Source organism: Neovison vison, chromosome 5 (assembly GCF_020171115.1).
Source record: "Neovison vison isolate M4711 chromosome 5, ASM_NN_V1, whole genome shotgun sequence".
In the NCBI taxonomy this organism is placed as follows: domain Eukaryota; kingdom Metazoa; phylum Chordata; class Mammalia; order Carnivora; family Mustelidae; genus Neogale; species Neogale vison.
Window position 1 is genome coordinate 68,813,068 of NC_058095.1, and position 142,889 is coordinate 68,955,956.

The following is a 142,889-nucleotide window of genomic DNA, read 5'->3' on the forward strand; positions in this document are numbered from 1 at the left end:
ACCATGAGAGACTGTTGACTCCGAGAAACAAACAGAGGGTTAGGGCTTTTTGGGGGGTAGGGGTGGGATGAGCCTGGCGGTGGGTATTGTGGAGGGCATGTATTGCATAGAGCACTGAGTGTGGTGTATAAGCAATGAATTTTAGAACGCTGAAAAATAAAAATAATTTTTAAATAAGCCACTGAGTGAGGGAGGCTTGTCTTTTCATTCACACAAAGTTGTTTCTCACAACTTTGGACACTGGTTAAAGTATTATCCATCATTCCTCTGCTTTGCCAATTCTGTCCCCAGCAGCAGAGGTGGCCATTTCAATGAGAGGCTGCCACTCTTTCTTAGTGACATAACTTTCTTATTGTTTAGTTTTTAATCTATGTTATTATGGACTGATCACTCCCACCCCCAAATTCATAGGTGAGGTCTAAACCTACTGTAACTGTATTCTGAGATAAGGACTTCAGAAGGTAATGAGGTTTGAATGAGGTCATAAGGGTCAGCTCAAAACCAACAGAACTGGTGCCCTTATAAGAAGAGGGAGAGACATCAGAGAACAGCACTCTCTCATCAAGCACAGAAAAAAGGTCATAGGAAGACACAGAAGAAGGCAGTTTTCTGAAAATCAGTAAGACACCTCATCTATAACCAAACCTGTTAGATCCCTTGGTTTTGAACTTCTAATTTCTAGAAGTATGAAAAAGTATGTTCCTGCTATATAAGCCATGCAGCCTGTGGTATTTTGTTATGGCAGCCAGAGCACAACAATACATAAATACATAAGTATATATCCACTTTTTTTTAACTTTTGATACTTTTAAATTATTTTTTTTATTTTTCTCTTTATGCTATCCTATCTCAAAAGTGCTGCTTTTTGCTGCCTGGTAGCATCTTTAACATTACCTCCCATGGAGATATAATATCCAAACTAATAAAATTAGATATGACTCTAAATACTAAGAACTGTATTTGAGTAAGAACAGAATAAATATCCATCAAAATAGTAGACTTATGTGTTCTCTATGAAAATCCCAATGCATTTTTTACAGAAATAAAAACATCTATCATAAAATTCATATGGAATCTCAAGAGAACAAGGATAGCCAAGACAATGTTGAACAAGAATGAACTTCGAGTTCTGACATTTCCTGATTTTGAAACTTATCATAAAACAACAGTACTAAAAATAAGGTAGTGCTGAAATACAGACAGACCTATACGTCAATGGAAAAACAGAGACTCCAGTAATAAGCTCTAATCTAAATGGTCAAATGATACTTGGCAAAGGTGCCAAGATCATTCAATGGGGAAAGGAGAGTCTTTTTAACAAATGGTATTAGGGAAATTGCAACTTCATGAGCAACACAGTGAAGTGCACACTTACTTTACACCATCTACAAAACTTCACTCAAAATGGGTCAAAAACTTAAATGAAGGAGGTACAACTATGTAACTTTTAGAAGAAAACAGGGGAAAGTCCTCATGATATAGGATGAGGAAATGAATTCTTTGATATGACAGGAAAAGCACAGGCAGCAAAAATTAACACAGAAAAAGTGAGTACATCAAAATTGAAAACTTTTGTGCATAAAGGACATAATAGAGTGAAAGGCAGCCTACAGAAGGATAGAAAATATTTGCATATCATATATTTGATAAAGGTTTAATATCCAGACTACACAAAAAAACTCTTTCAAGTCAACAACAAAACAGTCCAATTTTAAAATGGTCATGGATACCTGGGTTATTCAGTGGGTTAAGTGTCTGCCTTCAGCTCAGTTCCTGATCCCAGAGTCTTGGGATAAAGTCCTTCATCAGGCTCCTTGCTCAGCAGGGAGACTGCTTCTCCTTTTGACTGTTGCTCCTCCTGCTTCTGCTCATTTTTTCTCTTTCTGACAAATAAATAAAATCTTTGAAGAATAAATAAGTAAAATAAAAACCAAAAATGGACAAAGGACCTGAATAGACATTTTTTTCAATAAGATACAGAAATAGCCTATAAGTTCATGAAAAGATGTTCAGCATTAGGAAAATGCAAGTCAAACCACAATGAGATAGCACCTCACACCCACTATGATGGCTACTATCAAAAAAAGAATTAACAATTTTTGTGAAGGATGTGGAGAAAAGAATCCTTATGCACTATGTTAGATACATAACAAAAAGGTGTAGTTACTATGAAAAACTTTATGGACTTTCCTCAAAAAATAAAAACAAAATTTCAATATGATTTAAGAATTTCGCTTTTGGTTTTATCCCTATTACTAACAGAATTATGTCCCTCCAAATTCCTAGCTCCTAGTAACTCAGAAAGTGATTGTATCTGGATACAGTCTTTAAAGAGGGAATTAAATTTAAATGAGTTTGGCCGTAACTTAATATGACTGGTGTTTTTTATAAGAAAAGAAAGTTAGGATACATATTTACCTAGAAGACAGACAATACAGGGAGAAAATGACCATTTACAGGATAAGAAGAAGAGACTGAGGAGAAATCAAATGTATGGTCTAAAATTAATATGATCTCCCAATATTTAAATGTTAGAATTTTAATGCCCAATATGGTGGTGTTAGGAGGTGAGGCCTTTGGCAGGTAAACAGGTTAAGGTATAATATTCATGAATAGGATTAGTGCTTTTATAAGATCCAACAGAGCTCCCCAGCCCCTTCTACCATGGAAGGAAACAATGAGAAGTCTGCATCTTGTAAGAGAGCCCTTATCCAACCATGCCTCTGAAACTGTGAGAAATGCATTTCTGCTGTTTATAGGCTATCCAGTCAGTGGATTTTTGTTACTGTAACTCGAACGGACCAAGACACCAAATCTGAAACATTATTTATAATAACCAAAAAAGGTAAAGCAATCCAAATATCTATTTACAGGTGAATAGAGAACTAAAAGTAGAATACTATTCAGCCTTTAAAAAGGTAGAAAATTCTGACACCTGCTACATGCATAAACCCTAATGATACTATGCTTAGTGAAATAAGACAGTTACTAGAAAACAAAAACAAAAACAAAAAGCCCAATACTTCATGATTCTACTTATAAGAGGTACCTAGAGTAGTTAAATTCAAAAACACAGAAAGTAGAATGCTGATTGATGGGCTGCAGTGAGGGGGAAATGACAGGTTTTTCAATGGGTATAGAACTTCTGTTTTGCAAGATGGAAAGAACTCTGGAGATTGGTGGCACAATGCGAATGCACTTAACACTATTGAACTGCATACCTAAAAATGGCTAAGACAGTAAACTTTATGTTATATGGGTTCTATTGCAACATAAAAAAAGGCTAATGCAATGTGATGACCCTATGTAACTGTTAGCAATTGTTGTTGTCTTGAACATCAATATGAACACTGATTTGGTAGTTGCCAGAGAAAGTACATGTTATCTATTTAAATTTAAATTCAGATAAAAATGGATAATTGTTAGTATACATGAATTCCAAGAATTGCATGGCACACACATGCTTATACTACAAATATTTGTCCTTTATCTGAGAAGTATATATAACTATGTACTCTGTGTTTTTATTTGCTATATATGGAGATTCTAATACAAATGCACATGTTCACGATGCCTTGCCATAAAGAGTGCATGCGATTCTATGAGTATTTAAAATTGTAAAGGAAGGGTACATCTGAGATGTCCAGTGACATTCTGAGTACCCTAGGTGGCCCTGATAAATAATAGATAATTTATTATTCATTATATTCCTATAAATAATAATTCTAACCTTTATTCTTTACTCTAGTTTCCCAGTCACTCTCCTATGGCATGTGAAATATTTCTACATTTAAACCAATTTCCCTCATTTAGAAATATGATTTTTTTAGTAGAGGTAATAACTTTAAAGTATGTCCTGAGATAAAAAGTATTTCCTGAGATGTAAAGTAATTGCTTTACACACGTACATAAACACACACATACACAGATGCATTTCTGTGACCAAATAAATCTATTAAATGGTGAGTCAAATCACTTAAACTTTGTACCTTAAAGAACTGGAGAATCAACCACAAATTAAGCCAACCCCACGCACAAGATGGGAAATAATCAAGATTAGAGCAGAGATCAATGAGATAGAAACTAGAGATAGAGTAGAACGCATCAACAAAACTAGAAGCTGGTTTTTTGAAAGAATCAATAAGATCGATAAACCTTTGGCAAAACTAATCCAAAAGAAAAGAGAGAAGACCAAAATTCATAAAATTATAAATGAAAAGGGAGAGATCATGACTAACACCAAGGAAATAGAAACAATCATCAGAAATTATCAATAGTTAGAGGGGGAGGAGTCAAGATGGCGGAGAAGTAGCAGGCTGAGACTACCTCAGCTAGCAGGAGATCAGCTAGAGAGCTTATCTAAAGATTGCAAACACCTGCAAATCCATCGGCAGATCGAAGAGAAGAAGAACAGCAATTCTAGAAACAGAAAAACAACCACTTTCTGAAAGGTAGGACTGGCAGAGAAGTGAATCCAAAGCGACGGGAAGATAGACCCCGAGGGGAGGGGCCGGCTCCCGGCAAGCGGCGGAGCAACGAAACACAAAATCAGGACTTTTAAAAGTCTGTTCCGCTGAGGGACATCGCTCCGGAGGCTAAACCGGGGCGAAGCCCACACGGGGTCGGCGTGACCTCAGGTCCCGCGGGATCACAGAAGGATCGGGGGTGTCTGAGTGTCGCAGAGCTTGCGGATATTGGAATGGGAAAGCCGGCTGCAGAGACAGAGCCGACAGTAAGCTCGCAGCTCGGAGTTTCCTTGAACCGGTCGCAAGCTCGGTGAGCTCGGAGTGCGGCCGGAGGTTAGGCAGACGAGAGTTACTGGGAGCTGTTCGCTGAGGGCGCACAGGGGAGCGGGGCCCCGGGCTCTCGGCTCCTCCGGGCCGGAGACCAGGAGGCAGCCATTTGTATCCCCGTCCTCCGGAACTCTACGGAAAGCGCTCAGGGAACAAAAGCTCCTGAAAGCAAAGCCGAGCAGATCACTCAGCCCGGCCCCTGGTAAGGGCAGTGTAATTCCGCCTGGGGCAAAGACACTTGAGAATCACTACACCAGGCGCCTCCCCCAGAAGATCAACAAGAAATCCAGGCAAGACCAAGTGCACCTACCAAGGAGTGCAGTTTCAATACCAAGGAGAGAGCAGCAGAATTCCAGAGGAGGAGAAAACAAACCACGGAACTCATGGCTTTCTGCCTGTGATTTTTTAGTCTTGCAGTTAATTTAATATTTTTCTTTTTCATTTTTTTTCTCTTCTTCTGCTAAAATTTTTTATAACCTTTACCCTTTTCTTTTTTAATGTTTTTTAACTAGATTATCTAATATATATATTTTTTCTTTTTTATACTTTTCTTTATTCATTTTCTTTTTTTTAATCTTTTTTTCTTTTTTTCTTTCTTTATTTTTGAACCTCTTTTTATCCCCAAATCAGAAGAGCTCTTAATCTCTTCAATCTTTTTTTTTCTTAATTCTTTTTTAAATTCTTGATTGAATTTTTAATTCAATCTCTTTTTTTTAATTCTTTTTTTCTTTTTTTTCTTTCTTTCTTTTTGAACCTCTTTTTATCCCCAAATCAGAAGAGATCCCAATCAGAAGAGATTGGGAGATCCCAATCAAAGGAGATCCCAATCAGAGGAGATCCCTCACTCAATCGTGAGAGGGGAGAAATCCCCCCTAATGATTTGGATCTCTTCTGATTTGGTTAAAGCATATTTTCCTGGGATTGTTGCCACCCTTTTAGTATTTTACTTGCTCCTTCATATACTCTTAGCTGGACAAAATGACAAGGCGGAAAAATTCACAACAAAAAAAAGAACAAGAGGCAGTACCAAAGGCTAGGGACCTAATCAATACAGACATTGGTAATATGTCAGATCTAGAGTTCAAAATGACAATTCTCAAGGTTCTAGCCGGGCTTGAAAAAGGCATGGAAGATAATAGAGAAACCCTCTCCAGAGATATAAAAGCCCTTTCTGGATAAATAAAAGAACTAAAATCTAACCAAATTGAAATAAAAAAAGCTATTAATGAAGTTCAATCAAAAATGGAGGCTCTCACTGCTAGGATAAATGAGGCAGAAGAAAGAATTAGTGATATAGAAGACCAAATGACAGAGAATAAAGAAGCTGAGCAAAAGAGGGACAAACAGCTACTGGACCATGAGGGGAGAATTCAAGAGATAAGTGACACCATAAGATGAAACAACATTAGAATAATTGGGATTCTAGAAGAAGAAGAAAGAGAGAGGGGGGCAGAAGGTATACTGGAGAGAATTATTGGGGAGAATTTCCCCAATATGGCAAAGGGAACGAGCATCAAAATTCAGGAGGTTCAGAGAACGCCCCTCAAAATCAATAAGAATAGGCCCACACCCCGTCACCCAATAGTAAAATTTACAAGCCTTAGTGACAAAGAGAAAATCCTGAAAGCAGCCCGGGAAAAGAAGTCTGTAACATACAATGGTAAAAGTATTAGATTGGCAGCTGACTTATCCACAGAGACCTGGCAGGCCAGAAAGAGCTGGCATGATATTTTCAGAGCACTAAACGAGAAAAACATGCAGCCAAGAATACTATATCCAGCTAGGCTATCATTGAAAATAGAAGGAGAGATTAAAAGCTTCCAGGACAAACAAAAACTGAAAGAATTTGCAAACACCAAACCAGCTCTACAGGAAATACTGAAAGGGGTCCTCGAAGCAAAGAGAGAGCCTACAAGTGGTAGATCAGAAAGGAACAGAGACAATATACAGTAACAGTCACCTTACAGGCAATACAATGGCACTAAATTCATATCTCTCAATAGTTACCCTGAATGTTAATGGGCTAAATGCCCCAATCAAAAGACACAGGGTATCAGAATGGATAAAAAAACAAAACCCATCTATATGTTGCCTCCAAGAAACTCATTTTAAACCCGAAGACACCTCCAGACTTAAAGTGAGGGGGTGGAAAAGAATGTACCATGCTAATGGACATCAGAAAAAAGCAGGAGTGGCAATCCTTATATCAGATCAATTAGATTTTAAGCCAAAGACTATAATAAGAGATGAGGAAGGACACTATATCATACTCAAAGGGTCTGTCCAACAAGAAGATCTAACAATTTTAAATATCTATGCCCCCAACGTGGGCGCAGCCAACTATATAAACCAATTAATAACAAAATCAAAGAAACACATCAACAATAATACAATAATAGTAGGGGACTTTAACACTCCCCTCACTGAAATGGACAGATCATCCAAGCAAAAGATCAACAGGGAAATAAAGGCCTTAAATGATACACTGGATGAGATGGACATCACAGACATATTCAGAACATTTCATCCCAAAGCAACAGAATACACATTCTTCTCTAGTGCACATGGAACATTCTCCAGAATAGATCACATCCTCGGTCCTAAATCAGGACTCAACCGGTATCAAAAGATTGGGATCATTCCCTGCATATTTTCAGACCACAATGCTCTGAAGCTAGAACTCAACCACAAGAGGAAGTATGGAAAGAACACAAATACATGGAGACTAAACAGCATGCTTCTAAAGAATGAATGGGTCAACCGGGAAATTAAAGAAGAATTGAAAAAAATCATGGAAACAAATGATAATGAAAATACAACGGTTCAAAATCTGTGGGACACAACAAAGGCAGTCCTGAGAGGAAAATATATAGCGGTACAAGCTTTTCTCAAGAAACAAGAAAGGTCTCAGGTACACAACCTAACCCTACACCTAAAGGAGCTGGAGAAAGAACAAGAAAGAAACCCTAAGCCCAGCAGGAGAAGAGAAATCATAAAGATCAGAGCAGAAATCAATGAAATAGAAACCAAAAAAACAATAGAACAAATCAATGAAATTAGGAGCTGGTTCTTTGAAAGAATTAATAAAATTGATAAACCCTTGGCCAGACGTATCAAAAAGAAAAGAGAAAGGACACAAATAAATAAAATCATGAATGAAAGAGGAGAGATCACAACTAACACCAAAGAAATACAAACTATTATAAGAACATACTATGAGCAACTCTACGCCAACAAATTTGACAATCTGGAAGAAATGGATGCATTCCTAGAAACTTATAAACTACCAAAATTGAACCAGGAAGAAATAGAAAGCCTGAACAGAGCCATAACCAGTAAGGAGATTGAAACACTCATTAAAAATCTCCAAACAAACAAAAGCCCAGGGCCAGATGGCTTCCCGGGGGAATTCTACCAAACATTTAAAGAAGAACTAATTCCCATTCTCCTGAAACTGTTCCAAAAAATAGAAATGGAAGGAAAACTCCCAAACTCATTTTATGAGGCCAACATCACCTTGATCCCAAAACCAGACAAGGATCCCATCAAAAAAGAGAGCTATAGACCAATATCCTTGATGAACACAGATGCAAAAATTCTCACCAAAATACTAGCCAATAGGATTCAACAGTACATTAAAAGGATTATTCACCACGACCAAGTGGGATTTATCCCAGGGCTGCAAGGCTGGTTCAACATCTGCAAATCAGTCAATGTGATACAACACATTAATAAAAGAAAGAACAAGAACCATTTGATACTCTCAATAGATGCTGAAAAAGCATTTGACAAAGTACAGCATCCCTTCCTGATCAAAACTCTTCAAAGTGTAGGGATAGAGGGCACATACCTCAATATCCTCAAAGCCATCTATGAAAAACCAACTGCAAATATCATTCTCAATGGAGAAAAACTGAAAGCTTTTCCACTAAGGTCAGGAACACGGCAGAGATGTCCATTATCACCACTGCTATTCAACATAGTACTAGAAGTCCTAGCCTCAGCAATCAGACAACAAAAGGAAATTAAAGGCATCCAAATCGGCAAAGAAGAAGTCAAATTATCACTCTTCACAGATGATATGATACTCTATGTGGAAAACCCAAAAGACTCCACTCCAAAACTGCTAGAACTTATACAGGAATTCAGTAAATTGTCAGGATATAAGATCAATGCACAGAAATCAGTTGCATTTCTCTACACCAACAACAAGACAGAAGAAAGAGAAATTAAGGAGTCAATCCCATTTACAATTGCACCCCAAACCATAAGATACCTAGGAATAAACCTAACCAAAGAGGCTAAGAATCTATACTCAGAAAACTATAAAGTACTCATGAAAGAAATTGAGGAAGACACAAAGAAATGGAAAAATGTTCCATGCTCCTGGATTGGAAGAATACATATTGTGAAAATGTCTATGCTACCTAAAGCAATCTACACATTTAATGCAATTCCTATCAAAGTACCATCCATCTTTTTCAAAGAAATGGAACAAATAATTTTAAAATTTATATGGAACCAGAAAAGACCTCGAATAGCCAAAGGGATATTGAAAAAGAAAGCCAAAGTTGGTGGCATCACAATTCCGGACTTCACGCTCTATTACAAAGCTGTCATCATCAAGACAGCATGGTACTGGCACAAAAACAGACACATAGACCAATGGAACAGAATAGAGAGCCCAGAAATAGACCCTCAACTCTATGGTCAACTAATCTTCAACAAAGCAGGAAAGAATGTCCAATGGAAAAAAGACAGCCTCTTCAATAAATGGTGTTGGGAAAACTGGACAGCCACGTGCAGAAAAATGAAATTGGACCATTTCCTTACACCACACATAAAAATAGATTCAAAATGGATTAAGGACCTCAATGTGAGAAAGGAATCCATCAAAATCCTTGAGGAGAACACAGGCAGCAACCTCTTCGACCTCAGCCGCAGCAACATCTTCCTAGGAACATCGCCAAAGGCAAGGGAAGCAAGGGCAAAAATGAACTTTTGGGATTTCATCAAAATCAAAAGCTTTTGCACAGCAAAGGAAACCGTTAACAAAACCAAAAGACAACTGACAGAATGGGAGAAGATATTTGCAAACGACATATCAGATAAAGGACTAGTGTCCAAAATCTATAAAGAACTTAACAAACTCAACACCCAAAGAACAAATAATCCAATCAAGAAATGGGCAGAGAACATGAACAGACGTTTCTGCAAAGAAGACATCCAGATGGCCAACAGACACATGAAAAAGTGCTCAATATCACTCGGCATCAGGGAAATACAAATCAAAACCACAATGAGATATCACCTCACACCAGTCAGAATGGCTAAAATCAACAAGTCAGGAAATGACAGATGCTGGCGAGGATGAGGAGAAAGGGGAACCCTCCTACACTGTTGGTGGGAATGCAAGCTGGTGCAACCACTCTGGAAAACAGCATGGAGGTTCCTCAAAATGTTGAAAATAGAACTGCCCTATGACCCAGCAATTGCACTACTGGGAATTTACCCTAAAGATACAAACGTAGTGATCCAAAGGGGCACGTGCACCCGAATGTTTATAGCAGCAATGTCCACAATAGCCAAACTATGGAAAGAACCTAGATGTCCATCAACAGATGAATGGATCAAGAAGATGTGGTATATATACACAATGGAATACTATGCAGCCATCAAAAGAAATGAAATCTTGCCATTTGCGACAACATGGATGGAACTAGAGCGTATCATGCTTAGCGAAATAAGTCAAGCGGAGAAAGACAACTATCATATGATCTCCCTGATATGAGGGAGTGGTGATGCAACATGGGGGCTTAAGTGGGTAGGAGAAGAATCCATGAAACAAGATGGGATAGGGAGGGAGACAAACCATAAGTGACTCTTAATCTCACGAAACAAACTGTGGGTTGCTGGGTGGAGGGGGGTTGGGAGAAGGGGGGTAGGGTTATGGACATTGGGGAGGGTATGTGCTTTTGGGTAAATTGGAAGGGGAGATGAACCATGAGAGACTATGGACTCTGAAAAACAATCTGAGGGGTTTGAAGTGGCGAGGGGGTGGGAGGTTGGGGTACCAGGTGGTGGGTATTATAGAGGGCACAGCTTGCATGGAGCACTGGGTGTGGTGAAAAAAATAATGAATACTGTTTTTTTGAAAATAAATAAATTGGAAAAAAAATAATCTACACTTCTTGAAAAAGCCACTTTCCTGTCTATACTTTTGTGTAATTGTCATCATAACCCTGTGAAGTTGGCATTAATTTCCATTTTGCCCACGAGAAACCTGAGGCCCAGAGGTGCAAACTCACACAGCTTTAGTGGCAAAGATGATTGGAAGCTTGGCTCTACCAGGCTTTGATGATGGTGGTGACATCAGTGGTAACAACAACTGATATTTATCAAATACTTATTATGTATAAGCTCTGTTCTATGATATACTGTATAATTTAGTCCTCATAAAAGTCCAGTTAAGAGGACTAAATTATACAGTATATCGTTAAGGGGGGCGCCCTGAGGCTCAGTGGGTTGGGCCGCTGCCTTCGGCTCGCGTAATGATCTCAGGGTCCTGGGATCGAGTCCCACATCGGGCACTCTGCTCAGCAGGGGGCCTGCTTCCCTTCCTCTCTATCTGCCTGCTTCTCTGCCTACTTGTGATCTCTGTCAAATAAACAAATAAAATCTTTTTAAAAAAAAGTCCAGTTAAGGAGTTACTAAGACTAATTCTATCTCACCTAGATGCATCCAACTCTTCAACCCAGAAAATGTTTATCCTTCAAAAAGTGAAAAGGTTTACATTTCTAAAAACCTTGCATTCTGAGATAGGCCATGGATATAGAAGATTCCAGAAAGCCTTGAAGTACAAATACCCATAGCTTGTCATCTTTAGACAAACCATGTCTTATTTTTTATTAATAAAAGACGGGAATTTCCACTTTTTTGTGAACAAAAATACATTATCCAATCAGGACTGACAATTTGGATATAATAACCTTTACTATTAGCACTATTTTTTTTCATCTGCTAGCCATTTGTTCTGAAAGCTAGACTCCTTTGAATGTTTTACAAGAAAAGAAAAAACTTTTATTCAGTCCTCAATACTAAGCTGTGAGACTCTTCAGTATCTTCTTCACCATTATCATATTACAGAAACTGGGACACAGAGGTCCCTGGGTGGCTCAGTGGGTTGAGCCTCTGCCTTTGGCTCAGGTCATGATCTCAGTGTCCTGGGATCAAGCCCTGCATCAGGGCTCTCTGCTCGGTGGGGAGCCTGCTTCCTCCTGTCTCTCTCTGCCTACTTGTGATCTCTGTCTCTCAAATAAATAAATAAGTTTTAAAAATTAAAAAAAAAAAGAAACTGGAACACAGAAACATTTGGTAACTTGCCCATGGTTAGAACCCGACAATCTGGTCCCTAAGCCCGCTTTGACTCTCCCTGCCACATTCTGGCCATCCCTTGACTCCTAAGTCCCAGCTTTGCTGAAAAAGTTGTTGGGGTTCTCATGGTTTACTACCCCTACTTTTTTTCTACCTCTGCCCTAGCCACTGGGTATACAGAGGGTGAAAAACACAGTCACTGGCTCATGTGAGTTTAACATTTTAAATGGGGGCATCAGACAGTTGAACAATGATTATAGAGCTTGGTGTGGGGGGGTACCCAGAGGTCTGCGGGGCTCCAGGGGACGGGCACTTCACTCAGACTTAGAGGTCAGAGAACACTTCCCAGAGGGGGAATACTGGAGCCAAGTGTTGAAGAACAAGAAGGGTTATTCAGATGGGAATAGAGAGGGAGGGAAGGAGTGTTCCATTAAAAATGCTCCAGTTATCTATTGCTATATAACAAATCACTTCAAAACTTTGTGGTTTAAAACAACAAGAATCATTCCATTCTCTAATGGTTATGGGAGTTGATTGGTATTGTTCTGTGTCAGGATCTCAGATAATTGCAGGGAGATGGCTGGCGCTAGGATCATCTCAAGGGCTTCCTCAATGAAAGGCCTAACAGTTGACACTGATTATTGGCTAGAGCTTCGGTTGTGGCTGTCGAAACCCTCTAAGTTGCCTTCATATGGCCTGGGCTTCCTCAGGAGGATTCCAAGAGCTTGCATCGCAAAATAGCCAGAAGGAACTGATTTCACCTTGACTTGGAAAGGGCATGGGCTCATTTCTCCATGGTTATAAACCCTCCCAGATTCAAGGAGACAGGTTTCACTTCTCCAAAGGAGGATCATCAAAGTCACCTCTCTTCCCACCACACAGATGAAATTCAAACGCAAACAACCCTAGACCATAAAAGGGTACAGTGCAGCTCAGTCAACTACAGACTTTCCCATAATAACTCCTTCCATGCAATTTGGAATTTTTTTGGAGGGTTCTGTTTTAACTGTTTTGCTGGTGCTCTATGTTTTGTTTGTGCTCAAACTATGTGTTAGGTGCTCCATACTGGGGGAAGGGTGTTTCAGGCAGAAGGAGCAGCTTATGAAAAGAGAAGAAGTGAAAATGCATGGTTAAGTATATCTGAGTGAGTAGATACTGGAAAGTGAATGGGGAAACATCCACTGGAAGGTTGATAGGGGACAAAGGATGAATGGCTTTGAGCACAAAGGAACAATAGCATGCATTCTTTCCTTCTTAGTATTCTAGGCACTTTTCATGTATTAACTCATTTAATTATTCAACAATCCTGTGAAGTAGGTAATATAACTACTTCACTTTACAAATGAGGAAAACTGGCTACACACTTTCTTCAGGGTCATGTGGCTAGTGGGAGACGGTGATATGATGTAAGGCCCAGAAAGTCTGGGCCCCAGAACCTATTCCTTTAACCACAATTATTATGTCATTAATCAAAGGAGTTTTCAGTTCAGTCAAAAGATGATAGGGAGTGATTTATTAGAAAATGAAATTTGGGGAGGGGAAAAAAGAAAATGAAATTTGTTTAAAATGAAAGTAGAGAATTCCTGTTAAAACCTTCTGAGCTCATTTTGGATCCTATGGGAATACTGACGCAAGAATGAAGTGGTATATCTGTCAAGAAGAAAACCATCGACCCCAAATGGCCTTGCTGAGGTTAAAGACCCAAGTCAGTAAACCAAGACTTAATACCTAACCCAAACGCAGTTGCAATCCCCCAGGAGTGTAACCTTTAACCACTCAACATTGGAGTTTCCTGGTCAGCACTAGAAAGTTTGCTGATACACCCCTTCCATTCCCTTCAGGAGGGTGGACTTGCCTAAAACAATGAATTCTCTGCTCATGATTTCCTGTTTTCTGTTCCTTCTTGACCTATAAAAACCCTTTCTACTCTGTAGTCCTTTGGTGTTTCCCTCTACTTGCTAGGTGGGATGGTGCCTGAGTCATGAATCAATAATAAAGCCAATTAGATCTCTTAAGTTTACTCAGTTGAGGGGCACCTGGGTGGCTCAATCATTAAGTGGCCGTCTTTGGTTCAGGTGATGATCCCAGGATCCTGGGATCAAGCCTTGCATCAGACTCCCTGCTCAGTGAAAAGCCTGCTTCTCCTTCTCCCACTCGCCCTGCTTGTGTTTCTTCTCTCTCGCTATCATTCTCTCTGTTAAATAAATAAATAAAAATCTTTTTTAAAAAGTTTTTACTCAGTTGAATTTTTGTTATTTAGGATATCCTTTACTTTTTTGTGGTGGAATATACACACAGTTGTTATATAGATAATAAAACGCACTGATCTTGAGTGTACAACCTGGAGGATTTTTACGTATGTAGACACCTATAGAATTATTCCCAGATCAGCATGTAGACTAATTCCTGTACCACAAGGCTTTCTTATCCCTTTTTCCCCATCACAGTCCCCAGCACCAGGAAGTCACTCTTTTGGCCTCTGCCACCGCCATCCCCTGTTCCTAGACTTCATGAAATGGTACTCAACTTTGTATCTTTCCGAAAGATCATCAATCACAATGTCTGTGATATTCATCTGTATTGCCCCTAGCGCAGTTAATTCTTTCCCATTGATTTGTTACAATACATTGTATGATTACATCACAATTTGTGTGTTGAACGTTTGGGGTCATTTCTGCATTTTGGTGATTATAAATAAAGCAGCTGTGTACATTCTGGTACATTCCTCTTGGCAATACACCTACCAGGGAATCACTGGGTGACAGAATGGGCTACCCCTTCACTTGCTCAATTCGGCTTCCTTTCCCGTAGGCCACCCCGGACCCAACACCCCCACACACTGGGTTACTTTCTGAACGCGAGGACCCCTCAGCATTAACTCCTTGGAAAGCAGCGAGGAGGACACAGCGCTCAGCGCCCCCCTCCTAGGACGCTGGGGACTGGTGGACTCTCGGTTACTGACATCTCATTGGCTCTCTAGTCTGCAATGCATGCTGGGAAATGTAGTCTTTTGTTGAAGACAGAGGGACAGGCTAAAAATCTGGGGACTTTCATGCCAATATCCATCAAGAGGATCGATATTTATTCCTGTTACAATGACAAAAAGGGATTTTATAGGGAAAGAGCAGGGATTCAGGGAACAGAAATTAACAGGCAGCTTCACAGGACAGGGTACCCGGAAGTATCAGCCAATCTCTGCCCACCCTTATTTTTTTTTTTTACTTTTCAGACTTGAAGTCACTTCTCAGTGAAGCCCTAGAGACAGAGCCTGATTGGTCCAGACGTAACTCAAGCCCAATCCTAGCTGAAAGTCCTACCAATCCCTAGATTGATGGACAACTCACAGATAGATGGGTGGACTAACGCATACATGAGCCCACGATCAGAAATGGGAAGGAGACAGCAATTCCTTGCAAGTGGATCCAGGAGGAAAACTCTACCCAAATTAAAGACTCCCTAAATCAAAACCACCCCTTTATCTCCTGCAATGTGCTTCCTAAAGCTCCCGGAGGCAATTTTAGCATCACTGATAACTCAACCAGCTCCAAAGGGGGCTGGTAGGAGGAGCTGCCTTCCATGATGGGGTCAGAATTTGCATCTCTCCTCTTTTAATTTAAGGTGAAAAGGAGAAAAGCAAGTATCTTGTTAAATTCAAAATGTGAAATGTGATTCCCCAACAATTACCATGAGGATGGTACCCATTTCACACAGAACCAGAAACTTAGAGAAGAGAAAGAATTTAAATGAATTCCAGCAAGGATTTTCTTATCCCTCAGTTAAGAGGCTTGTTACCATCTATCTATCTGTCCGTGTTCAGTAATACACTAGGTGACATTTGGACCCCATAGCACTTTACAACCTCAAAATAACTAAGTATTATTCACATTCACTTTATAGATAAGTACCCCTATGACTTCAAACATCAGTACCTAAATTACAAGGGGGGGATTAAGTATCATAAGCACAAATTAAAGTAAGATGCTTTATACTTTCTTAAATTTAAATTCAATTAAAGATAAGATGCTTTAAAGTCTCATATCTTAAACTTCCCTCAACAAAAGATTGATAGGGGTGGCCAAAGAAGGGATAAATAAGCAGAACACAGAGAATTTTTAGGATAATGAAAGTACTTTGTATGATATTATAATGGTAGGTACATGTCATTAGGGTTTTGTCCAAACCCAGAGAATATACAACACCAAGAGTGAACCTTATTGTAAAATGTGGACTTGGGTGGTTATTTTGTGTTGATAGAGATTCATTCTTGGTTAAAAAAAAAAAAAGTATTGTGCCCGTGACTCATATTGATAATAGGAGAGCATGTGTATGTGTGGGGACAGGTGGTGTGTGGTAAATCTTTGTACCTTCCTCTCAATGTTTTTATAAACCTAAACTGATCTTTGAAAAGTGGTCTTTTAAGAAGGTTATTAATGCTTAATATATACCAAAAAGGGTGAGATAGAAAAATACAATTCCTTTCTTTGAGAATCTATCGGTGGAGGTGGAGGGAAGACAAAGGGTAGTTTGGATAATTAATGCAACTATATGGGGAATTTGTTCCCCAAGCCTCCATGTGAATGGAGCTATGAGAATATCAAAAGGTTTTGTGAATGGGAAAAAATTTTCAACCTGGGGAAGGAGGCAGAGTTGGGGGAGGCCTCCTGGGGGTAGTGGCAAATAAGAAAATATCATGACATCGTCAACATTTATATAACGCATTCATTCAACGTCTGAGAAGAACATGGTTATGTGGAAAGAAAGAAGATACAGATCTTGCCCTCTGGGAATTCACAACCAAGGTCTATGGCACAATGTAGTTTTTTTTTTTTTTTCTGAGTTACTTACATTTTATTCACACGGTTCAGAAATGTGACCTTAATACACAAATAGGGCTCAACAAATAGAATGTATAAAAAGTCATTCATCATGGTTCTGCCTGCCCCAGTGTCTGTGTTCCCATCCTTGGATTCCCTCGGAGCTTGTATGCGTGTGCATCTGTGCTTTGATTGGGCTTTTGCTCAGTTAATAGTCACTCTTCTTACCTCCCTCCACTGCGGTAGAACTTACTTCCCTCTTGCTGCCGTGGGACTTGACATTCCTCTAGTTAACAGAAGGGGGGCAGAAGTAAAAGTGCACCATTCCCAAGCTGAGGCTTTAGGAGATGTGGCAAGTTAAGTCCAGAACTCTTGCATTCCCGCCATCTGCCAGGACAAGAGCTTGCATGTTCAGACTGGGCCCTGGAGTGAGAGACATGTGCAGTACACCTGAATCTGCCTGGCAGCCCATAGCAGTCAGACCCCCAGATCCGTGGCACAAAAATGTAGCTGTTGTAAACCAGTTAGAGTTTGGGAGGTAGGGGACATACTTATTAGATTGTATTATTGCAGGAAAATCTAGTTTCATTTTGCCTTTTTAGCTTTATATATAAGTCACTAAGATATATATAGTGACTTCCCCTACTGGAACATAGATTTTCTTCTTTGAGTTTCATGATATTCCAGTGGAGAATGTTTAAATATGTTTAACCAACTTTCACTTATGAGTGCTTGGCTTGGTCCACCTGAGATAGGGAAACTTAAAGCACTTTGTTTCAGAAAGGCTCTCCTTGTGTCTGAATAAACGGAGGAAGCTATGTTCCCACTCTAAGGGGGGAATCAAGAAACTTAACCATTCTCTGAGTTTCATCCTCAACCCCCATACACCCAGTGACATCTAAGAAAAACCAGATTCCAAAAATGTTCCAGTACAAACCCTTAGCGCTGAACAAACCCTGGCCAATACTGGCATCAATACCCCAGCCTTCAGTGATTTCTGAACTAACTCCTTTATTCACCTGTCACTCACCTGTGATTGGACCCTACCCAGGAATCCTGAAGGAACCCGTACCTTGGACCCCTTTCTCATATAAACCCCTAACTCCGAGCAATGATGAGACTCGCTTTCCTTTATTTCCAAGTCTCCTAGACACTCAGTCTGCTATAATCTAATACTTAATGCTATTCAGTGAACTCTGCTTTCACTTCCTCCTGGCTTGTTATCCTGGGCAAAGCCAAGGACCCTCCTGGCTGGTCCTGTGTGGCCCCCTCTGGGTCCTCAGACCCAGTAAGCTTACATTGCAACCTTTTGTTATCACAAATAAAGATGCACTGAATAGTCTTGTGCATACATCATTTTACACACGTGCAACAGTGTCTTTAGAATCTTGGAATTTCTTGGACACCTGGGTGGTTCAGTAGTTTGGCTCAGGTCATAATCACAGGACCCTGGGATTGAGCCCCGCATCGGGCTCCTTGCTCAGCAGGGAGTCTGCTTCTCCCTTTGCCTGATGCTTCCCCTGCTTGTGCGTGCTCGAGTCTCTCTCTCTGACAAACAAATAAAAATCTTAAAAAGAAAAGAAAAAACACAGGTTCATTTTTAAAAGATGTGGAAAATATGCAGCACCTGGAGCCACACCTCGAGGTCGAAGCAGGGTGGCCTGGGGAGGGTAGGGACAGAAGGGCAAGCATGGGCCATGAGTTCTACTCTTTGGGGGGGGGGGTCAAGGGGTGGGGGCCTAGGGTTTCACAGGCTCACTCGTTATTGGTGAGTTGAAAACACAAGAAGGGGAATTTAAAGTGCAGGGAAGAGAAAAGGGCAAGTGGCTCAAATAGTTACTGAAATCAGCCAAGATTTCTAAATCAAAGGATCCCAAATGGGAAGGAGGTAGCCAGGCTCTGTGTGTAGTCTGTGACTGGCAGTACGTTTCTTCAACTTTGAGGTGGATATCTTGCTGATCAAAACTTAAGTCAGGCATTTGTATTGAGAGAGAGAGAGAGAGAGAGAGAGAGAGAGAGAGACCAGCCATTGTCAAGGCTTATACTCCACAATCTAAGGTCCCACCTCTCATTTTGTTCATTCCAGGACCCAGACTATCGGAGAAGCCTCTGTACGGGACATTGCTGATCTTAAGGCAGAAACAGGCATGATAAACTGCACACTGATTTCTACAGTTTTTGCTCAGAATTGACACATGTCACTGCCGCCCACATTTCACTGGTTATGGAAATCTAATGGCTGTGCCGGAGTTCTACGGAACAGAAATGTTTAATCCTTCTGCAGGAGTGAGCGATAATTCAATCTACCTCAGCCCTATTCTCTTTTAACCTCACAGTGTGGGCCTGCGGCTCAAGCCCTTTCCCTTTTCCTAAGGGGATCCCCTGGACTCCCATGGTCTCGGCTCTGTCTCCAGGCCCGACAAACTGACAAGCCCAATGCTTGCTGGGCTGCTCTGGAGGGCTCCCTTGCCATAACCTCAACCCCAACACACCTGAAGTTGAGCTCATTTCATCCCCCACCCCCAGCCAAACCTGTTTCTTCTCTTATACCTACATCACCCCAGATCCTGCTTGAGTTATGTTTGCCTCTCCTGCTCCCTCCACATCCATCCAGTGCATTGCCAAGTCACACTGAATCTACACTTGCCTCGTCTCTGGATTCTAGCGTTTTTCCACTGCATTTCTGGCCTCAGGACCCTAGTTTTGAAATCCGTTCCCTTCATTATTCCTAAAGCATCTGGCTCATGGTAGGTATGCAAGAAATATTTATTAAATGATGAATTAACTTTCCAAATTCCTTAATGTGTTTTCTGTGAACTTGCATTAAGTTATGTGCTTACCTGGGAACAGCGTTACTCCTGTTTCCTAACTGGGCTATTTGCCTCAACTCTCAACCCTCTTCTGTCATTTTTCAGAGAGAAGCTGTGGGGATCTTCCTGGTGAAGTATACAAAACGGCTCCCCACTCCCAGCAGAACACAGGCCAGTCTGACCCTGTCTGCTGTCCAAAATCCCTTCACCTGTCCTGCACAGTAGCCAGATCAAACAGCTAACCATCCTCTGTGACCTTGCTAATGTCACTAAGGGTTAAATGGATATCTCCAGATTCTCTGTATCCTGCAAAGACCACACAAACATCTGCTCTTCCAGCAAGCCCTCCCGGATGCCCATCCCTACTCATCTTCTTCTAAATTTCCACAGCAGTGTAACTGTAACTCTCTACTCCATGCCATTTTCTCTTGTTACAGCTAAGTGTGTTCATGTATTCTCTCTCGGTCAGATGGTGAATTTCTTGGGGGCTAGAGCTGTGTCTCCTTGTACCCAACAGTACCCTACATGTAGTAAGCACCATATAAGGGCTTGTTGAACACATAGGAAATAGGAAGTAAGAAAATGAAGTGTGTTTCTCCACAAAAGATACCTTCATCCAGGAGGATGCCCTGTCGGTCCTTTTCTGAGCACTTATAGTATACTAAGCCCAGGCGTGAAGTCCTGGGCTCCAGTAGCCGAACCCACAGACTCGGAGGCTCTCATTGCATGATTTTTCCACCTGCCTCTGGGTAGGCCATGGCAGGAGCTCTCACTTCCCATTTCACCTTCCAGATCAGACGGTTTAAGCTAACCCAGAAATGTCAAAGACCGCGTGTCGCCATGGCTGATGGGGTTGCATGTGGGAAGTAAGATACAAATAGCGTCTCATAGGTCCTCAGACAGAATTTTTGATGATCACATGTGCTTTTTTTAAAAAAAAACAAAAATACCTTCACGATGGCAGAAAGTCTGAAAGTTGCTAAATGGCAGGTGCCGCAGCTTTGAGTCCCAAGGATTCAGTCCCTTCCTGGGAGAAACCTGGAGATCAAAGCTTCCTTGTCTGCCTCAAAGAGGGATGTGACCACCTCAAACGTACAGACACGCTCAGAAATCCATGGCCTCTGTTTCGGCTAAATCCCAGTGCTAGAGGAATAGAAGAATATCGAACCTGGCAGCTAAGCTACCTCGTTCTTCGCTCCCGTGCATGTCCCTGGTGAACGGTGAAGGTCCTTAAGGGGAAAGAAGAAATGGAAGATACCCCCTCCCTACACCAGAGTCATTTATCTACAAAGAGGAGCTCAAAAGGTAGGAGAGCTAGCAAGAAGGCAAGCAAGGCACATACAAGTCACTCCTGTCGAGATTATCCACCCAGACGCCTCCTGGAAAGGGGAGAAAATGGAAGCTGGAAGAGCAGCCCTCGCGAGATGGCTTCTCGGGCGCCCTCGCGCCGGTCGCGGGCGCCACCTGCTGGAAGAGCTCGGAACACACCCTTCCGCGAGCACGACTTTCCCCGCCCCCACGTGCGAGCCTGGGAACCCGTGGGCTGCGGACCCGCCAGGCAGTTGTCCCCGGCTTTGCAGTCATCCAGGTCCTCGGTTTTAGACTTCTGACTTTATTGTCCTGTGAGGCCGCGGAGTCACGCAGAGACGCTGACGGGAGAGAGAAAAATGTCGCTCGTCACACGATCTACACTCTTGTCCCCGCCCCACCCCTGAGCCAGCTGTCTGCAGATCTCCCCGGGAATTCTGGAATTGTAAACACAAATACATCACACTTTGTTTGCGTGTTGAAATCATTGATTTGTGAGATGGGAACCTCAGAGGTATTCCATTAAGTGTTGTCATCGCATTTGGGGATCGTGTGTGTGTGTGTGTGTGTGTGTGTGTGTTAAACACACCAGGAGACCTTAGACGGTGGGAGCCCTGGATTTGAATATAGAAGAGAAAAGCAAGTAAGACGGACCAACCATTAAATTGACATGTTTTGATTCAAACCAAACCCCAAGCGTTCCGGGTGTGTGTGTGTGTGTGTGTGTGTGCGCGCGCGCTTGTGTGTGCACGCGTGTGTGGCAGGGTGGGATGGGGGCAGAGTCTAGAGAACTTTCTCCCTGGACTACAAAAGAAGACATCCACAATCAGCTGTCCAGCTGTGGTCTCTCCCGGGAAAAACTGGGCTGTTTAGCTATGTCCAGGGGTGTGCTCTGGAGTCAGACTCCTCAGGTTCAAATCCCAGTGTCTGCAGGTTAGTTTTTTTCCATTTGACATTAGCGCAATGTTCGACAGGCAGATGTCTTTGACAGGAGTAGAAGAATCTAGTAGGAACAACGGTGCAGAAGGAATGTTTTTCAAAGTTAATGTACCTTTGCTGTGATTCCTCTAGAGCTGTTCCATAGAACTTTCTGAGATGGCAGAAATGTTTTCTATCCGTTAATGAACACTTGCAATAGAGCTGGTGTGACTGAAGAACTGAATGTTTTATTTTATTTTAATTAATTCACATTGAAATAGCCACGTTGGCTAGTGGTCACTGTATTGAATAGCATAATTTTAGCCCCGAATGTCACCAGCTTCCTGTGGAAAAATCAATTTTGTGAAAATGTCTTTTCCCTCTGACACTCCTAGCCTTTTATCGGTGTTCCTCTTGAATATTATGTCTGATTAAAACTATGAAGAAATACAGTGTACACATTATTAGTTGGATTAGGCAACAGGATCCTATAGGACATTTTTACTTAAAAATTTTTAGAATTCTGGGTGCCTGGGTGGCTCAGTGGGTTAAAGCCTCTGCCTTCGGCTCAGGTCATGATCCCAGGGTCGTGGGATTGAGCCCCGCATCGGGCTCTCTGCTCGGAGGGGAGCCTGCTTCCTCCTCTCTCTGCCTGCCTCTCTGCCTACTTGTGGTCTCTGTCAGATAAATAAAATCTTTTAAAAATTAATAATTTTAAAAATCAAAAATTTAAAAAACGTTTTTAGAAATCTTTGTTCTCAGGGAAGAATACAGTCTACCTGAAAGAGACAGTCTCTGTGCAGCAGTCACCAGCATTTGCTTTTCTCACAAGTTTCAGTGAATAGCCATAAAACTCCCCTTCCCGCCAGGAAGCTGAACATTTCCCAGGAATCACAAATAATAGAACATGTGAGACACACAAAGTGGTGTGTGTCAGCTTTGTGCTTTAAAAAAAAAATGGTTTAGGGGTACCTGGGTGGCTCAGTGGGTTAAGCCGCTGCCTTCGGCTCAGGTCATGATCTCAGGGTCCTGGGATCGAGTCCCGCATCGGGCTCTTTGCTCAGCAGGGATCCTGCTTCCCTCTACCTCTCTCTCTGCCTGCCTCTCTGTCTACTTGTGATCTCTCTCTGTCAAATAAATAAATAAATAATCTTTTAAAAATGTTTTTAAAAATGGTTTATTTTTAAGTAATCTCTACACACCTACCCCCACTGTGGGGCTCAAACTCATAACCCTGAGATCAAGAGTCACAAGCTCCACCAACTGGGCCAGCCAGGCGTCCCTCAGCTTTGCGCTTTCTGCTCTCAGATGGGCAATGTTCTAAAAATTGCATTGCCTTTCTTCTGCTATCACTTCCCAGGTGTCCTTCTGACCATCTACTATCTTTGGCATAACCTTTATACTCGCAAATACATCCCTGAGATGAAGAGGCGATAATGACAAGTGCCAAGACAAGTACTACAAACTACTGATGCAATTCCAAGGGCTTCGGGAAGGTGGTCGTCTTTCCTGGTAGCTCAGTGTGGTGGAGGAGGCAAGGAGGGGTCCTCTGAATCATCACACAGCCTCCAAGTAGCATCATATGAAGCACATGTCAAAGGGAAACCGATTTTATTAAAAAGATCCATGGGGTGGGAGGATGGGGTCATGTTAGAGTTCGTTTGCTGAGAGAAAATTTTTCCTTAGAACTCTACAAAATCTGGGGCGCCTGGGTGGCTCAGTGGGTTAAAGCCTCTGCTTTTGGCTCAGGTCATGATCTCAGGGTCCTGGGATCGAGCCCCACATCGGGAGCCTACTTCCCCCTCTCTCTCTGCCTCCCTCTCTGCCTACTTGTGATCTCTGTCAAATAAATAAATAAAATCTTTAAAAAAAAACTCTACAAAATCTGTGTTGTTACCAATGAAACATTTTTTTCATTTTTCTGCTCTCATCGGAGGCAACTATGGTTATGGATCCTTGTCTTCTTGTGAAAATGATTCCACCACCACCAGCAATCAGAACGACAGCTACGATTTATTGAGCACTGACTTATGTGGCCCTTTACAGGTGTTACTGCCTTTGGTCTCACACTTTATTATCTTCATTTTAAGAATGAGAAGGCTGGGGCACCTGGTGGCTCAGTAGGTTGACCCTCTGCCTTCGGCTTGGGTCATGATCTCAGGGTCCTGGGATCGAGCCTCGCATTGGGCTCTCTGCTCAGCAGGGAGCCTGCTTCCCCCTCTCTCTCTGCCTGCCTCTCTGCCTACTTGTGATCTCTCTCTCTGTCAAATAAATAAATAAAACCTTTAAAAAAAAAAAAAAGAATGAGAAGGCTGATGTGTTAAGAAATTCAACCCTTGCTGTGTGTGTGTTTTTAATTTTAAACTTTATTTTGAATGAATTATAGATTCACAGGAAGTTGCAAAGGGAGTACAGAGCATGACTGTAGTTCAGCATCAAAGCCAGGGATCTGACAATGTATGTGTGTTTGTGTGCGAGTGTGAAATTCCATGTCGTATGTGTAGATCTGTGTAACTACCAGTACACTCAAGACACAGAATTCCTCTATCGCCACAAAGATGTTCCTCCTACTAACCACTTTATAGTCAAAATCATTCCCCTTTCTCCCATGGCAACCCATGGCAACCCCTAATCTGTCATTTTAAGAATCTTACATAAATGGAATCCTAAGTAGATAACCTTTTGAGGTTGGCTTTTTTCACTCAGGATAATGCTCCTAAGATTCATTCAAATTATTGCAAGAATCAAGTCATTCCTTTTCCTTGTTCAGTAGTAACCTGTGGTATGGTTGTGCCATGATTTGTTTAACCATGAGAGATATTTTGGTCGGTTCCTGTTTTGTCCACCACAAGTAAAGTGTCTATGAACAACTGTGTTTGGGTTTTCTTCTTTTTGTAAGTTTCTGTTTCTTTGGGATAAATGCAATTACTAGGTTTTATGTTTAGTTTTATGTTTTGTTTTGAGAAACTCTCACACTGTTTTCAGGAGTGGCTGTACCGTTTTACATTCCCACCAGTACGTATGAGAAATCCACTTGAATTTATTATTTTCCAATCTGTATGCCCTTTATTTCCTTGCCTTGCTTTTTGCACTGGCTAGAACTTTTAGTACTAGGTTGAATAGCATCAGTGAAAGTGAATACCCTTGCCTTGTCCAGTTTTAGAGGGAAAGTGTTTGGTCTTTCACTATTAGCTATACCGACAGCTGTGGGTTTTTCATAGTTGCTGTTTTTCAGGTTGAGAAAGTTCCTTTTTATTCCTAGTCTGTTGAATGTTTTTTTTTTTCATTAATGGGTGTTTGATTTTGTCAAAAGCTTTTTCTGTACTGAGTGATATGATCATATGTTTTATTTTCTTCATTAATCTCTTAATATCATGGATTGCTTTGATTGATTTTTCAAATACTGAAACAGCCTTGCACTCCTGGAAAAAACTTCACTTTGTTATGGTGCATAATTCTTTTCACATACTGCTTAGTTCTGATTGCTAGTATTTTACCAAGAAGTTTGCCTCTATATTAATGAGGAATGCTGATCTATAGGAGTCTTTGTTTCTTTCCTCTCTTTCTTTTTTCTTTTGGTATTGGCTCTGTCTGGTTTTGGTATCAGGGTAATACAGATTGACCTCATAGAACGAGTTAGGAAGTGTTCCCTCCTCTTCTAATTTCTGGAAGAGATTTGTAGAACTGATAGTACTTCTTCTTTAAATGTTTGGTATGATTCTCCAACTATCGGGGCCTGGATATTTCATCTTTGGCAGGCTTTTGATGATTTCTTTAATAGTTCAAATTCTATTGTACTTTTCCCTTTCCTACAGGCAAGTTGTGATAGTTTGTACTTTTAAGGGAATTGTCCCATTTTATCTAAGTTGTCAAATTTATGTGTTTAAGTTGTTTTAGTACTCCCTTATTACCTTTCTGATGTCTGTGGGTCTGTAGTGATAACACCCTTTCATTACTCATATTAGTCATTTGTGTCTTCCCTCTTTTTTGTCAGTCTTCCTAGAGGTTTATCAATTTTATCTTTTGAAAGACCCAGCTTTTTGTTTCATTAATTTTGTTTTATTCCATTGATTTCTGCTGCCCTTATTATTTTCTTCTGTTTGTTTTGGTCTTTTTTCCCTAATTTATTTTTAGCTTGTTTGAGACTGTTCTCTTTTCTCTGTAACCAAATTTCCCTCTCAGAACCACCTTAGCTGTGTCCCGCAGGTTTTGATATATTGTATTCTCATTTTCATTTGGTTAAACGTATTTTTTTTTCAAAGATTTTATTTATTTGTCAGAGAGAAAGAGGGAGAGCGTACAAGCAGGGCGAGCAGCAGGCAGAACAGGCAGAGGGAGAAGCAGGCTCCCTGCTAAGTAAGGAGCCCCATGATGAACTTGATCCCAGGACCTCAGGATCATGACCTGAGCTGAAGGCAGACACTTAACTGAGTCACCCAGGCGTCCCAGGTTCAATGTATTTTTAAAAAATTTCTCGAGGGGCCCCTGAGTGGCTCAGCGGGTTGGGCCTCTGCTTTTGGCTCCGGTCGTGATGCCGGGGTCCTGGGATCAAGCCCTACATTGGGCTCTCTACTCAGCGGGGAGCCTGCTTCCATCTCTCTCTGCCTGCCTCTCTCTGCCTACTTGTGATCTCTTTCTGTCAAATGGGTAAATAAAATCTTTAAAAATAAAAATAAAAAATTCCTCGAGATTACCTTTTTGACCTATGGTTTATTTAAAAGTGTTTAGCTTCCAAGTTTTGGGAGGTTTTCCTGTCATTATTCTCTTGATATTTAGCTTCATCCCATTGTAATTGGTACACACTCTATACAAATTCCACTTCTTTTAAACTCGTTGAGGTTAGTTCTTTATGGCCCAGAATATGGTCTATTTTGATATGTGTTCTGTGAGTGCTTAAAAATAATGTGTTTTCTGTTGTTGCTGGGGGTGTCCCACAAATGTTAATTTCTGTTGGTTGATGGAATTGTTGAGCTACTCTATGAATGTAGGGTGGAAGGTGGCCCTGTTGCTGCTGAGTGGTGGTAAAGGTCCTGACTCTTCATTTAGTTCCTCTAACACCACCTTTTTACCATTAAGTATGGGTGGAAATCCAGGTTTCCCACACAGTTTCCACTAACACCATATTGGGTGAGAGCCTTCTGTCCAATGGGAATGAAAGTCCATGCTCTCTACTTGGCCTTCTCTGACATGACATTATATCAGGAGAGGGAAGAAGAGGGTAGCTGGGTCCCTCTATAGCTTGGCTTGAGGGGAAGTCTAAGCTTTCTGCTTAGCTTTTGCTGGCGGGGGCTGGGGGGTACAGGGCTAGAGTATGTTTTGGGAGTTTTGGCTGGAGTAAAGCCATTGTTTAAGTTTTCTGTCTTCCAAGTCTACCCTTTTCCTTGTCTGTATAGTTAGAGAGAGCAGCCAGCTTTTGGGGGGAGTTTTGTGCATGTGGGCATTTCTAGTTTGCCTGCCCCTCTAGTATCCAGTTTGGAATAATGAGGCAAAGAACCAAAACCAAAACCAAAACCACCACCATGTTGTTCCTTCAGTTCCAAGGTCCCTAGCCAGTGTGCCCTCCCTCTACCTTTCAGATACTTCTTATGCTTTTTAAATATATATTGTCCAGGATTTTTAGTTGTATTTAGCAAGAGGAATAGCATGTCTATTTTTTTAAGATTTTATCTATTTATTTGACAGAGAAAGAGATCACAAGTAAGCAGAGAAAGAGGGGGAAGTAGGCTCCCTGGGAACTCTCCCAGGGAACCTACTTCCCCCTCTTTCTCTGCTTGATCCCAGAACCCTGGGATCAGGACCTGAGTCCAAGGCAGAGGCTTAACCCACTGAGCCACCCAGGTGCCCCTATTCTGTCTTCTTAGCAATTCCCTTGTCACTTTTTCATTGAAAGTCATGGTGTCTATTTGTATAATATCTTGGCTGGGAAGTTAGAGTTCTTGTACTTGCATTTGACAGAAGATCCAATTCAAATTGGTTATAAAAACATTGGAATTTATTCTTGCTTACAGAATGACTCCAAGTAGGACTGAAGCTTATGTTGGCTAAAGTGATGATAGGCTTAGAAAATTAACCCTAGGGAACTGGCTCAGTCTTGCAGCAAGGACTCAGGATCATATTGGGTTTGTTAGTGGGATAGTTCCGCTTTGGGAACTAGCAAGCAGGAGTCTAGAGTTTCAGGATGCCTGGGTGGCTCAGTTGGTTACATGTCTGTCTTCAGCTTGGGTCATGATGTCAGGGTCCTGGGATTGAGCCCTGCAACAGGCTTCTGGCTCAGTGGGGAGTCACCTTGTCCCGTTCTCTCTGCCTCGCTGCTGCTCTCTCTCTCTCAAAATATATGAAATCTTAAAAAAAAAAAAAAAAAAGTCTGTAGTTTCCAGAACAGTGGAGGGTATACAAACTCCTGTGAAAATGTCTAAGGAAAACATGTTAAACATATTATTTGAAAAGATAACTAACATTTAGTTAGAAATACAATTTCCTGTTTCTAGATTTTGTGAGTACTTGTGAGGATTTCCATGAACTATTAAATGACTAAAGTGAATAAAAGCTACGTACAGAGCAGTTTTACAGTTTCCTGTTGGTAAAACAAGGGACAATGGGGAGAATGCTGAATGTACACAGAATTGCTGGATTATGCATAAGATGGCTCTGGAAAGACAAGCATAGCTAATAGCATTGTTATCTACTGGGAAGAGAACTGGGTACCTGGAGAACAGAAAGGGAGATTTTTCAACTTACTCCCTTTTGGCATCTCTTGAATTTTGAACTATGAGAATTCTCCTCAGTTACTCTTTCAATATCTTCTTCCCGTGGTTCCCCTTCAACCACTTCAGATCTTTTTTTAAAATTTACTTGCAAGAGATCTTATATATCCTGATATGTATTGCATATATCTATTCGGTTCTATTCCTTGCATGGTACTCTCTTCTCTCTTTCCATGTCTTAAATTTAAGGACGCCCAATTTATCAACATTTGTCTTTAGGGCTGCTACTTTCCGTGTCCTGGTAAAAAGTATTTCCTTAACCCGTGGTCACAATACTGTGGTGTTATTTTCTACAGCTGTACGTTTCACATTTAGCTCTACTTTTGAATTGATTTTTTTGTGTGAGGTAGGAGTCGAGGCTCATTACCCACCCCCACCCCATATCGGCATTCAATTGATTTAGCTCTGTTTACTGAAAATAACTTTCCTACTGCTTTATGGTGGCTCCTTTGTGGGGAAAAACATGACTACATGCCTGTGAGTTGTTTCTAGCCTCTTCTTTTCCACTGATCTTATATATTGCTGTTTTAATGATGTCTTTATGATTTATAGTAAGTCCTAACATTCTCCAGTGTACCGACCACTCCCCCTCACCCCAACAAGCCACCGAGAGAGTGCACGAAACCCAAACGGGCCTCCTTCTGAATTTTCCTCCGAAAGATGGAAGAAAGGCACTTAGGTAGGAGTTCGCATTTCAGACCTCGGGGTGCAGCGCCTCCTTCCGGCACCTCGAGGAATGCACGCCCGACACGCACGCGCAGCCTAAAGGCCGGGATTGGACGGAGCCTCGCGGGCGGGGCGAACGAAGTCTCGCGTCACTTCCGAGGCGGGAGGATGAAGTTGATTGACCATGGTCACGGAGGCCGCCAGGTAGGGGTTGGGGAGGAAGCGACCTCGGTGGCGAGGGGCGGAGGGACCGTCCCGGAACTGAGGCGGGCGGGTGTATCCCGACTCGAGTGCATTCCCGGCCCCGGCAAAGGGAGGCAAGAGGGTGTCGAGGCCGAGCAGAGGCCGCGGACCCCGAGCTGGCCTCTGCCCACCGCCGCTCCCCGCAGCTCTGAGAAAAGACTCCACTCTCGCGCTTACACTCGAGGCTCGCCTCTGGCGCTTTCTCTTGGGGCGGCCGACGCCTTCGCTGAGGTCCCGGTGATGGTGTGTGCGGCTGGGAGGGCCTGAAATGAGACGGCGGACCCGCACAGGCTAGGGCCTGTCCCTTTCCCCGATTCCGCACCCATCGACATGAAGCCCCCGGTGGCGGGCGTCACCCACGCTCGAGCGCTAGAGGCTGGTGGCGCTGGAGCCTGGCATTAGAGACCTAGGATTAGTAAGAGATCCCGTTTGTCACACGGCAGCGGAGAGGGTTGTCTGTGGAGCCCCCGCGGGAAGGGCTTGTTTCAGATCTCTTACTCCCCTAGTCCTTGCTCCGCCGCTTTCTGCCTGTGCGGCTTTGGCCAAATGTCTTAAATTCTTGGCGCCTGGGTACTCGGCAGTAATTTGGGGAATAAGGCGGCCATATTCGTGAGGTGGTTGTGAAACGTCAATGAGATTGCCAGTAGAATGCACCCCGCCTAGTGTTTTGCCACACAGTAGTTAGTTAATAAGTGGTACCCATAGAACTCTCTTTTAATTTCCCTTGGTATAGTGATCTGCGAGTTAGGAAGTTACTTCTGGGCGCCATAGACACCTATGTTTAGTGAGCTAATACTTGATTCTTGTAGTGGAATTGCCAGGAAGTGCTTTTCGCGTCTTCCAACCGGTATGGAGGTGGGGCTTTCTAAGGGAGTGGCAGGTGGAACAAGGGCTCCTTAGCCTGGTGATCCAGATACAAGTAGTAAAAATGATCTAATTCTTCAGAAGGGTAGGGAGGGGAACTAACTTATGACTCTTGTCTCTTGTAGATACTTTTCTTACTCTTCACCACAAAAGAGTAAAGTGAGTGGTATTATATACTTTCAGCGGAGTTACAAAAGCTGAGATTACACACAAAAAATAATGTGGGGGAGGCAGGCTTTTAGAACATACAGAAGTCTCTCAACTTTTTCCTAAGGTAATGATGCTTTTTATTTCTCCTGAGGCTTAGGATGGGAAGGAGCCGAGATGGGAGGAAGAAGTAGGGTCATGACTGGGCCTTGGTCAGGAGTGACCAGTAAGGCTGAGTGCTTCTTCTCACTGGGATTTTCTGGGCTGACCTTCTGTTATCCCCAAAGACAGTGTGGTGAAGATTCCAGATTAACAGCTGATGGTAGTTTATGTAGTCCCAATAGGGCTCGCCTTAAAAGGAGGCATTATAAAGATGTGTATGCATAAATTATGTTTTGCTGAATTGATCTTTTTCAGGAGACAGAGAAGACCACCTAATTTGTTCTATTATTTTTCTTTACAACATTTGAAGCTTCTTTAGGATCATTCCCTTTATCCCTGTATGGAGGGTTTCTTTTATTGTAGAAAACACAGACTTTGGAGAAGACAAAACAAAACAAAAATTTGTATCATTGGAAAGGATCTTTGTTGTAAATTTTTTCCTGGATTGTAGATTGATTAGGGATCTGGTACAAACACTAAAACAGTAGTTACCATGTTTTAATTTTATGGCATATACTGAGCCATTTGCCCAAGACGGAAGTACTATCTTATCCTAATTATTTTTTAAGGACTTATTTATTTGTTTCAGACACCCCTGGGGAGGGGTGGAACAGAGGGAAAGTGAGAAGGAGAATATTCAGCAGACTCCTTCCTGAGTGTGACACAGGGCTCTCTATTCCTCAACCCTGAGATCATGATCTGAGCCAAAATCAAGAGTCAGATGCTTAACTGACTGAGCCACCCATGTGCCAGGAGAAGTACTATTTTAGTTCTATTTTTTACAGATGAAGAAATTGAGGCTCAGAGAGGTTGAATGATGTGTCTAAATTTGGAGAATCTAAGAGAGAACAGAAACAATTTTAAAGGGGATTATCTTGGGGAATGTAGAATATACCAGAAGGGAGAGAAAGGTTACCCTTAGATGCTGGAGAACTCTGGAATGAAGGGACATTTTCTCATTAAGTCTTGGAGTCTCCTGCTGGGAGGGAAGGGCACTTAAAGGCAAAAGCCTGTTGTTTTATCTGCATATCCTGGGCCAAGGTCAGCACAGCTGGACTGAGGTTCTCTAGGTTTTGAAGTGCAGGTTTGGAACCCTGCTGCCCTGCTCTAATGGGTTGATGATGTACTTTGCTTTTTAAGAACCCGACACTGTATACAAGAGTGTGCAAGCCACATAAATGCATGATCAGTTCACATCCAGAAAGAGTCTTGGCTTTATAAACATCTTTTTGAAGGTTCTTTTAATTTTTATTTAAATTTTTTTTTATTTTTTAATATTTTAATTCCAGTGTAGTTAATACAGTGTTATATTAGCTTCATGTGTACAATATAGTGATTTAGAAATTCTGTATATTACTCAGTGCTCATCAAGATTAAGTGTTCTTGGGGTACCTGGGTGGCTCAGTGGGTTAAAGCCTCTGCCTTAGCTCAAGTCATGATCCCAGGGTCCTGGGATTGATCCCGGAATCGGGCTCTCTGCTTAGCAGGGAGCCTGCTTCCCTTCCTCTCGCAACCTGCCTCTCTGCCTACTTGTGATCTCTGTCTGTCAAATAAATAAATAAAATCTTTAAAATCAAAAAAAGATTAAGTGTTCTCTTCCTAGATGTCCATCAACAGATGAGTGGATAAAGAAGATGTGGTATGTATGTAGATATATATATCTCACACAATGGAATACTATGGAATACCATATATATTTAGTATTATATATATACATATATGTATTTATATATATGTATAAGCACAATGGAATACTATGCAGCCATCAAAAGAAATGAAATCTTGCCATTTGCAATGATGTGGATGGAACTAGAGGGTATTATGCTGAGTGAAGTAAGTCAATCAGAGAAGGACAATTATCATATGATCTCCTTGATATGAGGAATTTGAGAGGCAAAGTCGGGGGTTTGGGAGTAGGGAAGGGAAAAAATGAAACAAGATGGCATCGGGAGGGAGACAAACTATAAAAGACTCTTAATCTCACAAAACAAACAGGGTTGCCAGGGGGAGTGGGGTAGGGAGAGGGTGGTTGGGTTATGGACATTGGGGAGGGCATGTGCTATGGTGAGTACTGGGAAGTGTGTAAGCCTGATGATTCACAGACCCCTGGGGCTAATAATACATTATATGTTAATTTAAAAAAAAAGATTAAGTGTTTTCTTAATCCCCTTCACCTATTTCACCCATCCCCCCACCCACCTCCCTCTGGTAACCATCAGTTTGTTCTCTATAGTTACGACTCTGTTTTTTGGTTTGTCTTTTTTTTTTTCCTTTGTTCATTTGTTTTGTTTCTTAAATTAGGCATGAGTGAAAACATAGTATTTGTCTTTCTCTGACTTAATTTGTTTGGCATTATATTCTTTAGCTCCATCCATGTTGTTGCAAATGGCAAGATTTCATTCTTATTTATGGCTGAATTACAAGTATGTATGTACATAGATGTATATATACACACATATATACAATATATATAATAAGAATACTATACAATATACATACATTTACTTATCATACAATATATGTATGCATTATACACATATTATACAATATACATGTACCTTGTATATATATACACAGGGAATATATCATATGTGTAGGTATATACACACACACAGTGCATTGTATATATATACCACATCTTTATCCATTCATCTTTTGATGGACACTTTGGGCTGCTTCCATAATTTGGCTATTGTAAATAATGCTGCAGTAAACATTGGGGTACATATATCCTTTTGAATTAATGTTTTCTCTCTTTTTTTAAGATTTTATTTATTTATTTGATATAGGAGAGTGAGAGAGAGAGAACACACAAGCATGGGGAGTAGCAGGCAGAGGGAGAGGCAGACTCCCTGCCCATCAGGGAGCCCCATATGGGACTCCATCCCAGATCTCCAGGATCATGACCTGAGCCTAAGGCAGATGCTTAACTGACTGAGCCACTCAGGCACCCCTCAAATTAATATTTTCATATTCTTTGGGTAAATACCCAGTATTGTGATTCCTGGGTCATAGGGTAGTTCTGTTTTTAATATTTGAGGAAACTCCATACTGTTTTCCACAGTGACTACACCAGTTTCATTTCCACCAAGAGTGCAAGAGGGTTCCTTGCTCTTCACATCCTCGCCAACAGTTGTTTCTTGTGTTTTTGGTTTTAGCTATTATGAAAGTTGTGAGGTGATTAGCTCATTGAAGTTTTGATATGCATTTCCCTGATGATGAGTGATGTTGAGCATCTTTTCATGTGTCTGTTGGCCATCTGGATGTCTTTGGAAAATGTCTGTTCATGTCTTCTGCCCATTTTTTAATTGGGTTATTTTGGGGGGGGTGAGTTTTATAAGTTCTTCATATATTTTGGATACTAGCCTTTTATTGGCTATGTCATTTGCAAATATCTTCTCCCATTCAGTAGGTTGTCTTTTTAGGTTTTTTTAAATATTTTATTTATTTATTTGACACCGAGAGATCACAAGTAGGCAGAAAGGCAGGCAGAGAGAGAGAGAGAGAGGAGGAAGCAGGCTCCCTGCCAAGCAGAGAGCCCGATGCAGGACTCGATCTCAGAACCCTGAGATCATGACCTGAGCCAAAGGCTGAGCTTTAACCCACTGAGCCACCCAGGCACCCAGTTTTGATTGTTTCCTTCACTCTGCGGAAGCTTTTCATTTTGATGTAGTCCCAATAGTTTATTTTTGCTTTTGTTTCCCTTGCTTTAGGACACGTATCTTTTTTTTCTTTTTAAGATTTTATTTATTTGCGAGAGAGAAAGAGAGCATGAACAGGAGTGAGGGATAGAGGAAGAGGGAGAAGCAGGTTCCCTGCTCATCAGGGAGCCTGATGCGTGGGACTCAGTCCCAGAACCCTCGGATCATGATCTGAGTCAAAGGCAAATGCTTAACTGACTGAGCCACCCAGGTGCCCCATAGCACACATATCTTGAAAGAGTGGTGTAATAGCTGATGTGAAAAATTACTGCTTGTGACCTCTTCTTCAGGGTTCAAAATTTTAGATAATACATTCCTATGGTGTACTTAAAATATTTTATTCAGATTTGCAACTGTAGTTTGTATAAAGGGAGCCATGTTTGTGTTCTAGTCAAGAGCATGGAATGTGTCTTCCCTAACATACTTTCCTCTTTTTCTCCATAATTATAACAGTGAACATTCATTGAATGTTGTGTGCCCAACTTTATGCTAAATATTTTAGTGGATTATTCAATTCTCACAATAACTCTGTAAAGTAGGAATAGTTATTTTTAGAGGAAGAAATGGGCTCAGAGATGGGAAGAAATTTATCCAAAGGCAAAGAGCTAGTAAGGGCAGAACCAGTTCTACATACTCCAAAAGCTGGTGCTTATCTGTGTACTTCAGTCATTCCTTCATTTAGCAGAACACACCTACTCTCTACCAGCAATATGCTAGGTGTCGGGGATACAGTGATGGCCAAAACAGACAAAATCACTGTTGTCAGGTTGCTTCTAAGTCTAACAATGGTGATAGGCAGGTAAAGAATTACAAACTAATTATTAATTATGGTTGTGGTGCATGCTATGGAGGACGGTAGAGGGCGCTATGAGAATGTATAATGCAGCCATTTGGCCCCAGGAGGGAGTGAGGAGAGACAGGGAGGCTCTGTTGAGGAAATATTTAGCTGAGACTTTTAAGTATTGAGTTGGAGTTAAATTGGGCAAAGAGAAGGGTGAACCAGGGGGAGGGAAGGGCACGTGTGAAGCCTTGAGAATAGGAGGAGCTTGTCTTAGTTACTGTGTGGCAAATGTTGCCCAAGTCTAACACAAAATGTAGGTGGGGGTCAGTATCACTCCCCAGTATCACTCTTGGTTTGTTTGCTTCTCAGAATTTATAATGAATTCCACAAACCATATCTATTTTCCAGCTCTGATTGGGAGTCCAGCCTCCTTCTTCAAATATGTGATTAGACCTCTGGTTGCCCACAGAATGGGGTTTGGGGATGAGAGGAGGGATAAATACCTAAATGGGAGACTTAATTGGCATTGGTAATTTCTACTACAAAGCTAAATAGACACTGAGTGTCAATATTTTGTTTCATCATATTGTCTCTCTTTTGCTAAATGATTTAACAAATGTTTTATAGCTGCACTGTGGTCCACACCCTATGTTAGCCACCTAGGATACAAACTTATAAGGACATTCTTTTTCTTTGCCATGCATAATTTAATGTTTTCTTTGCCTTCCATTTAAGATGCTGCAGGTTTTTAAAGAAAGATTTTATTTATTTGAGAGAGAGAGAACGAGAGCAGGGGGAGGAGCAGAGAGAGAGACAAGCAGCCTCTCTGCTGAACGTGAAGCCCAACATGGGGTTAGATCCCATGACCCTGAGACCGCGACCTGAGCCAGAATCAAGAGTCGGACGCCCAACTGACAGTGCCACCCCGGTGCCCCTAAGGTGCTACAGTTTTATCAGCATTATTCTTCAACAATTATTTATTTAGTGTTTGTTATGTGCTAGGCACCGGGCTAGGGATACAGCATGAGAAATAGTCGTGGTCTCAGTCCTCATGGAGCCTAAGCTCCCATCTGGGGCTGGAAGGCAGAGAGGGAGGGAGAGAGTCAGGGAGATGAGGTTGAAGAGATAGGCTGGGGTCAGACCACACAGGCCTCATAGGTCGTGCCAAGGATTTAAGGCTTATCCTAAGAATGGTGGGAAGCTGTTGAAGAATTTCAGTCACGAGAGTATCATCAGCGGACTGTGTTAGTAAAAGGTCACTTTGGCTCCTCAGAGGAGGCAAAAGCCAATGGATTTGAGGACTGGCTAGGAGGTAGGATCAATAGGGCTTGTTCATATTTTCACTCTGGGATGAGAAGGGAAGGGGGGGTGTCAGAGCCGATTCTTCATTTTCCAGCTTGTGCTTCTGTGATAGGAACCCCTGGAGGAAGAACGTGAGTTCAGTTTTGAAAAAGATGTCTTTGAAATAATCCAAGTGGAGATGTCACAAAGGCAATGGTATGGGAGGATCTGGCTCTCAGATGACAGTAATGGGCTAGTCCCTAGGAAAAAAAAACTCTTGTTGGGTTTTTTGGTTTTTTTTTTCCTTGTATTGAGAGAGCCATCAGAGTTGGGAAAGCAGGGAATAAAATTTCTCCACGTTTATGTTGGGGAAAAGTTAAGATCTGCCCACCTAAGAAATGGTCTCCACAAATGTGGAATGAAAGAAGCTAGTTCTGTTATTGAATAAGCATTAACCGGGACTGGGGTACATCGCAAGTACTCTGCTAATGAGATTACAAAAACAAAAAAGAAACTCTACCATTTATAATTCATTACAAACACAGTCTCAAGATTAATGGTAATCTTGTAAGAAGACTTGACAGCACCATTTGATATATATGCTTTCGTAGTTCCTCCTAAATTCACCTGGTAATTGGGGTGGCCATCTGTACCAATTAATTGCCTTTATCTAAAGGAAAAGTAAAACCTCTTTAATCTCCGTGTGCAGGGAATAGAGATGTGTATGCTAAACTCCCACGGTGACTGAGAGAGGGGGCGCTTTCTTCCTGGGTATTAACATTTAAAAGAGATGGCTTTTAGGACCTTCGGAAAAACATTCCTGAGTTCTGCAGCTAGCTTATTTAACCTTTAAAAAGATTTGCATACATATCAAAGGACAGAGGAAAGTTTTATATAAATACTAGGTTATTGAAAGAAATGCTCTAAGAAAAAGGAGGGAGGAAAAAAGATCTCTTTCCCTTTGGAAACAGAGAAAGTCAATTTTAAAAATTTACTTAAACTTACAGTGCAATAAGATGTTGGACTAGAGCACACACAGAATGGGGATTATTCCGAAGAGGACTTTTAAGTGAGTTCCATGTAGTTTTGCACAGTTAGGATACCCTCAAATGGTCAAATGTAGCCCATAATTTCTTGTACCTTGATTCAAAGAAAAATGTATATTGGTCCTCCTGGTAGTTTCCAGCCAAAACTCTTGTCTCCCGTAGTTAACTCTTCCAGGGCTTGTCTAGTCCTCCTTAATGTCAATAATGTCATTTCTTAGTTTGACCCAGTGTTAAAAAACAAAATTCAAATAAGTGAAATTCAAATATTGTATTAGCTTTATTCAGTGATTCATGAATCAGGCAGCATCCCATCTAGCAGACAGAAAGGCGCTCCAAGGAGCTATACAAAATGAAGGACTTTTATAAGCAAAAGAGAGTGGGAACAAGGAAGCCATACTAGCAAAATGTGGATTGGTTTTGGCAACGTCACTTTCCTTTAGGAGATGGTGGGGGTCTATCAGACAGATTACCTCACTAATGCTGACCAGGTGATTCCTGATTGGCTGGTTTAAGATTCCACTTCTGGAAGAGTCTGAGACTGTAACTAAGTTAAGACTTGGTTTGGTGATGTGGGGCTTACCAAACATGACTGTTTTGGGTCTTTTGTCTTGTTTCTAACCCCATTTATAGACATATGAGACCTTTCTTTGGTAGGTAAAGTTAAGGTTTTAAAGCAGAAATGAACTCTCCATTAATCTGTTCTGGAAAGCTATAAACCAGACGCTGGAAATTGAGGTTGAATGGCAAATAAATTTAGCTTGGAAGCTACTTGCCACCCACTAAGGTAGGAAATTGAATAAATGCTTTTGGATTCTGCCTGGGCTCTCCCTCCCATGCCCTTACGGTAACCTGACACTTGTCTACTCATCTACTTTGTGGAGGGAGTGGTCTGCTGATAGCTGCTGATTTAATGGAATGTTGCTTACCAGTAGTTTGAACTTGTTTGCTGTAGCTAGAGCTTTCTTTTATCACGTAAAGTCATGTTTGCACTAGGAGCACTATGTTTTGAAGGGAGATGTAAGATTTTCTAGGTTTATATGAGTAGTACCTAGCAGTTTTAAATTGGAAAGTATATTAGGAAACTACTGTTACTTCAAAATTCTCTGTGAGTATGTATGGTATTACAGTCCAGATTGGCTTAAAACATTAGCTAAACTGGGGGCACCTGGGTGGCCCAGTGGGTTAAAGCCTCTGCCTTTGGCTCATGTCATGATCCTGGGGTCCTGGAATTGAGCCCCGCATTGGGCTCTCAGCTCAGCGAGGAACCTGCTTCCCTTCCTCTCTCTCTGCCTGCCTCTCTGCCTACTTATGATCTCTGTCTGTTAAATAAAGAAATAAAATCTTTAAAAAAAAAAAAACAGCTACACTGAATCAAGGAAATTGTACTGAGTTTCTGTTAAGCAATTAGCTTGTTTATATTCAATTCTTGCATAAAAGCCTTTGTATTTTGTTTGGGTGATTGCAGCTGAATATGGGGATCTGTTCATCTAGACAGTATTAAAATTCTTCCTTTTTAAGGCTCCAACTAAAGGATTACTAATATTATTATTATTTACCCCCTATTTATTGCACTTAATGTGGACTTTAGAGTCTGAAAACCTGGTTCAGATCTCTATTCTGCCACTTGCTAGCTATGTGACTTCAGTCACATAGCTTTTCTCATTTAGCAGATGGAAATCACTATCATACCTACCTCATAGGATTGCTATGAGGAGGAAATGAGATCACGGGTATGGAATATGTAGCCCAGTAAGTTGCAAACGCTAAAAAAAGTAATTGTTATTGGTATTTGTCTTTACACAGTAGCCATATATGGTAACAGGCTAAAAGTTACTCTTTTAAAGTACAGTTTGGACTTTTGTTTACTGTTATTGTTTCACTCCATTAAAGTCCTCCTGTGTGTTAAAAAACTATCACAGAATAGGTAAAAGATGAATTATATTAGAAATAGAAATGCACTTCTGGTTTCAGGAGTTGGGATATCTAGTAATTTCTGCTACATTTTCAAGAGATTGAAGGATTGTGACATTATATCTTGTAGGATTCTGTAATTTATAAAAAGCATCTGAAAGCATCATTGTCCTTCTTTTCCTATCAGTTGACAGGTCTTTACAAAGGGCAAGCTTTTTTCTCTCTTCTTAACCTGGAGATTTACAAATTGTGACAAATGGTGGTTCTTACATACTGTGCATGCACCTCCCAAGGGTCCAATCCAGTAGGTTGTACAAAAGTGTAGGAGCTTTTGCTCTCCACTCTTTGGGATAGCTATTGGGGCCTGAAGTTCCAGCTCCTGAAAACTAGGAGATAGGAGTACCTCGAGGGAGCCCAAGGCGCTACAGTGTTCAGTTTGCTCATTTCACATATGCTGCCCATTTGTTTGTCATTGATTCAACAATATTTGTTGAACATACACTTTGTGTCTGGCACAGGAAACAGAATAGGGGCTTAAACCTCCAGAGAGAGTCCACATGCGGACAGATCAAGTACAGCCAGGTGTTCCAGGAGCTCTGGCATTGAGGCATCAAACAGTCTGGGCTTTCTTCTTGATCTGATTTTCAGGTTGAGAAACACTCACATGAGACATAGCAAGGAAGATAAATTTATCCATTTTCTTTGTTCCTTTTTTTTAAAGATTTTATTTATTTATTTGTCAGAGAAAAAGAGGGCATAAGCAGGGGGAATGTCAGGCAGAGGGAGAAGCAGGCTCCCCACTGAGCAAGGAGCCTGATGTGGGACTAAATCCCAGGACCCCGGGATCATGACCTAAGCAGACGCTTAACTGAGCCACCAAGGCATCCCTTCTTTGTTCTTTCTTTTCACCCTTTCTGATATTACCTACCGAATTTCTAAGTAGATAACCCAGTAATCGTAGAGATAATTGGTATAATTTTAATCCTTCCTGCAACTATGTGAGGCAGGTATTAGACATATTTTGCAGATAAGGAAACTGGCTGAAATATTAAGTAGCTTGTCTAGAGATACTTACCTGGTTAGTCCGATTATTGGTATTTGAACCTAGGTCTGGCTGGATCCAAAGACAGTTTGCTGTATCATATCAGTAATTTGAAATGATGATACCTGTCACTTAAATCTCAATAGAAAAATGGTAGCTGGAAAGTTGATCTTAGGTAAAGATCAAGAGAAATTTAAAAAGAAATTATTTATTGGGAAAAAAACTACTGAATTGTAAGAAACAAAGTTTGGTTCTGCATTTTATCAGAAGAAAGGTATGATTAGACACCTGTAGCAACTGACACCAGGCCAGGGATACTGGATAAAGTGAGAAAGTGTAAATTCTTACAACAAGAAGCAAATTTCACAGCGATCTAGTATCTTGGTTTTTTTTTGTTTGTTTGTTTGTTTGTTTGTTTTTTGTTTTTGCTTCTCATAAACTTGAAAATAAAATTAACTGCTTCCCCCACCCCCAACATTTTAAAATTTAACTCGACCACACATCATATCTGAGAAGCCATCTCTTTTGAAAGTTTCTAGTTGACATGCAGTATTTGATTATGAAGACATTCAGATTGGATGAATTGAGAGACAGAATTTCCATTTGATTAGGTTTGCGTTATGATCATCAGTTTCATTTCTAGTAGTAGGAAAAAGTCCATTAAGTCCTTGGGATGAGGTGAGAAGACTTCTGGTATGATAAAGAGGTTGCAAATTTCCCCCCAAAACCAACTATAAAACAGGACATATGTCAGAAACAACCATTTCAGAGGTCCAGAAATCAACCAAAGACACAACAAATTTGAGAAGCATTTCTTCATGAAAACGCATCAAACACTAGGTGAGACCAGTGGGAATCTGTGGTGTTCCTGCCAGAGCTCCTCCCATCCCATCCCATCCCCCCAGCTCAGTTAGTGTAGTAGTTCAACCAGATGAATAGCTATTTCACTGTTGGGGCTACCTATTTAGAACAGAGAGAAAACAAAAAACCATGCCCAGAAGCTTTCTTATTCTTATGTTGTGGCCCTGGTTGGGCAAGCAGTGAATCAGTAGACGAGCTGGAAATTTGACAGGACCACGTACTCTGGATGACTGGAAAGCTACATGTATGAGCATAGTTTGCTAAAAAGGCCCCAGGCTATCCACACATCCCTGGATAGTGTGCAACTACAGAAGAGTTAGTCATGAGAAAACCTGATGAAAAGTAAAAGCTGTTGAAGACTTGAAAATTGCTTGAATTTTGAAATTACTTCCCATACCACACATAGATCCATCTGCAAAGGTTAGAAGCTATACTTGTCCAAGGTGTTTGGCATAGATACTGACATACAGTGGTTGACCATTAAGATATTCAGATAACCACCAGTAGGAATCCAAGCATAAAAATAAAAATAAGAAGAAAAGAAAAACTGAGCAGAGACATCACTGGCCACATACTGTGGGTGAAACAAAATCCTTAAGTTTAGTACAGTCAAGTTATTAAACAAATTTTAAAAGTCAGCTACTCTGTAGTCTCCAGAGGACAAAATGAGAATCTGAAGTTGCTATAAGGTAATATCTAAAATAACCAGTTTTCAACAAAAAATTTTATAAGACATGTTGAAAAAACAGGAAACTGTGACTCATACCTAGGGGAAAATAGCAAAAAGAACAAAGGTTGAAGACAGAGCTTCAGATATCCTTGGTACAATATGAAGTATACTATCATTTGGGAGTTCTAGAAGAAGAGAGTATGGGGCAGAAAAGTATTTAAAGAAGTAATGTCCCAGGGCACCTGGATGGCTCAGTTGTTAAGTGACTGCCTTTGGCTTAGGTCATGATCCTAGGGTCCTGGAATGGAGCCCTGCATTGGGCTCTCTGCTCAACAGGGAACCTGCTTCTTCCTTTCCCTTTGCCTCTCCACTCCCTACTCCCCCCAACCTCTGCTCATGCCCTTTCTCTCTCTCTCTGAAATGAATAAATAAATAACAAAAAAATGTCCCCAAATTTGGTGAAGAACATTGTATTTATTTCCTATTGTTGCTATAATAAGTTACCACAGATGTAATAGCTTAAAACTCCATAAATTTATTACCTTGTAGTTCTTGAGGTCAGAAGTTCTATAATCAAGGTGTCAGCAAGGTTGTGTTCCTGCTGGAGGCTCTAGAGGGAATCTATTTACTTGCCTTTTCCAGCTTCTGTAGGCCATCAGCATTTATTAGCTCAGGGCCCCTTCCTTATATTACTCTAATTTCTACTCCTGTTGTCACACCTACTCTGTGATTCATCCCTCTTGCCTCCCTCTTATGAGGACTCTTATGATTGTATTGGGCCTGCCCAGATAATGCAGGATAATCTCCCCATCTTGAAGTCCTTAATTAATCATATCTGTAAAGTTACTTTAACCATATAAATAAAGTAATATACTCTTACGTTCCAGGGAATAGGATGTGAACATCTTTGGGGATTTTATTCAGGCTACTGTAAACATCGGTATATATATCCAGGAAACTCAGTGAACCCCAGGTTGGGTAAACCCAAAGATTCTCACCTAGATACATCATAGTAAAACTGTTGAAAGCCAATGATCAAAGTTAAAAGCAATAAGTGAAAAATTACTCCTCATATACAGGGAACAACCATATATGATTAATGGCTTAACTTCTCGTCTTAAAGAATGGTGTTGGACCTTCTGGTTTCTTATTCAACATGTAAGGTGCTTAGAAGTTGCCCTTCCACCCTAACAAGTAAAAAGCAAAACAAGTGGAAAAATCAGCCAACTCTTAGATCCATGAGAGTTGTGAGATTACAAAGCAAACTGCTGCCACCAAAATTGGCAAGACGGGTGGATACAGACAATCATACTTATTCGTGCAGTACTGCTGTAGGAAAACTTGAACTGTAATTGAAAATTGCTGGAGGCTTAATGTGGAAAAGTCTGAGAGTTAAAAACTCTGGAACTCTGGAGGGACCCAGTCTAAAGGGGGCCTCATAGTTTTGTGAGTTTTGACTGCAGGACTTCCACCAGGCCCTCACAGTGAATATTGGGAGAAAATTCCCTTGTGCTTCTGTTACGGGGAGGGAAAGTAACTGTTTTGAAATATGGCAGAGTGTTTTGTTCTTAACAAAACCTGCCCTCAGGAGAAACTCTTTTATTTAGGGAACTTACTTAGGGAAAGGGAAAATAAGTTTATTTAGAGAACTTAGTTAGGGAAATACTCAATTCCAGGTCGGTCTGGTCATTCTGTCCTATCTAAGGAGGGGGATAAAACCCCAAGAACCACTGATAAAGTTCTCAGTTCAGAGGAAAGGCTCACCACAAGACTAGATCTAATCATTGAACCATAGCATGCTTCCACTGCCTCTACATTTCTCAAGGCATATTACTACAGTTCCTTTAAACCAGCACATCATTTCTGCCTTTATTTTATTTTTTTAGTTTTATTTATTTATTTATTTGTCAAAGAGAGAGAACACAAGCAGGGGGAGCAGGAGGCAGAGGGAGAAGTAGGCTCCCCACTGAGCAAGGAGCTGATATGGAACTTGATCCCAGTACCCTGGGGTCATGGCCTGAGATGAAAGCAAATGCTTAACCAACTGAGCCTTCTGATTTCTGCCTTTTAAGAAAACAGTACCAGGCATACTGAAAGATGAAAAACACAGTTTGGAGAGACTGAACAGCATTAGAACCAGAGTCAGATATAGCAAGAAAGTTGGAGTTTCAGACTGATAATTTGAAAACTATGATTAATATGCTAAGGAGTTTAAAAGGAAAAAAAAGACAACATGAAAGAACAGATGGATAATATAAGCAGAGAGATAGAAAATCTAGGAAAGAATAAAAAAAGAAATGCTAGAGTTAGAAAACACCAGGAGAAATGAAGAATGTCTCTGATGGGCATGACTGAGGAAAGAATCCCTGAGCTTGAGCATATGACAATAGGAACTTTCTCTTCTATTCCTTTCTGTTCCTTGCTATTCCTTTCTGGTCCTCTCTTCCCAAAACTGAAAAGCAAAAAGACAGATACATATAAGAACTGTGAAACAACTACAAAAGATGTAATATATGCATAATGGGAATATCAGAAGGAAAAGAAAAAGAATCAAACAATATTTGAAGCAATAATGATAGAGAATGTTCCCAAATTAATTGGAGACACCAAACCACAGATCCAGGAAGCTCAGGGAATACCAAGCAAGATAATTTCAAGAAAATCTCAGAACAACTAGGCATACTATTGTTAAACTTCAGAAAATCAAAGATTAAAAAAAAACATGAAAGAAATAAAAACTACACCCCCTACAAAACAAACAAACAAACAAACAGAAACCTTACCCATAGTGGAACAAAGATAAATACATCTGATTTCTCCTCAGAAACCATAAGCAAAAACAGAATGGCATGAAATTTCCAAAATGTTAAGAGAAAAAAAGCCTAGAAATTGTAAACAAAATTTCTAAATATTTATGTTTTAGGTAATGTCTACAGCCAACATAGGTCTCAGACTCACAACCTGGAGATCAAGAGTTACTTGCTCCACTGACTGAGCCAGCTAGGTGCCCCAAAAGCCTAGAATTCTATACCCTGGAAAGTTAATCTTTCAAAAGTGAAGGAGAAATAGTCTTCTCAGACAAACAAAAATTGAGGGAGTTTTAACTTGACTTGCAATAACTGTTAAAAGAAGTTCTTCAGAGAAGGAAAATGGTATAGATCAGAAAGTCAGATATATGTCCGAGAAGAAAGAACATTGGTAAAATAAAAACTTTAATTTTAGTCTTTTTTTTCCAATTTATTTATTTTCAGAAAAACAGTATTCATTATTTTTTCACCACACCCAGTGCTCCATGCAAGCTGTGCCCTCTATAATACCCACCACCTGGTACCCCAACCTCCCACCCCCCCACCACTTCAAACACCTCAGATTGTTTTTCAGAGTCCATAATCTCTCATGGTTCATCTCCCCTTCCAATTAATTTTAGTCTTCTTGATTGGCCTAACAGTTTGTTTAGAATAATAATAGGAAAAATGTATCAGTTTGTATATGCTTATATATAAGTGAAATGAATGACAGCACTGATTTAAGAGTTGGAAGAAAGGAATTAGTGTTTTGTCACTTGCATTATCTGTGAAGTGGTATAGTGTTAATTAAAAGTGGGCTTGGGTTAGTTATAAATATATGCTGCATTCTGTAAGGCAAACACTGAAAAAAGTTCAAAAGATGTCTAACTGATATTCTAAAAAAGAGAAAATGGAATCATATAAATGCTACCAAAAAGTAGAAAAAGTGTGGAAGACAAAAATAGGAGCAGAGAATGATGACAACAAAGAGCAAACAGTAACAACTATGGTACATATTAATCTAACTATATAAATAGTCACTCTAAAGTTCAGTGGTCTATATATACCAATCAAAAGAAAGAAATTTTGAGAGTGGATCAAAAAGAAGACCTAAAAATATGTTGTCTACAAGAAACCTGTTTTAAGTATTAAAGACATAGAGATTAAAGTATAGGGATGGAGAAATATTATGCTAAAACTAATGAAAAGAAAGCAGGACTAGCTATATTAATTTTAGAGCAGACTTCAGGGTAAGGAAAGTGATCTGGAATAAAGAGGGGCATTACATAATGATAAAGGGAGTAAAAAATACTCCCAAAAGACATAACATTCCTTAACTATGTATGCACCCAACTATAGTGTGTCAAGGTACGTGTGGTTAAAAACTGATAGAATTACAAAGACAGATAGACAAATCCACTATTGTAATTGGAGACTTAATACCTGTCTATAAGAAATGAACATAATTCACCAGACAGAAAATCAGTAAGAACATATTTAGAGTTAACAGCACCATCAGTCAACTGGATAATGAACATCTATAGAATATTTCATCCAACAACAACAGATTACAAATTATTCTCAAGTTCACATGGAAAATTTGCCAAGATAGATCACATTCTGGGCCATAAAACACAACAAATTTTAAAGAATAGAAATCATATATTGTCTGCTTTCGGGTCACATTGGAATTAAAGTAGAAGTCAATAACAGAAAAGTAGATGGAAAATGCCCCAAAGTATGTGGAAAACTGTACAACACACTTCTAAATAACATGTGGGTCAAAGAAGGAATCTGAAATTTTAAAATATTTTGAACTAAATGGAAATGAAACTCCAATTTATCAAAATTATGGAATGTAGTGGAAACTATGCTTAGGAATTTATAGCATTGAATGCATATATTAGAAAAAAAAGAAAAATCCAAAATTAGTAGTTAATCTTCTACCTTAGGAAAAAGAACAAATTAAATCTAAAGTAAGCAGAATAATAATGATAATGGGAGTAGAAATCAGTGAAATTGAAAAATAGGAAATCGGTAAAGAAAATCAAAACCGAAAGCTGATTTTTAAAAAAGATTTTATTTATCTTTTATTTATCTTTTATTATCTCTGTCAAAACAGACAGAGATCACAAGTAGGCAGAGAGACAGGCAGAGAGGGGGGGGGAAGCAGGCTCCCCGCTGAGCAGAGAGCCCAACGCCGGGGCTTGATGTCAGGACCCTGGGATCATGACCCTGGGATCATGACCTGAGCCAAAGGCAGAGGCTTTAACCCACTGAACCACCCAGGCACCCCAACTGAAAGCCGATTTTTTGAAGAGACCAGTAAAACTGATAAGCCTCTAGCCAGGCTGATAAGGAAGGCGGAGGGAACATTGCTAATATCAGAAGAGAAAGAGGAAACATCACTACAGATCCCATGGACATGATACTAAGGGAATATGAACAAATCTGTGCCCACAAATTTGATAACTGAGATGAAATTGACCAATTCTTTGGAAGACAATGTGTGACACTCATGCAAGAGGAAATAGACAATCTGAATAGGCCTATATCTGTGAAAGAAATGGGATTAATAATTAATATTCCAAAGTAGAAAGCCAGCACCAGACCTGAATGAGTTCACTGGTGAATTCTCCTAAACGTTTAAGTAAGAAATTATGCCAATTCTCTACAGTCTCTTCCAGAAGACAGAAGTAGAGGGAATACTTCCTAACTCTGTGAGGCCATTATTACCCTGATACCAAAACTGGACAAAGAGATTACAAGAAAATAAAAGTACAGACCAATATCTCTTACAAACATAGTGGCAAAAATCCTCAACAAAATATTACCAAATCGAATCAAGCATTGTATAAAAGGAATTATACGCCATGACTAAGTGGAATGCATCTCAGCATGTAAGACTGGTTGAACATTCAGAAATCAATTAATATAACCCATCACATTAACATACTGAAGAAGAAAAATTATTTTACATATCAATGGATGCTGAAAAGGCATTTGACAAAATCCAATACCCATTCATGATTTAAAAAAAAAAAAATACGTCTCAACTGTCAGCAAACTGGTAATAGAAGAGAACTTCCTCAAATGGCAAAGAACACTTACAGCCAACATCAACCTACTTAATAGTGAGAGGCTCAAAGCTTCCCTACTGGGATTAGGAACGAGACCATGCTCTTCACAGCACTGCTTTTCAGCATAGTACTGGAAGTCCTAATGCAATAAGATGAGGAAGGGAAGTAAAAAGTATACTGTTTGGGAAGGAAGATAAAACGGTTTGTTTGTTTGTTTGTTTGTTTTGCAGATGACATGATTGTCTCTATAGAAAACCCAAAGAATCAGTAAAAACAAAACAACAACAACAACAACAAAAACAACTCCTGGAATTAATAAGCAATTATAGCTAGAGTATAGGATACAAAGTTAATCTATAAAAGTCGATCACTTTCCTATATGCCAGCAATGAACAAATGGAATTTGAAGTTAAAGATAATAACATTTCTGTTAGCTTCCCCCCTCCACAAAAATGAGGTACTTATGTCTAACAAAATATGTGCAAGATGTGTGAGGAAAGCTTCAAAACTCTGATATATGAAATAAAAGATCTAAATAGTGAGATTTTCCATGTTCACAGGTAGAATGACCCCATATTGTCCAGATGTCATTTCTCAGCTTGTCTATGATTTCAGCATAATCTCAATAAAAATCCCAGCAAGTTATTTTGTGGATATTGACAAACTGATTCCAAAATCTATATGGAGAGGCAAAAGACCCAGAATGGCTGACTTGGAAGTTGGAGGATGACACCATGCAACTTCAAGACTGCAAAGCTATACTAATCAAAACAGTACGGAATTGTTGAAAGAACAAACAGATCGGGACGCCTGGGTGGCTCAGTGGGTTGAGCCGCTGCCTTCGGCTCAGGTCATGATCTCAGGGTCCTGGGATCGAGTCCCACATCGAGCTCTCTGCTTGGCAGGGAGCCTGCTTCCCTCTCTCTCTCTCTCTCTGCCTGCCTGTCTACTTGTGATCTCTCTCTGTCAAATAAATAAATAAAATATTTTAAAAAAAAAGAACAAACAGATCAATGGAACCGAACAGAGAGCCCAGAAATAGACCCGCAAAGCTATACTCAGTGGAGCATTGACAAAGGAGTGAAGGTAATACAATGGAGCAAAGAGAGTTTTTTCAACAATGATGCTGGAACAACTGCGTACCTACCCCCACAAAAATGAAGCTAGACACAGATCTTCTACCCTTTACAGAAATTAACTCAGACTGGATCACAGACCTAAATGTAAAACACAACGCTATAAAACTAGAATATAATGTAGGAGAAAACCTTGATAATCTGGGGTATACTGATGCCTTTTTAGATGTAACACCAAAGACATGAGCCATGAAAGAAATACTTGATAACCTAAACTTCATTAGAATTAAAAACTTCTGCTCTGGAAAAAATAGTGTCAAGAAAATGAGAAGACAAGCCAGATTGGGAGAAAATATTTGTAAAAGACCTATCTGATCAAGCACTGCTATCTAAAGTATACAAAGAACTCTTAAGACTCAATAGGGCACCTGGGTGGCTCACTGGGTTACAGCCTCTGCCTTCCACTCAGGTCATGATCCCAGCATAACCCCATATTGGGCTCTCTGCTCGGTGGGGAGCCTGCTTCTCCCTCTCTCTCTGCCTACTTGTGATTTCTGTCAAATAAATTTAAAAAAATTTTTTAACTCAATAGTAAGAAAATGAAGAGCTGAAAATTGGAGCAAAAGACTGACAGACGCCTTAGCAAAGAAGATATGCAGATGGCAAGTAAACATGAAAAAGATGTGCAAATTGTATGTCGCTGGAGAATTGCAAATTAAAACAGCAGTGAGATATCAATACACACGTATTAGAATGGCCAACATCCAAAACACTGACACCACCAAATGCTGGCAAGGATGTGTAGCAACAGGAACTCTCATTTATTGCTGGTAGGAATGCAAAATGTCACAGCCACTTTGGAAGACAGTTAGGCAGTTTCTCACAGAATTAAACATACTCTTACCGTATGACCCAGGACTTATACTTCTTGTATTTACCCAAATAAATTGAAAACTTACATCTACACAAAAACCTGCAAACAGATGTTTTTAGCATATTTATTCATAATTACCGCAACCTGCAAGCAACCAAGATGCCCTTCAGTAGCGGGATAAACTGGTACATCCAGAAATATTACATGTATTTTTTGTGATACAAGAAAATGTTAGTGTGAAAAGGAAATGAGCTATCAAACCATGAGGAGACATGGAGGAACCTTAAATGCATACTACTAAGTGAAAGAAGCCACTCTGAAAAGGTTGCATACTGTATGATTCCAATTATCTAACATTCTGGAAAAGGCAAAACTATGGAGACAGTAGAAATATCTGTGATTGCCAGGAGTTAGGGTGCGGGAAGAAGGGATGAATCAGTGGGCACAGAGAATATTTAAGGCAGAGATACTATTCTATATAATACTACAGTGGTGGGCACATGTCATTATACAGTTTTCAAAACCCATAGAATGTGCACCAACTGTAAACCTAATATAAACTATGGACTTTGGTTGGTAATGATGTGTCACTGTGGGTTCATTAGTTGTAACATTTACCATCGCGATGGGGGATGGTGGTAGTGTGGGAGGTTGTGTACCAGTGAGAAGAAGGGGTATAAGGGAACTGTACTTGATGCTCAATTTTGCTGTGAACCTAAAGTAGCTCTAAAAAAATAAAGTGTAGCAATAATTGGAAAAAGAATGCTTGTCACACAACAGTGGAGTTCCAGCATTCAACAAAAAAACTGTCAACACCAAATCCTATATTAAATTTTGTATCTAAAACTATCCTTCAAAAGTGAAAGTAAAATATAGTCTCCTGTGAACAAAGATGAGGTAATCTATTGATTACAGACTTATCTTTCAAGAAATACTGAGGGATCCTCTAGGCCAAAAGGAAATGACTCCAGACTGTAAGTTGTTTCTGCAGGTAGAAGTAAAGAGCCCTGGAAATGATTAACTTGTGGGTAGCTATAATAGACTGTAAATATGTTTTCTCTTAATTTTTGTAAAAGTTGTAAGATCGTATTAAAGCAGTAATCATTATTAACACTGTTGGGTCGATAAGATGTTTAGATGTAATCTGTGTGATAATAAATTCAGGAAGGCAATAGCCAGAATGGGGTGTAGGATGTGAAGATTGTATAGGGAGGCTGTTTGACTATGGGAGTGGCTGAAGTAGTGTGGAGGAGTGGTCACAGAACTAAGGCACAGGAAGGGGTACCCATTTGTAGGTAAAATCTCCAAGAATTCTGGTGACAGGAAATGTGCTGGAGAGAGTTAACAGTGAGTAGCTAAAAATCTTTTGTAAGTAATGCAGGGGTGTGGGGGATGGTGGTGGCCAAGAGGAAGGCAGGTGATTATAAGGAGGGGCAGTGTCTGACATAGTCTGACAAGGAAGAGGCACAGTTTCAGGAGAAAGGGAGTTGTAGGGAGAAAGTTTAGGGCAGTTTTAGGGAGAAAGGGAGGAATAGTGAGGAGCAAAGATGGCCCCACCGTACCTTCGAGCGAGTTTGTGAGGGGTATGAGGGAGAAGACAGCCACCACTGCAGAGGTCTGCAGGGGAGTCTGTCCTCAGGGGGAGCCAGACATTGTTAGAACAGGAAGGTGAAGGGGCTGTTCAGAGTAGAAGATGTGAGTTAAGATGCAAGTGATTTCAATGATGACTGACTAAGAGAACCATGGGTTAATATGGGGAAGGGTGGGAGGTGGGGTCAGAAAAGGGAGTGCACAGAAGGGTTTGGAAGCCTGGGGATGTCTCGAGAGACCTGGACTTCCTCTGCTGACTGATGTAAACATCTATAAAAATTATGATGAGATTGGTCCCAGTGGTTCCAGGCATATGGGGGTGGCAGGGTTGGTTATTGCGGTGGGGGTGGAGGGCCTTGCTGGAAGCCTCTTCTGGGCTTCTGTTGATGGAATCTAGAAAAAAGGCAGTTACCCCACCCTGTGAATGGAGGTTGGCAGATAGCCCTTGTTACCCTCAGAGTGGCACATCTCTCTGGTGGTGGACAATTAAGGAGATCTTCAGGGGCTTCTAACGTTAATATCTATTAAAATCATCGGAGGAGGGCATCAAGAGTCCAGATTCCCACCCAAGTCCACCTTTTCTGGTATTACTGATGTCAAAGGTCTTTAATGGGTAGGGCCCTGGAGCTGGATTTCAACAGGTGCTTCTAATGTAGATAGGGATTAGGAGAAGATGAGTAATGTAGCTTGGAGCAAGCTACTTTGGAAAATACAGCAGGAGGGGGAAGCCTGGAAAAGTCTGGTGATTTACTCTGTAGTCACCTGGTCTCCAGTCCCAGGAAAGGTCCAAATCAAGACCCCACCTGCCATGCTGCCCCAGATAGATGGCACTGTAACTTAACATTGGTTAGTTTATCCCCTACGGTGTTCTACTTAGGGTATTTCTTAGCTAATTTTATTTTGCAAAGTTGGTACTTCCAGTGTAGCTAATTGTTCACTTTAGCAAAGTTGAGAGTGAAGTAGAAGTTATGGAAATGCTCAAAGATACACAAAACTAGAAGAATACAGTGAACTCCCATATACCCTGTACCCAACCTCAACAACCATCAACATTTTGCCATGGAAGGAAAAAGACAATTATTTCATTTCTTGGCTCCTAAAATTGGCTTTAAAATTTATTTGCTTTTACTTCATTCTTTGGCTAAGCTTGTTAAGCTTGTTGAAAAAAAAAGAAAGCTTCATTATTTAACTGTATATTTTAATGCAGTTTAAAAGGTAGCCCTTATACTGTTACACGCTCAGAGCAAATACAGTGAATGTAGAAAAGATGTTTTCAATTGCAGGTGTTTTTCTTTTAATATATATTATGGAATTTGCCAAATATATATATTTAAAGCCTGAAGAGGCTCAGAGAGAAGAGGAAAAATGTGTGTGGGGAAGAGTGGGAAATCCAGGAGTGGTTGAAATAAAGTTTATTGACTCCCTACCATGGGCCTGCCCTGAGGAGACATAGCTATGTCTCAGGGAGCAGTTTGCTAGGATGCTGAAAATAAAGGGATCAGGCACTCACTAGGCTATTTTTAAATGAAAGCTTAGAAGTTGGCTATGGAAAACCCCTCTCAGGTTATTATGCTTTTTTTCTCCTTTTGCCCTTTTAGTTTGTGAAATTCCTTCCTTTATGTTTTCTAGCATAAAAGTCAGTGCACTACAAGTTTTAAGTAGAAGCATTGTAAAAACTGCTTCAGAGTAAAGGTCATTTCCTAGTCAAATTTCACAATAATGTTTTTCAGTTCTAAAAATAACTTGGAATTCAGGATGAAGCATCATCCTAAATGAATTACAGTAAGGGAGATTGTCTAAGATAGAAGTGGACAGGGACAGATGATTTATCTAAATCCATGAGGAAACTAAGACATTTCTTAGAATTAAAGATAATCTGATTTCAACCACGAGCCTACTTGAAATTGGGCAGCATTTAGTGTTTAATCCTTTGTGGATGACATACTTATTTTTTTCTTTTTTATTGTGATACAATACAATAAAGTTTACCATCTTTATTTAAAGATTTTATTTATTTATTTATTTATTTTTGAGATTTTATTTTTTTATCTGACAGAGTGCGAAAGAGAGGGAACACAAACTGGGGGAGTGAGAGAGGGAGAAGCAGGCTTCCCGTGGAGCAGGGAGCCCAATGCGGGGCTTGATCCTAGGAACCCAGGATCCTGATCTGAGCTGAAGGCAGATGCTTAACGACTGAGCCACCCAGGCGCCCCAATTACTGTAGCTTTTTAGTAAGTTTCCCAAAATCGGGAAATAGGACTCTTCCAATTTTGTTCTTTTCAAGATTGTTTTGACTCTTTGGAGACATTTGACATTCTATATGAATTTTAGGATGAGTTTTTCTGTTTTACAGAATGTCTCTGGGATTTTGATAGGGATTGCATTCCTCTGTAGAGCACTTTGGGTATTATTGACATTTTGTAATATTTAGTGTTCCACTCCATGAATGTGGGATGTGTTTCCATTTACTTATATCTTATTTAATTTCCTTCAGGACTTTTTCATAGTTGTCACTTTACAAGTCTTCACCTCCTTGATTAAGTTAATAAGTATTTAATTTTTTCAGCTATATTGTAAGGGGAGTTGTTTTTGTAATTTCCTTCTCAGATTAGTCATTGTACATAGAAATACCAACTGATTTTGTATGTGAACTTTGTATTTTGCTACTTTGCTGTATTTATTTATTCTCACACCTTTTTGTATAATCTTTAGGGTTTCCTATGTATAAGATCATATCATCTACAAATGGAGATAAGTTTACTTCCTCCTTTCCAATTTAGATGCCTTTTATTTCTTGCCTCATTCCAGTACTTTGTGGTGAAGTGGGTATCCATGCTTTGTTCTTGATCCTAGAGGAAAAGCTTTCATAGTCTTTTACCATTGAATATGATGTTCACTGTGGGGTTTTCATATATAGTGTTTATTAATATGAGGTAGTTTTCTTCTGTTCCTGTTTTGTTGAGTGTATTTATCATGAAAGGGTGTTAGATTTTGTCAGGTGCTTTTTGTTGCGTCAGTTGAGATGGTCATGTGGTTGTATTCCTCTAGTTGGTGTGGCGTATTACATTGATCAATTCTCATATGTTGAATCATTCTTACATTTCAGGGATATATCCCATTTGATCATGATGTATAAATTTTTTTAATATGCTGCTGAGTTCGGTTTGTTAATATTTTGTTGAGGATTTTTGCATCAGTTTTCAAAGGGGATGCTGGGCTGTAGTTTTCTTTTTTTCTTTGTAGTGTTTTTTTCTAGGTATCAGGGTAGTATTGATCTCATTGAATGAGTTAGGAAGTATTCTCTTTAATTTTTTAGGAAAGTTTAAGAAGGAGTGATATTAGTTCTCCTTTAAATGTTTGGTTGGATTCACCAGTAAAGCCATTGGATCTGAGACTTTTTTCTTTTTCTTTTTCTTTTCTTGGAGAGAGAGGGCATATGCAAGCAGCAGGGAAGAGTGAAGGGAGAGAGAGAGAATCTTGAGCAGGCCCCACACTGAACGTGGAACCTGACATGGGGCTCGATTTCATGACCCTGAGATCATGAGCCAAAATCAAAAGTTAGATGCTTAACTGACTGAGCCACCCAAGCGCCCCCAGGATTTTTCTTTGTTGACTTTTTTTTTTTATTATAGATTCAGTCTCTTTAATAGTTATTGGCCTATTCAGATGTTCTGTTTCTTAGTGATTAAGTTTTGGTAGGTTTTGGATTTTAAGAATGTGTCCATGTCATCTAGGTTATCTAGTTTGTTGGTGTATAATGTTCATAAGTACTCTCGTAGTTCTTTTTATTTCTGTAAAATCAGTAGTAATGTCCTCACTCTCTTTTCTGATCTTAGTAATTTGAGTCTTTTCTTTTTCTTTCTTTTTTAGTCCATTTAGCTAAAGGTTTATCAATTTTGTTGACCTTTTGAAAGCATAACTTTTGGTTTCACTGATTTCTATTTTCTATTCTGTTTTATTTATCTCTGCTCTAATCCTTTATTTTTATTTATTTTTTTTATTTATTTGACAGGCAGAGATCACAAGTAGGCAGAGAGCCAGGCAGAGAGAGGGGAGGAAGCAGGATCCCTGCTGAGCAGAGAGCCCGATGCAGGGCTCAATCCCAGGACCCTGGGATCATGACCTGAGCTGAAGGCAGAGGCTTTAACCCACTGAGCCACCTAGGTACCCCATATATTTTATTTATTTGCCAGAAAGAGAGAGAGAGACCAAGCATGCACAAGTGGAGGGAGCAGCAGGTAGAGGGAGAAGCAGGCTCCCTGTCAATCAAGGAGCCTGATGTGGGACTTGATCCCAGTACCCTGGGATCATGATCTGAGCTAACCATCTGAGCCACCCAGACATCCTTATGTTCTAATCTTTGTTATTTCCTTTCTTCTACTAGCTTTGTCTTTAGTTCTTTTCCTAGTTTTGTTTTGTTTTGTTTTAAATTGTGGAGTTAGGTCATTGAGATCTTTCTTGTTTTATAATGTACATATTTATAGCTATGAATTTCCTCCTTAGCACTCTTTTTGTTGTATACCATAAGTTTGGTATATTTTTGTTTTTGTTTATCTCTTAAGTATTTTCTGTTATCTCTTGTTACTGATTTTCAGCTTTACCCTGTTGTGGTCACAGAAGATACTTTAGGGGCGCCTGTGTGGCTCAGTGGGTTAGGCCTCTGTCTTCAGCTCAGGTCATGATCTCAGGGTCCTGGGATCGAGCCTGGCATCAGGCTCTTTGCTCAGCAGGGAGCCTGCTTCCTCCAGTCCCTCTGTCTGCTTCTCCTCCTATTTATGGTCTCTCTCTGTCAAATAAATAAAATCTTTTTTTTAAAGATATCATAAAAAGTATCTTTTTAAAAAAATATTTTATTTATTTATTTGCTAGAGAGAGAGAGAGAGAGAGAGATATTTCACAAGTGGGGCAGTGGGAGAGGGAGAAGCAGCGATGCTGGACTGGATCCCAGGACACTGGGATAATGACCTGAGCTGAAGGCAGACGCTTAATTGACTAAGCCATCCAGGTGCCCTGATATCTGTCTTTTAAATATTGAGACTAATTTGAGAATCTGTGGCCTAACATATGTATGTCCTGGAAATTGTCCCATGTGTACTTGAGAACAATGTATATGCTGTAATTGTTGGATAGTGTTTTATATGCCTGTTAGACCTAGTTGGTTTATTGTGTTAAGGGCTTTATTTCCTTATTTTGATTGTTCTTTCCATCATTATGAGAGGGATATTGAAGTCCCCAACTACTCTTTTATTTATTTTTTAGATTTTATTTATTTATTTGACACAGAGAGAGAACACAAGCAGGCAGAGTGGCAGACAGAGGGAGAGGGAGGAGGGCCTCGATCCCAGGACCCCTGGATCATGACCTGAGCTGAAGGCAAATGCTCAACCTACTGAGCCACCCAGGAGCCCTCCAAGTACTCTTATAGGACTGTTTTACCTTCATATACCTTCAAAGGTTTTACTTCATATATTTAAAGTCCATTTTTATATGACACTAGTGTAGCTACCCCTACTCTCTTAATGTTTGCATGGAGTATCTTTTTCTATCCTTTCACTTTCAACCTCTTTGTGTCTTTAGATCTCAAGTTAGTCTCTTGTAGGTAGCATATAGTTGAATCATGTGATTTTATCTGTTCTGCCAAATTTGTCCTTTGCAGAGTTTAATCCATCTACATGTAAAGTAATTACAGGTAAGGAAGGACTTACTTCTACAGTTGCACTGTTTGTTCTCTGCTTTTCCTCCCTCGTTTCCTTTATTATTGTCTTTTTTTATATTTAGTGGATTTTTTTTTGCAGTGAAATGTTTTGATTCTTTTTTCATCTCATTTTGCGTTTGTTCTATAGTTATTTTCTTTGTGGCTGCCATCAGGATTATGTGTAACATCCTAATGTTGTAACATTGGAATTTGACTTTATACCAGCTTAACTTCAATAACAAACAGAAATTCTCCTTTTACAGCTCTCTCTCCATCCCTTTTGTTGTTGATGTCACAAAATTATATCTTTATACATTGTGTGCCCCAAAGACTAAAGTAGTAATAATTTTAAATGCATTAGCCTCCTAAATTATGTAGGAAATGGGGCGCCTGGGTGGCTTAGTTGGTTAAGCATCTGCCTCCAGATCAGATTGAGCCCCATGTTGGACTCCCTGCTCAGTAGGGAGCCTGCTTCTCCCCCTGCCCCTCCCACCTCACTTGTGTGCTCATGTCTCAAATAAATAAATAAAATTTTAAAAATTTTTGTTGGAAACAAGATTTGGAGTTACAGACCAAAGTTTTAATAATATTAGCTTTTAAACTAAAAATTGTTTTTAAAAAATGTATTAGTTGGGGCACCTGGGTGGCTCAGTGGGTTGGGCCTCTGCCTTTGGCTTGGGTCATGATCTCAGGGTCCTGGGATTGAGTCCCATGTTGGGTTCTGTGCTCAGCAGAGAGCCTGCTCCCCCCTGCCTCTCTGCCTGCTTGTGATCTCTCTCTCTGTGTCAATAAATAAATAAATAAAATAGAATAAAATAAATAAATAATGTATTACTCTTTTAAATCATGTCGAAAACAGAAAGTGGAGTTATGAACTATCATAATTATTCTAATATTTATATTTTTGCATGTATTTACCTTTACTGAAATCTTTATTTCTCCACATGGTTTTGAAGTGCTGTCTAGTGTCTTTTCATTTCATCTTGTAGGACTCCTGTGACAATTCTTGTAGAGCAGACGTAGTGATAAACTATCTCATTTTTTGTTTATCTGGGAATGGCTTAATTTTTCCCTCACTTTTGAAGGACAACTTTGCCAGATGCAGGATTTTTGGTTGACAGTTTTTTCTTTTAGCACTTTGAATACATTGCCCACTGCCTTCTGTGTGATGAGAAATGTGTTGATCATCTTATTGAGGATCTCTTGTTTGTGACAAATTACTGTTCTAGCTTTCAAGGTTCTCTGTCTTTGCCTTTAGAAAGTTTGATTATAATATGTCTTGGTATGGATCTTTTTGAGTTCATGTTACCTGGAGTTCTTTGAGTTTTTGGGGTGTTTATAGTCATGTCTTTCAGCAAAGGTGGGAAGAGTTCAGCCACTAATTCTTCAATATTCTCTCTGCCCCTCTCTCTCCTGTTTTTGAAGCTTCTACAATATATATGCTGGTCAGCTTGATGTGTCTTGTGGGTCCCTTAATATTCTGCTCACTTTCATACAGTCTTTCCCCCTCATTTCTTAGATTTAATACTTTCCATTGCCCTGTCTTCAAGTTTGCTGATTCTATCAGCTTTGTACTCACATCTGCCTTTGAACTGCCCTAATGAATTTGTTATTTCTGTAATTCTTTTCAAGTCCAGTGTTTTCTTTTGCTCTCTTTTTAGGTTTTCTGCCTCATTATTGATATTTCCATTCTTTTTACACGTTATTTGCTTGATTTTCTCTAGGTCTTTCTTTAGTTCTTTGAGCAGCTTGAGATAGTTTTAATATCTTCACCAGGTTAATCTATAGTCTTTCACTGGGACAGTTTCTTTGAATGGGCCATAGTTCCCTATTTCTTTGTATGCCTTTTGAATTTTTTGTTGAAAACTGGACATTTTAATCTAATAATTTGGTAACTCTGGACTCAGATTTTCTCCAGTCCCTAGTGTTTGCTTTTTTTTTATAATTAACTAATTGGCACATTTATTTTTGTGGGCTGTCTTTGTGCCTAGGATCAGTCTAATCTATGAACCTAAGGTCTTCCAGGTCTTTTCGGTGGCTTTTCCTGGACATTCATGGTCACTTTCTAATTTTCCCCATGTATTCAATTGCTTTTGTATGTCCTGCTCTTCAATTACTGACTCCTAAAAAGAGGAAAGGAGGAAAATGAAGGGAGGATAGATTGCTGCTGGCCCTGTAAATTCCCTGGCAGCCCCCTCATCCGGAGGTGGAGAGGCTTGTTACTATGGAGGGAGGTGCAGCCACACTGGCTGTCCACCTCTGTCTGCATCTCTCTGATTGGAAGCAGCAACCCACATTCAGGCACAAATCCCTGATATTTAGAGGACAGGGTCTTTTTTGCCCATCCTCATTCAAGGTGCTCCAGAACCTGGTGCACAGCTGCCAGCCCTGCTCCTGGGGTGGAGGTTGTGTAGCTGCTACTGTGTTTGCAGCTGAAATTGATTGAAATTAACCACAGCTTGCCAGTTAGGCCTTAGCAGGGAACTTGCAAGCCTTCAGTAGACTGGAGTTCTAAAATACATGGTTCCACTTGACAGATTCTGCTGGTGCAGTCATTGAATAGGTGGGGAGATTGATTCCTAGTGCTTCCCATTCCACTATTGTCTTAGAATCCTTTCAGTGTACACTTTAATTGCCTATGTTTTTATTGTTTGTCTTTGCCATTGATATGTCCTCTCCAAGAGGATAACAATTTACTTTCCGTTTGCTCATTGTACCACAGAGCCTGGAAAAATGGACATACAGTAGGTGCTCAGTAAATGTTTGTGGAATGAATTTATACTATAGCAGATATAGTGATAATTGTGCCCAAGTTTTAGTACAGTATTGTTGACTGTGTTTTCTTCTTCTTTCTGAAGCTGATACCCATGCACAGTTCCTAGTAGATACTCAGGCGTTGGCCCTACCAGGTTCTTTTAAACACACTGGATTCTTGGAGTACGTGGGTGGTGCAGTTGGTTAAGTGTCTGACTCTTGGTATCAACTTGGATTGTGATCTCAGGGTGGTGAGATCGAGCCCCACTTTAGGCTCTGTGCTCAGTGTGGAGTCTGCTTGGGATTCTCTCCCTCTTTCTCTGTCCCTCCTGCTCGTGCTTTCTCTCTCTATATATATATAGAATAAATAAATCTTAAAAAAATTATAAACACACCAGATTCCTGACTTTATATTTACATGGGCACCTTGTCTGTCATAGTCATTATTATTTGTAATTTCGTAAGGTGATAATCTAAAACTCGGGAGTCAGAAACAAGCAGCTGCTCTGCGCCAGGTTGTGTGTTGTGTGGCCAGCATAGTGGTTTGAATTGTTTTGACTTTGAATTAAAGCTTCAGGAGAGGCTTGTCCTTTAGACAGGCCACCACTATGTGGTTTTACAGTGATTGTTTCTTTTATTATCACAACTCTAATAATTTAATTTTTGTGTTTCTTTGTTTATTGTCAGTCTTCTCATCTAGGCTATGAAGTCCATGAGGTCAGAAACCATGTCTACTTCATTCATCGCCCTACATCCCAGTCTTAGCTGAATCTGGTACTAGATGGTACTTGCTATATGAGGTTTGGGTATAAAGTCATACATTTGCTCTTTTTACCAAATGTACTTAAACATGACTACCCTTAATGCCACCTGCCTGGCTGCCATGTTGAGTTCCTGCCCCAGCTCCTCTGTGGGGACTGCCTTTCCTCCATGAGTTTAGGAGGCAGGAGCATGTTTGTGTAGGACGTTAACATGTACAAGGTGTTTCCTATGTGTCTTCTTATTGGAATAATCATCCGCATTTTGAAATTAGGATACATACTTACAGATGACGAATACGTTTGTCCATGTTATACAGCAAGTACATGACGTGGTGGACTTGAATCCAGCCCCCCGAGTGCCACCTTGGTGTTTTTCTGTCTGACTCCCACAGTGGGTGTACTGTCTGTTTTCTGTTAGGGCCTCTTGTGTGTTTTCTAGGAAGGAGGGTGAGATCACCCCTGCATCCTCCAGTGATACTTAATTCATTTTATAAAGCACGTTAGACACCAAAATTGGTTTTCTGTGGCAGGGTGCTAGGTAGACATCGTGAGCACTGTCGTTAGAAGCAGATATAAGGCTCTGGCTGTGGGGTCCCACTCCTGTGTAGGGAGCCTGCACGGCAGGGCCTGGAGCTGTGCTGGCACCTCTCTTCGCGCCCTCCCTGGCTGGCTCTGGCAGTGTGTGCTCAGCGTCTCACCGGAGAGCGGGGTTTGCTTCCGCGTGGTTCCTTTTCCCAGTAATGGACACTCAGGAGCCGGGTCTGAAATCGTCTCAGGCCTTCCTTTTGGTGTAGCTTTACTGCTGCCAGCCTGCATTCCTTTAAACTGGGGGCCCTGAGATTGGCATCCCAAAATACACCCTCCAGGCTACTCGTTGCTGGCTTGTTCCGGCGCTCCAGGGAGGGCTTGCTGACCCGAAGGTGTCTTCTGGTCTCTAGTCTTAGGCACACTGCCCCAGGTCAAGGGACCAGAGAAGACGCTGGCACTGGGACCCGCCACTGGCAAAGTAGCTTGCATCTGAGGTAGGACATTGTTCTTTCTTTCCAGTCAGAGACGGCCTTAGCTGCTGCTTCTCCTAAGCTTGAGACCAAAGAAGAGCAGCTTCATTCTGCTTTTACTTTCTGAAAATAGATGAGTATTTTCAGATATGGGTCATAGCATGACCCATAGCTTATGTCACCTTTAACAGACTAGCTGTTTAATGCTGGTCGTCAGTTAGGAAATACAAGAGTGGTGTAGGTTTGTGAGAATGGAATCCTGACTGCTTTGGGTGATACTAAGCCACTCTGTGCTGCATGATTTCAGTGACCTGCCTCCCAGTTGGAACTCCTCTCTGCCCTTTAGCCTGATTTTCTTGTGCATAACATGACAGATTATTTCATGACTCATCCTTCTTTCGGACCTGAAATCATTTTTTATTCTTTAAATGTGGAGGGCTTTCAGATACCCTCTGTTGATTTTTGGGTGTGGCTGTTAATAGTTTAATTTCTGTGTGTGGTTCTGAGTAGCTTCCCAATAACCTGTTTTTTTTTTTCTTTTTAAAGTTTTATTTATCTGACAGAGAGAGCTCACAAGTAGGCAGAGAGGCAGGCAGAGACAGGAAGGGAAGCAGGCTCCCTGCTGAGCAGAGCCAAGTTCGGGACTCGATCCCAGGACTCTGGGATCATGACCTGAGCTGAAGGCAGAGGCTTTAACCCACTGAGCCACCAAGGCGCCCCCCAACAACCTGTTTTTATGGATGGTTCCGTTTACTTTATTTTTTATAACTGGTTGAGAGAAGAAAGGAATCTTAGGAACAGATTCCATCTGTGAAATGCAGTGTAAAATTTTGGCTAAAGGATGAGGAATGAAATAACATTAAAGTGACATTTCTGCTCAGAGTTGAGTTCTTGGAGAGAGTCTTGTTTCCAGTTTGAGGTTCCAGAAGCCCCTTTGAAGAGCTTCTCAGCGGAATAAGGGAACAGCTGAATTTCAAAGTCACAGTGACAACCGTGAACTTTCTAGCTGCCCAGGCCCAAGTAACACTCACCCATGAAAGGACTTTTCTACCATTTACTGTCTTTTAACTTAGGTCTAGAGCTCTGTAGTCTGTGGGATATGAAAATACAAGCAGATGAGCTTAGTGTGTGAACGCCCGAACTGTGTAACTTCTTCCCGCCAGCTGATGTGCCTTATTAGCGTAAGGTCTGCTTCAGGTCACTTCCCTGTCAATTAAGAGAGTAGACAGGATTGTGAGCGCCTCCTTTTCTGTTAGGCCATGCACTCGCACTTCTGGACCTCGTGTGATCTGTGGTTTCTGTTTGAGGGGGGCTATCTCACCTTCTTCCTTTTCTGACCTCCCTCTCTCTCTGAGACTTGTCCTACTTTCTGCTGTAGCTCACAGTGATGCTGGGCTGTCCCTTTTATGTATGAGCTGATCTCCAAGAGCTGGAAATCGTGGGATAGATTCTTTTTCCCACTCCCTTTTAATACCATCAGTCTTGCCTTCCCAGTTCTATCTGAAACTAGCAGTTAAGCATTTTGGTATAAAATGCAAAATTTGTAAACATATTAAAGTTCTTCTATGCCAGCTTCAAAGAAAACTGACCCCCTCTAACCTTGTTTTACATAGGAGTTGTATTTCCTACTCTGGAAATGGGGCCAGTCAGGACACAGTTCCTTCCTTCCACTTAGAAGCTGTGCCTCTGCTTGGAGAATGCCCCCGGACACCACAGCAAGGCAGGAGGGCCGAGTTACCTCCATGTCTTGCTCTCTTGGCCATCCTCACTGCCGATGGTGAAAAACGGAGGAGCTGGCCCAGCCAGCATTCAGAGACCAGAGAGTCCTGGCGGTCCAGGGGCCTGGCAGTATGGCCCTGTGCACTGCAGAGTGGAGTGAGGGGGAAGGTCTTTAAGAATTTTGAGAAACTCCCAGAAAGTTGGGATTTGTCTGTATGACCAGCTTCACCTGGTCAGGAAAGTGACCTGAATACCTACCTACCCTGATACTGAGTGTAATGCTCTCAAATAAATGGCTTGCTCTGGAATGTCTTTTCCCACCATCATCCTCCTGAGTTAGCTGGGCACAATTGGTGCTGATTTCTAATTTACTTTGCATTCTGATTCTGTTAAATGACTTGTCAGACTGAATGCAGATGTGCACTCTCCCCACAGAAGCCGGCCCGTGGGCCGAGGATGGATCCCATTAACCTGTTGCCATATTTGCCTCAGGCAAAGTGGTCCCCAGGGCCAGGAGACCAAGGCTGGCATGCGATGTTGTGTCAGGTGCTCAAGGAATCCCAGAAGTGTACAAGACGGTGTGTAGTTCTCTCTCTTTTCTTCGTGTCCTGGATTGCTGGCTTGGGTTGTAAAAAGGTGCATGGAAATGCAGCTTGTTGGCAGCTATTGTTGTCTTCACAGGGTGGGGGCAACCTCCGGTTTGTTTTCATCCTGCTTCTCCCTGGGTGTGAAAAAAGGGGAGCAAGGGACACTTGGGCACTTGTCTGCTCTCACTTGGCTGTACTGGCCTCAGTGCCTGTTAGGGTGGCCACATTTTTGATATGCACCTCGGCATATGGGATCTTGACTTCTTCTGATAAAGTCGGGGTTTCTTTTTTCTTATACGTTAATGTCACTAAACCAAAGGGTTTATGAAGGTATAAAATTTAAACTCCAGCAAGCTCTATGTTTAATGACTTTCCTTCATTTTGAAGAAACCAGTTTTCATAAACTGGGGACTCTTCCAGACAGCCTTGGAAATCTGACTGCCATGAAACTAATTCCTGGCCTAGGAGCTTTCAGTTAGTTCTGGGTCATGATGATGCCAATGGCAACTGCATTTACTGAGCACTTAACACTTTTCTAGGGACTTGCACACATTTCCATGTATTAATTCAGCTAACCACATAACAGACCTGTGAGGTGGACACTCAGATACCCTCATTTTACAGATGGGGAGATTGAGGCCTGGAGTGGGGAGGTCCTTTACCCAGGCTGGTAAGTAAGTGGCTGAGCCAGGATGTGAATCCAGCCAGGCTGGCTCGAGGGGTCATCCTTGTAACCCCTGCACTGCTGTCACTTTGCTGCAATTAGTGTTTTCCACATGGCCTCTGCAACCTCTGAATTTTGAGGAGCAACAGGCTGCATATTGGTACATGACACCCCTGTAGCCTTCGGCTGGAGTTCTTCGGTGGAGACCTTCCAGACTGAAGGTCTGAACCAGGCAGGCTCCACAAGGCTCTGGTCTCCAGGAGCCTATGGAGGAATGTGCAGAGCTATTTCCACCCAGCTGACTTAATGGAGCTCCGCGCCTCCACCAAGGGGCTGAGGCCTGTTGTCTCTTCATGAGTCCCTTCTTCAACTCCCTGGTCACTTTGGGCACTGGCCAGGCCCCATGTAATTCTGGGTGAAGCAGGGTGGTCCGCCTTGGGACCTGACTGGTAAGGATCTGGGATGGTGGTGGGATAGAGCTCTTCCTAGACAGCCATCCTGCTGGGTCGAAAGCTCCCTACCCCCAAGTTCCTTACATGAAAGTTCTGAGCTATGATTACCTTGGAGCCTACCTGTGTTTTCTGTCAATTGCTGTAATTTTCCGGTAAAGCTGCACTAACAAACTGGTAATCATTCCTGCCCCCCAGAATTCACCCCTCCCCCCCGGGAAGTACTCCTGCACCCTCTGGTCTTCAGGGGCTGCCCTGTGAAGGCCCCCAGGCGGTACCTGCAGACCCACAGAACTTGCAGAGGTGCCAGTCGCTGTTCTACACCGTTCTCAGTCCCTCCAGGTGCCAGACAAAGGGTCCCTGGGCTCCAGCATTTCCCCTGGGACTTGGCCTCAGCTTCCTGCTGTGGGCAGGGGGTGGTGCCAGTGGTACCCAGTAAAGAGCTTGGCACTTGATAGACCACTTTAATTGCTGGTTCATCCGATGGAGGCTTGGCACAATGGAGGGTGAGAAGGAAATGTAACCACTTAGCAGATAGTCGCTGGGGACTTTTCAGAAGTGGATTAAGTGGAGCTTGATGGGAAGCAGTCATTTTTACAGATGTTTGTGTAAGAACGTTAATTATTTATGGTGATCAAGAAATTGGATATATTTAGAAAGGCAGATGAAAAACCAAACTGAGGGGGCGCCTGGGTGGCTCAGTGGGTTAAGCCGCTGCCTTCGGCTCAGGTCATGATCTCGGGGTCCTGGGATCGAGTCCCGCATCAGGCTCTCTGCTCAGCAGGGAGCCTGCTTCCCTCTCTCTCTCTCTGCCTGCCTCTCTGTCTACTTGTGATTTCTCTCTGTCAAATAAATAAAATAAAATAAAAAAAAACCAAACTGAATACTGAACTTGTTGAGTTGGCAGTTCAAATGCGAGCAGAACCCTTTTGCAGTCAAGCAGTTTAAACTAGATCAGGACAGCTCACCCGATGCTGAGGTTCATGATCAAAGCAGCTCAGCATGTAAACGGATCTGTGTTGGGCTTCAGTGGGTTCCTGGCTCCGTGGCGCCCACAGAGTTGATGTTGTCTTGGTAATGGAAGCAGAAAATTTTTTTTAAATATATGGAGTTGAGGACATGGGACATTCAGCAGGCTACTGAGGGTTTTACTTAGTTACTCCCAATTTGATGAGGAATTGAAAACTTTAGGCTGGTTTGCAGCTCTACCCTTGGTTTCCAGCCTCTTCCTGAACAGGATTACTGTGCTTATAATATCCTAGTCCTGGAGGAGGACTGTGGGTGGTGGGCCTTTTGTGTAATAGACTCAGCCCACTTGTCAAATAGCCTTACAGGGCATTTCTTCCAAAGTGGCAGACATGGTGTTGTTCATCACTGGCTCATCCTTGACCTTCCTTTCATCCTGGGTCTCCCTCCTCTCCTAGCTTGCTTCGGGCATGGGGGCATGGGTGAGTGACAAGGAATCAGGGAAGCTTGGAGGAATCAGGAGATTTGGGCAGCCGTGGAAGGGACGGATCCTAGGAATTGACTGCCGCTGTTGCACAGATGTTCCTGTGCCCTGACTTCACCTGGCTGACTGTGGCTCCCCAGGGAATGCTAAGTGAGAACACGCCACAGCGCATGGCAGGGGACCCCACCTCCCAGCCTGAATCTGGGGCAGAGGGCAGCTCCCCGCTGCACAGAATTCCCTCTGGGTGTCTGTGAGGCCTGTGGCCAGGAGGACATTTATGGGCCATCGTGGACATAGTCCAGGGCACACCCCACCCAGAAACATCCATCTGCTTAGGGAGGAGTAGAAGGATTGGTATGGTGTTCTTTTTCCTTTTTTAAAAAAATGTTTTTTAAATCCACATATATGGGTTGAAAAGATAATGGGCATACTTCAGTCCCCCTCAGTAGGTTCCTGAAGGAGAATCAGGAGAGTGTGGATATGCCAGAGCCTCCTGTCACACTCATGGGTAACTGGGTCCTGCGCTGAATGACTCTTTCAGCTTGTTCTGGGGTCACTGTGTGCCTCTGAGCGGCTTCACGAGGTCAGTGGCTTTGCTGTCTGCTCATGTCAGTCAGAGGGAGAGAATGCATATTCCACCAAGCCGAGGGCCTCAGCAAGATAGTTGCTGGGCTCAGGGCTAAAGTCCCCATGAGAGAGATCTGGGCTCTTTATCAGTCTAGCAGGGCAGGAGCTGGCAAGTCCCTTGAGTTTACTTGTTGTGTCCCAAATGCATTTGGTTTGGGTTCCTTTAGGAAGAGTCTGCTCAAGGTGAAGATCATGGACTTCATTACGTCTATGGCCATCCTGCCCCTGCTGTTTGGCTGTGTGGGAGTCTTCGGCCTCTTCAAGCTGCTGCAGCGGGTGCGCATGAAGGCCTACCTCCGGAACGCTGTGGTGGTCATTACCGGCGCTACCTCGGGCCTGGGGCGAGGTGGGTCCTGGGGGCAGTGCTGTCGGGGGGACGGGGGTGGGGGAAGGCAGGGAACTTGATGCATACAAGAGGAGCAGCTCCTCCACTGCACGCATGCAAATAAAGGAAGTGGGCTAGGTGACTTGGGAACAAGAGCATGTCACCGTCCCTGGTCCGCTTGGAAAAGGCGAGAGCCTAATTGTGATGAGAAATGGCCCCTGGCTTTCATCCACATCGGTGTTGGGAGGCGAAAGCCACAAGGAAGACTGGCAAACTGGAGACATCGTTTCTCCTCCAAGGGGGCCCCCTCACTTCACTCCAGCTAGTTGTGGAAATTGGGGGTTTTATGTGAAGACGCCCAATTGTCAAATACAGCAACTAACTTAGAAAACATTTTTACCTCTGTGAGAGCCAAACAAAGCATGCGGTTTCCTGGATTCAGCAAGCATCCCCAATTCATGGCCTTGGTGTCCCCTTCCCCTCACCTTCTTCTCCCTGGGGCTGTGCCTACAGCTGCACCTTGAGTGTGGCCTTGGTGGGGTTGGGAACAGAATAAGTGATACTTCAGATACTCGGTTTTTCATGTGAGTTCCATCTGATTTGGTGAACACATTGAGGCTCTGGGTTCCAGGGGTTTTATGCTGGGACACAGGCCCAGAGTCACTCACCACCCGTGGCCTCATACAGATGAGTCTGTAGAGCTGCCGTCATTTCCCTTCCAAACACGTGCACTGCCTCTGGCCGAGTGCAAGCAGCAAATGCAGGCATGTCGTGTGTTGCTTCCTCCTCCTCAGCATCTGCACACATACCACCCACACCAGCACATCGTCCACGCCAGCGCTCAGTGCCCGGGAGAAGGCTGTGAGGCACCCGGAACTGTGGCAAACCTATCCCTGCTGCATCCTTTGGTTGGGGTCAGCACAACACAGATCGAGCATCTCCCAATTGGGAGGCTTGGACAAGGTGCTGGGACAAACCAAGGAAAGACAGGGTCCCTTTCCTCAGGGAGTTCACAGTCTGGTGGAGAGTGGCCAGGGCTTACCTCAGGGCATTGACATTTCAGTAATGGGTGTTCCCACCCAGGCCCAGTAGGTGGATTAGAGGGATGTGCCGGCTTGCACTTTAGCTCATCAAATGCTCACAGAAGATGCAGAGACTTGCCCTAGGAATTCTAGATTCAAACCCCAGTCTGATGTCAGGACTCAGTCTTATCTCTCCTGCAGGGGAGATGGCCAGGGAAAGGAAAGCATGGGCTAGCAAGGAGGGCATTGCGCACAAGCCCAGGGCAGGGAGCAGCATGGTCATGCCGGGCTGGGAAGCACTTGGGTGTTGCAGAAACATAATGGAGCAGACGGGGCCTTGTCTGCAGAGGAAGTGGCTAGCGGTCACAGGGGAGCCTGGGAAAGCATGGATTCATTTGTACACCACTCTGATGTTTTTGGTGAGGTCTCTGCGGGTGAACCCTGGGCCTGTCATTAGATACCCAGACCCGCATAGGGACAGCTGCCTCCAGGCCTTTTGCCACGGTCAGTCCTCTGACCTTACTCAGCTACTATATATAGGGTAGTCAGCAGCCACTTCTCTTGATCTCAGAGAAGCTTTTTTTTTTTAAGTCCTTGAAGAGTATTTGAGAGCTGGCTGGGATGGTGACTTACAGGTGCTCCTGTATGTGAATGCTGAAGAAAGACAGTGTCCTCTTGGTCATTCCACACTTCTTCTTCTGGAAACCAAGACTGAAAGGAATAGACAATATAATTGAAAGAAAAACAAAACCTGTGTGTGTGTGTGTGTGTGTGTGTGTGTATTTCTATCATATATTAGGTCAGCCATTTCCCAGATTCCAAATCAGTCTGTTTATATGCTGCCCCATTTCACATCTGAAGGACAAGAGCCCATGGACCGCTTTCCCCTCTGGCCAGATAAAATAGGAACAGATTCCTCACCAGCCGTGTCAAGGACAGATGCCGCTGTGGGAGACCACCAAGGAGGCGCTACTGCACCTCAGCTTTCGGAGGAGGAAGACAGAGTTGCCCTCAGTGGCTCGGCTCTGCCTGCCCTGTCAGCCGCTCTGAAAGCCTGGATTCTCTGATAAGTCTTCAGACAGCTTTCTGTGTTTCTCCTGTTTTGTCTTCTATTTTGTATATTTAAGCTACATGAGCTTATTCTTATAAAACAGTAAGACCATTGACTAGAGGAACAGAATGTTCTGGATACCCACTGTAGCCAGCTTAAGCCCTGAGGTCGTGAATAACTCTCTTGATTGAACAGGCCAGGAGTGCTGGCTGCGCTGGATAACCCTCTGGCAGCCCTCGCTAGATAAATGGTACTTTGGGACTGTTTTCCTTTTTCCCTTGACCCTCCTGCCTCCCTGTGTCAGCTTTTTCAAGAAAGGAAAATGGAATCCCTGCAATCTGTTGTTTTCATTTCTGTCACTCCCTACATGGACTTTAATTTCCTCCGTGTTTGGCTGTGCTAGGAAACAGAGCTTAAGTAGCATGTACGTGACCGTTTTCCAGAAGCCATTTAGATGTGAGAGTGCCTCCCCCCACCTTTGGTTGTGCGTGTCTGCACTCTGGTGACACCTCACAAAACATCCGTTGTGTCAGCCACGTCAGGATGAAAGGGGGTGAGGAAGCCAACCATGCCTGAGATTCCTCCTCTTTGGGAATGATTTAGTAAACCCCATGAGCAGCTCTGGCCTCAGGAATGCTGGTGTCTGGCTTTGAGCGTAGCCACTGCCCCCATCCCTGCGAGGGATGCCCTGCTGAGGAAGCACAGCCAGGCGGGCTGCGCAGAGGCTGAGACCCCAACCGGACCATCCAGGGACAGGTTGAGTGGGGGCTGCGGCTCTGTCTGGGTTTGTGCCCTTTGTCAGGATGAGCTGGAGAACAAATCAGCCACATCTTCAAGGAAGGTGATTCACCACACTTGAAAAGGTCTTGATTTAGTCTGCTTAGCACTTCCTTCCAGAAAACTCCATCTAGAGACACACCCGGAAGTGCTGGTCTGGGGATGGTACGTGAAAGCTATAAGAGGAGCTAAAGGAGGAGCCATAGAGTGAAGAGAGAGGGCTTTGCACCATGAGACAATCCAGACACCAGAGAACTTTCTCTCTGTTTTCCTGAAGGATGCTGGAGTTTGCTCTCCCCTACTGTTTTGAACCCTTCAAGCTTTTGGCTCTTTTGTGGGGAAAGGGCTGTCAGAGCAGTACACCCTGCCTGGATCGTACAACAAGGTCCTCTGCTCCTAGCCAGGAGGTGACAGGCTTGATCCCTCAACCGCTTGCCACACAGCTCCCAGAGCAGGCCTGTCTTTTCTCTGAGTCGGGGTACCAGACACCAAGACTGCCTGAGCCTCTCAGATTCGACCCAGGACATGGTGGTGGTGCACTGGCTCCTTGGTCAGCTGCCTGGGAAGGGTCCGAGCAGACCTGTCCATGGGTGTTTGAGAGAGACCAGCCCGCAGGCATGGACAGGCAGTGCTTCTTTAAACCCTTGGGTTTCAGTTTTCACCGATAGTCAGTTTTTAGAATGTTTTAAAAAGGCAGCTTAGAAATGTGAAAACAATGAACACTTCTGTGCTGCTTTTTTCTATAGTGCTTTTCTCTATAGAGAAAAATATGTATGTCCACTTTTTCTCATGCAGTCCCAGTGCTGTTTTTACCTGTACTGTGTAGAAGAGGAAAGTTAGAAACATAGAGGTTATAACTTACCAAGATCACAGAACCAAGAAGTGACCAAGATCGGCGTTGGACATGGGCAGTTGAGGTCCAGTCCAGTCCCTTGACCATTGGGCTGCACTGCTTTTCACAAGCTGTATGTTTTCAGGGCCCCAAACATTCAGTCAGGCCGTGTCTGGGCTCAGAGCAAGCAAGAAGCAAGAGGCCTTCACCCTCCCTCTCCCCTACAGGTTAACCCAGATTCTGGAGGTTTCCTCTTCCTGCCCTTCCCCCTGGGCCTCAGGGGATTTGCCTGTGAGCCTTGCTGGCCTTGTCCTCGAGATGCTGCCCCACACTTCGTGGGATTTCAGCAGCAGAGCTTGCCTAAGTCAGAGACCCCTGTGCTGTCTGGCGGGGGTGCTGTGTTGGTGTGACTCAGAGTGGCCTGCAGCCCCGTTCTCATCTTGGAGGGAAGCCAGGCCAGGGAGGCAAAGTGGAGAAAAGGCCCTGCCAGCACTGAGAGAGTGTGGTTCCTGCCACCAGTGGCCCTGGGTGGCCGCTACTGCTGTCCCTCCCAAGCCTTGGCCACTCAGCTCTTTTCTCTTAATTCTGGAGCTATCCCAGCATCCTCCTAATCAATCTCTTTTTGCTTTGCTCCGGTGGGATTTGGGTCTCGTCTCTTGCCACCAAGAGAACACTGGCTAATAGAGGTACCCTGTTCTCAGCTGATGTCACCTGGAATGTTGCAGTGGGTTCAGCAGAGCCTGATCTCCACCAGTCCTCTCTCCCGGTGGGAGGGAGACTTTCAAACTGCAGCCTCCCTTACTGGGCCTTTGCTGTTGTAGGCGCTCCATGTGCTGCAGTTGTTCACCTTTGTCATTTCCCAGCCTGGCAAGACTGTCAGATGCTCCACTTTCTGTCCCAGTTGTATCTGCGTGTGGCCCCTTGGGTGCTTTGCAAACGCTTCTTCTTTAGCCTTGAGCACTTTCCAGAGAAACAGCCCCTCACACGCCCCATCCCTTCGCAACAGAGTCCCGTGCCCCTGTGCTTGTACAAACCACGGAAGCACGCTCCGTAGATCTGTACCTGGTGCACTGAAGTGACTTGGGAAACAGCCTAGGTTGTGCCAGAACGCAGGCCTCGGCACACCACGGCCTCACAATGGCTGGCATTGCCTGATCACTGAGCACATTGCATGACCTGAGCGTCCTCAGTTGTGAGAAAGGGGGTAATGCCCGCAGGGTTGTTCGGAGCTAAAGATCATTGTGGAAAGTTCTGAGCATGGTACCTAACAGATCTGTCCACCAGTTCCGGCCTTCCTCCTGCCTTGGTGTCTGCCATATGCCTGATGTGAGCTCTCCTAGGGCAGCAGCGGGCCTCATTTGTCACTGGGGTCTTAACTCCCAACTCTACGCTTGGTCCACAGCAGGGGCCAATAAACGTGTGTAGTGCGTGAAGAAACAAATTCATACTTTGAGACTTGGAGTGAGTTTGGATTGACCTGCACTGGGGAAGAAAGGCATTGAATTTCCTCAGCTGTCAAGGTTCTTTCTCCTTTCCTTAGAATGTGCCAGAGTCTTCTATGCTGCGGGTGCTAAGCTGGTGCTCTGCGGCCGAAACCAGGAGGCCCTCGAGGAGCTCACCAAAGAACTTTCTGCTTCTCTGGCCACCCAGGTGAGTCCAAGGGTGTGTTTTCCGTGGGCCAGGGGTGCGGTGCATCGTCTGCAGGTGTCTAAGGAGATGGCGGCCATTCCTGGGCTGCCGCACATTCCATGTGCTTGCTCTGGACCAGCGAAGGCAGCAGGTCTCCATTGCTGGAGGAGGCAGGACTGTTGCAGGCTTTAGATCCCAACTCTGCCGCTTACTGGCACTGATTTAGGCAGTTCTCTCCATGAATGCTTCTGCTCCCCCTTTTCCTGGCTAATATCTAGTCATCTCTCTATGGTGGGGAAGTGGGGGGGGGGAGGTTGGCCATGACTTCTAAAATTTTAATTGTGAAAAAATATATGTGACATAGTACTTACATACATATAAGGATACACATACAAATAAAATGTACATGACAAAGTGCTAATCATTTTAACCATTTATAGGTATACAACTCCATGGCATTAAACACATTCAGAGTGTGTATAACTCTCACCACTTTCTGTGTTTATCATCCCCAACAAAAATTCTATACCTGTTAACAATAACTCAGTCTTTCTCCTGTCTCTCTAGTGCTTAGAAACCTCTGTTCTACTTTCTTTCTATGTATTTGCCTATTCTAGATTCCTTGTATAAGTGGAAAATACAATATTTGTCCTATGTCTGGCTATTTCACTGAACGTTGTGTCTTCAGGTTCATCCGTATTGTAGCATGAATCAAACTTTCATGCCATTTGATGGCGAAGTATTATTCCAGTGTACGTATATACCATATTTTGTTTATCCGTGACTTTGTTGATGTACACTGGAGTTTTCACCTTTTGGCTATCGTGAATAATGCTGCAGTGAACATAGTTGTACCTATTATGTTTGAGTCCCCGGTTTCGGTTTCTGTGAACATACACCTAGAACTGGAATGGGTGGGTCATAGGGTAGTTTTATGTTTAACCTGTTGAAGAACTGTCATCTGTTTTCCACAGCAGCTATACCGTTTTACATTCCCACTAGCTATGCACAAGGGTCTTGCTTTCTCCACATTCTTGCCAATGCTTGGTTCTTTTCTGTGTGTTTTTTAATTGTACCCATCCTAGGAGATATGAAATGGTTTTGAGTTTCCCTAGTTACAGATGAGGTTGAGCATCTCTTCCTGTGCTCACTGACCATTTATATGTCTTCTTGGGAGAAATGTCGTTTCAAGTCCTTCTCCTATCTTATGTTTGTTTTTGTTGTTGAGTTTAGTTCTCTATATATTCTGGATAGTAATCCCTTATCAGATCTGTGAATTGCAAATATTTTTTCTCATTCAGCAGATTTTTTTTCACTTCCTTGACAGTGAATCTGTATCCTTTGATGCAGAGAAGTTTTATTTTTTTTAAAGATTTTATTTGAGAGACACAGAGAGCATGCACACACGAGCGGGTGGAGTGGCAGAGGGAGAGGGAGAGAAAGAATCTCTAGCAGACTCGGTGCTGAGTGCAGAGCCTGATGCGGGGACTCAACCTCACAACGCAGAGATCATGACTTGAGCCAAAATCAAGAGTCAGTTGCTCAACCAGCTGAGCCACCAAAAAGTTTTTAATTTTGATGAATCCCAGTTTATTTTTTCTTTTGTTGACTGTACTTGTGGTGCCACATCCTTGAGGTCATTGCCACACCTAACATTATGAAGATTTTCCCCCGTGTTGGTTTTTTTTTTTAAAGATTTTATTAATTTATTTGACAGAGAGAGATCACAAGTAGGCAGAGAGGCAGGCAGAGGGAGGCGGGGAAGCAGGCTCCGGGCCAAGCAGGGCTCAATCTCAGGACCCTGAGATCATGACCTGAGCCGAAGGCAGAGGCTTAACTCACCGAGCCACCCAGGCGCCCCTTCCCCCATGTTTTATTCTGTAATTTTAACTCCCAACATTTAGGTCTCTGATCCACTTGATTTAATTTTTGTATACGGTGTTAGGTGAGGTTTCACTTGCATGCTTTTGCATGTATATATCCAGGTTTCCTAGTCCCAGTTGTTGAAAAGATTGTTCTTTCCTCCTTGAATGGTCTTGGCACCCCTGTCACAGTCATTTGGCCACATACGTGAGGGTTTATTTCGGAGCTGCCCTTACTGTTTCATTTGTCTGTGTCTGTATTTATGCCAGTCCCGCACTGTTTGCTGTAGCTTTGCAGTAAGATTAAATCAGAAAGTGTGGCTCTTCCAGCTGTGTTCCTTTTTTTTTCAATGTTGTTTTGGTTGTGCACAGACCTTTGAGATTCCATGTGGATTTTAGGATTTTTTCTTTCCTATTTCCTCCAAAACATGCACGTATTTTGATAGGGATAGCATTGACTCTTGGATCACTTTGGGTAGTATTGACTACTTAACAGTGTCAAGTTTTCCAGTCCATGAACATGAGACGTCTTCCCATGTATTTAGGTTTTCTTTCACTTGTATCAGCAGTGTTTTGTAGTGTTTAGCATATAAATCGCTGACCTCTTCAGTTTGATTTATTCCTATATATTTAATTCTTTTAGTTGCTATTATAAATGGATTGCTTTCATAATTTCCTTTTCAGATTACTCATTGCTGGTATATGGACATCGAGCTGGTGTGTGTATGTTGATCTGGTACCTTGCAACTCTGCTGAGCTTACGTTAGCTCTAATAGCATTCTCTGGATTCTTCGGGACCTCCTATGTATGGAATTGTGTCATCTGTGAGCAGTTGTACCTTTTCCTGTCCAATGTGGGTGCCTTTTATTTCTTGTTCTTGTATAAGTGCTCTGCTTAGAACCTAGTACTGTGTTGAATAGCTACAGTGAGAGCAGGCATCCTTGTCTGGTTCTTGGTCATAGGGGAACACTTCCTGTCCTATACCATTGAACATACATTAGGTGTAGGTTTTTCATAAATGTCCTTTACAATGTTGAGGACTTTCCCCTCCATTCCTGGTTTGCTGGGGTTTTATCATTAAAGGGTGTTGGAATTTCTCAAATCTATTTTTTGCGTCAGTTGAGATGACAATGATGTAGTTTTTTCCTTTGTTCTGTCAACGTGATATATTGGTTGATTTTGTTATATTGGACGAGCTGGCATTCCTAGGATAAATCTCACTTGTTCATGGTAAGCATCTTCCAGTACACTGTTGGATTTGAGTTGCTGGTATTGGGTGGAGGATTTTAGCATCTGTATTCATGAAGGATACTGGTCTGTAATTTTCTTGTGCTTTCTTTATCTGGACTTGGTATCAGAGTAATGCTAGCCTTACAGAATGAATTAAGAAGTGTTCTGTCATTCTTCAGTTTTTTGGAAGAGGATGACAAGTGTTGATGTTAATTCCTTTTCAAAGTTTGGTGAAATTCACCAGTGAAGCCATCTGGTTCCTGACATTTCTCTGTCGAGAGGTTTTAGGATATCGCTTCAGTCTTTCTACCTCCTCTGTGTCTGCTGAGATTTTTCAATTTCTTCTTGAGTCAGGGAATTTGTGTATTTCGAGGAATCTGTTCAGTTCTTCTAGGTTATGTCATTTATGGGCATACAGTTGTCAATTGTATTATAACCTTTTTAAACTATTTTTTAAATATTTTATTTTTATTTTTATTTTATTATTTTTTTTTGACCGAGAGAGACACAGCAAGAGAGGGAACACAAGCAGGGGGAGTGGGAGAGAGAGAAGCAGGCTTTCCGCTGAGCAGGATGCCCAATGCGATGGGGGCGTGGTGGGGTGGTGGTGATCCCAGGCGCCTGAGATCATGACCTGAGCCTATGGCAGATCCTTAATTACTGAGCCACCCAGGTGCCCCTATAACCTTTTACCTAGGTAGGGACCTACTCCATCCTTTCTTTCTTTGTCTAGCTCATGGTTTCTCAATTTTGTTGAACTTTTCAATGAACCAACTTTTGATTTCATGATTTTCTTTATTTCTACTCTCTATTTTATCTCCTCTCTAACCTTTATTTCCTTTCTCTGCTAGCTTTTGGGTTAGTTTACTCTGTTCTAGTTCCCTAAGGTGTAAAGTTGTATTATTGATTTGAGAACTTTTTTTTTTTTTTAATATAGGCACTTATAGGTACAAATTTCCCTCTTACCACTGCTTTCACTGCATCCCATAAGTTTGGGTGTTTTATGTATTCATTTTCATTTGTGTCTAAATAGTTTCTAATTTCTCTTGTTATTTCTTTTATGAGTCAGTGCTTCTTTAAGAGTGTGTTGTTTAATTTCCACTGGTTTTTCAGTTTACCTTCTGTTACTGATTTCTAGCTTTATCACACTGTGGTTGAAGAAGACAGTTTAAATGTTATCTTTTTCAATTTGTTAACATTTGTTTTGTGGCCTAACATGTGGTCCGTCCTGGAGAATGTTCCGTATGTGGTTGAGAAGAATGGGCGTGGTGCTGTTGTTGGGTGGGATGTTCTATATATCTGTTCAGTTCTATTGGTTTATAGTATTCGGGTCATCTATTTTATAATTGATCTTCTGATTGCTTGTTCTCTTTCTTTAAAATGGAGTATTGAAATACCACATTATTATAGAACTGTTTGTTTCTCCCTTCAGTTCTGTTGATTTTTGCTTCATATTTGAAGGTCTATTATTAGGTAATAAATATTTATAACTATTACCTTTTTTTCTCTCTAATGAATGCCTTTCTATTTTCACGGGCTTACCTTATTTTATTGTGCTTCCCTTTATTGTGCTTTGCCGATGGGGTGTATTTTACATATTGAAGGTTTTGTGACAAGCGTGTATTGATCTAGTCTATCAGTGCCATTTTTCTAACAGCATTTGCCCACTTCACATCTCTATGTCCTGTCTCTGTGTCACATTTTGGTAATTCTCACAATATTTCAAACTTTACCATTATCAACTTGTTATGGTAATCTGTGATCAGTGACTACAACTCACTGAAAGTTCAGAGGATGGTTCACACTTTTTTAGCAATATTTTTATTTTTATTTTTTTAATATTTTTAAATTAAGATATGTATGTTGTTTTGTTAGCCATAATGCTGTTACATGCTAATAGACTACAATGTAGTATAAACAGAACTTCTTTATCTACTGGGAAACCAAAAATTAGTTTGGCTGGCTTAAATGAGATATTTGCTATACTGTGGTGTTGTGAAACCAAACCTGCAGTGTCTCTGAGGTATGCCTGCATGTAATGTCCTTTTTTGTCTCTTATAACCTTTTCTGATTTAAAGCCTACTTTGTATGATACTAATACAGCCACTCCAGCTCTCTTTTGGTTATTATTTACATGGAATAACCTTTTGTCATCCTTTCACTTTCAACCCAATTGTATCTTTGGATCTAAAGTGAGTCTCTTAAAGACAGCATATAGTTGGATTTTTTTAAAAATAATTCTAGCTATCGGGGTGCCTGGGTGGCTCAGTGGGTTAAAGCCTCTGCCTTTGGCTCAGGTCATGATCCCGGGGTCCTGGGATCGAGCCTCGCATGGGGCTCTCTGCTCAGCGGGGAGCCTGCTTCCTCCTCTCTCTCTGTCTGCCTCTCTGCCTACTTGTGTTCTCTCTCTGTCAAATAAATAAATAAAATCTTTAAAAAAAATTCTAGCTATCAAGTGGTGTTCTGATGAGAAAGTTTAAATTGTTTATATTTAAAATAATTACTAGTAAGGAGGAACTTCTTCCATTTTGCTATTTGTTTTCTGTATGCTTTATAGCTTTTTTGGGATCCTCAATTCCTGCATTACTGTCTTGTGTGCTTAATTGATTTTTTTTTAAATGATTTTATTTATTTATTTGACAGAGATCACAAGTAGGCAGAGAGAGAGGAAGGGAAGCAGGCTCCTGCTGAGCAGAGAGCCCGGTGGGAGGCTCGATCCCAGGACCCCGGGATCATGACCTGAGCCAAAGGCAGAGGCTTTAACCCACTGAGCCACCCAGGCGGCCCACTGTGTTAGAGTAGATCTCTCTTGATGTTTTCAGGATTCTCTCTCTCTCTCTTATCTTTTGAGAGTTTTATTACAACATGTCTTCATGTGGGCATCTGAATTTATCCAACTTGGTGTTAAGCTTCTTAGATGTGTAGATTCATGTATTTCATAAAGTTGAGACGTTTTCAGCAATTATTTCTTCAGATATTCTTTCCACCCATCTCTCTTTCTCTTCTCCTTCTCAGATTCCCACAGTGTGTTTATTGATCCGCTCGATGGGGGCGGTCCCCACAGGTCCCGTAGGCTCTGTTTGCTTTTCCTCATTCTTTTTTCTTGTTCTCAGACTCAGTAACTTCAGGCATCCACTCTTCTGTTCCACTGATTTGCTCTTCTGCTTGCTCAAATGTGGTTTGGGGAACCAAATGCTTGGGGCTGAGGCGGGATCCACGGTGGGCTGAGTTGAGGACGGGCATCAGTCGGCACTTTGGACTCCAGAAAAAAACAAAATACAAAGAGGTTTAAAAGATAGTGGATGGTCAGAAAGGTGAACACTTCTAAGAAGTAAAGGTAAATGAAGAATGAGAACTTTGCTGGGCGCAGAGCAGCATTTTCCATTTCAGAAGTTGTACTTTGAGCTCCAGAATTTTTTTTTAAGATTTTATTTATTTATGTATTTGACAGAGAAGGAGAGGGAGAGAAAGAGATCATAAGTAGGCAGAGAGGCAGGCAGACAGAGAGGGAGAAACAGGCTCCCTGCTGAGCAGAGAGCCCGATGTGGGGCTTGATCCGAGGACCCTGGGATCATGACCTGAGCTAAAGGCAGAGGCTTGACCCACTGAGCCACCCAGGTGCCCCTCCAGAATTTTTTTATAATTTCAATTTATTTGATGGCATTTCTTTAATGATACTCATTTTGTTTATACATGAATTTTCTGCCTTTCTCCGTGTCTTCCTTTAGCACTTGGAGGATCTTTTAAGACAATTTTTTTTTTTAAATCTTTGTCTTGGGATGCCTGGGTGGCTCAGTTGGTTAAGCAGCTGCCTTCGGCTCAGGTCATGATTCCAGCGTCCTGGGATCGAGTCCCACATCGGGCTCCTTGCTCGGCAGGGAGCCTGCTTCTCCCTCTGCCTCTGCCTGCCTCTCTGTCTGCCTGTGCTCGCTCTCTCTCCCTCTCTCTCTGACAAATAAATAAATAAAATCTTTAAAAAAAAAATCTTTGTCTTATAAGTCCATTGTCTGGGCTTCCTCAGGTATGTTTTCTGAGGATTTATTTATATTTTTGAATATCAAAACAACATGTGTTAACTCTTATAAATCTACTGGAAACCATTTTAGCCAGCGGTGATTAAAATAATGCAACCTGCCTCCATGCCCCACCTCAGTGATCCACCACCAGAATACAAACCTGGTTTTTAGAAGACAAGGCCTTTATTGCCTACTTTTGCTCCCTCCTGTGCCCCAAGAAGTGTGGCTTGTCATTCCTACAGCTGCCTACCACAGGGTTGTAGGGATGGAGGATGGAAACCTACCACCAAGGCGATGGCTAGAATTGACCAAAATTATTTATAATTTGCCAACCAGGCACTGCTTTAGAAGCTGCAAGGATTCAGATAGACTCCAGAGTTCCAGAATTCTCTCTTCAGAGAGTTTCTGCCAGTACAACGTCCAGGTGGAAAGAGATTCTTGGCACTTCCTACTCTGCCATCTTCTCTGATTTCACATCCCCACCCCTCCTTTTAATCTCTTATTAAACTCACATCCATTGGGAAGCCCTCTAAGTTAGATGGCTCAGTTATTCATTTCTCTGGCGTCTTATACTTCTTCATGATATGCTTCACAGCTATAGAACTTGTCTTCCTCACTAGACAGGATGCTTCTGGAAGACAGGAACGGTGTTTGTCTTGCTTTCTGCCCTGTCCCCAGTCCCTGGCACATAGGAGATATATAACAAAATGTTTCATGAACAAATGAACAAAAAGGACAGTCTGAGAAGGACGGCTCCCATCAGGAAGGGCACTGTTTAATGTCATGATGATATACAGCACGGTGCTGGCACAAGGCATTGAGGGGAGCCTGGCTCTAGTAGTCATTTTCAGTTCGGGGGAGAAGTTGCCCGGGTGAGGTGTGAGTACCAGAGGCAGGAACCTCCAGGCCACATTTCTTTGGAGGAAGAGGTACTAGAGCCCGTGCCGTGCCGTGCCCAGGCCACTTCCAGCACTCTGAGAAGCAGGGACATGTGGCTCACATGCCTGTCACTCTGAAGGTGCATTAGGTTTCTGTCATTTTTGACCAGGTGCAGACACACAAGCCTTACACAGTGACCTTTGACCTCACGGACCCTGGGGCCATCGTCGCTGCGACAGCTGAGATCCTGCAGTGCTTTGGCCACGTGGACGTGCTCATCAACAATGCAGGCATCAGCTACAGAGGCACCATCGTGGACACTACCACGGACGTGGATAAGAAAGTCATGGAGACAAACTACTTTGGCCCAATTGCTCTAACGAAGGGTAACAGTCCTTATTCAAAGGGAAAAGAGCACTGCATGTTGGCACTCTTTTTACTTTACTTGATTTCTTTTTAGCTAAATGTTGCCTAACTCCATCTATTTTACCCTGGAATGGGTGTTGTCATTACAGCTTGGGTGTTTGTTTTCTCCAGGCTTTCGTTTGCATTTGCTTGATCTGCTTTCCAGCCTTAATTCAAGATGTTCTCCTCAGGGACAGCTTATTTGTACAGCATCACATCCATTTCCTTTTCATGGTGTTTGGAAGCCCAGGCAGAGTGGGGACATTTTTGTGCCGGGTCACAGATACCACTCACGGGGAGAGGCTCTCCCTAGAAAGGGGGACTGAGCAGACCATTCCTAGTGACCAGGTGTCTTCCTGCCTGCCTCCTTGCCCCCTTCCTGCTCCTTCCCCCTGGCGATCTGCTGGGTGCCAGAGGCCTGAGAGTTCCCACCGGTGTGCCGCTCCCCGTGAGAAGCTTTTCCTGTTCACCTCCCTGGCTCTGACTGCATATGATAAGTAAGGTCGCCTCTTGTCCCCGTTAGCTGCAGTGACCAAAAGGGTCCTCCGCTAAAATCTCTGCTGTCTGTCTTTAGCACTCCTGCCCTCCATGATCAAAAGGCGACAAGGCCATGTTGTGGCGATCAGCAGCATCCAGGGCAAAATCAGCATTCCTTTCCGATCAGCATGTGAGTACTCTCTTCTCCTCCCCCAACTGTTTTTCCTTATTGTCTTCTCATGATTATAAAGATAGCACATATAGTATGCAGAATTCAGACATGTAAGAAATGCTCAACGCAGAGTGTGAGGGGGCTTGATCACAATGTGTTCTGCTGAGCGGAATGTCTGGGTTCCAGCTCTGCTCCTTACCCGCTCTATGTGACCTTGTGCAAAGGTGCCCACTTCTCTGTACCCCAGTCTTTATCTGTAAAAGGAGGCCGGAGCAGTCCCAGCCTCAGAGGGCCACTGGGAGATTGTGGCAGTCTGCGAGGGTCGTGCGTGCAGGGCTGGAGTGCACCCACATGTACGCGCCATGCATGTGTCAGCCACTAGCCCATTACTGGGTTTCGCCGTGGACACACAGCATGTCCATGTGATCACTCTGCAGCAGATGCCTCACAGCTTCGCTCCTGTGATCAAATACTCAGACACGGAATTACAGTATACATACTTTTCGTGCCTTGCTTATTCCACTCGCTGATACAACTTTCCACATCAACATATGCAATTCACTTGATCCTTTCAAGTGGGTCTGTAGTAGTGCATTGAATAGATGTGACGTGAGTCATTTAGACATTTTCCTGGACACAGGAAGATTGCTTTTCCTTCAGTTCTTGACCAGTAGCAATGATGTGCTACCTAGGATATCCTTAAATATTTCCACCTCTGGCCACTCATGGAAGGATCTCCAAAAAGTGGAAATAGTAAGTAGGACCAAAAAAATGAAACTGCTGCATTGACTTCCAGTTCCCAATCTCACCTCTGTGTGCTTGTGACTGCGCCAGAAGTTTGAGATCTCATTTCTCCCATCTGCCTGCCATCATATTGTGCCAGCAAGCAGACGGAGCCTGGGCTTGTGTTGACAGATTTTAAAGGCGATTTCCCAGACTGCCCCAGTCGCTCTGTTCTTTGCTCCGCCCTCTGCTAGACTGACCTGTGGCAGCCTCCTCTGCTCTCACTGCCTCCAAGCGCCGGCCTCACCCAAAGGCAGCTGCAGAATTGGCAGCGAGGGAAGAGAGAGCAGAGCTGGGTCAGCATTTTGGAAGGACGGTAGCAGACATCCAGCTGGACGACATGGCGTGGCTGATCTGGAACTGTCACAAAGACCTCTTCCTCTCCAGAAAGGACCCCCTGCTGTGCCTCGTGGTTCTAGTTGCATGTCCTTGGGCGAGTAGCTTAACTCCTCTGACCCCCGTTTCCTTGCTTGCGAAGAGACCAATGGCTCCCACACACGTTCCACAGAGCAGCATTAAAGGTGAAATGAGACATCTGGAGATGGAAAGTCCTTTATGAATCAGGAAGCACTCTGGCCATATTTGTTCCTGTGGTGGTGATTTCCCTGTTTCCCAGCATTCTGTTTCAGCTCTGACAGCACAGGACAGCTATTGAAGGCAGCTCAGCGGTTCAGGAATAAACAGAATCACCAGTGATAAAGCAAGTGAGGTGAAATGTTAGTAATAGATAAATCAGGGTGAAGGCTATACAAGTGCTCTTTGTACGAAATTACTTCCACCTTAACTTTGATTTATCTCTGATCCGGGTACTTGGTACCAAGCAGACTTGAGTATGGCAGTGCACCTGGGCATGTTGGTTAATCCTGGCGAGCAGCAGTCTTCTCATCTGTGAAATGGGAGAGCAGCTCACCCCGCCTCCCACTATTGTTGTGAGGACCAAAGAAGATGACCCAGGTGGCACTTTGAGCCCCATGCCCTGCAGTTCAGTAGAGCTCCCTGTTGCCGGCCATGGTGACAGTGTAGGTTGCTCAGCCTGCCTGAGGACCTACAGCCTGAGACTCCATGAGACCTGGCATCAAGGTGCAGCCTTCTATTTTGGGGGGGCCCCCAGGATGACTCTTGTCTGTCCTCAGGCCCTGGCCTGTACCCCTGGGATCACAGCTGATAGGAGACGCTCTTTTTACCTGCCTACCCACAAACTACACTCCCAGCCCCCAGCAGCCTGGCCCAGAGCGAACCTGCTGGCCCCCAGAAGGTGCTGCAGTGAGCTCCAACTCTGGAATTTCTCATGGGACTCGCTGGGACACTTCCTTGCTTCTTCCCTGTTTTCTCGGCTGATGGATTGCCCCTTTCCTAACACTAGAATGTTTAGAAGTCTGAATTGGAGGAAACTGATTTTCAGTGGAGATGCTGTATGTTTTCCAAGAATGTCATTGTCGGGTCACTGTGTCCCCACCCAGAGTGCTGTCAGCATGTTTGGAGCCGTGGCTCCCAGGGAGCAAGCTCAGTAGCTCTTCCTGACAGAGAGCCACTCCACGGAAGCTCATCAAACAAAATACATAAGAAAGTGGGACATGGATTTCAGACACACACTCCTTTGCCTGCAGGGATGCTCCCTGGTAGCGCTGCTTCAGTGACAAAACCTGGAAACCACCCACGCAGTCCCGCGGCCGGGGCAGCTTCTGTGGTCCTGGACCCGTGGAAACGTGGCGGGCCTGCGTGGGGGGCGCAGAGACCAATTGCTCTGCGCCACTGCATGAAGAGAGCTACTTGCAGGAATAATGTAGACAATGTGAGCTCAAAAAAATTCTTTAAGTGTCAAATCACATATATGTATATAGGATATGTAGAAGATAAGTCCTGCGACACCAATAGCACAGGTGACCTCTGGAGAATGGAACTGGAGGACAGAAGGAAGACCTTCACTTTTTACTTCGTGTCCTCTGTCCTGTGTGAATGTTTTACCTATTAGGCATTAAGATTTTTTTTTTGTTTTTTGTTTCTTTTAACTCTTAACATTAGAATAATTGCAGATTTCAGGGCGCCTAGGTGACTCAGTCGGTTGAATGTCTGACTTGTGTTTTCTGCTCACGTTGTGATCTCAGGGGACGTGAGGTCAAGCCCTATGTTGGGCTCCGTGCTCAGCGGGGAGTCTGCTTGAAATTCTCTCCCTCGCCTTCTGCCCTGCCCTCCCACTCACACTCTCGCACTCTCTCTAAAATAAATAAATACATCTTTAAAAAAAAAAAAAAAGGATTTCAGATTTAAGAAAAGTGTCAGGAACAGTACAAAAAACTCCCGTGTTCCCTTCACACAGATTCCCTAGTTGTTAACATTTGACCATATTTGCTTTGTCCTAGTTTGCGTGTGTTGTGTGTGTATGCACATACATGTGTATATAAAATTTCCAATTTTTTTCCCTAGACCTCTTGAAAGAAGGCTGGAGACATGACACAGTTCAGGGTATTTCCTGAGAACAAGAATACAATGTGCTTCCCTAACTCAGGAAATGTGCACTGCTACAATACTATAATCTAAAATTGTAATATCAGTTTTTAAGGAAAAGAGAATGAATGGGAATGAGTCTGTGGGCCTGTTCCAGGCCCTCTCCCTCACCTGCGTGTCTGGCCATGAACCTTTGCAGATGCGGCTTCCAAACATGCAACCCAGGCCTTCTTTGACTGTCTTCGTGCCGAGATGGAGCAGTATGAGATCGAGGTGACGGTCATCAGCCCTGGCTACATCCACACCAACCTGTCTCTCAATGCTGTCACTGCTGATGGGTCCACATATGGAGGTGAGGCCCTACTTTCATGTTCTTCCATGAAAAGCTGTTGGTTGGCCACAGTGAGATGTGCTGCTTTTTTTCCATTTGGGATGTAATTTTTAAAACCCCAGACCTTGCTGTGTGGGTATTGGTTATGCATACCGCTGCTCAGTGGTCACTAGCATGGGCCGTCTGCAGCCTGAGCTTACCGTTGCAGCTGTCGGAACAGGGTGCCTGGTGGCCAGGACTTTGAGTCCTTTGAAGGTCTTAGAAGCCCAAGCTTCCAAATTAAAGTCAACACAAGTAAAAGTAAAGTGGATTAACTTCATGGAAAGTATGGCTTGCTCGACCCAAAAGATTCCCCACCCAGTGTGCTTGAGAAATGACTGATTTCAGGGTGCTCAAAGGAAAGAGTGCAGCTTTCTGGGGTGAGGCTGGGTGCGCCGGTTTCAGTCCCCGTCTTGCTTCAGCCGGAGACACGGTGAGCTGACACGCAGTCAGCACCAGTGGGCTGGACAGCCTGTCCCCAGCACGCGGGCTCCGGCGGCCTCCCCAGCCCACTGACCCACCCGTGCTGTTGATGCGGGGGTCAGCTCTGCTCCCTCTTGCTTGCATGGCCCCACCTCTTGAGAAGTGACCTGCCGTGTCCTGCCTCTGTGGAGGTGCCCTCTTGGGCCTGTGCTCTGGTGTTCAGCAGGGGCCTGCAGGTTGTGTACCACCCCCGGCCAGACTGGAACCAGACTGGATAGTGGCTCTCTCAGCAAGTCAGCAGGAGCCAAACAGAAGCACCAAGCCAGAGAGGTTCATACTTACTTATACTTGGGAGAATTTTTTTTTAAACAATTCCCTCTGTGGCATTTAAAAGTAAATAACCATCAGAAACCTGGTCTGTGTTAACGGAAACACAGGGAGAGCAGATACTGGGGAGGAAGCTCATGCAGTTTAGACGGCTCACTGATGGTTGCAAATGGCCTGTGCTGGTGGCCTTTCCTCTCCACCTGCCAGCTGGTTCAGATTATAAGGATTGTCAGATTATAAGTAAAGGAGGAACATTAGTTGGTGTTAACCAGCCTCACACCTCACAAACCCTGCACCTCTCTGTTACCACCTCAAACAAACCAAGGCTTTCTTCCTGGTCCTTGTCCAGGTAACATAAGACGTGGGGAACTGTGACATCTGTTCCTGAGTCACTTCATTCTCACTGTGGGGGGAGGGGTAGTATAGTCTTCTCCCATCCCCCACCTGGCAGACCTCAAGCCAAGCCACTCAAGACCTACTCAGGGCCACACCAGCCCTCGTTGTCGGTTCCAATAGACAATTCCCAAGGTGGAATCAGTGTGTGTGAAGGCTCCCGGCTGGCCTTTGGTCTCTGTCACGTACCACCAGTTCCTAAGCACTGAGGAGGCCCGTTTACCTCATTCCACGTCTCACCCACACTCGGCCTCTCCCCGCTCACACACATGGAACTGCAGATGGCTTCGTCACTTCTGTGAGTACAGGACAGTCGTGGATGGAGGCGCCCCACCTGCCTCCCGGCAGACGGCGCAGGGAGCTTCATGGTGGGAAATTCAGCAAACCTAGCTGACACTGGTCATTGTCCACTCAAGTCCTTGGGAGAGGAACTTCTGCTTTGTAGTTCATGTCTTTTTTTTTGTTTTGTCTATTTTAGTCATGGACAAGAGCACGGCCCAGGGCCGAAGCCCTGCAGAGGTGGCCCGAGATGTTCTGGCTGCCGTGGGGAAGAAAAAGAAAGATGTGATCCTGGGCGACCTGTTGCCGTCCTTGGCCATTTATCTGCGAACTCTGGCTCCTGGGCTCTTCTTCAGCCTCATGGCTTCCAGGGCCAGAAAGGAGCGCAAGTCCAAGACCTCCTAGTCATGCATCTGAGCTGGGGAGGGAGGCGGGGGGAGCAGCACCTACCCGGGGCGGCGGCCTGCCTGGGCACAGCTGCATTTGTAGACACCTTCCTGGGTACTCGTCGTACGGGTGGGAAAGAGGGAACACACACTTCTCCTGAAGCTCCCTGGCTAGCCCCTGCCAATAGAATGAGAACCCAGAAGGACAGCCACCTGCTCAGGGCTGAGGGGTGCATCTGAAGGAACAAGTGTGGAGCTGGGTTTGGGCTAAGACTCTGAAATAAATGAACAGTTAAGGGCTGTAGTCCTCAAGGGCCGAAAGCACTGTACCTCCTTTGAATTCCAGCCTGAGCCAGCTCCTCGAGAGTGTTTCAGCCTTGAAGACGGAAGACACCTTGACATCACCTGACCCGCTTCTCTCATTTGACTGATCTGGATCACAAACTGATGGTTTTGGCAGAGTCCCCCACAGTACTCAAGGGAGCAGGCTGTGGTTTGAAGACGCCATTGTCTGTATCCATTTCCAGGGTCCTACAGGACATCGTCCAGCACAACAAACGGGCTTCTGTTCTGTCTTTCCATGTAGCCCAAGTGATGCTGACTTTAGTACCTAAAAGCCATTCCCCAGTTTCCCTGTGAACTCTCCCCGGAAGCCGTGTAGACCAGGCCCCACTCCAAGCAGAAGATGAATTTACTAAGGACATAGCAGCCAAAAGGGAGAGGAAACCCCGCATGGTCCCACAGATGCTCTAGGGAGTCAGACTCCGAAGCCCGGGTGGCTGAGGGGTTCTAAGGCTGCAGCCAGCCCCGGCGAGAGCAGCGCTTTGTTAGCTATGCCTGTTGAGAGCATAGCCAGAGGGGTGCCTACTTCCACCTGTCTGATTTATTAAAAATACGTGGTTGAGGTTGAGTAAATCCACTTCATAGCTGATGTTTAGGATGAAACTTTACCTATTATTGAGGCTGAAAATGGAAATGGTGGCTGTCCTGTATGGTTTCCCCAACTTGGAATAAAAATGTCCTAGCATGTCCTAGTGGCATCTTGCGCCATCTCCTAACTCTGACCCTGTTGTGCTTGTATTTTAAACAGCTGTCCCTGAAATTAAAACGGCCAAAGCCAGCCTATGATTAGTGTTTGAGGCTCTTCAGATTCCTGGGAGCAGGAGGACGAGGAGTGGAGCGTTAGATCTGGTGGTCGTCCCCAGTTCCCAGCACAGCCTGAACATTCCAGGGACCCATGGTTGGAATGTGGATAAGGACATACGGGTTGGCTCTTCATTTGCTACATAAACCATCTACCTCCCTCGTAACGTAGAGGAGAAGGACTTCACTGTTCACATCATGGGAGTGAGCGCCAGGGAAGAGCTGGCCCATGACAGCCATAGTGACTACTCTGAAGCCTACTCTGAGACTTGACTAAAACTGTCAAGTGCATAGCGGGTCCTCAGGAAGGGGCAGCGACAAGAGGCAACTGGGCCTCTAAATGGGGACGAGAGAAATCTGTCCTTGGACACAGTTGATGGGCACTTTCACTGGGGCCTGGATCCAGGTGCTGTCCTTTCTTGTTAAACAAAATGGGCAGCAACTGGAGACCGATGTGACCTGTCCTCTAAAGGACACATGCTGAGCAGCCACACGGTGCGTCATCAGAACATGGCACCAAGTCCGCTGCTGGGTGGCTGCCTTGGGGGCCACTGGGACAGCGGTGGAGTCCACCTAGCCCCAGGCCAGGCGCAGGTCAGTACGCAGAGCCTGGAGCAGACACAAGGGGTCTCTCAACCTACACACGACACCTGAGCCAGATCCCAAACCACTGAAGTTTATTTACCTTGCATTTTTTACAGACTCACACTCACTTTCTTAAACTTACTTTAGAAACTTTATCTTCTACCATGTAAGTAGCAAATGCAGCACAACCAACCATTAAAATCTGGCAACCTCCAGCTGGCTGGCAGAGGCTGGGTGTGAGGTCCAGCTGGTCCTGAGGAGGTTGGCACTATCAGAGAGGTATGAAAGATGCGCTTGCACCGCACAGATGCTTTTTAGCCTCAGAAACCAGGGAGACGGCTAATTAGGGCCGGTGACCTCAGTGCTCCTTAAAGTCCACGTGGCCATCTTGGGCCTCCTGTCACGCCGGGCAGGCAAAGGTGGGGCTTACTGGGCCTGCTGGAGTGGGAGCTTCCTGGACTGTGAGGGCAGCCGCAGCCCTTCCCTAAGGGCGAGCTTCCCCCTCTCCAACACTGTGCCCTGGCCAGGACCCACTCTTGCTTTCAAAGCAGTGTTTGGATACATCTGCCACCAGGGGCAGTGGTGGTTCTGCTGTTCCAGATTCTCTGTCCTGTCCTCAAGGGTTTATTTCCCCATTTCTCTCCTCCATGGAGTGGGGGTAGGTCAGAAAGCTGCACTCTGGATGGGTTCTGCCTGCAGATATAGTTCAAAGGCACCTTGTGCTTTGCTCTGTAGGCCTCCTTGGAGCTTTCCCCGGTCCCAGCACAGAAGCAGGCGCACTTGTGCTGTGAGCCCACACCCGAGTTGGGAAAGCACAGCCGAGTGAGTTTCCAGACAGCAGCGCTGCACATCTGGCCACTGCGGAGTGGCTCACAAGTGATTAGATGGACCAGTGAGCGCACAGCTGCCTGGGCACACTGCCCGGCACCCAGCAGGCTCCAAGGACACAGTTTCCCTTCCCTTCTTCACAGGGGACGAAAGCTGCAGAACCAGATGTGAACACTTTGGAGGGAGCTCATAGGCCAAGGGGAGAGACAGTCCATGTTTGCAGGGGTCTGCTCCTCTCCATTTCTCGATGAGCTAACCCTTCCAAAGGCTCTTTGCTCTTCTCTGAAATTGGGGCGAGAGTGGGCAATCAAACAAGACTGCTGTAATTGGGCTGGCATGATGCACTGACGGACGTGGGCGCACACAGGACTCATGTGTGGACCTCGCAGGCAAGGGCCCAGCTGACTTGGCCTTTGTTTCCCACTTGACAGTTCTTCGAGGCTCTTGCTTCGGGAACACTGTGGCCCATCACCGAGGAGCATAACCCACTTGTCTGTGACGTCTAAGTAGGAATGCGGCAGAAACAGAGCAGCCAGGGCCAAGAGGGGAAGGCCTTCCAGGCGCAGGAGGTGCCGTCCTCCCGTTCCCCTTCCTGACCAATTTGGGCGCGGGTCACGCAGAGAGGCCTACAACACCCAAGTCCTGAACTGCACTCCACGGCAGGCCTGAGTCCTCACCTTGGCCAGGGCCATGTAACAGGCGGCACCACAGAATCTGGGCTAGTCCACCGGACAAGAATCACTTTGTTTAGCACAGCTGGAGCCAGCCTGTTTGCACTTGGCTTCTATTTCTGGTGAGGACTTCAGCTCAGCTGACCCGACGAAGACGGCTACTTCTTGTCAGCTTCCAGCCACCTCCCCTGTGAAACCTGATTTGCAGGCAGAGAGCATGGGGCTCCCTTTCCAAATCTGCACCATTTATTACGGAGACACCTACCATTCATGGCAGCCAGCCTGGGAGCTGGCAGTCAAGACACCCACGGGCTTGTGGGCCCTGCACGTCGAGACCTGCTCTGTGTCTGGGATTACTACCAATCGACCACGGTTGCAGATGGCCAGGCTGCCGCGTCAACTGTAGTGTGCCCCCACCATCTTGCCACCCTGCCTTTAACTGAGTCATGAGTATTTCTAGGCCCCTGGAATTAAAGTTATTCCAACTCTTTGTGGACCAGAGTCCATTTTGAAGTCTTTTAAAAACTCTGGGTCTCCCCTTATAATAAACGGACCAGTCTCCACTTGAGCGCCTCAACACTTTCCCACATACCCTTTCATTATTCTCTGGTATCAGATCTTCCTGATGTGGCCTTTAAAACCAGTTTGCTTCTTAAAGACGGACCCTTCAGGAGGAAGTGCCACATAGCTCTTCAGGGAGGACTGAGGGCAGGTCTCAGGAAGGTTGCAGACAAGGCAGGGGACCTGACAGCTGTGTGGAAGAGAAGATCTTTCATTTATCCAACACCTCAGAGGGATGTGGACGATGGTGTGCGATAGGCCTTCTGCTGGGAGGAAGGGGCGTGGGACAGGCTCGTGTGGAAGGGGAGTGGCAGGAGGGACACTGGGCTTGAACTCAGGATCCACATCAGGAACAGGTTCAATGCTTTGAAAAAAATGCAGCTGTTCCCCTGTGGGGCCTTCTAAATCCAAATCTGCACAGGAGGTTCCAGGCCCAAGTCTTCCATGTGGCCCCACACAGAAACCCAGTGACCTCTAGGCCTCATCACGGGATCCTACCACGGCCCCAAACGGCATTTAGCAGCGCTGGCCTCGAAAACGAGGCCAGCGTGAGGTGAGACGTGAGACGTGAGACCGCTCGGGGTGGGGGGTGTCTGTACCGACCTCGCTCAAAGTCCTACTCCTGCTGCGGGCAGTCATGGAAAGAGAAGACACCTTAAGTTGAAATTCTCATAATTTTAATGGTCAATAGCTTGTGGTTGGCTCTGGATGGTACAATTAAACAACAGACTTAAAGACCTCCCCCCCAACCCCGCAAGCGCATTCATAACCCCTCCGTAGCGTTGCTGCCATCAACATTCCGCCGCCCGCTCAGACTCCCACAGCTCAGACCCCCACAGGTCAGACCCCCTGCGGGTTACGGGAATCCACATCTTAGTGTAACGAGCTGAAAACCCTTGGTACACCTGTGATCTGTGTTATTTTTTTTTTTTTTTAAATAACAACTATTAAACCAAACCCCTTCCCAGGCTCCGCCGCCTCACAGAGCAAAAACTGTTGCTGTGGCCATTTGACTCCTCGGGTCGTCTCTCGTGGGCTGGGTCGTTTGCTTCTCTCCCCGTCCTACTGCAATCATACGGCATAGAGTTCGTAAATCTTCTTTACACAGTACACCAGGGCGGCCAGTGCTATCGTGTTGTGCAGTCTCTTTCTGTGCAAGTCGTCCTTCCGGACCAGCACCACCGGGGTGGAGGAAGTGAGTGTGTGCAAGGGCAGACGGGACAGTTTGTAGGCGTCGTACTCCACCTGGTACTTGCAGCAGGGGTCAAACTGCCAGGAGATGCCGTAGAGGGTGCAGCAGGCCAGGCTGAGCACGCCGGCGGGCAGCGAGATGTAGTGGGAGTAATCCAAGGGCAGGGCCAACGGGGTGAAGAGGCAGGCGGTGCCCGCCAGCACAGTGGTCTTGTGCAGGCAGTTGCCCACAGTGATCCAGCGGGCCGTCTCGTCACCAATGCGCGTGGGCTCGATCACGATGTACTTGTACTGCGCTTCCAGTGCCTGCTCCAGCTCGTACTCGAACTGGTCTTGGGCGTTCTCCCCGTTGTAGATCTCGTGCACGATGTAACAGTCCGTGGCCGACAAGCTCACCCTTGGGGAAGGGGGGGAAAGAGGAGACAGTGAGACCGCTGAAAAGCATGTGCCCTACTTCCGTGCCAAGACACTGGGGACAAGTCCGTGGCCGCAGCCTGGGTGCCTGGCTCAGCAGACAGCCCGAGCTCTCGAGGCTACCACGTCTCGCTTATGGTCTTATTGTCCCTGGAACCCAATATACAAGGTAGTCACTGAAGAATTTTTTTTCTCCTGAGAGAAAATGGCAAAATGCAGAGACACAGGAGGAGGAGTATCCAGATCTCTAAGGGGATGACCGCCAGCGATGTGCATCAGGCCTGGCAGGCAGACCAACACAGTGGACTGAGTGGGCAGAGCTAAGTCTGCAAAGGAGCCACAAGGAAGAAAGTGTGTTTCGGCCCGGAATCACATCCACACAGAGGCCCAAGGTCGGCAGGATGAAATGTGCTCTTAGTTAACCAGAGCAATGGAGGGAGGAGGCTTCTTCGACGGAAACCAACAGACCTGAGGCCAATAGTGCCAAACACCCTGCCCTCTACAAGGGTCAAAAGCAGTCATCCCTGCCCCACAGAACAAAAGACCGATAGGGTCGTCTTCGCCTCGGATGACTGAGAACAAAACTCCTCTGGCCGTCACGGGAGGACAAGCTGCACAAAGCACCCCCAGCCAGCAGCCCCGAGAACACTGGAACACAGCTTAGAAAAAGCAGCCCTCTGATCTCATTAGGAAAAGACTAGGCCTCAAGAAAAGTGACAATGAAATTCAGTGTAAGGGGGACACACGAAGGACCCCCAGAGGTTCCTGGCCATTCTGACCTCTAGGCCTGTGCGTTCTGTGCGTTCAGGACTCTGTATTTATCGCCAGGAAACGCTCTTCCCACTCACATAAGAAATACTGTTCACGGGTCACCTGGGTGGCTCAGTGGGTTAAGCCTCTGCCTTCAGCTCAGGTCATGGCCTCAGGGTCCTGGGATCAAGCCCCACATCGGGCTCTCTGCTCAGTAGGGAGCCTGCTTCCCCCCCTCCTCTGCCTATTGGTGATCTCTCTGTCAAATAAATAAATAAAATCTTAAAAAAAGAAAAAGAAAGAAAGAAAGACTGTTCACAAAGACCCACTTCAAGTGGCTGAGCTGATCCAACATCTCCCCCTGGGACTAGGGAGGGGTGACCTGACCCTCACTGGCAGAAGACAAATCTGGAGGCTCAGGGATGGACGACTCAGCTGTAAATCAAGGCCAAAGAGCTGGCCCATGGGCCACGGGGGGCATGTGAGGCGGTTTCGGGATTCTGTTTGACGTCCCTCCAGTGCAAACTTTGCATCCAAAGCAGAATCTTTCCACACCCCTGATGGGCTAACCTAAATATAGACCTGTACACGCCTTGTCATTTCCATTTGGCTTGTTTCAGCCTGTCCAGATCTTTCTGAATTTCCATACCGCCTTCCAATGTATACCATTTCTCTTAGTTTTGTGTTCTCAGTTCATCCAGTAAAAAGCCTTCTTTATACCAGCCTCCGGGGGGACACTGGTAGATGCAGCTCTGGAAGCTGGATCAAGTCACTTAACCCTGTTACTAGGCAGCACAGAACACCTTTCACGTGCCTCAGTGAAAAGCAGCCCCTTGTCCCTGGGCTGGTCAGACCATCACGAACAAGAGAAGATCCAGGGACCCCCATCTGGCTCCTGGTGCCCCCACCCGAGCCCATGCCCATTCGAACTGGGGCTCTGGACCAGTGTACTCAGCCCATCCTCCTGAGCTCTGCTTGTCCAATGAGTCGCACAGCCCTACGTGCTCAAGGACACAAGGTCCACCGGCCCCCCCACATCCCGGAGCACACACGCAGCGGCCACTCTGAGGAAAGCAACAGGGGAGCCAGGCTCAGAGCGTCCTTGTCACGGACCAGGCACATTAAGAAGTGAAGGCTTTTAAGTCAAGGTCACCCCCAGAACCTCTAGGTCCCAGCCCTCCTTCAAAGATGACCTGCTAAGTGTGGTGAAAACTGGATTGTCGGGGGTACGCTTCGAGAAAAAAGGACAGGCGATGAGAGAGTGGGACCACTGAGCACTCCCTCCAGTTACTCCCAGGCAGGATTCAGCATAATAAAAACTATTTTTAGCCAACAAATAAGCAAACCTAAGAGGCAAAGAGTTTCACCCTGTTAGAAAAACAAGTGCTCAGTACTCTCCTGTGGTCACATCAGAAATGAAAAGTCACTGGTAATGGCCTGACCGCCCCCCGAGTGCAGGGGAAGGGGCATCCTCCAGGAGGGGCCTCCATTCCTAGGTGGGAACCACTCTAGCAAAAGGCACTGGCTGGGACTTGGGCAGAGGGAACTCTTTATTCTGAAAAAGTAACTGTAATTAAGTTGGGCTCAGGGGAGCCTCCTAATTAAATCACAGGCCCTAATTAAACGGTGTGCACTGGGGAGAAGTTGTGCACTGGGGGGGTCAGACGAGCAGCCTCCTAAACAGAGCCATCGCCGGAGCAGCTCACTGCGGTGAGCCAGTACTTGGGGCTGCCTCTCCGGGAGGAGTTAATGAGCTGTTTCCGGAAGAATCCACCGGAAGTAGGTGAGACGGGAAAAGGAGGGTTTCCCCGTTCAAGGCCTCCATTTGGTTTGAATTCAGGGAGGGGAGACGGAGTTCGTTTCAGTTCTTAATCCCAGGCAGGACTCCGCACTTTAGAAGTCACCTGGAGCAAACAAGCACACCTAAGAGGCAGAGTGTCTCACGCTGGCTGGAGATGCCCCAGCGGAAATGGAAGTCACTGGTCACAGGGTGACTGGCCCCGTGTGCACAGGACCCAGGAGAGGACTGGCTCCCAGGCAGCCCCGACTTCCCTTGTGTTCTCAAGCTGTTTAGAGGAGGCAGTTTAACTCACTGTGCGTCCCACAATCAAAGCAAGGCCGGGGATGCCTTTCTGGCCACAAAGTCCCTCCAGAACGTTTAAGGCAAAACCTGGGTGTCAAGGTTGGGACTACAGAATGTTCCTGCCCAAACCGCAAATCTACCTTAGCATATAGTGCCCTCTCTGCCCAGCAGACTGTAGCCATCCTGAACAAGCCAAGCACAGAACAGTGATCTAGTATGTGATCTTTAGTGTACTTTAAAAAAGGTATACGTTTGTTTTTAGGGTGTTTTATGTGGTTCAGCTGGTTAAGCATCTACCTTTGGCTCAGGTCATGATCCCAGGATGCTGGGATCCAGTCCTGCATTGGACCCCTGCTCAGTGGGGAGCCTACTTCTCCCTTTGCCTCTCACCCAACCTGTGTTCTCTCTCTAAAATAAATAAAACCTTAAAAAAAAAAAAAAAAAAAGGTGTATATTTACTTTTAAACATGCAGAACCTTTCTGGATACACAAAGACCTGGGATGTACGACCATCATTGGGGAGAGGAATGGAGTGGCTCCAGAGAGAAAAGAAGAGCCCTTTTACCAAATACAATTGTACTTCAGGTACAAGGTCGTGCTCCTAAACCCCCTGTGCCAGTGCTGACATCAATTTGCTCGGTGAGCTCTAAACTGGCCAGTGGAGTAGAGCATGAACCTGTCCAAGCTGGAGGGGCTGCTGTGGGTGCTGCTCCAGGGTCATGGGCCCTTGTGCCTGGGGCTCTCCTATCGGCCTCCCTCACTCTCCCTTTACCCAGAGTGGGCCTGAGACCCTTCCCTCTCCTCTTCTGAATCTGCCCTGGCAGTGGTGAAGACAGGGTCTTCAGCGGAGTTCCCAGAGAACACTGGCTTTCCAGTGAAAAGGGGGCCATAATGAAGAACCAGGCCACCGAACTCGCCTCCCCTGATGTGGGCACCCTCTTTGCACCTGGCAGCCTGCCCAGCATGCGGCCCCGAGGTCCCCTCAACCGTCGGGAAGCCAGTCTCAGGGGACTCCGTAATTACCAGAGTAGTCACATAGCCAGATCCCCAAAGTCTGGAGATACCTCCCCCAAAATCAGAGCTGTGCAAAAATATTCCAAGCAGCACCGTGTGGGGAGAGCAGCACTGCTACGAAGAGACCGCTAATCCGGCTGCTCCTCCCCCGGGCGGGGAACGTACAGCCGAATCCCTCACTGGGGAGAAAGCAGGGACACGTGCGGACGTTCGGAATGCACACAGAGCTGCCGGAGAAGCTGCCACTGAGGAGGGTCCTCATGTGTGCTAACTGCGAAGAAAAGCAAGGAAACGACGTCATGAGCGAGGGGGGGCTCTGCCTGCAGCAAGGGACACATGGGCCAGGGTGATGCTAGTTTTCTCCTTATGCTGAGCAGTGAGCACATGGGTTTACTGTCTCCAAATCATGGTGACACACACATAAAACGTACCGTCCTGACCATTTGTAAGTGCACAGTTCAGTAGCCTTCAATACCTTCCCGCTGTGGCGCAAACAAGCTCCAGGATGGTTTCCGCCTGTACAACTCTGCCCCCGCGAAACAACAGCTCCCACCCCTACCCCCACCCTTCGACTTTGTGTCCCTCAGAGCCGGACAACGTTGGGTACCACACGTAAGTCAAATCATACAGTATCTGTCCTTCTACAACCGGCTTACTCAACTTGATACCACATTTTCAAGGGTTACCCATGTTATACGCCATAAGTCAGGAGTTCCTTTCCCTTTAAGGATGAATAAAAGAATATTCCATCGTGTGTCTATACACCTGTTCATCCCCCGATCACGCCTGGACTACCTCCTCCACCTCCCCGCTATTGGGAATAATGCTTCTGTGAACACGGTATAAAACTATGTGCTCAAGTCTCCGTTTTTCATTCTTTTGGATCTATGCCTGGAGGCTGAATTGTTGGATCGTGTGGGAATTCTACTTTTCACTTCTTGAGGAACCGTTGCACTGTCCCCCACCACGGCTGCATCCCTTTGCGCTGTACCCAAAAGGGCATGAGGGGTCCAACTGCTCCACATCCTCACCAACGCTTACACCTGTCTGTTTTGTTTTTAACAGCAGGCATCCTGATCTGTGGTTTTGATTTGTACTTTTTAAATAACAGCTTTATTGAGACAGAAGTCACCCATTTGGGAATATACAATCCGTGACTTACTGCCTTCCCTGCGTCCTCCAACCCTCCCCAGCCCCTGGCAAGCACCAATCCACGCACTGACTGGATGGACTCACTTGTTCTGGACGTTCTGTATAAACGCCATCGTGCCTGTGGCCGCCTGGGCCTGCCTGCTTTTGTTTAGAACAATATTTTCAAGGGTCAGACATACGGTAGCAAGTTTATGACTTTCACATGTTAGAAACATACTTTTGACGTGTTTAACGTTCAGTTTTTAAAAATCCAAGACAAAAGATCTGGAGGGAAGTATGGAAGTTGAAAGATGCTGGACACGAAGAAAAGTCAACAAGGGTTTGGATGGTGGCTTACCAGATGACTGACATTTTATTTTCCTGCATAGGTTTCTGTACTTTTCAAAAATAGAAAACAAACACACATGTGCTTCTTTTATAATGCGGAAATGAATCGCCAGCTTTCTGTCAAAAAGAAAACTCTTGTTTGATAGTCCTGTATCCCTCGGGGTGACAAGACTGCATAGCCGAGACGAGCAAGAGGGAGCCCAGTCCCGACCCCAGCAGTGACTCTGTGTGGACGAAGGAGCGTGTGCTGCCGGAGAATGAGCCCACCACCATGGGTCTGGGCACAGGCATCATTTCATGGCTGGGGTATCCTGCTGGTCTCAGCCCTCTACAGTCCTGCCAGTGAGCAGGAGGAAAATTTCATTTCCGTCGCCTCAAGCAAGCACCGGCCAAGTCGCAGTGCAGGCCACCATCACTTTTTGGTCCTGGCAGAACAGGAAGAGGCTAATCTAACTGCAGCAGAAGCGCTTGCTTTGGGCTTACTTCCTGGGGCGGGCCCTGGGCTCCCAAGCGGGCCTGGGCTGTGAGCTCCGGTCTGAAAGACAAAGGATGTCAACTCGGAGCTCTGGGAGGCAGACTGTGTTTTCACCCGGCCTGAATTTGACAGGTCACCAACACATAGTAGTGGAAGCGCATTTGAAATGAGTGACAGGAGAAGAACAATTACAGTAATTAAGACAACGCTTGGGTGAAAAATTAAACTAGGTCCATATGTCAGGTTGCTTTCCACCCAGTAAGCATGTGGCCACTTCATTACCTGTGCTCTGGGAGGTGCTGGACTATACCTCGACCTCCAGATCTAGAACGCACTTCTGACTAACCAAAAAGTGCCTCCTGGGGAGCCAAAGAAAGCAGCAGGATTCTGTGTCGTGGCTTTAAAGGCCAATCCGGACAGCAAGGCACAGGCATGCAGCCCCGAATGTTGAGGATGATTCCAAACAGGCCGAGGAACTTGCACAGGCACCCGACATGTTCATGTGTTTCGGAGAGAGCCCCGCACACCGAGGGGTGGGCAGTGTCCGGAGACCTGGATTCTAGTTCCCACTCAGTAACTCGCTGGCTTTGTCGCCAAGGGCAAAAGCCCTTGCTGCTCTAAGCCACGTTGCCTGGGGTCAAACAGGGCAAAGGCTCTAGCTCTTCCCAACTGAGTGCCACAGCGAGGGTGGAACGGGGTGGGCTCTGCCAATCCAGGTGACAGCTGCAAAACACACCCCAGTGTAAGGCCCATGCAGCTGTTTGTAAATTTAAATTAACTAAAACTGTCAAGTACAAAATCCACTTCCTTAGACGCAGCGGCCATACCTCGAACCGTCTGTGGCCACCTGCAGCTAATGGCTACCCTAACGGACAGCACAGAGACAGGACGTTTCTGTTATGGCAGAAAAGTCTACGGATCAGCCCTGAGCTGAAGCACTCCTGTGACTCTACTAAGCTGACTGGCTCTCCCCAGAACTCTGTGGCCCATAACGCCGTTGCTGGCAGCAGGGACAGAACACAGAGGCAGCTGGGAGGTGCCCGAGGATTCGCTCTGTGGAGGACCTCCCACCTCCTCCCACTGCCTCCACTCACTGAGGCCCTGTACAGAGAAGCCCAGCTCCAGCCTGGCCTCGGCCTCCCCACCCATACAAGAGCATCCTGCCCTTCGCAAAGCTGGGCCCGAGCTGGAATGGGGCCTAAAGCACGGAATCCCCGAGGCGCAAGGTATCGCTGCTGGAACAAGACCGCTCCCGTCAATCCAGGAAGACAGAACATCGTGCCTGAGGAGGATGAATCCCAGCAGATGACTTTAACTTGCAGTATCCAATTTCCAGGATCAGAACCTGTGGCCGAGTGCGCCCACTCCACCTTCCGGTAGGCAGTTGGGGAGGACCCCCACACCCAGACTCGTGCGTGGATGGCTACCTGTGCGCCTCGGCCACGGCCAGGAGGAACAAACATTTTCACCACACACCAGAGCCACAGAGGCAGTTTTCCAAGACAAAAAAAAGTACCCCAGGCCACTAAGGGTCCTCAGCTCTAGAAGGAAAAGCTCAGATCAGAATGAGGAGAATGTCACTCCCAGAAAGTGAGCCACCTGCCTTCATGGCTTGTGGCGCATCTGTTCAACTGGACCGGGACTAAACCCTCCACCAGCCATCCAGGACTACAACTCTCCGACTCACATATTAAAGCCACGCTGTCAGAACAGCATGACCAAGTCCTGGGAAAGAAGGTATTTGGTACAGAAATAGGAAGACACAATCCCACAGACCTGGCTGCCTAAAAACACGGGCAGGCGGCCGCACAAGCCAGGGGTTCCCCCGAACACCTGAGCATCTATTCCAGTATGCCCGGCCCCCTGGACACCCCAGGTCTTTGAGCAGCACTGCTGCCTTGCATCACGAGGAGGATCAGATCAAGCACATGTTCACATGATGGGAAGAGCGGGAGCTGAGAGTACGTGGCTATACTCACATTCCAACCATCACGGAGAGCTCAGGGACACTCAGAGGCCCTGAGGGAGTGAAGACAAGCGGCCCAAGTAGGACAGGCAGGCCCGTCTAGGAGCTGGTCCGGGGCGGCACCCAAGTGGCAGAACACACAGATACCTGCACTGTGCCTTCCTAGATGGGCAAGTGTGTCTCAAAGACGCCGACAGGCCAAGTGGCAATCTGTTTCGTGTGCTCGCTGCCAGTGTGCTGAATTCTGGACAAGAATTCAGGTTACAGCTCAGAGTCTGATGTTCTTCATTACAAACACTGTTGAGTCCCTGGATTTAACGGAGTGGAGAGAAAAATCAACATGCGAGCAGCTAGCATTTTGCTATTTCCACCCCTTTCCACCTTTAGTCTAGACCAGCACTGTTGCATCACTAGAACTTTCTGCAGTGACGGAGGTGTTCTAAATCTGCCCTACCCAATGTGGTAGCCCCCCAAGCCCCATGTGGCTACTGAGCACTTGAAATGGGACTGACTCGTATGACTAAGAAGCTGAATTTTTTCATCTTATTTTTATTTAATTAATTTTTTAAGATTTTTTTTTTTTTAAGTAATCTCTACACCCAAGGTGGGGCTCAAACTCCCAACCCCAAGATCAAGAGTCACACGCTCTACTGACTGAGCCAGCCAGGCGCCCCTATTTTTAATTTAAATTTAAATTTAACTGCCACATGTGACTAGTGGCTACTAATGAACGCAGCTCTTGACTCAAGAACCCGGTAAAGAATTCACACATCGTGTATTCTGAAGCGGACCACCATTAATACACAGCTGATGTCAGAAATTGAGGTGGACGGTACAGTCCTGGGCAGGGCCTTTACGTACAAGTCATGCTTGGGAGTTTGCAGCCACTTGGCAAATCTGGAAAGTTTGCCCAAAGTGTTGCTCTGCTCCAGCTCCTGCCCCAAACCAGGCAAAGTGTTCTTTGCTTTCAGCATAAAGCAGACTCCAACTGGGTGTGTCAAGTAATTCTGGAAAGTGGTCTTCCAATGTGAAGCTGATATTTGGGTCAGCACAGATGTGACATGGAACAAACTCATTTAAGAGAGCCATAAACACCCTATTTCAGTCCTAAGAGCCAATAATATGCTTGGGCCTCTTAATCTACGGTGCTGGGCAATCAATTAATCCAGCCTGCCCCTCCCAAACAGTCTTTCCACCCACTGAGCAGGAATGGAGGTGTGCCCAGAAGTTAGCTAGCTGGCCCGGCAGCGGGTTATGTTTCCATCCCCTGCTCAGCATGGTAGGATCTTAGGGAAACTGGGCTCCGACGAATGACTCCTCCAACAGAGCTGAGTTAGGGCCTCCCCACAAAGGCAACTAGAAAGGTTCCCCAGCCACACACCATGATATCTGAAGGAAGAGAGATGGGGCCACCCGAACCATAAAATCTGCTGCCCCATTCCCGGGGCATCTGCATGTGCGAGCAGAGCCTTCGGCTCCAGGCCAAAGGTTGCAACCTGCACACCTAGGGAGACTAGGCAGGTAACTGCAGTGAGTCAAGCTGTCAGGTGAGTAATGAACTAGAGAGCACTTGCCCTGACCAAAAGCAGTCCGCCACCACTCAGCTTTTCAAGTAGAGTTTTACGTGAAATCTTCCAAGTTTTAAGTACTGGCAACTGATTTAAATTCTCTTTAAAACCTGAGGATCAGGGGCACCTGGGTGGCTCAGTGGTTAAGCCGCTGCCTTCGGCTCAGGTCATGATCTCAGGGTCCTGGGATTGAGCCCCGCATCAGGCTCTCTGCTCAGCAGGGAGCCTGCTTCCCCCTCTCTCTCTGCCTGCCTCTCTGCCTGCTTGTGATCTCTCTCTGTCAAATAAATAAATAAAATCTTTTAAAAAAAAAAAACAAAACCTGAGGATCGACAGTCAAGGGCTGGATTCAGCCTATGGGCTGCTAGTCTGCAAACTCAGTTTGGAATTAATGCCTGTCTCCAGCTAAGGAGATAATATCCCCAGTATCTGACTTCTTAGATCAATAAAAGCTTAACTTGTGCTAGCACAGCCCTTGTATGATGTCTGGGGCATTCCCATTTGGCCCTTTCAGCTGTTTTTATCCAGTAAGGAGAAATGCCTGTCTCTCAGCTACTCTGGCTTTTCTAAGCAGGATTAATGGTTGCATTTAAGATCCTGAAAACGTTTGCCAGGTTTAAAGGCCATCGAGGTCACTTCTTGAACTTCTTCCTATGGTCTGATCTAAGAAATACCACATGGGAGTTGGAAAAACAAAAATATCTGCTTGCCATTCACTGCTTTTCCACGGAAGAGGAAATGCAGAGCAGACAACGGCTGGGTAACTCTGAGCTTAAGATAGCTGGCCTACCACAACTACCAAACAGGAAGACTCTTCCCACCGAGAAAACCATCTGCAGGCAACAGCAAGGCATACGTGATGGAATCAAAGAAAAGGAATAATGAGGATAGTCGGGTGGGAGGGGATGGGGTGAGGAAGACACTGTTCTGTTTAATAAGCCTCTCCAAAGAGACAAAGCACACAAACACAAAACTTTCTTGCTAACCTCGGCTATACCAAGCAAGCCATAACAAAATGGACAGAGCAGCTGAATTCAGGCGACTCCACCAATACACATCCTTCCCCAAATTTCTAGCAGCTGAACAGCTTCTAGTGGCTTCTAGCTGAAACTGCTTTCTAACAATCTCATCTTCTAGAAATCAATTCTCCAAATCGAGATCCACCTCCGAAGAAACAAGCCCCTAGCTCCCTACCCACTCATCATTCATTAAGAAAGGTCACTTTAAAGGACTTCCACAGCAGGGGCGCTTGCAGAGAACCCTCGAAAAGTCGCAAGAATCCGAGGGTTCGAGGAAGCGGCCGGCTCTCGGCCCGGGAGACTCACTGGGGAAGGTTAAAGCTATCCTGATAAACGTGCAGACCGCACTACCCTCCCGCAGCTGGCCCACTCCGTGCAGGCTTCCTTTCCTTTTCCTTCCCCGGAGCCATCCCTCATCACGTCAGGAGTCGCGGCCGAAATGGCCACGCTAGTGGCCAGGCAGAACCGGAGCTTCGGACGCTGCCCGACCGCGGGATGCTAGGCGGGTCCCTTGGGCCTGCGCGGGGCTCCCGGTACTTCCCGCGTGGCCTGGCCCCGACCCCGGCCCTGTATGGCCGCGGCCCACCTCTCCCGGCCCCGCATCGTCACCTCCCCGGAGCCCTCCGCGGAGGCCGCTTCAGCCGGGCTAGAGCGGGTGCCGGATCCCACCCAGATCCTGGATCGGCCAGAGCAGGAACCCCGCGTGCCTCGCAGGAGTACGAGGAGGGCGGGTGGGCGAGAAAGGGGAGCCCGAGGACGAAGGCAGGGACAGCGGTGCAGCCCCAGGAGGCCTCACTGGCTTCCAGGCTCCCGACCCACTCGCCCTGGAAAAGCAACAGGCCCCCGGATCTCACCTCTCTCGGGCGCTGCCGCCACTGCTGCCCGGGCCAAGACGCCTCCTTCCCCAAGCGGCCATCTTGGAGACACTCCGCTCGCAAATGTCTCGCGCCAAGGCGGCCTCGGGATAGTGGGCGGACTGAAGGGAAATGTAGTCCGGGCCACAGCCCCGGACTGCACAGAAGGCGGAAATTGAGCTCTTCGGGACTACAATGTCCACAATACAACGCGCGCGCCGGAAGCCCCGCCTCTTTGAGGTTGCCTGGGAAGTGTAGTCCTTAAACCAGGCGGAGTGGAAGGAAGCACTCTGGGAAGAGTCCTATTCAGGGCACCTTTTTAGAATTTAAATACCCAGAGCTCACAGCTTAGGAGTCACAGGCGCCCGCCCTCTTGTATGGCCTTGGGCTTCAGGAGCAAAGAGCTGAAGGAGAATGGAAAGAAAGTGCCTACAACTCCCAGACCACCACGCGGGAGGCCTCGGGCCGTTGCCCGCTGCGATCGCCAAGGGGCGCCGCGCTTTCTGCGGGGCCTGCCCTCAGCTTCCCTGTCCTACCCGTGCTCCCTGCCCTCGTGCTCGCCCGGCTGCCGGCGTGTTCAGCCGGCACCTTCGTCTGGCCCTCTGCGAAGGCGGCCCGATGTGCCCTTCACAGCGGCCTCTGCCCCCAAAGGTCACCGAGAGGGCGGAGGCGCCAAGGGCCTTTCTCAGAGGCCCTTGCTACTCCCGCTCCATTCCCCCCAATTCCCTGGATTCAGCGGATGCTTTGGGGACCAGACAGAGGCGGTCCCTTCTGTCATGAAAGTTCCCGCTTACACCCTGTTGGAATCGAGATCTCAACGGAAAGAAGAGAAGAACTCCAACATGTGATCATTGCTATGAAAGAAACGGTCTTGTGTAGAGAAAAGCCTATTTTAGATGGGGCCCGTGAGACCCTTTAGTCTCCACCGCACAGCCCACTCCTGTCTTGGTGCAGGGACGTGAACGTAATCTCCTAATTCGATGTCTTTGAGAGTATATGGTGGGCAAATCGCCCCACCATCAGGAAACGGGACCCAGTGACTCCTAGTTGCTGCTCCCATGGACCTTTGAGCTATTTGGAGGAGGAGCGTTTCGCAGTGTTGGAACTTGTAGTCCCTCTCCTGCTTTCGGCAGACAACGATACAACACGTTAGTCGGTTCCATAAATATTTGAGCAACTCTTGTATGGCAAAATCGGCTCTAGATTCCCAGATAGGAAAAAGCACAGGGCCTGCTGTCAGCATCCAAGCCTGGTGGAACTCAGCACTCCCGGGCACAGGGCTGTCAGGTGTTGATGGCACTCTTAGCATCAAGGAGAGGATTCATCTGTATCTCCTTCCAGCTCACGGTCCACAATAGATTTAAATGCTTGAACTCCTCTCACGGTCCCTCATTACCTATATGATGAAATTCAAGCTCCTTAGCACAATCTAGAGGCCCCTCCGTGGTTTGGAGGTTGCCCAGCTTGCCAGCTTCAACTGCCTCTCCTTCCTGCCTGGAAACTGCCAGGCTAACGAATCCGGAGCAAATCCAGGCTTCCCCTAAGATATCTTTCTCTGCCAGCCAACTAGCCTTTGACTTTGGGCCTGACTGGTACCTCGGAAGTGCCCACTCAGGTCACACAACCCTGCCTCGTGGTGCCAGTGTGTATGCAACGTGTCGGTAGAGACTGCTGGACGAGTACCATGTTGCTTCTTCATTACCTACAGATGGGCCTGTTTTCTCTGGACCAGTGTGGGGATGCAGAGGGTCTCTCGGGATTTTAGAACAGCTGAGTGTGAAGCCTGGCGCCACACTTTGCTTCCAGGGCTACTTCTACATAACTTGCTCAGTTTCTTTGTTTGTCAAGTGGGGGTGATATTAGTGCCCTGCCTCACGGGACTGCTCTGAGCGTTACATATGATACACACATGGAACTTGTACATACATGTTACACCGGTACCAGTAACAACGGGTGGTGATGTCCCGCCAAGCCCTGCTGTAAACATGTTAAGTGATTTAACTATTAATCTTTACAACAACCCCGTGAAAGTGATGCTCTTATTATCAATGTTCTCATTGTGTAAATGAGGAAACTGAGTCGCAGAGGACCTGAGTGACTTTCCAAGGTCACCCTGTCGGTCAGGAATGGTGCCAGGAATTGAACCTGAGCTGTCTGGTTGCGGAGATTACACTGTGCTGTGGTGCCCCTCAGGAGGAGCTCTGGAAATGTCATTGTCTTTGTCAACAAGGACAGGTCGCACACCCATGTCAACCGCACAGAGGAGATATAAGGCCTCCAACAGCTGTTGCAGGCCGTTTGCTTCCAGTCTGCTGACTTAAGCTGAGACACAGCCCCCTCACCCGCCAGGGTTGCCTCTTGATCACTTTTAGTGCTCACACACATTCAGGAAGCTTCACAGTTCATAGGCAGGTTAGTTCCCTCGGCATGTAGTAACTGAGCATGCGCTGAGGGCACAGACTGAATGGTGGAAATCAGAATTCCTGTGGCAGTGGGCACCCCGGGCAGTGGGACCCCCGAAAGACTCCTGAGCGGCTAGCGGCCAGCCAGCCAGCGGGATGGCCCCGTCCTAGCTGGGCTCACAAGTAATCGAGCACCCTTTCTGTTCATTCATTCTTAGAGCAAATAAGTATGGCATGCACTCTGTGTCCCACTCTTGGCCCCAGAGACACAGCATTTAGTAAGACGAACACTGTGCCTGGCCTCGTGGGCTTTTCAGTCCTAGTGAGATAACAACCAAGTAAATGCTTGCGGAGGTTTTCTAAGAAGAAATGAAGCAGGATGATGTAGTAGAGTGACTTGGAGACTATGGGGGGGCTAGAGGAGATGTCTTTCCAGAGGGAGCGTTTGCATGGGCCCCGAGTGGAGAGTGTGCACAGGCAGAGCTGGACACAGATTGTTCTGCACAGAGAGAAGCCCTGTGAAGGCTCTGGAGTGTGCGTGAGCTCGAGTGTTCCCGAAATGGGACTGGGGTGACTAGCACATAGTGAGGGAGGAGAGGTGCTGGGTTTGCCTTTGGTTAAGTCACTTCCTTGCTCTGAGTTTCAATTCTCTCTGTAAAAGGTGGTAAGTTTCTCTGTGTGCTAGTTAGTGTCAGTTAGGGGGGGAAGCCTCCGTAGGTATTTCAAGCAGAAGGAATTTACTACAGAGCATTGTTGACAGAGGTGTTGGGAGGACAGGAGAGGCAAGGGGACAATAAGGACACCCACCCAATTCCCACTTGCTGGAGCAAGAGCTGAGCACCACACCCCTGGGGGTGCCTGCTGTCACCACTGCTGTCACCACTGCGGCCTGCAGTGCCACAGTACCCTGGCCTGGGATGGCTCCTCCCTCCTTCCTGTCTCCAGGACACCTGCCATGCCTCCTGTAGGCTCTGTCACCCGCCGGGGCGTCTGGGAAGTAAACTTTGCGGGCTTCCAGTCCTGGCTGCAGGGAAGAGACTAAAAAGGCACGTGTGGGATGGAATGAGCAGACGGCACTGACATGGCTACGGTGCACAGCTCCTGCGAGGAGGAGCGACAAGTGTGCATCCAGCATATTCGGCCAGCTCAGACCCCTCCCCACACATCGTAGGCATCCAGGATGCAAACAAAGACATCTTTGCATGTTTTCACAGGAAGGTTTGGACTTACGACTAAAAGCATCAAAAGTGAGCATCTTAAGGATAGAACTTTGATTCTGAATGGATAATATATTCACATGGCATCATGTTCAAGTTACAAAACAATGTGCAGAGACGGTGAGTTTCTCGCATCCTGGTCTTCCCATTACTTTGTCCTTAACACCTTCTAGAACAATCGCTTGCGCCTTTCTGCTGTGTCTTTTGTGGCAGACCCAGACATAGGCAAATGTCTCTATCTGCTAACAGCTGTGTCCTTTACCCCCACAGTGCATACTGGACACGGGCTGTGTGGCTTGTCAGTATCACTTCAGCGTATCCTGGGGGTCACTCTGGGCACGCTCGGGATTCCACAGGATGCCGCACGCCATGGTTACCTCTGCCCTGCTTTTCTTAGGCAGCCTCCGAGAAGTCTTTTTACTGTTTCGAAGAGGGCTGCAATCCGTGTGCTTGCATGACTTCCTGGTGTTGCACACCTTCCTGTGGGATAATTTCCTGAAGACAACTTGCGGGCTCAGAGGGCATGGGCACTTGCTGCATTGACAACTGTCAACCAAGCGTCCTCCACTCCCACCACCACCAGGGACTGTTTCCCCACAGCTTCACCAGCACAGTCTCTCGACATCCCCACTGAGGCACCACACATCGAGAGTGAGAGATAAGCCCTCCCTGCTGTGCCCCATCTAGACTCCTGACCCACGGTCTCCGTGAACAGCCAGAAATGCGCCTTGCTTTCCACGACCGTTTTTGGTGGTGGCTTATTTGACAGGCCTGGAACAAGCCCCTCCTGAAATCCTGTATTGGCAAACGCTTTCCAGTCGGTGGGACAAGGTTGACCTCCCAGTGCTCCGTGGCGCCCAAGCCCAGTCACGAGACCAGCCGCAAGCAGCCAGGTGTCCTTCCAGGATGTTCCTAGGGAACCTCAATCCTCCCTCCTGGCAGCACCTCACCTTGGACACGGAAAAGGCCCCGGTGTGTGCACAAACCACGTTCCCAGGGAACCCCAAGCTCAAGCCTGTGTGAAGATAAAGCAATTGGCCCAGTTTCACAGCATGAGTGTGGGTAGGGCACAGATTGCCCTGACGGATCTCCGTGTACTCCTTGCTAGAGACTGGCGGCCGTGGGCATGACAGCGAGGCCGCTCAGCGGTCGTGGAGCTTCAGAGGAGGGGTGTGATTCGGTCATGTGCCACCAAACCCTGCTCTGTGCCAGGGTGCGGGAAAGCCCGGTGACAGAGGAGGACATGGACAAGGCCGCTGCCTTCCGTTAGCCCTCCTGGCCAGCTCCTAAGTCAGGGCTGGGCCACACAGAGCCAGGGGCCTGGAGGGTGACACTGGAGTTCTGGTTTTAATACGAAGAGCTCCTGCCCAAACTGGGTCAGGACGGTTTGATGATAAAAGTGCCTTTTTATAGTTTGTGTTCAAGCAGGTGCCTCCCTTGGGAGCATCAAGTAGGTGAGACATCTACTCAGAGGCCGATTTCACGAACAGGGGCTGGGGGACCTTGGGGCCAGTGGGGCGCGCTTCTGCCATCACACACAAAGTGCTACAGACTGGGGGGCTGACACCACACACATTTTTTTCTTAAGGTGCTGAGGTTAGTTTTTTTTTTTTTTTTAAGATTTTATTTATTTATTTGACAGAGATTACAAGTAGGCAGAAAGGCAGGCGGAGAGAGAGGAAGGGAAGCAGGCTTCCTGCCGAGCAGAGAGCCTGATGCGGGGCTCAATCCCAGGAGCCTGGGATCATGATCTGAGCCAAAGGTAGAGGCTTTAACCCAGTGAGCCACCCAGGCACCCCACCACACACATTTTTATTTTCATGCCTCTGGGACCTAGAAGTTGGAGATGAAGAAACCAGGGCTGGTTTCTTCTGAGGCCTCTCTCCTCGGCTTGGAGCAGCCACATTCTCGGGGTGTCCTCACATATCTCCCCGTGCACGCACGCAAACACACACAAACACACACACACACACACACACACACAGGGTCTCCTTGTGTGTCCAGATTTCCTCTTCTTGTGAACTCACCAGTCAGATTCGATTGGGGCCCTCCCATCTGACCTCATTTCACCCTACTCACATTATTTATTTTTTTTAAGGTTTATTTATTTATCTGTCAGAGTGAGCAGAAGCAGAGGAGTGGCAGGCAGAGGGAGAAGCAGGCTCCCCGCCGAGCAGGGAGCCCGATGTGGGGCTCGAGCGCAGGACCTCTCTCTGCATCCAGGCCGGCAAACACAGGCTCCTTGTTCATAGGCCCACAACCTGCACACAGATGGGGCAGCTCCCCTGACTTCCTGGATTCTTCACACACAGGGTCCCAGGGACTCTCTGTGAAATGTCCAGGCCCTTGAGGTGAGCAGTCTGATTTGGAGTCCCAACTCTGGCAACAAGCTAGCTAGGGGACTCCAGTGTTCATTCATTCAACAAATATCCCTGTGTTTCTGGCACTGGGCCACAGCCGCGGACAAGCAAGGAACATGACGGGTGTAGTCCTGCTTTTTGGGCTTCTGTTTCAGGGGCAAGAGTGGATCAACCAGCAAGGAAACAAGTAAGAAAAGTCCAAGGAGTGATACAGGATCAGAATAAGATGGGGGAGTGAGGTAAAGAGCGCCTGGGGAAGCAACATTAGACGGGAAGGTCAGGAAAAGCAGCATCCACTTTTCCTCTTGCCTAGACTATGGCTGTGATACCTGGGGGTACAGGAGCCATTTTGTGACCATGAAGCAACAGCAGGAGGGGGAAAGCCAACAGGAGATGGAGAGGTGGATGAAACGAGCCTGGGCCTTCAGTGACATCATAGCACCACAGCACCAGCCCTGAGCCTTCATCCTCCAGACGTCGTAATACGTAGAATATAGGAAATGCGGCTGTGAGTTGGGTTTTCCTAGCAACTGAACACGTGTCTAATTAAAACAGATCTAAATGACAAGGAAGGTGAAATTATGGTAATGTTTGGAGGAAGACAACTTCAGGTAGAGGGAGCAGAAATGCAAAGGCCTTGAGGCAGGAACAAGCTTGAAGGATTGGGAGAACAGAAACAAGGTCAGTGCTAGTGAAGTGTGATGAAGTCGAGGGACACAGGTGCTGCTTCAGGTCCCTTGGATTAAACCCTCAGTTCAGTGGGAGGGCACTGGACATAGTCTGACCAAGGTTTTAGGCAGATTTTTCTGGCTGCTGTGTGGAGAGCAGCCCATAGGGTATAAGAGATTGGTTGGGAGATGAGAGGTCAGATGAGGGAGGGAAGTGGGGCCCTGGCCTGGGCTGGCTATAGTGGAGATGGTATCTGGGGGCCATGTTTACACACACACACACACACGCACACGCACACGCACATGCACACGCACATGCATACCCCTCAACTCACAGGGACATCTTCCACCCAGACAGACTCGGGGTTGTGTCCTGACCCCTGCCACTTGTCAGCTGTGGACTCGGGGACCCCTCAAACCTAACCCATTTCTCTATCTTACTCCCCTGTTGTGGTCCAGGACACTGAGGATCTGCCCTGACTTCCTAAGCTGCCTTCCTACCCCCAACCTTCACCTTGCAATCCTCTCTCCACACTCTAGCAGCCATAATTCCTTTAAAACCAATATGAACTTGGCACTTTCTTGCTTACAAGCCTTCAGTGAGTCCCCAGAAGCCTCAGCAGCAATCAAGATGCCTGACCAATCCTGTGTGTTTGTTAAGTTATTGTTGGTCTAACAAATAGACCGAGCAATGCTTCAGAGATCAGACGGAACGCTGGGCTCTCCCTCTCCAGGAGGCCACCACTTCCTGAAGAGGACAGAGAGATGGGAGGAGGGGAGGCACCACTTTCGGAAAACCTCTGTACACTTCTGCTGCCAATTAACAACCAGGGAGGCCAGGAGATGCCATCTGTCTGTCCAGGAAGGGCAGGACATGGAGTTTTGGTGACTTACTGAGTCCCTGCAACAATCTGTCCTCTGGCCCCCCAATCATAGTGCTCCTTTTTCTTCACTGGCACCCTCTGCCAGAGGGACCACCCACACCACACCCCATTTTGGTTTGAGGCCTCTTCTTTCTTAGAGAGGGAGAATGTTCTCCACCAGCCTGTGATCTAGTAGTAAAATCCAAGTTACTGCCCATTCCGAGCCAGGATGAGATGGTGGAATGGGGACAGGATCACCGCAGGTACAGCTCTCATCTGACACGGGGAGGGCAGGAGACAGCCCACCTCATGGCAGCACCAGGCCAGCGACAACGGGATCCTGAGGGGCAGGTGTCACAGGGTCCCCCTCCCTGGCTCGGGCCCAACTCTGTTCTCTGGAAGGACCATCCCCATCCTGTTTTCTCCGTGGCCGCCTCCGAGAAGGGGTCTGCAGGCTCTCTGCCACCTGCCCACATGGGTGTGGCCTCAGGGGCCAAGCTGCGGGCCCCTTCGTTGGCAGTATGGTTCCCTCCAAAACCGAGGGAGGACTGCGCCCATCACTATGTCCTAATGGAGCTTTCAAGAAGATCTATTTCATTGCTTTCTAATCACAGCGTCTGTCTCTGCCTCAGTTTACCAAAGCTGAACCTCTGGAGCAGCTCAGACCCTGAGCTGGCGGGCCCAAGGGACACTGCCCCTGATCTTGCAAGTGGCCGAAGCTTTGTCTACAGAAGCGGGGAAGCTGTGATGGGCCACTGCTGTCTCAGGCACGGTCAGGTCGAGTCCCTGCCGTTCGCAGCCAGTAGCAGTGGCCTTGTCCAATCCCACAGGCCTCTGGTCTTTCACCCACCTGCTTCCGTGGGCAGATGGTCATCTCGCACACACCTATTCCTCAGCTGGCACACACTATGGGCTTCATTTGCCTCAGTGCCCCCAAAAGCCCCGGGCCAGGTAGTGGTGGGTTCTGTCCTCCGGGGCCTGGCAGGAGTGGGGGTACCGAACATTCAGCACTTGTGCAATGTGAGTCTCCACCTTTCTGCTCTGCAGAGTCTGTGTCCGTGGCCCCACACCTGACTGCTAAGCCCTCACTCGCCGTGTCCTGTGTTCAGTAACGGAAGCACCCGGCTCCAGGTAGAGTTAGCATCCGGTCTGGTGTAACTTACACCCAGAGGCTGGATGCTGACAACCCTGCAGAGATGTATTTCTCGGTCATGGAGCAAGCCTAAAGGGGAGCTCACTCTTGGCAGGGGGCTTGTGCCCAGGCAGCAGCCTGGGGACCTGCGTTCTTTCCCAGGAGACTGACCAGCAGCATGGCCTTGCTGTCCCCAGCAGCAGTGGTGGAATGGGAAAGACAGAGCCTGGAAAGAGCCCCCTGCACTTCCCAACACAGTCTGTTGGCTGGAACTCAGACCCGGGGCACGTCAGCTACGGGGAGGCTGGCAGGAGCAGCTGCATGTCCCCACATTGTGAGCAAACTCTACCACGCCTCCTGGCTGTCCTTCACCCAGCTCCAGGCTCATTTCCTGCTGCCCTCACTTCCAGACATGGGCAACCTCCAAAGATGCCGTCAGCTCCCTCACTGCTGGGCCTTTGCTCATGCTGTTGAATCTACCCAGAGCTTTTGTTCCCTTTATTGCTCCATCTGTTCATCTATCTGTCCGTTGGTCCATCCATCCATCCAAGAAACACTGCTGAGCATGAAATCTGTGTTAGGCACCGCTCTGGTCTGGGGTTATCAAAATGAGCACAGTGGAACATAAACTACTGTCCTCATGGGACTTGTATCCTAGGAGTGCGACGCAGACAACAATAAACTAAAATAAACCAGTTTTATATAATGTAAGAAGAAAGTAATGATTGAAAAAACTAGAGCAGAGTAAGGGAATCAGGAGGGGTAGGTCACAACTTAAAGGCAGGGCAGGCTCTGAGAAAGGAGGCCTCCCTAAGAAGTGACAGCTGGGTACAGACATGAAGGAGGCCAGGTAGGGAAACACAAGGATGGCTGGGAAAAGAGCATTCTGTGCAGATGGAGCTGCATGTGCAAAGGCCCTGAGGTGGGAGTGACTTTGCAGGTCTGAGGAATAGCAGGGAGGCCTATGTGGCCGCAGCGTGGTAGGAGATGAGGGGAGGCCTGTGGGGGCCACTTCCTACGGGGCCTGTAAGCTGACCCCTTCACGATGCTCACATGTCTTTAGCTTTCCACCTAGATATTCCTTCCAGGGCCCTCTGCACTGGGGTAGGTGCCTTGTCTGTGAACGCCAGCAGCCCTGTCACAGTCTTCTTCCTGGGTGTGTGCTTTCCACTCCTGCCCTGCCCTGCCGGGTCCCCTGATGATGGACTCCCTCTGCCTTGCTCACCCTCACATCCTCACTGGACACATACTGGATACTCCACATGGGAATGGGATTGGCCTCCTGAACGCAGGGTCTCCACATGTAAAAGGAGGAAGGCTCTCCCTTCACAGGCAAATTCAGCTTGGGAGCTAGGAATGAAGGGAGGTGATTCTCTGACCTAGTTCATCCCTTTAGTTGGCCTTTTTGTCTTAACAGATAAAACACCCATAAATTCTTTTTTTCCCTGACTCTCCTTATTCTAGATTCCAGAATGACCATGCAGAGGCATATTCCTGTCCGGTCTCAGCATCTTTCCTCATCTGACCTATGACTTCATCATGAAGTGCCTTTATAAAGAAGCCTCTTTAAAAAAAAAAAAAAGATTTTATTTATTCATTTGACAGAGAGAGAGAGAGAGAGACCACAAGTAGGCAGAGAGGCAGGCAGAGAGAGAAGAGGAAGAAGGCTCCCTGCTAAGCAGAGAGCCCAGGATGGGGCTCGATCCCAGGACCCTGGGATCATGACCTGAGCTGAAGGCAGAGGCTTTACCCACTGAGCTACCCAGATGCCCCAGAAAGAAGCCTCTTGAAGAACCCTACCCTGACCTCATGCGTTCCACCCTCTCCTCTTCAGAGGATTGCTGGATCTCACCCATAGATCTCCCACCGAAACCCCTGATCCACGGCCTACAAGGGCCCTGTCACCTATGAGAAGTTTGTGACACGGCAGTCCATGATGCGCCTGCACCGTGATGACTGAGTGCCTCCAAACAGAGTGCCTCTGACAGCCATCTGGAGGCGGCCCGGCACTGGGAGCTGTCATTCTCCATCACGCCGTCTTCCACCATTGGCGTAGAGGGATCGGCATGGTATCAGATGCCCTGCCCCTCGCTGGCAAGAATATTCCATCCTGGCTACTCGTCCGAGGGCGTCCACATCCCTTCCTCCCCCGGATCGCACCTGCACCCACATGTCCCAGAGCCCTCGGCAGCAGGCAGCCTGTTCACTTCTGCCCAAAGGAGCACCAGCAGGAGCCTAGAGGATGGTGAAAGCAAGTTTCTGGACCTGGGGTGTTTTGGCAGTGGTGGGGGCAGCAGGCACAGGTAGGTACCCACTGCGAGATTTGGTTCAGGTAGCGGAGTCCTGGCAGTGGGCCAACGATTATGGCTTTCAGGGACAGCTTGTGCCCCAGCTCATGGCCCCGCAGCCTCCCACAGGTACTCACATCTGGGTCATCTTCTCACACTTGCTCCTCTCATCCTTTCGGCAGTGTCGTGGCCAGTCCCCTGCACTAAATCCCCTTGGTTTGCTGCACCTGAGGCGATCTCTGTTCTGACTACACGGACTGCTGTCATTCTTGGTCAGAACCTCGGCCTTTGAGGAACGGTCCCTTGAACACGGGAACCCAGGCTGGCTTGTATGACCTAACTGGGCTGGGGCACAGCCATGACCTCACTGCCCCTGGGGGGGAGGGGACCCCAGAAGGTGAAAACTGCCATTTGACATCTCTGCTAGTTTCAGGGAGGGGTGGAGGTGCCTCCTGAAGGCAGGGCCTGGAGACCTGCTGGCTGCTGTCCCCAGTCACGGTGACGGGTATGACTGTGACAAATGCTCCGGTGTGGGCTGGATGCTGGGGCTACAGCAGGGTCAGCAGAGACAAAGCTGTAGACTCAGCTCCAGGTGCGGGCACATGACTACAGAGTGTCCTCAGCAGCTGGGAGCATCCCGGCAGCTGCGGGATGAGACAAGGGACCATGGAGCCTGGAGCTCGATCTGCAGGGCGCAGGAGTGGGTGGACAATGAGCCTCCACACCCTCGCCAGCCTCCAATGGGGAACTTGGGCCACTGGTTTGGAAGGAGCAGCACCCTGAGAATAGCTAAGGGGACATTTGTGTGGACTTGAGCAAATCCGAGAAGCCAGCCCTGAGGAAGGAACGATGTGAGCGAATGAGTGGTTGCACGCTCCCTCCTAAGCCCTACCACGCCCCAGGTGCACGTGCGCAGTTATCGTCTCATGCCCAGTGCACCCCCCCCCCCGGCTCAGCTGTGTATCTTGTAGCTCAGGGCAGAACCCACCTAACCTTCCAAATGAGCAGAGAAGTTACCAGAAGAGTTATGTGTGTGTGTGTTTTTCTCGGAGACCATCTATCACGTAGGGTAGATAGTACGACCTAGGACCCTCCAGCCCGGCATCATATAGAAAGGGCAGGGACTGGGTGTGGATCCTGGTGCTCTTGCTGTCCAGCTCTGTGGGCTGTAGCCCAGTGACTCCCCCACTGTGGGCCTCAGTCTCCTCATCTGTAACACAGGCCAAAGAACTGGGATCTCATGGCATGGCCATGACAATCAAGCTAGACAAGATTCTGAAGGGCCTTCCTCTTCTTCAGAGTAGCCCTGTAACCTCGAGTGGGAACTAGGAAAACTCCCAATCAGGGATCCCTCCCTCCCTGGGCCATAGGGTGGGGGGCAGGGAGTGGGACAGACAGAAACGTGGCCACGTGGCCCTCGAGCGCAGCGCCTGGCTTCCCCCACGGGAGCCTGACTCCCTCCCTGGAACTAGAAACCCCAGGGGAAGGCTCTTCAGTGGGGAGAGGGGCATGTCTAAGAGCAGTAGCTGAGGAGACGTGACAGGACATCACAGCCTCTTCCCGGCAAACCCTGTCCAGCTGCTCCGCTGGCGCCGTGCTGAGCGCATGGCCGGGGCCTCAGGAGGCGGGAGCTGTGACGTGGGAAAGGATGGCAAAGTCCCCAGATCCTGACGCCACTGTGTTCTTGCTGAGAGACCTCAGCTAGGCCCCGAGTGCCTGTCAGAGCGTCACCTTCCCCACCAGAAAGTGGGGGCTTTGCTATTTAAATAAAAGGCTGAACACCAGGGACCGGGACAGAAGAACGGAGCACGCCTGCCAAGCCTGCCTTCTCCCCTCCTTCTCACACCCATGGCTCCTTAACCTGAACTTCTTTCCTCGTCACTAAAAGGTGGGGGGCAATGATCCGACTGGAGCAGGATGGTGGGGGGAGAAGAGTCGCCTCCCGCCCCGCCCCAAGAGCCCGCTGCACAGCTTCTAGATGCAGTCCTGGAGCCTGCACACTAGGTCACATCTTTTATTGAAATGTATGCCATGCAATCTGTTCAAGAGTTTGAAAAATAACAGAGGGAGCAGGTGTGGAGACCGGCCTCGGCCCAGACACCACCTGGAACAGGTCCTGAGTAGGAAAGGCACATGACTTACCACCTGGCTTGACTGGGCAAGAAAAAGAAAGCCCCCAAGCAAGACATGGCAGGAGAGCACAGGGCCCGTGGGGCAATCTGCTTGCAGGGGGGCCGGGTGGCATCCCCACGTGTCCCCCTGCCCCTGCGGGTGGAAGCGGCCTACGTGACCTGCCTGCCAAGGAAGAGCTCCTGGAGCACCCAGGTTGGGTGCGGGCGAGGTGGGACGCCAAGGAGTAGCACCGGGGGTGGGGGTGGGAGTTGGTATAGGCCAGTGGAGATGGGCTGGGGGCCCTAGGGTCTGTGTCTGCTGCAGACCAGGGTCCCAGCCTTGGAGAGCAGGCTCTGCTGAACACTGGGGCCAGGCAGGCCACTTCGGTGGGGGCGGTGGGACTTAAGGCAGCCAGAGGCGAGGAGGCTCCAGGTGGCTCTTGCAGGAACTGGGGACAAGCTGTTCCCGGACCCAGGGCTGAGCCATGTCCCCCAAGACCCTGCATGTCTCCTGGTTCAAGTACTGTTTTGTGTGCATGCTGGCCAGGTGTGGTATGTCACCTGTGGTTAAGAACACAGGTGCCGGCTGGGACCCACGGAGGACTGAGACAGGGCTGCTCTTTTGAAGCCAGCTGGCTGTCTGCTCTGGTTGGCCCTGCTTGCCCTAGGGGCTTCCCTGGGGTCCCGTGTGCTACTGCTGTGGGCACCCTCCTGTGGCCTGACCGGGAGTGCCCTAGGGTCAAGTGCCCTCCCGGAGCTGGTTTGTGTCACCCTATAGGCCATGGAAGGAAAAAGCACCAGTTTTCTCAGCTACTGGGCAGTTTTCATGACTGAGTCTATGTTTGGCCTTGGGAAGGCTTGTGTGGCTGGGGAGTGGGAGGGGAAGGGGCCCCATAAGCTCCCTGCCCCAGGAGTCAGGGGGAGAAGGCCCAGGGCCACTCTTGGGCCTACAACCCACTCTTTCCTTGAGCTGTGCCAGAGATGGGACACCCTCAGCCTTTTGGGGGGGACTCAGCAACTGAGTCCCAGAGTTCTTCCTGGCTGCCGGCTACCGGCACAGCAGAGGCCCAGGGGCCTTTGTGGCTCCTCACTGTAGCCCTGTGCAAACAGAATTGAGGAGCATGGTGGGCAAGGCAAGGCATGCCTTCAGCCCTTGGGGATGGGAATTCTTAGAGGCCAGAGTGGGGCTGGGAGTGAGCACACAGGAGGCCGTGAGGGTGCTGAGGATACTGCCTCTCCAGGGCTCAGGGACCCCTCGTGGGCAGGCTGCAGGCCTGATCCAGCTGTTCCTGCTACTGGGTGGGAAGGGCTCTGTGCAAATGTCTGCCGGGGGCCGCCGAGCTGCAGTGGTCACAGGGAGCTCGGTGCCGAGATTGGGAGTGAAGAGGTGAAAGCAATCAGAAAGGGAGGGGTCACTGTGGCAACCAGTTCCCCCCAGCACACACACTTTCCCAAGCCCGCCCCCAGCCAGAGGCCTGGAGAGGACACAGTACCTCTGGGGATGTGCTGTGAACCAATGTCTCAGCCCCTAAGGGACTCTGACCCCAGGGTCGCCCTCCAGCCCCACAGAGAGGCAGGCATGGATTGGAAGGAGGGCATGGGAAGTCAGGACCCTGAGCCCTCCCCAGGTCACAAAGCCCATGGAAGGAGGGGTGCTGGTGTGCACCTCCCAGGCCATGGCCAGGAGAGCTGTCTGGGAGGGACCCTGGGATCCTAGCCAGGCAACAGGACATGTCGGGCCAGAAGCTAACCATGAGAGAGAAAGGTGCTCCGATGTCCGATATCCCAAAAGGAAATCCCACCACATCACTGTTTCTTCCCCTTGGAGGTGAGGACGGTTTTGTTAGGACAGTGTGCCTCCCTCCCACCTGAGCTCCAAAGGGACCTCTGTGAGAAAGCCCACCCGCAGGGGACCAAGAGGCCGGTAAGAGGGGGGTCCCGGGGCTTGGTGCTCCAGTCATGCCTGGGGCTGGCTCCAGGTAGACGGGGCAAACAGGGATGGCGGCCACAGGGCATGGGGACCTTAGACTACCTGCACAGCTGACAGACAAGGGGGCAAGGAATTAAGGGAATAGGTACCAAGGAGAGAACACCCAGTGCTCCCTCCACCAGCCCCTCCACCGATGCAGAGACCTGCACAGTGTCCCGTGCATGTGCATGTGTGCGTGCACATGTGCTCGTGTGTGCACGGTCGGGCCACGAGGGTACGCAGTCCACCCATTCCAGGCTTTGCCCCTAAAGGAGGTTGCCCCTCACCTGGGCCCACCCCCCAGTGCCAGGGTGCAGGAGCTGGGGGAAGGGAAGGGGCTGGCGGCATCCCCTGGGAAGTTGGCACGCGAGGTTTCTTATTGCTCCTGTCCACTCAGGGAATCCCCTCCTTGCCGCACAAAGGACACAGCCCTAGGTGGTGGCAGAGGGGGCCCCAAATCAGCCCCCCTGCTGATCACAGAGCAGGGAACAGCAGGTAGGACCCAGACCGGCCACAGGGACAGCCCTGGCCACCCTCCGGTCCTGGCTGCTGGCCCCCGCTGGCCTGCCCACGAAAGGTGGGGATGGCCTCGTGAGAAGACAGCCAGTGTGTGCAGAGAGTATTCCTCCGGGATCTCGGCTGCCCGGCTTCCCCTTCACTGCGGTAGCTGGACCACTGCCCGTCGTCGGCTGGCAGCCTCTGGGGGCCACCGAGGAGCGTCCTTACAAAAATAACTCTGAGTCCATCCCCGGTGGGGAGCAGGTTTCCTGAGAGCACACAGAGGGCCGGGGTGAAGGCCGCGAGGAGAGGTCCGGCTTGGAGGGTCCTGCCCCGCGGGGCCGGGGCTACGGCTGGAGGCGCTCCAGGTACTGCGGCAGGGGGTTCTCCTTGACGTACTTCTGGATGTACCAGCACGTGAGATGCGCCTTCAGGTCCTCCTCCACTACAAAGTCCAGAGCAGCCTGGCAGCCGGGGCAGAGAGAGCAGCAGTCAGTGCCTGTAGCCTGCAGCCCGGCCCCACACACTCTCCCTGGTTCTCCTCTCCAAGGGCGGGAGCTGGCGCCTGCGGGCCGAGGGACATGCTGCCGCCACCCTCCTTTTGCAGTGGGGGAAACCAAGGCACAAAGCTGGGATACATTGCCCGTGGCCACACAGCACCGAAGTGGACCAGGGGCCCGGGGAGGGTAGTCTGCTCACAGGCAGCCCAGTGAACCCAGCAGCAGTGTGGGCTCTGTGCGTCTTGAAAGGCATCAAGCAGGCACTAAACCAAAGAAGCCCCAGCCCTGCGCCACATCTGGTCTGCCCTGCACCCCACCCACGAGGCCTGGCAGCCAGCACTCCTGTCCCGTCTGATCTCAGGGCCTCTGTGCTCACAAGGCCTACAATTCTGTTGCCCTCACTCTCCTGTAGCCACTCCTTCCATGCCTTGTCCTAGAACCTTACCCTCTGGCTGGGTCAGGGGTGCCCCAGGGCTCCCTGTACCTAGCAGAGGTCACACTTGGGTATGACAGGGCTCGCACAGCCGCTCAGGGGCGGGGGGCCGTGATGAGGATACCACCATGTGGCCTTCATCATACCTGTGGCTGTTCTCATCATAGACAGCGAGGGCAAGCTCGGGGTACCCCCTGCCCTGGTGTCTTGCAGGATGTCCTACACAGTTGGCGTTTAATAAGTGCTTGCTGAAACAAAGTGGAGGACGGCCTGGGTGGGGTTGGCTGGTCTGATGAGAGGGGAGCAGCATTTACTGAGCACCTACCGGGGACCCTGTGCTTACGTGCCAGCCAGTTTGAACCTCCAGCTCCACACGCCCGAGCAGGCCTTGTTGTGTCTCACCGTCCACACCCCATCTCAGGGCTCACAACCTGAGACCCTCGAAAGACAAGATTCCAGGCTATTCTCCCATTTCACAGAAGAAGAAACGGAAGGCCCCAGGAGGCAGCAGAGGCCACACGGTAAATACCTTTGTGCCCTGGCAAGCAGGACTCAGGGGAGACATGGATAGGGGTGCCTGGTAGATCCCACAGCTGGCCAAGGCTCCCCAGAGTCAGGGAGAGGTGCACCCAGCTTCACGGCCCACCTCCCCTCTCCCCAGGTCAGTAACTCTCAGAGTTTCCTGAGTTACAATCCCCAGAGAGCAGCACAGAGGCTGGAAGAGGACAGCTATGTCTGCCATACCCTGGCAGCCTGGGGGCGCAGCTACAGGAGGGCAGAGGGGAGAGGGTAGAGGAGGGATGAGGCCCGAGGTGGGGGTGGATGTGGGTAGAGCAGGCAGAGGGAAGAACAGGGGCCTGGAGCAGCCCTCAGTGCCATGCACAGAAGGCCATTCTCTGTCACCTTCCCCGCATTAAGCCCACACCTGCTCTCCCGCCAGCCTGGGTTTTGGGGATGGAGGGCTCAGGGGCGAGAAACGGGACGCAAGCCACTGTACTTGCACATTCCTTTATGAGGTCGTTCTATCGGGGTTTAATGAGCACCTATTACTCATGTGCCAAGCCCTGGCCAGTGAGCTCCTGACATCCAGGAGGTGTCTGCAGCTCTGGAGGCTTAGCCCTATGGAACCCAAGGCCTGGGCCCACACTGGCTGCCCCCTGCTGCGGAGGAGCAGGGGTGGGGAGGGCAGAGTGTGCCACCAGCAGCTGCCCATTCGCAGCTGTAACATGTGGCCAAGCTGGGACCATCGTCAGCATCCCAGCCATGACACAGACCCAGGTCAGCCCCCAGGGCCATGGTTTTGCCACATATGGGGGCAGCCCCCTCCCCCCAGCCTACCTTAGCCAGGTGCTTGGCGATGCCACGCCCGCGGTAGGCGTCAGGGACCTCAGTGTGCTGCAGGTCCACGATCCGCTTGCCCACATACTCGTAGAGCAGGACGGCCCGGTCATGACATCCTGCGGAGGGACGGTGGCAAACAGGTGAGGCCCAGCACATGCTCGGGGCTTAAGGCAGGCAAATAGAGGGACGGGTGTTTGGGGCCAGGCTGCCAGTGTTAGTCCTAGAATGACCTCTCTGTGCCTCAGTTTCCTCATCCATAAAGTGGGGGATATAATAACGCATCCCCTATTGTGTTTAGAACACTGAGGTCATCTCTGCACAATGTTAAGATTAGTGCCTAGAGCACGTTGGTCTTTGCTGTTGTAATTACCATCAGCACACATCATCCCCCCACCCGCTGTCCTATCTGTCCATCTGTCCCTTCACCCCTGTATCCAACCATTCCTTTCAACAGCTGTTTACGGAGCCTCAGGCACTGTTTCTGATACTGGGACTCAGAGGCAAACAAGCCAGACAAAGAGCCTTGCCCTCATGGAACTGACTAGAAGGGGAGATAGAGGACAAACAAGAAAAGCAAGTTAATGCGCAGTGTGGCAGGGGGTGGGGCAGGGGTGGAGGGAGTGCTGGCTAGAAACAGGAAGGAGCAGAGGGAGTTAGCCATGGGATGTCTGGAGGAACCCTGGTTTGTCAGGGGGAACAGCCAGTGCAAAGGCCCTGAGGCAGGAGTGGGTCAGATGTGTTTGAGAGACAGGGAAGAGGCTGGGTGGCTGGAGCAGTATGGGCAAAGGGGAAGGCGGGGGTGAGGAGGGCAGGGAGGTGACAGGAGCTGGTGCTGTAGAGATGGGAAGTCATTGTGAGCACGGAGCCAGAAGAGGGCCCTGGGCAGGGGAGGGACAGAAGGTGACTCAGGATTTCAAGGGATCCCTCTGGCCACCCTGAGGGCAGACCCAGGGCAGGCACAGGAAGACCCATGAGACAGCTGATACACTAGCCCAGGAGAGTGATGATGGGAACCCAGTCACAGGCAGAGGCACTGGGGTTCGGGCAGGTATCAGACTCGGATGGTGCTGTGACAGTGTAGCCGGCAGGATCTGCCGGGGACCTGGACATGGCAAGTGAGAAAGAGCTCAGGACAACTCCCCGGTTTATCACTGCAGGCCACTGTAAGTGTATGAAGGAAAAAGTAAAGTGGGTTGGGGGTGACACAGGGCCATTTAGCCAGAGGCAGTCCAGGGAGATCCCTCCAAGAAAACCTCGGGAGTTGGGGGGTGCCTGAGGGAGGGGCAGGCTGAGGACAGGGTTAGTAGAAAGGCCCTGAGGTTAGAAAACACAATTCATTGGCTCTAAAAGAAAACATGGCAATGCCAAGTGTCTTTAATTTTTAAATGCAAATAGTCTTTCACATGTTTTGACTTTAAAGCTTCCTAGAGTTTGCTCCTGAGTGCTGCCTGAGCTTCCAGCCTATGGCGAGCGTGGAAGGCTGACAGGCCAAGAGAGATCAATGACCAGACCAGGGCCTTACAGCAAATCGGACAGGGCAACAGGCTCCCATCCCATGTGGGAGGCTTTCTGTCTCTCCCCAAAGCTCGAGGAGCAGGCTACAATTCATCTTCCCATTTCCAGATGGGAAACTGAGCTCCAGAGATCCAAGGGCGACCATGAGTCCCAGGTGAAGCCGGCACCCAGGCCTCCTGACCCTCAGCCTGGTTCTCTTTCTGCCCCACCTCAACAAGCCTCCTCTCCCCTGCCTCCAGGCCTTTGCCTCCACGCTTCCTTCTGCCTGGAATGCCCTTTCCCCTTCTTGGCCCCAGTCCCGCCTCCTCCCCAGTGTCTCCTCCTGAGGTCCCCACTATGGCTCTGCATTGGCCTCTGCTGCTGCTACCTGCCCAGCTGTGTTGCATGGGACTTGGCTCCCGCATCTGTACCAGGGCACGAATTCAGCTCACCCAGCACAGGAGAGCAGAGATCAGGAGACTATTTTCAGCCTGAGCTGGTCACCAGTCCTGGAAGGAGCTGCTGCCTGACTGGCGTGGCCATTTAAGGACCCCCAAACCCAGGGAGGGCCTAATGGGTGGCAGGCAAGGTTCAGAGTGCTGTGCCTGCAGTCTGTGAAGAAAACGGCCTCCCCTTTCTTAATGGAGAAAGCCGGATAAACAATACCCTCCTAATAACAGAACTTTGAAGGTGTTAAGCTGGAATAGAGCAGAGAAGGCAAATCCCATCTTAAATGGAGTCTACAGGGAGGCCTCGTTTGAGAAAAGACCTGGAGGTGGTGAATGAGCCGATCTAAAAGGAGATTTGGGGATGACCTGTCCAGGTGCCAAGACAGCATGTGCGAAGGCCCTGAGGTGGAATGTTTGAGGATCAGTGAATCGGTGGGGCTGAACCCAAATGAGGGCGGGACGGCAGGAGGAATCCACACTGGGATCCTGGCTTTCCCGGGCTGGCCTGCGGGGAGATGACAGGCAGCTCACACCTGTGGGGCCCTGCCACACTGTCCTGTGCTCAGCTCTCTGAACACACTATTTCCACACCACAATCTTACAAAGTGGGTAAGATTCTTACAGCCCTGTTTACAGATGGGGAAACTGAGGCCCTACGAGGCAGTTGTACAGCCTGGCAGCATGTGCGGCTGAACTCACTTAGAGTTTTCTGGCTGAAAGAAATACAAAAAGGCATCCGGGGTCACTGGGATGGACGTGGGCTATGTGTGAGGGGAAAAGCTCTCTAGTGAACCCTGCCGGTGGCCAGGTCACAGCACTCTACATTGGGAGGAACCAGACCCTTAGTGGACTATCTTGATGCACCGGGCCTATGGCCCCACACCAATTTCAGCCTTAGAAGGGTAGCAAAGGTCCCCTCGCCCCAGTCACCAACACCTGACATGGCCCAATCCACCCCAACCCAAGTGCAAGGGGTCCGAGCCAGCACGGCTGGGAGGCACCGAGGGCAGAGCCTGGGGGTTTACCCAGGCAAGTCCATCCCCACATGGAGAGAGGTCCCTCACCGCACCATGCATCCTCTCCCACCCTCCCTTCTCAGGAACACTGCTCTAGGCGGGCATCATGTGGCACTGTGTGGTGGCGACATGGGGTCATGTAGGGGCCTCGTATCCCGGACTGGGATCTGAAAGCCACGAGACTGGTGCTTTGCTTTCAGTGCTGCTGCCTTTGGGGATGCCGAAGAAGGTCAGAAGTACCTACTAACTCTCTGGGGCCTCAGTTTTCCCATCTGCAACATGGGGGCAGGGAAGATGCAGAAAGCACCAGGACCCTAAGACCCCCAGATGACCCTCCTCCCTGCAGCATGTGGGAGAGTCAGCCCTGGCTGGGAAGGGAGAGGAAAGGCCAAGGAAGGGCTCTCCCAGGGATGGGGGCTTAATTCTGGCTTAGATGCCTCCTGGCTGTGTGCCCTGCTTTCCCCACCTATGACATTGTAAGGCACAAACTAGTGTTTTAGAATGTGGGTGTAGGCAACAGGCCTGGGCTCCAGCATCTCACACTCCACGTCAGTAAAAGCCATCCGCACTTCCTTCTCCATCTATTCAGGACCGGGACATTTCTCCCCAGCCCTGCTCAGGACGTCTGGACTAGTGCAATAGTTACCTCTCTGCTCTGTCTTGCCCCCACACAGTCTGCTCCCCTGGGAGCAGTCAGAAGGACCCTGGGACATCACCGTCCAGCCTCTGCTCAGGACGTTCCCAGGCACCCACCTCACTGGGAGCCAAAGCCAAGTCCTCACTACAGCTTTTGTGGCCCCTGTACCAGCGGCCCCCCGTGACCTCTTAACCTTATCTGCTGCGATCGTTCTATCCCCGCTTCTCCATTACTCCACTCTCTGTTGCTCTGGATACACACCAGGCAATGGAAGGCCTTTGGTCCCACTGCTTCTTCCTCGTGGCATGCGCTTCCCGCTGGAGCTCTCCCCTCCTTGCCTCTTTTAGGTCTTTACTTAACTGGCACCTTCCCAGAGTGACCCTCCCCGACACCTAATTCTAAATAGCAGCACTTTCCCGGCATGCCTTTCTGCTGCCCTGCTTTATTCTCACCAGGCCCTGGCTTTCTAGGACACTTTACACTTTATTTAGTGTCTGTCACCCCTCTGGACTGTCACTCCGAATATTCAGCACCAAGGGCAATGCTTGGCATGTAGTAGGTGCTTAGTAAGGACGGGTGGCATAAACCCCAGTTCTTCCACCTCCAAGGTACAAGACCCTGAGCAACTGGGTCACTTTCCTGTGTCTCGCTACCCTCATCTGTAGAACAGGAAGAGCAGTTTCCCCTCACCCCACCCCACCCACATGCCCACAGGCCGCCTGGAACACAAGGACTTCAACGTAGCTGCTCCAACCCTGCCCTCGCCCACAACCAGAACTTGCTGGAAGCTTATCAGCACAGTCCTTGCCGGGGGGATGCCCCGGGGTCCACCCTGGGAGTCTTTGGGCTGCTCTGGCTCTTAGCCGAAGCATTTACCTCTCTCCATGGATACAATGAGCCTGTCTTTAGGGCCTGCCCTGCGGTTTGGGAGACACTATGACACACTGTTCCCCTCTCCAGCTGAGGCAGGATGGGGCCCAGATACCGATGAGCTCCCCCAACTCCCCAAATACACATCCAGACCCCACCTTCCAGGCTGCAGAGAAGTTGGTGGCCTCCCACTCCTCCCTGGGCTTGGGTGGGGAATCCCCAGTCCATTTTATAGGTAGCCATTTGGGGAAGGGAAGGAGACAAGTTTAGAAACATGGCGAGACAAGTCCAGCCTTGGCCACAGCCAATTCTAGAGGGGGGCTGTCCTTTGGCTAAACTGATTCGCAAAAAAAAAAAAAAAGAAAAGAAAACCCCAAACATTCCCATTATCTTCTGTCTCTGTGAATGTATGGAGGAGCCTCTTGAGCCGCGAAGGGAAACAGAGGCCTCTCTGGAGCCTCAGAAAGTAAGATGGGAAAAACCACAAGGACCCTCCACACAAGAATGGCCAGTCCTGAGTGTCAAGGTCAGTAGGGCCACGGTGAGCACCATGGTGGTGGAGGGACTTGCGCTCACATGGAAGAACGCTGTGTAGGATCTGTTGGGCCCAGGTTTGAGCTCTGGCACTTTGTGATACAGGGCAGGTCACTCCTTCCCTCTGGTTCAAAACTCAGTTTGCTCATCTGTAATGGGGGGTGAAAATGCCCTCATCACAGGGATGTTTTAACAGGGAGGTGATGGGGCCTGAGAAACATCCGTGTCCCAACCTCAGCCCCTCCTGACTACGTCCAAGGGCAGGCTGGACAAGCCCAGTCCCAGGGGTCAGACCAGGGGGGATCCTGCCCCACCTCTGTCCTAACTCACTGCCTGACCTCCCCCAAGCCTTTCCCTTTCCTGAGGCTCTGCCCTCCCTTCTCAGAAATGGGCATGATGGCCTCTAAGGCGCCCGTCTGGCTTGGACAATGCCACTGGGGGCCCAGCTGGGAGGGAAGAAAAAGTTATTAATGTGAAGGGGGATGCACAGGGAGTTCTTGATCGTGGACTTTATAATTCTGTTTTTTTATCCCCCGGACCTCTTGGGGGAGGGGGCATGCATTAGTAAGTGCTGGAAACTTTCTTTACAGGAAATGAAGACTTGACTCTGCTTTCTGGTTTTAAAAACAACCACCGGTCAATGGTGAGTAGCACTTGTTGTGCGCCGCTGGCACTCTTCTAAGCCTTCTCTACTCTCACGACAGCATTTCATCGCTATAACTGGACAGGTGTGTACTACTCTCCCATTGCCAAGATGGAGAAACTGGGGCACACACAGATGAAGCAACTTGTCCAACGGGGCTGATGGGGACACCTTCCCCTCCACAGTGCCCACCCACTGAGGCAGACACCCTTCTCTCCTTCTGCCCCGGGTCTGCCCGGAAGATTCCCCCACCCAGCTCGGTGCAAAAAAGCCAAAGTTCCCAGAGACGGCAAAAAGCCATTTAGCACCCGGGGAAAGGGAGGAGGTCACCGTTTACCTACTCTCCAGGATCTCCAAGAACAGCCCTCAGGGGAGTGTCCAACACGGGAAAACTGCCCCGCTTGCGCAGGTGCGGGTCCCCTGTGGCTTGAAGCCGGGAGCTGGAGGCTGAGGACCCGAGCTGGACCCACTTCTTACTCCACCTTCCCCGGGGGTCCCCTGCCCGCCGGCCCGGGGTGCTCCGCGTGGGCGCGCCTCTCCCGGGCAGCCCGCTCCTCCCAGCCCCGCCAGTCGGCCGCGCCCCCTCCTAGCCCGCGAGCGCAGCCCGGGGCCTGCTCCCGGAGCACCGGGCAGAACAGCCGCGGAACCGCGGCCGCCGGAGGCCACCCCGCGGCGCGCTCTCGCGACGCCCCTCCCGGACTGCGGACCGGGGGCGCGCGCCCCAGCTAGGGGGCGGCCTCGGCGGGCCCCGCTCGCTCGCAGACAAAAGGCGGGGGCGGGCCGGACGCTGCGTTACCGTTGAGCCGGACGGTGAACTGGCGGCGCCGGCGGTCGTGCTCCACGCGGATGGGGCAGCCCTGCTCCAGCGCGCCCAGAGGCACGGCGGCCGCCGAGTGCGCCATCTGCGCGCCGGGCAGCGCCGGGCAGCGGCCGCTGGGACCCGCGGCCCGCGCCGGCTCAGCGGGGGCAGGGCGCGCGGAGAGGTGCGCGGGTCCGCGGCGGCGGCGGTGGCGGTGGCGGCGGCGGCGGCGGGAACGGGGGCGCGGGGCGGCCGGCAGCTGACTGCCGGGAGACCACAGGCGGCGGCGCAGAAACTGACACTCCGCGGCGGCCTCGGCGGCGGCAGCAACAAAAAAAGGAGGGGGGCCAGGAAATCAGCTGTGAGGTCACGTGCGGCGCGCAGCCAGTGGGCGCGCGACCTTTTTGTTTTGATACATTCCATTCGACTCTTAAAGGGGCCGTGCGCCTTTCTGGCCGCGTTCCACTCGTCGCTCCAAACAAAACAACGCGAGCCGCTTCCGCGCCTGGGACAGTTTTCCCTCTTGTGTTTGACTCACAGGCAACTTTGGGCCCCCCCACCCCCCGACACGGAGCCCTTCTCAAAAAGATGTAACGACCTATAGGGAATTCTAAACTTTCCTTCAAAGCCCCTATTTTTAAGCACTTGCTGTGTGCACAGCATGTGCCAAGCAAAGCCCTGGTAAACTACCGGGAGTGCTCAGTAACTCAGTGAAAATTCTTATCACGAGCTTGAGAAATAGGTATGCTTGACTCCATTATACAGCTGAGGAATAGAGGCCCAAGGCACACTGCGGTCATTCGTAAGCAGCGATGGGAAGATTGGTGTCGAGGATCCCACCCGTATGCAGGTGTGAGTGGTGAAGAGGAAAAATCCTGAGAAGTCTTGTTTGGGAGAGGGGTGAAATGCCAGCTCATCCCCAAAGAGGCGGAAGTATAGGAAGAAGCCTTGGAGATCCCTGGATCCATCCCACAGATGGCGAAACGGAGTCCCAGAAAACGGGCAGGGACTTAGTCTAGGACTCCCAGGATTGTGTGGGGGTTGGAGGTGGTGGTGCTGCCTGACTTCTTTTTCTTTGGAAAGGGGACTTCCCTTCCCCTCAACCTCATCTGGTTAACGTCTGAAGCAGCGCTCCCTCCCACCCATCTCTGCTTATGAAACACATGACTACAGGTTACCATTTACTGGTTTGTTTCTTAAGATGTTAAGTTTGGGGGCGCCTGGGTGGCTCAGTGGGTTAAAGCCTCTGCCTTCGCCTCAGGTCATGATCCCAGAGTCCTGGGATCGAGCCCGCATCGGGCTCTCTGCTCAGCAGGGAGCCTGCTGCCTCCTCTCTCTCTCTGCCTACTTATGATCTGTCTGTCAAATAAATAAATAAAACCTTTAAAAAAAAAAAAGATGTTAAGTTTGAAGTTCATTCCCATGTTGACCACCACTCAAGTCACAGTAGAGAACACTGTGGTGGTTTCCTCACTCCCTTCCAGTCAGTGCCCCACCCTTTGAGGGAACCACTGTCTTTGATTAATTTGATTTTCCTAGAAGTTCTGATAAACAGAATCATATAGTATGCACTTTCTAGTGTTCAGTTTCTTTTGTTCAACATTTTTATCTGTAAGATTCATCCATCTTGTATCTTTTTCATTGCTGAATGGCATTGCTTTGTGTGCACATACCATAATTATTTTATTATTTTTATTTATTTAATTTGTTTAAGTAGGCTCCACACCTAACGTGGGGCTTGAACTCAAAATCCTGAGATCAAGAGTCACATGCTCTAGGGACTGGGGCAGCCACCTCAACTAACTTGGGGTCTTTTAATGAATGATTTGAAGGAGGTAAGAAAGTGAGTCAGGGCATGTTGTAGGGAAAAGCAGTCCAGGCAGAAACAACTGCAGCCAGTGCAAAGGCCCTGTGGCCTCTGTGTTCTTTAAACACAGAGGCCAGTGGGACTGGCACATAGTAAGCCGGGGAGAATGATGAGCTGAAGGGCCTGGGGATGAGAATGAGGGTAATCACTGGCCACAGTAGGGCTTTTGGCTTTTACTCTGAGCCAGGAGGGAGTTACTGAGAAGGTTTTGAGCAGATCAGGGATGCAACCTCAGGGTTCTTTTTTTTTCTTTTTAATACTGGAAAATTTCAAACATATAATATGTGTAAATACATTAAATAGTAAAATGAAGTCAACATCATGGCTGAGGTTTTCATTTTTTAAAATTTAAAACATTTCAGTTCATGTTTACATAGAGTAGAAATGACCTCTTTCAGCATATAGCTTTGACAAATGAATACCTTCCTGTAGTTAGCACCACAACCAAGGTATGAAAGTTTTATCATTCCTCCAAGTCCCCTGAGCCCCTTTTAAGCTCTCCCCCACCCCACCTCTGATTTGTTTTCTGCTCCTATTGTTGACATGCTGCCTTTTCCAGCATGTCATAGAAATGGAGTCATGCAGCATGTGGCTATCTGTGTCTGCCTCCTTCATCTAGCACTGTGTCGTCGTGACGCGCCCGTCAGCAGTCTGCTCCTTTCCATGGTTCCATAGCATTCCATGGAACTATGTAATGACCTTGGCTGTAGGCTCCCTCTGCCTCCTTCGCATGGAAAGGAAAGCCCAGAAGCCAGAGACCCGTGCACTGCTCCAGACAAGCAGGGACATTAGTGGCCAGTGCCCATTCTTCTGGGCTCTGTGGCTGCCACAGAAATGCGATGTGGAAGTTAGCTCATGGGCATGGCCTCCACACTGCCACCACCTGAGACAGGAGAGGGGAACTGAAGCTTCATGACGAGGATGCTCCCAGGGGAGGAAAGTGATTTAGAATCCGAGCCAGTCTGTCTCCAGATCTGTGCTCCTCGCACCTCAAGCTCTGTACCCCTGGCCTCAGTTTCCTTATCTGTGAAATGGAGTTAAGGAGTACGCATGACCTCACCAAGCACCCCAAGTTCCTGCTGCTGGAGGCTGAGACCAAACAGGCCTGGCTCATTCGTCCTGCCTCTGATGTGAGACCCCAAGTCACAGGCCTTCTCTGGGCCTCGCCTTCCCTCCTGTAGCCCTGGCTTACCGCCCAGGGTCTCAGCTCTGCCAGGCCGATGTGGGATGAATGTGGGCAGGATGGCTGCCCTGCTCACCAGCCCAACATTCTTCCTAGGGAGCTCCCACACCCTCACCTCATCTGGACCCCGGCCACCCCCAAGCCCAAGGACAGAGGCTTCACTTTTCCTTTTAATGCCTTTACTGTTCTTCTTTCCCAATCAGATGCACAAGGGATGCTCATTAAACAGTTTCAGAATAAACAAGAAAATATCAACAGGACAAAAACCCTGCAGAGACCCACCTCCAAGGTCCGGCACTGCTCACACGTTGGCTGTGCATCCTTCTAGATGTCCGGCCCTCACTCATTCCTTCACTCGTTCATTCAGTGTTTGTTAAGCTGCCGCTGTGTGTTCTGGTCCTGAGAACACAGCTGAGAAGGAGGCAGACGGAACTCCTGCTTGCCTGGAGCTCTGTACGCAGACTGCTTTTTCTAGCACGAATGTAATCAAATCATATTCACTGTTTCATAGTGGGGTTTTTTTTTTTTTTGGAACAATATACTGTGAGCATTTTCCCTTGTTAATATATGGAAATCACAGCTCATTCTTGAAGAGCTTTTTTTCCTCCAAAGATTTTATTTATTCCTCCAAAGATTTATTTATTTATTTGAGAGAGAGAGTGTGGGAGAGAAAGCATGAGTGGTGGGGGAGGGGAAGAGGGAGAGGGAGAAGCAGGGAGCCCCAGGCTGGACTCCAGGCAGACCCTGAACCGACTGAGCCACCCATGCACCTTGAGAACATTTTTACATCTATTTTTGACAAGGCAATATGTTCACATGTGTGAAAAACTAAAGCAAAATACATCCAGGCACCCAAGAACCATCTACCTGCTGCCCGTGTCTTCCCGGCTCCCCACCACACACACACAAGCAGTTTTACTTGTTTATTATGAATCCGTCCAGACTTCCCATACATACACCTGGGTACATACAAGTAGATAATCCTTCCTCCCATTTTTAATCCAAATTAGCATAGAACCCCCAAGTGTGGCATAGCGCCTGCCGGGACACCGCTGTGTTGAGCTGTGTCGGCCCTGCGTGGTGTCCCCACTCCACAGCTGTGAGGTCTTTCATTGATGGAATTGCATGATGTCACTAACAGATGACAAGACCCTAACCATTCTCTTAGACACAGCCCTTTGCTGGCGGCTATTTGGGTCATTTCTAAATATAGCATCTTTGTCTCCACTGCAGATTCTTCCATCTTATGGATACAGTAATCAACCAGTTCTCTGTTGTTGGGCATTTAGGTCAACTACCAACGTTTCACTGCATCGAGGTGAATGTTTGCACAGATGTCTTTGCCTACCTTTCCAGTTGTCTTCACAAGAGCACACCAGCTATAAACCGCAGCACCCTAGTGCTCCTACGCCAGGCGCCAGCACCGCTGTGCTGGGTGCCTCATGTGTGTGAACCCATTAAATCCCATTAAATCCTCTCACTGGGGGCAGCAGAGGTCATACAGGTGAGGGGACCAGACTTTGGAGAGGCTGAGAACTGTCCGTAGTCTCCTCAGTGGTAGGTATAGAGCTGGGATCCGAACCCGGGTGAGACTGAGTCCAGAGTCTGACATCCCAAACAGAGGACAAGCCACCAGCTGGCCCAACAGATGGGACCTTCCCAAGGGCAAAGATGGCTCCCTACCAACAAGATCCAGTCTCTCAGAGATCATCTGGAGTACATCGGGGGTCCAATGTTCAGGGCCTGCGGGGCCCAGGCATTCTGTGATTCAGGGAGCCCAGGTGGGTGTCAGACAAAAGGGAGCAGTGTGGAGTGCAGCCCAGTGCCGATCTCCTGCCCCGTGCAAAGGGGCAGGGACTGCTCACTCCAGCCCCACTGACTGTCCCATGTGGGAAACCTGTCCTGGTTTTTCAACAGGAGCTGGAAATCAAATAATATAATGAGGTCTTCTTATGTACAAGTGATGGCAGCTGATTAGAAAACACAATTGCATGTGTCTGCTGCTAACTCTTAAATGGTTGGTGGGGAGAGAGAGAGTGTGGAGAGCTTAGCTAGCGATGTATCTGGGTGAAGGTCATGTGCACATTCATCGTGCAGTTCAGGCCACCTTTTTTCTGGAGATATCAACTTTTAAAAAACAAACAAACAAACAAAAAACAGACCAGAAAACGGGGAAAAGAAGAGACAAAACCAAATAGAATAAGTGATTCTGGGCTAGATCCTGGTCAAACAAAAACTCTGGCCATAAAAGATACTTTGGAAGACAACAGGGTAACTGGAATATGGATCATGGATTAGATGGAGTTACAGCTTTTTCCTCTGATGGGATAGCCATATTGCCGTTACGAGTGAGAATGTTCTTGTTCTTCATGCTGAAGGGCTAGGAGCCAAAGGTTTTGGTGGCAGTAACTTACCCTCAAATGATTCAGAAAATAATGTATACCTACATGTGGGAGAGCGAGAGAAGTGGAGAGAGAGGAAAACATGTGGGCTCAGCATTAGCAATGGCCATCCCAGCCTTCAAAATCTTGTGTCCTTGAAATTTTTCATAATAAAAATTGTGTATGTGGGGGGTGCCTGGGTGGCTTAGTTGGTTAAACAACTGCCTTCAGCTCAGGTCATGATCCTGGAGTCCTTGGATCAAGTCCTGCGTTGGGATCCCTCTCTGTGGGAAGTCTGCTTCTCCCTCCAACTCCTCCCCTGTCATTTTCTCTCTCTCTCTCGCTCAATGAAATAAAATCTTTAAAAAAAAAGTGTACGTGGGTCCTCGAAATGGACCCTGTTTGCCACCTATATGTAGCTCAATTAACCCCGATACCAAATGGGGAAACTGAGTCCCAGGGAGAAGAAAGAAGCCTCTTTTTTTTTTTAAACGGCTGACTTACCTTCCTAATTCATTTTCCTCAGTCAGTGTGAGAGTGGGTATTTGGACTGGTGGCGAGAGGGCACTTCCTGTCCCTTGGTCTTTTCTTTCTCCCCCACCAGAGCTCTATGAGAACGGTTCTGGTAGAGCCCCATTTTACAGAGGTGGAGACCTAGAGAAAGGAACAGACTTGACTGAGTTGCACATCAAGTTGGGGAGGGAAGCGGGTCCTCAGGGATTCCTATCTTCCTTTCTATACCTAGAGAAAGAACCTGGCTTTGGGGTCAATAAGCCAGGTCTGCCACCAGCTTTGTTGCGTGACCTGGGAGGCTGACCTCACCTCTCTGAGCTATAATTTGTGGTGAGGAATTAATGAGGTGATATGTGAGAAAGCTCCTGAACCACTGCCTTGTGAACAGTTGGAGCCGTCCCACGTCCCTCTGTCCCAGCAGTCCCCGAAATCTCAGGAATCTCCAGCTGTTACACACACCCGGCCTGCCCCAAAGAGCCATGGCTCCCGCTTCCAGCCCTTCTCTTCTCTAACCCCAGACCCACCTGGCTGCTATTGGCCCCCAGCCACGCCCTAGTCTCTGTGGGTCTCCTCCTACCAGGGTTGCCACAAGCCTTAAACCCATGACATCACCCTTCTGAGCATCGGGTCCCCTGTACCCTCCCTCCATACCCTCCCCCCTTGTGCTGCTCAGGGCTTTTTTTTCTCTTTATTGAACTGGCTTCCCTCCTCCTCCCCAAGCTTTTAAGATGTAGTTTATATACGATAAAATTCACATGGTAAGTATGATTTTGATGACTTTGGACACAAGTCTACAGCCCCGTAACCACCATCACAAGCATCCTATAGAATATTTTCTTTACTCCCAAATTTTCCTTATGCCCTTTTGCAATTAATCCTCTTACCCCAAGTCCCAGGCAACCACTGATCTCTTTGTGCCGCTGTAGTTTTGGCTTTTCCAGATGGCATACAAAGGGAATCATATCTGATGTCACCTTTTTTAGTGTGGCTTCTATGACTCAGCAAAAGGCACCTGAGAGTCATCCATGGTGTTGCCTGGATCTGCAGCTCAGCCCTTCTTCATTGCTGAGTAGTAGTCCATGAACAGATATACCAAAATTTTTTTTTCTATTCATAAGTTCATGGACATTTGGGTTCTTTCCTGGTTTTAGGTCTATGAAAAAAGCTACTATTAATATTTGCATACAGGGTGTTTTTTTTTTCTTTTTTTTTAAGTAGGCTCCATTCCCAGCATGGAGCCCAACATTGGGCTGAAACTCATGACCCCACATCAAGACCTGAGCTGAGATCAACAGCCGGACACTTAACCAACTGAGCCATCCAGGTGCCCCGACATAGAGGTTGTGTGTGTGTGTGTGTGTGTGTGTGTGTGTGTTGTGTGTAAACACAGGTTTTCACTTCTCTTGGGAGTGGAATGGATTGTAGACAGATGTATAATTTTATAAGAGATGGCCAAGCTCTTTCCCAGACTGGTCATACCATTTTGCATTCCCACCAGCAAGATTTTCCACCTCCTGGCCAACACTTGGAATTGTCAGTCTTTGAAATTTTAGTCATCCTAATAGGTGTGTAGTAAGCCTCGTTGTGGTTTTAATTTGCATTCCTCTAATGACTAATGATGCTGATCGTCTTTTCACGTGCTTATTTGCCATATATCTTCTTGGTGAGGTGTCTGTTCAGATCTTTTGCACACTTTTTATTGGGTTGTTTGTTTTGTTATTTTTGCGTTGTAAGATTTCTGTGTATATTCTGGGTACAAGCTCTTTATCATAGATGTGTTTTGCAAATATTTTCCTTTGGGCTTGTTTTGAGGATTCAATAACATCATAAATGTTCGATAAGTGGGTGTTTTTATCATTATTATTCTTATTACTGCTCTTGCATTATTACTCTGTTTTGTCTTTGTGAGTAGAACAATACTGCATGCCTCTGAGTCCAGAACTCCTAGTGGCACCTGCCAACGGAGGCTCCCTTGCTCCTCCAAGCCACATACCCAGGTTCCCCCAGGCTGGAACTCCCTGAGGGAGCCACAACCTTCTCTGGAGCCCAGGATATCTCTGTGTTGTTTGTCATTTCTAATATTCACTTATCAAAACCAACCAGCTGGCCCAGGCTGCTCGGCTGGGCTGCTGCTGGGAGGGGAGGCTGGCCCAGAGGAGACCTCAGATACAGCTCGCCCTCCCGGCCCTGCCCCTCCGGGCAAAGCCACATCCCTCCCATCGCCCGGCTCACAGCCCTGACTGTGGCGTGTTGGGCATGCATGGACGTGCTCTCTCCTTTGAGCCTCACCGCAGCACTCAGGATTTGATTTCCGTTTGCCTGAAGAGACGCCCGAGGCTTGGAGAGCCCATCTGGCTGCCCCAAGTCCCACGAACCGTGGCTCCGAAGGGGGATGGCGCGTTTCCCCTGCGCGCCCTGGGTGCATGCGCACACGCTCATGGAGAACCGCCCAACTCGTACCCTAGCCGGGGCCCAACGCAGGACAAGAGGAGGCAAACAGCGACTGTGTACAGAGCACCTCCTCCGTGCTAAGCACTGGGCCCGCAGAGTTATGCCGGTCGGGGGAGTAGCTGTAAAATTGTCCCATTTTACAGATGAGAAAACTGAGGCTTGCAGAGACCCAGTGACTCACTCGATGCAGTAGTGGCAGATCAGGCTTTGCACGCCAGGCACGCCGTCTTCTCAGACCAGGTGCTTGACTGTCCTGCCACGCTGGGCCCACAGCCTTTGTCCCTTCCGCAAGGCCTGCCCAACCTGTGGGGCCAGCTGTTGCATGCTCCCAGGCACAGTGTGTGCGTAGCCTCACCGACCACCGCAGTGCCGCTGGGGAGTCCGTCATGCCCTCCCCACTTCACCTGTCTCAGGCCCCTTCCCCTCTCCCTTAATCAAGCTCGCTGCCTCTCCATCTCTGCACCCTTTTCCATTTGCAGCTGCTTCTCGGACTGCCCTCTGGTACCCAAGCATCGCCCTCCATTGAAGCCTTCCTGGCGGGAACAGGCTGACTCAGACAGTGTGAGGAGAACCCTGTGGTGGGACCTGGCTACGTTAGGTTGCGGGGGACCCTCCCCCGCGCCCCCCCCCCCCCCCCCGCTCCCTTCTGAGACTCCCTTCTTCAAATCCCCTGGCAGGGTGGGGAAGGAGTTTGCCCCAGAATATTCACTGTAGACGCGAAATACATGCAACTGCATCGCAACAGGGGACCTGCTAAATCCTGATGGCAGAGTCGCTGGGATTGTTTGGAGGTGCAGAAAGGATGCAGATGCCCTCCGCGGGCTGAGATGAGAGGGCTTGCAGGGTCTGAATGCGATGTTAAGTGATGAAGATATGTATAGGGCGGTGAGAAAAGAGCGGGTGTGGCCTTGTCCTTCCTAGGACACACGACAGGCTGAGTCCTGGGTGGGCACCAAGGTGGCTGGTGGGGGGGGGGCTGGCGGCATAGAGACATTTTCTCGTCTCATACCTTGTCACTTTTCACTGTGGAACTGAAATTTCCTCCTCTGTGAAGCTACCTCTGATTCTGCCACCCCAGGTGTTACTCTAAGGAGTAACTTAGAGGTCAGGGATAGGCCCCGCCCTTCTCTACATCTGTGTCCCCGCCAGCCCCTGGGAGGCACCTTCCACCTGCCATCGCCTGTCTGTCTGGGTCAGACTGGGCACCCCTGAAGGAAGGGCCTGGGGGGGGGCATCTCCTTCAGGGGAGCCCCCACATCTAGCTCAAGACCCAGGAGTCCACTGAGTTGGCCCAGATCCTGAGGCCTCCTCCTGCCCCAAGGCCTCAGGAGGGGGCTGATTTCATGGCCAAGCCCTGGTTGAGCTCTGACTGTATGCTAAGCACATCCTAGGCCTCCCTTTTGAAAGTGAGTATCCAGGAGTAAACTGAGGCTCTCGCAGCAGTTACGAAATCCCATAACTCGCCTGGTGTCATGCACTAGCAAACGGAGGAGCCGGAATTCCATCCCAGAGGCTCTTGGCAGCCCTTTGAGGGATACAGGCCATCTGTGGTTCCCTCTGAACCCCCCCTGCTGGGAGGCCACTCCACCTGGAGGGGCCTTTCTCTTGACCTTGGATGAGGCTGGGGACCCAGAGACATGTTAGGTCTGGGTTTGTGGGTTCCCATCTAGCTTGACGACGGCCGCACAAGGTTTTTGGGAACCCAGAGTGAGGAGCAGTAACTCCACCTGGAGCAGCAGGGAGAGCTTCTTGGGGGATGTGGTGTGACACTCCGCCTAGAAGGATGAGGCGGCTGTCTAATCCTTCCACTCCAGCAAGCTCACTATCTTCTCTCCCCACACCTACTGCCTGGCCTGGTTTTATCTTCATGATTGGCACCCTTCTCCTGAACCCATGGGAGGCTTGAAGCCTCATCCCTCCGGCCTCCTCCCTTGACCTCCACCCCTTTCCCTGTTCTAAGAGATGCTGACACCCCGGGAAGTAGGGGAGGTGGCTCTTCGAAGAGTCCCTGTCCACGAGGAATTGCTGAAGGACTGTGGAGTTTTTAAAGAAATGGTTGCAAGTTCTCCAACGTTCTTCCCATTGTGAGGCAGAGTCTGTCTCCTGTCCTGAAAACTGGGTGGGTTTCTTTGACCAATCGAGTAAGGCAGAAGTGATACTGCCTGACTTCTGACATCGCATCAGAAAGGGCCAGGGAGCTTCCACCCCGTTCTCCGCTTGCCAGACCGAGGAAGCCCAGGCTGCAGGCGGAGGCTGTGTGCAGGTGCCCCAGTCCACAGACCCAGTCACGCCCAGCCCTGCGGTCCTCTGGGCTCCGGGACCCAACCCTGAATGAAGGGGTCTCCAGGTGACTCCAGCTGAGGCTGCAGATGTCCTGGGTCAGAGCCAGGCCGCCCCTGCTGTGAGCATGATGAAATAGTTCTTTTACCCTCCTGAGTTTAGTGGGGTTCAAAACTCGGCAAGAAACAAGGTTGGGGGGGGTGGATTTTGTGACTTTCCCTGTCTCTATCATTCTTTTCTCAACGCGTATCTGCTGGGACCTAGGAGGGGCGGGGGGGCTGTGGAGGACCTTGGCCCAGGGTCAGACCCTAAAGGTGCTGTTTACCCCTCCTCTGTGAAATAGTCGGACCAGGTTAGAACCAGGGAACTTGGGCTCCCTGCCTCCCCCAAACCACTGTACACACCCCAGCCCCTGACACCTCTGGAGCCTGGAGTTTTGAGTCACTGGATGGTGTCAAGTCCTGTGAGTCTCTCAGCTTGGATATTTGAGGAAGACTGCCCAGAGGAGGCAAGAGTGAGATGTAAAGAAGAGGCGGAGTTAAAAATAATGATGACAATTTGTTTGTTTACATTAAAATGTCAAATAGGGGCTCCTGGGTGGCTCACTTAGTTAAGTGTTCCACGCTTGAGTTCGGCTCAGGTCACGATCTCGTGTTGTGAGATCAAGCCCTGCGTCAGCCTCTGCTTAAGACTCTCCCTTCCTTTCTGTCTGCACTACCAGCCTCCCTTCTGCTCTCATGTTCTCTCTCTAAAAATTTTTTTAAAAATAAAATAAACAGTAATTATATTACTGGGCTTTATTAACATACCAAACTACTACATATTTAATATATATTAAAAATAACACATGGTTCTTACAGAAAGAAACATTTGACAGAAAAGCATAAAGAAAACAAACACATTCCTTGTGGTCTCTGCCCAGAAATCACCCTGGCTGACCTGTTGGGAGTATTTCCTACGTTCTCACCAAGCATCTTGGTCTAGGCAGCCACTTTTGGCAAAATTTCCCCTTGGTTCAAGCAAGGCACAGACCAGCTGTAGTAGCAACTACAACAGAAGAGGACATATTTGGAGCATGTGGCTCGGTGCCCTCCCTCCCTGCCCCTGCACAGCCCCTAAGGACAAGGTCATCACAGCAGCACCCCCTGCAGTGGCCCCAGATCTGAGTCATTCACGGAACAACACCATGTGGGGGGGGGGCTCTGAGTGTGCAAGACGGAAGCTCCTTCCCACTACTTCTTGGCTTTCTGATCCCCAAACACAAGCAATAACCTCCAGGGCCAGGGCAGTGGAAATCTATCCCTAGGAGGGGGACAGAGCCATCCACTTGTCTAAGCAAGCTGGGGGCATCATGGCTGCCTGCCCATCAGTTGCCTGAATCAATCTCAGTCCTTCACTGGGGCCTCCCCCCAGGACGGATTCTCTCCAAGAACGTTTGCAACCCTCCAAATGACAGTATCCCCAAGACGGATAACCTGAACGCCCTTTCTCCCCTTATAGCAGGAAAATCTGTGGTTGCTGGACAGGGTCTGCCCCCAGAGCATTTTGAAGGATGGGATGGCTGAGCCTTTGACTCTGAGCAGGAGCAGGCTGGGGGTGGCATCCAAGGGCATTTCACGCAGGAAAGCTTCCCCAGCTCAGGGCTGTGGGCAGTGCCCTGGCTCTAGGCCTGGACAGGGCACACCTGGGCCGGAGGAGGCTTCCCCTGGGGCCTCTATGTGGCGTGCTGGGCAATGCTCAGTGCCATGGGGGTGCTGGCCGGGACAGATCTCGGGCCTGCCTTTGGGCAGGATGGCTGTACTGCTCTAGTTTCCTCCTGGCAGGACGCCCGCACATTGGCCTCTCCCACCCAGGGTCCCCTGGGTGGGCACCTGTGTCCCTTTCTGGCCTGCCCTGCAGCTCACCCTGGCCTGAAGTCTCTCCAACGCATCCCCTGCCTCAGGGGTAGAGCCACCTCCCCTGGAGATGCCAGACACCACCAGCCCCTGGTGCCCCAGCCTGTCCTGGATGGCGGACCAGGGAACAGCCCAGCAGATGGACGGCGGACGGCGCGGACTCACTGAGCACAGGCAGCGGGAGACCCGCAGCACTGGGCGCTTCAGCGGTGGGCGTGGCTGCAGCACGGACCCAGCCCCCAAGGCCCCCTGAGGCCCCCTGTTGGGTCTGCAAGGACAGGGATCTGCAGAGGGACCTGTGGCTTTTCTGGGGAGCATGTGGTGGGCCGGCCAGAGTGTCCTGGAATGACTAAGGGTTCTCGATACCGTTTCCATCATGGCCTTCCACAACCTGGGCCTGCTGACACTCTAACCTCATGTCCTTCCTCTCCTCTCCGCTCCTCCTGCTGGAACTACACTCTAGATGACCGGCTTGTTTATTTTCCCCTCAGGTCGACTTTTAATTCTTCTTAGGGCCATGCACGTCCCCAGTGTGGAAAGGCACTCAGCACGACGAGGCCTGCAAGAAGTACAAGGACACCCCAGCAGCCCCCTGTTCCCACCCCCGGGGACAAACAGGAATCGAGTGTCCGGTGTGTGCCGGGCTCTGTTCTGGGCACTGGGGATGCCACAATGTCCTCAAAAGAGCAAGTCCCCCCTCACCCCCACAGTTGAGATTCTAGTGGGACTGCCTGCAACCCTTTTAGCTCTTTCTTCCTTATTTCTCCATCACATGCTTTGATGGACATTTCTGCCTTTCTTTTTGGTTTTAGACAGTATCTGATAGCTTCCCAGGCTGGAGGGTGAGGGTTCAGTTCTCTTAGACGCGAACCTCTGTGGCTCTCCTCCCCCAGGAGCCCAATCTCATGGCCCCAAACTGTGGGGCTACATCAGTCTTTGGTGTTTACAATATTGTGATCATGGAAATGCTGTTTCCAGCCGAGCTGCGCAGTACTTTATGACTACGTTCTCTATTGTGTGTGTTTTATTTTGCGGGGGGTTAACTACTGACTTTTGTCCTTTTTGTGTCAAGGTGGGTACTCAGGGGATCCTTCCAAACTGGAGGCTCATGACCTTTGTCTCTGGGAAGTTGGGAGGCATAGTTCACTGCTCCTTTTACAAACTCTTAACTCATTTTGTTTCCATGCCCACCTGTCCCACCCTCCAGGGGGACCTGGTGCCTCCCAGCTGAGTGTTTCTAAGGGTCTGTCAGGTCGGTGGTCTGGCCTGGGGTTGACTCCTCCTCCTCCAGACCTGATTTCACCTTTCTCTACTCTCTAAGTTGGTCACTGTTTGTCTGCTGATTTGCTAGCTTATTGTGTTGTGGATTCCTCTTATCCTATCCTTGTCTTTTTGTCCTTGTGTGTGTCTTAAAGATTTAATTTATTTATGTCATTTTAGAGGGCTTTTGGGAGGGAAGTCCCATTCAGCTCCCTAAAGATTTATTTTATTTTATTATGTGTCCTAAAGATTTATTTTATTTTATGTATGTCATTTTAGAGGGGTTTTGGGAGGGAAGTCCCATGGCACAATGTCCCCATTCAGTTCATGGTTACTCCAAGTCCCCTTTATGTTTTCCTCTGAGCATCTATTGTGTACCATGGACTATTTTAGGTCAGCTCCTACCCCCTTTCACATGACTCTTTTTTTTCACCCAAATCTGAGCTCAGACAATACTTCCTCCAGGAAGGCCTCCTTGACTACCCTGTTTAATGGTGCCTGTCTGCCACATCACTGTACTTTACTTTTGTTCATAGTCCTGACATTTTCAAAAGTATTCTATGGATTTACTTCATGGATGTATTGCCTTCCTTCTCAACCTATCCCAGAGGTTTGCTCCATAAGGCAGAGACCTTGTTCCTCAGTACTTAACACGGAGTCAGGCCAAAGTAAATGCTTAGGAAATAAACGTTGAATGGACGGATGGATTTGAGCTTGGGATTTCTAAAGCCAAGCTTCAGCATGACCTCAGGAAGAAGCTGGTAATGGTCAGAGTTCCCTGGGAATGGAAAACTCTTCAAGTGAGGGAATGAGACGCTTATCGTGGGAAGGATGGAAGTTGAGGCTTGGGGATGACTGAAAGGGTATAGAAGCACCAAAGAGAAC

The 142,889-nt window shown here is 47.0% G+C and overlaps 3 protein-coding genes across 5 annotated transcripts; 1 reads left to right on the plus strand and 2 right to left on the minus strand.

Annotated features, from left to right (window-relative positions):
- Positions 1-29,583: 29,583 nt before the first annotated feature.
- On the plus strand, positions 29,584-88,407 carry DHRS7B (dehydrogenase/reductase 7B). Of its 2 annotated transcripts, none has more exons than XM_044249250.1 (7): positions 29,584-29,651; positions 67,434-67,612; positions 72,814-72,923; positions 81,059-81,275; positions 81,869-81,961; positions 85,371-85,523; positions 87,163-88,407. In XM_044249250.1, the coding sequence occupies exons 1-7, from the start codon at positions 29,632-29,634 to the stop codon at positions 87,366-87,368; spliced, it is 978 nt and encodes a 325-aa protein (XP_044105185.1). In that variant the 5' UTR covers positions 29,584-29,631; the 3' UTR covers positions 87,369-88,407. The 2 variants fall into 2 exon arrangements, with proteins under 2 accessions (XP_044105185.1, XP_044105186.1); XM_044249251.1 differs by lacking the exon at positions 29,584-29,651 and adding an exon at positions 30,693-30,713.
- A 3,390-nt stretch (positions 88,408-91,797) lies between these two features.
- TMEM11 (transmembrane protein 11) lies at positions 91,798-104,037 on the minus strand. 2 transcript variants are annotated; one of them, XM_044249252.1, is made up of 2 exons: positions 103,951-104,037; positions 91,798-92,725 (listed from the first exon to the last, which is right to left on the minus strand). In XM_044249252.1, exons 1-2 carry the CDS (start codon positions 104,010-104,012, stop codon positions 92,209-92,211), a joined length of 579 nt encoding a protein of 192 aa, XP_044105187.1. In that variant the 5' UTR covers positions 104,013-104,037; the 3' UTR covers positions 91,798-92,208. The 2 variants fall into 2 exon arrangements, with proteins under 2 accessions (XP_044105187.1, XP_044105188.1); XM_044249253.1 differs by lacking the exon at positions 103,951-104,037 and adding an exon at positions 100,523-100,649.
- A 12,843-nt stretch (positions 104,038-116,880) lies between these two features.
- On the minus strand, positions 116,881-128,359 carry NATD1 (N-acetyltransferase domain containing 1). Its single transcript, XM_044249254.1, has 3 exons — positions 128,172-128,359; positions 121,730-121,848; positions 116,881-119,922 (listed from the first exon to the last, which is right to left on the minus strand). The coding sequence occupies exons 1-3, from the start codon at positions 128,275-128,277 to the stop codon at positions 119,806-119,808; spliced, it is 342 nt and encodes a 113-aa protein (XP_044105189.1). The 5' UTR covers positions 128,278-128,359; the 3' UTR covers positions 116,881-119,805.
- Positions 128,360-142,889: the final 14,530 nt, after the last annotated feature.

Coding starts and splice junctions, on each gene's coding strand:
- NATD1 (XM_044249254.1), bottom strand. CDS start 128,277: ATGGCGCACTCGGCGGCCGCCGTGCCTCTGGGCGCGCTGGAGCAGGGC. Junction 121,849..128,171: donor GTTCACCGTCCGGCTCAACG/GTAACGCAGCGT, acceptor GTCCCTCCGCAG/GATGTCATGACCGGGCCGTC. Junction 119,923..121,729: donor TCGCCAAGCACCTGGCTAAG/GTAGGCTGGGGG, acceptor CCCGGCTGCCAG/GCTGCTCTGGACTTTGTAGT.
- DHRS7B (XM_044249250.1), top strand. CDS start 29,632: ATGGTCACGGAGGCCGCCAG. Junction 81,962..85,370: donor CATTCCTTTCCGATCAGCAT/GTGAGTACTCTC, acceptor GAACCTTTGCAG/ATGCGGCTTCCAAACATGCA. Junction 85,524..87,162: donor TGATGGGTCCACATATGGAG/GTGAGGCCCTAC, acceptor TGTCTATTTTAG/TCATGGACAAGAGCACGGCC.
- TMEM11 (XM_044249252.1), bottom strand. CDS start 104,012: ATGGCCGCTTGGGGAAGGAGGCGTCTTGGCCCGGGCAGCAGTGGCGGC. Junction 92,726..103,950: donor GGCGGCAGCGCCCGAGAGAG/GTGAGATCCGGG, acceptor CCCTTCCCCAAG/GGTGAGCTTGTCGGCCACGG.